Raw genomic sequence first — 144179 nt, 5'->3', positions numbered from 1 at the left:
ACTTTTCAGTCACACATTTCAGCTTCCTTTCAACTCCCATATCTGAGAGATGAAGACTTCCCATTAAACTGCAGGATTTTGCTTTCTCTCCATTTCTTCTTCAGTCTCTCCTTGCTGATAAATAATAGATACAGGAGAATGAATAAAGCACTAAACTTGTGCCATGGGACTGAATTTTCCATCTAATTGGTGGTCCAGCCCAGTGTGAAATCTATTTGGTGGTTTCAGCTTGGTACTTTTGGAACAGTATTCCTCCTGTGAAGATATTAACTGTGAAAAAATTTAGCATGGCAAAGCAATCCCAGTGTCTGCTTGAGAAAGGCCAAAATGAAGTTAATATAGAGCAGGATTCCCTCCACTCCTACACAAAGTGTCTCCAGGGCAGCCTTACTGGGCTGCTGCAGGGCAGCCAGTCCTGTGCCTGCTCACACTCCTGTAGGGTTCTGTTTGATAGACAGTGTCTGGTTTTAGTGCTTGGGCTTTTGAGTGACATCACAGAACCACAGAATGCTTTGGGCTGGAAGGGACCTCAAAGCTCATCTGCTCCCACCCCTGCCATGGGCAGGGACACCTTCCACTGTCCCAGGCTGCTCCAAGCCCCAATGTCCAGCCTGGCCTTGGACACTGCCAGGGATCCAGGGGCAGCCCCAGCTGCTCTGGGCACCCTGTGCCAGGGCCTGCCCACCCTCCCAGGGAACAATTCCTGCCCAATCTCCCATCCAGCCCTGCCCTCTGGCACTGGGAAGCCATTCCCTGGCTCCTGTCCCTGCAGCCCTTGTCAATTGTCTCTCTCCATCTTTCCTGCAGCTCCTTCAGGCCCTGCAAGGCCACACTGAGGTCACCCCAAAGCTTCTCCTCTGCAGGCTGAGCAATGCCAGCTCTGGCAGCCTTTCCTCCCAGCAGAGCTGCTCCATCCCTCTGATCATGCTGCTGCCTCCTCTGGGCTCTGTGCAGCAGCTCCAGCTCCTTCCTGTGCTGGCCCCAGGGCTGGGGCAGCTCTGCAGGTGGGGGCTCAGCTGAGGGGCAGAGGGGCAGAATCCCCCCTCCCCTGCTGCCCACGCTGGGGCTCAGCCCAGGGCAGGGGGGTTTGGGGTCCCAGCGCCCACGGCCGGGGCAGGGCCAGCTCTGCCCCGCAGCTCCCCCAGGGCCTCTCCCAGGGCTGCTCCCTCTGCTCAGCCCCAGCCTGGACTGATCCCGGGGGCTGCCCTGACCCAGGTGAACTTTGCTTTGTGGTATTGCATTTATTTCTATGTGTATATTCACAAGTGTAATTATGTATGCATATATATATGCATAGCTATATATGCGTGTGTGTGTGTATATACATATGCATATGCATATATATATATATATATATATATATATGTAAAAGTAAGATACTCCTCCCACAATTGCCTCCTATGGGGGAAAACACCACCTGGCTGTGACTTGGAAAGTAAATGTCTAATGTCACTTACATCACTGCAAGAGCTGCCTTTTAATAATAAAAAAAGAAATCTTAACTTGCTATTAATGTGCTGTTTGCAAATCTTCATAGCCAGAAAGTCCACTGGGTTTGATTTTTTAGCCTAATATATAATTTTATCTTGAAAATCGAATAGAATCAGGAATGAGTAGCTCAGAGTTGGATGTTTCAGCCCATACTCTGTGCCTTTTGGATTCCTGTGGAAAGCACAGCTCTGTACAATCACTTGTCTTCCTTCAAATGAGAATGATAAGTTTATGAGAATTTTTTTTGCATGCCAGAGTGACCTCAGAGTCCTGGCTGAGCTTCATTGCCAGAAAAGTGCTGAAAGAGGGAATGTTTAAGCACCTGTACATGTGTGCAGAGTCAGTTCAATGCTTCCTCCTGTAATGAAAAGTGAAGGTCTCAGAACATTCTGAATGTAATAATTGGTGCTGGCGTCTGAAATCACCCTGGATTATGTAGTTAGGGCTTGGTCATTGGGGTACTGACTACCAAGATGTTCATGGCAGGGCTGGTCCCTAAAATTAGCCCCTTGTGTCTAAAAATTCTTTTAGTTTTACTTCTCCTCTCTCAAATACTGGGACAGGTTTCCCAAAGAAGCTGCATCCCTGGAAGCATTGAAGGCCATGTTGGATGAGCTTTAAGGTGTCTTCCAACCCAAACTATTCAGGGATTCTGTGATAACCCCAAGAGTGGTTGGTGGAATGTGGCAGTAAAAAAGCTCTTTTTGCACTGGGAGTATTAGGAGTGTTTTGAGTCCCTTCCTCCAGGCTTCCACTGACCAAGCTCAGGACAGGAAATTCCTGAGGTTCATCCACGTGTTCAGGCACCTGAAGGCATTTGCATGAAGCCAGCTAAAGTTAGGGACAGGAGAAATAGAAAGTTTTGCAATCGTGCTCTTGTGTGTAGATAACAAACTGCACAAGAGGCTACAGAATATATTGGACTGAGGAATTAATGGCTACACTTCAGTCTTTGCTGTGTCTTTACAAACACTGATAACAACAGTGAATCTTCCACCATTCCCTGTAAAACTCTATTGTGCTGCAGAATAAATTAAAAAAACCCAACCAAGTGTGCCGAGCTCAATGGAAACTTTCTGTTGGCTTCAGAGGGGGTTGAAGCAGCTGCTAAATGAAATCTCACCATGAACCCACAATGTTTATTCTTTCCTCTTGTGGGGAGAAATGCAAAAGGCAAGATCAGTACAAAAGTTCTGCACTGCTGTTGGTGGAGAAGCCAAGCCAAGTGAGGAGCTTGTAGGAGAAAGGAAGCAGCATCAGGGCCTGATGGAAGAGCTTCAAAACAAGAGAGAGCACCAGTGAGGGTTTACATCTTCCAGAAATAGCAGGATGTCTCTCTGGACAGAAAATTCCTGCAAGAGGCAGTGCCAGAAGGGAGAGAGCAGGTCCTGCAGAGCCTGATGGAGCAGGGCAGGTCAGACCAGTGGCTCTGCCTAAGCAGAACTTCTCTGGGGTTTCAAAGGCAATCTGCTCTAAAAGCTGATGCTATGGCTTGGAAGCCCTGTTTATCCTGGAGAAATCCTTTCCAAACAAAGTGGAGCATTAACAAATAGCAACTAAAATTTCTGTTCAAAATGTTGGCTGTGGCAAATAAAAATTTGTCTTCTTGGGTAGCTGTGTCCAGGACACATTTCTGCAGGCTCCTGCTCATCACTGGCTCCTCTCTTGAAGGAGATAAATAATATTGACCTTTGGAAATGTGTGGCTCAGTAGTTTGTCTTGGCTTCAGAACTTGCCAAAGCTCATGACTACGTCTGGGAGGATTGTTTCAGATATATCCATGTCAATAAGAACTTATGTGAGCTAAAATAACCAATTTAAGAGTGCAGGACTCAGTCATCTTGTTGACAAGCTGCCTTCATGCTAGATATGTTTTCTATTATTGGTGACATTTCCAGCAGATCCCAGAACAATGCTAGGTGAGTTCTAAAATTAATATCCCTTTCCATGGTTCATTAGTTTGACTAGGTCTGGATAACAAATGGAGCTACAAAATCCAAGAAAGCAAGCAAACCCCTGCCTTTCCTCCCAGATCCAATCCCAAAACTGCAAGTGGGTTGTTTTTTTTTTGTAGATAATTTGAACTTTGACTGCGGAATCTTTATGGAAGTTCTAAAAACAGCATCCTCATTTTTCTTTTCACTTTCATAAGCCTACCGAGTCCCAATCAGAGTGATAATTAAAATGTTGAAATGCAATGAAATAATGTCTGTGAAGTGTTTCTAAGCAGAAGCAGAGCTCTCTTGCAAGATTTCAGCTCAGTTCTGCAGACCCAGAGGATTTAGCTGTTTCTGATAAGCCCAGATAAGCTCCTGGACTTCTGAATGCTTGAACTGCAACTCTGAGCTTGGTGAAGTTCACTTATCACCAGTGAATTTTGTATTTAATTTAATATTGTTTTATCAACTGTCTTTGTATAACTTTCCTTCCTCCTCTCCCCTTCCACCCCCCTTAAAGTCTTACCTGACATTTTAAACCCAAATCCCACTTAAATATTAGCAACTTCAGTACAGTAATTATAGATCAATATATTTTTAATTGCAATCTACAGGCTCTGGTAGAGATTGACAACTGTACAGAGTAGCAAAGGTGTTTGCATCACTCACAAATTAAATATCTTTAGACTTTTGGACCAAATAGCTTCAACCTGTAAATATTTAGTTGCTAAATAAGTAGTTCATTTGGAATGAATATAGGTTTTACATATATACTTCTACTCTTACAACAGCAATTTCTCTTACTGCATTAAATACAATCTTTTAATTAGGCCAAGACCTCCAAATATCAGGAACATTATTGGTTATTTTATAACCTTGACTTTCTAGCAAGATGCCTGAATAGTTCTAATGATTTCCCAAACATGATACCTGTAATGTTCTTGTTGTAATTTGGGATAATTCTTTAGAATGGTGAAATTATATTTTTTAAGAGAGTGATATATGCTTGCTAGTCTGTATTGAACAATGCTTGTCACTTCGGATTTAAAAATGTTTAAAGGTAATTATATGTGTCTTGAGCTGTAGTGAAAAAACACACAATTACAAGTTTGCTTCAGGGCCATACAACATTTGTGTTTTCTTTCTGAACTCTTCACGCTCTGAGATTTGTAATTGTCCAACACCTCACCTGATTTGCCTGCCTTTGTTACCTGAGTAATCCTTGGTGCTACATGAGCTTGGAAAAACATTCCCAGGTCTGTAGCCAGAGCAAAGCCAGACTCCTGGAGTTCAGGGCAGTGCCCCTCATGTCAGTGATTTTAGAACATCTGATTCTGTATTAGAACAGACATTTCATTATTAATATTTGATTCTGTAATTACTTGATATTTAACCTTCTCCTACCATTGGGGAGGGGTTGAAAATGATAATTTTCTGTGGGACAAAACTTGGAAATTCCAATCAGTTTGATGTTAAGTTGCTTCTCTTTCAGATGTGAAATAATGTGGTTTAATTATTCTGGCATTTAAAGTGTCCTTTCACTTCAGTCCAATGTCATTTCCATTCCCTGTTGAATTCCTGGGGTACTTTTAATGTTCTGCTCCACACTCTTAAGGAAAGTTATCTCAGGAAATAAGAACCTGTGCGTTTCTAACCAGCAAGGTGCATGTGTAATTTGCATTCTTAATTCAATTTAAATAGGAGCATGAAGGTTTTGTAAGCAAACAGAAAAAACCTGGCCAGAGCAGATGCTGAAGAACATGTAAAAGCAAAGGGTTTATACAACATTTCAAATTCAAGATTTAGAGTAGAGAGATGGGCCTGGTGTGACCATGACTGGAGGGGTGAGGTGGTGCCAAGGGCTCCCGTGCCCTGCAGTGGGCACAGCAATGGAGGCCAGCCCTGTGTCCATGGTATTCTGTCTCCCTAAAAGAACATCAATTGGGCACCGTGTTCCTGTGCTCGTGGAGGATTTTTACAGGACTTGATAACTGAGGGTGAGTCTGATAAATACTGCAAGACAAAGATTTATGCTCTGAAATGTGGCAAAGGGAAATTTCTGCTCTGATTTTCATCTTCAGTTTGAAAGTAGAGGGGAATGTGCTGTGTGCACAGACAGCTTGGAGAGCTGTATCTTTCCCCCTCAAGCTGTGCATTTAAAGGTCCTTAGGAGATTATATAAAATATGTTGACAGTTTGTGAAACACAGCAATGCTGCAGATTCATCTGTCATGTAGACAAATCTTTATTTCTAACAATTATAAAGTCATTATAGTCAGGAAAGCTTAAAAAGCTGTGGAGTTCTCACTTATTGTGCCTGTTCAGCTGAAATTATTAATTGGAAACTGAAGTTTCTAGATCTCCCACCTCGGAGGACTTGAAGCAGCCCTTCAGACTCCTTGGTGAGCCATGTTGGTCTAAATTCAGAGTAAAAATATGTTGCAACTATAATGTTATTGATTCTTTATTGCAGGTATTAATCTTTTCCTTTAGCAGTAAATAGCAAACATAGGGGCAGGGAGAATAGGATGTGCTTCCCAATGGAAAACTGAGTAATTAAATTTTGAACTGTAACTGCTGGATGTGTATACTTCATAAGAGTACCCTGCTTTTATCATGACTTTTTTTCTTTTTTTTTCAGCAAAATCCAAGCTGTATTTTAGGTAGGAAAGAGAGAACTCCTTTAGTGTAGTTACAGATTTTTACTCAACTTATGGCTTGGGGAGGCTGACTCATATGGATATTCAGTTTCCACTAGGAAAAGAATTGGTAAAAAGTGGGATGGAGGCAGGAAACAGAAGGCTTTTTCCTGTGTATGGGTGTAAAACCAGAAGAGAAGTGAAAAACAAATATAGGGCAGTAGGATTTTCAGAGAACAGCCTCGGGTTAGATTTTATTCACATTTAGTCTGAAAAAAATGTTTGTCCTCATTTTTAAAATTGTTCAGCACTTTCCAAATTCACTCTGAGTGATCTAAGCTCTGCACTTCTGGAAATCCAGGCACTTATTTTACCTTAAATATGGACAAGAGACCAATTATAGCTCTTTTATTTTAGTCTGGGCCTAAGTGCACTATATACCATCATAGCATATTCAGTGAATCTCTAGCTCATGGAATATATTTTTCTATCCCTTAAGACATTTATAAAACCAATATAAAACCCTCAACCTGGTGAAATGGTTTGAATTACCCAGAGGCAGAGCTTGCTGAGGCAGTCGGGTTTTGTGAGCCTGAAATATCCTTTGGAAGGTGAGCACAGTGTCCAGGACTGTCATTGTCCTCCCCCTTGGGGAGGGAGCAGTGGGGTGACAAATGGCCTGGTCAGCAGAGGGGTGGAACAGTTTGCATCCTGAATTTTAGTGGGGTTGAGGGTGTCTGTGATTTCCTGCACTGGACACAAACTGGGCAGGTCTGGTGTAACTGGGGCTGTAACTTGGCTCTGGCTGTTCGGTGGGTACTGAACGTGACCTAAAATACGTTTGGGGCAAGAGGGGTGTTGGCACATTTTGAAGAACTGCAGCTGGGGAGATTTTCTTTGTTCTAACTGACAGATTAAGGACATCTTTACCTTTCTTGATAGTGCTGGAACCGAGGCATTCCACGGGGGATGTGACAGAACTGGTAATGACTGACACTTGGATTTACCTGCCCATTGGAATGAGACTTCATTGCCGAGGCCTCCTCCAGAGCAATCCCTGTGCCACTGATGCTCCTTGTGCCCAGGAAATAGGTGGTGTCTTTTTACAAATGTCCAAATTACTTACTTTTTAAAATCTTATTCTGTTTTCTGTTCGAGATGTGGGGTTCAGGATTGATTTTTGCTGAAAACTTGGGTCAGGCACTGCTGCAGCCAGTTTTAGTTTCTGCTCTGCGCTGTTTCATTGCTGTGGCCTGAGGTTTTCTTCTCTATCAGCTGGGCAAGGTGGAATCCCATGGCACATCTGGCTAAAGAAATCTGAGGGAGACTATTTACAAATGCCTAGAGGGACAGGAGCCAGGGAATGGCTTCCCAGTGCCAGAGGGCAGGGCTGGATGGGAGATTGGGCAGGAATTGTTCCCTGGGAGGGTGGGCAGGCCCTGGCACAGGGTGCCCAGAGCAGCTGTGGCTGCCCCTGGATCCCTGGCAGTGCCCAAGGCCAGGCTGGACATTGGGGCTTGGAGCAGCCTGGGACAGTGGAAGGTGTCCCTGCCCATGGCAGGGGTGGCACTGGATGGGCTTTAAGGTCCCTCCCAACCCAACCCATTCCAGGATTATGATTCTATGAAATTATCAATTGCTTAAGGAAAACAGAAATTGGAAAGAGTAGCCACTCTAGAAGTACTCTGGAATAATTTTTTTTCTTCATTTTCCTGTATCCCAAGAAATCTACATCTTGCAGTGGAATAAAAAAGTAGTGATCTTCAGCAGGTTAAATTTCAGTACAGATTCGTGGTTCCAGTGCGAATAATTGTGTTTATTTGATGAATATAGTGTGACATGGAAGTTTCCTGCTGATAAATTTGTTCTGAGATCAGAATGGACGTGTGAGAGAGAAAGGGATGCAATCTGCAAATCATCTCTTTAACGATTAAGACAAACCCCAGGCTGCCCAGAGAATGGCCATAGGGAAAGTAAAAATGTGAGTTTATGACAAAACCCTGAACCACGCCAACACAACACTCAGCTGTATCTTTCTGGTATGAAATTTGGGGAGTTTCTGCTTTCAGAAACATGCCAACATTTTACACCCATTCCTGTGGTTTCTCTCTGAAGGGAATAAAGGCACATTAGGGTATTTAGAAAACCAGAATTCTCTGCAGAAGAAATTTCTGCATTCTTCTCCAGTTCACTTTTAATCCCTAAGTCAAGAACTCTTTAACACAATGCCCTGCCTGCATGCAATACAAATGAGGGAAGGCTGTGTTTTAAGCTTTTTGTACAGACAAAACATAATAGCACTGACTGTGGCAGTATAACACATCATTTATTTTGCATGTTATGCAGCATGTTAATGTTCGCTGGAGCTGGGATTGACTCCTACAGTTTGAGCAAATGCACGACTTTCTGGATCAGAGTCAGGGACTGCTCAACCCACACCTTAGGGAAATTGTTTGTGTTAATTGTGTGGGCAAAATACGAGGGGTGCTCCTGGACTGGGTTTTCTTCTCACCTGCCCCAGACAGTGTTGTGAGTGAGGATTTCTGGCTCCCATGGGATAGTGAAAGAGAGTAGGGTTAGGTTGTATATTGGGAAAAAGTTCTTGGCTGGGAGGGTGGGCAGGCCCTGGCACAGGGTGCCCAGAGCAGCTGGGGCTGCCCCTGGATCCCTGGCAGTGTCCAAGGCCAGGCTGGACATTGGGGCTTGGAGCAGCCTGGGACAGTGGAAGGTGTCCCTGCCCATGGCAGGGGGTGGAATGAGAAGGTCTTTAAGGTCCCTTCCAACCCAAACCATTCCAGGATTCTGTGATTTTTAATGATCCCATGTTTGCAGGCAGTATTTTGAAGCTTGACATAAATAAAAGTATAATATGAGTGAATTTAGCGGCAGAAACTTTGCTGATTTATTTTTTGTTTTCATTCTAGTTCAGCACCTTTTGTTCCTCTCCATGCTTTCCATTTTTAGGCTGATGTTCTGTACCACCTGGCAATATGTAGGAGTTCCTTTAAAACCTCCTCATCCAGGGAGGCTTGGTTGTTAATGTGGAGATTGGGAGCTGAATGCAGGGAACTCATGGCAGGAATGAGAGCAGGGCGTGGCTGTCCTGCCCTGCATCCATGCAGGGTGGCAACTCATGCCTGGGTTTTCCTCCCGTGCCAGGGGATGCTCTCAAAGCTGCCTTGACGTGTGATGGATGGGCAGAACGGGGGTTCCACCCTCGGCTGTACCAGCCCACAGAGCTATAAATCAAACGCTGAGCCTAAAAAAAAGCCCAAGAGGTTTAGATTTACTATGTAGCATCCAAAATACAGTTCATTTGTAAACAGCAAGGTAGAAATAGAGAGCAGCTTTCAGAGTTAGACAAGGTACATCTGAGATATTTCAAGAATATGTTAGCCATGGGTGAAACTGGCTAATATCTACAGCACTGTATTTTAGCATCGAAGCAAACGGGCTTGATGTCAAATTAGTCACTTATTTTGTTGTCATCTCTGCTCATTCATGGGAATAAAACATATGAAGAACACAATTGTGCTAAAAGGTAATGTTTATTAAGTAAATCTGTGCTAGTGTATACTTTAGGCTATGCAAATAAGAACTTTGCTGCATTTGTGCAGAAACATAATTGAGATATTTCCTTCAAATTAATTTATCTTCCTTTAACAGAATGTAATGTGTGAGGTGTCAGAGGCCTCATGTTTCTACTTCTGGGTGGCACCAGACCTTGTTTACCACTTGTGGCTTTGCCTGGCTTTGTTTGACCTGAAATTCACTGACCCCTCGAGAAAACATTGGGTTCTTATTTTTCCAGCACGGGATGAGCTTAGTGTAATTGTACTAAACTTTATCTTCAGTTTCAAAATCAGTTGTTATTATGTGGTGCAGGAAAAAAAGGAGCAGGATCAGGAAGTGACTCTGGTTTAAGAGAGGCTTTTTACGAGTGCCTTCAGGAGTGCATTAAGCACCATGAGTTGCATCTGCCTCGTGTGTTGTCTGTCCCTGGGAGGGGGGTGTGCAGTGGAGTGTTTTGTTTTGGTGGGGTTTGTTTTCTATCCAAACCATCTCTGTTTCTGTGGGGAGGTGTTTGGAGCACTGGGGCTGGAATTCCTGCTGCCCCTCCAGGCTTGGCGGAGACACTGAAGGGAACACCTCGGTGCAAACCCGGTGACACCATTTTGAGGAGAGTCCTAACAGGGCAATTCTCGTTCAACATTCTGAAAACTCATTTATTCAAAGCATTTTGTGGGGACTTCTCTTTGGTTTGATTTGGGAGTTTGGTTTTTCTTGGTTGCATCAGCAGTTCCTGCATCTACACGGAAAAAATTCTGTCTCCAGGGGGACACTGAGCTGTGCCATCAGCTCAATCCCAAGGGGAGGAGTTCAGTTGAGGGGAAGGAGGAAGGAAGGAAGGAAGGAAGGAAGGAAGGAAGGAAGGAAGGAAGGAAGGAAGGAAGGAAGGAAGGAAGGAAGGAAGGAAGGAAGGAAGGAAGGAAGGAAGGAAGGAAGGAAGGAAGGAAGGATGGATTATGGATTTTAGGAGATGTCAGCAGCAGCTCCCCTCTCAAGGACTTGCAATACAAACAGAACTTTACAAGCAAAAAAATATTTTTTCTTGTCTTGGTGAAGGGCACAAGAAATAAACTGTAAGAGTAAAGGCTGATGAGAACAAGTATGGACTGCTGTTATTGCCACTCCTTATTGATTTAGGTGGTGTCCAAAAAGAGCAGTTAGAATTAGCCCCCTCCTGGTTGAGACCCTGTAAAAACCAGAATGAATTTCCTGGCTTTTTCTCAGCTGTGCATCCTTTGTAAGTGCATTGCAGCAGAGAGGCTGCATTCCAAGCACAGACAAAGCAGGAAATGTGTTTGTGATTCTGCTTTGGAATCTGTGTAGCTGTGTTTGTTTCTGCTGCTGGGTTCACCTCTGCACAGCACAGAGGCACAGCCAGAGCTGCTCTGGCATTTCTCTCTGTTGGGCATTATCTGCTCAACAGCAACAGTGATTAGACTAAATTTAGAATGTACAGAGTGGTGAATTTAAGTTTTCAAAACAAACCCGTGCCGGAGTTATGCACACAAGAATGGCTTAAATTGAGTATTGAAAGAAAAAAGAAATGGACTAAATCACTTCTAATTTTCTGGTGGGAAAAGACTGTAAAATATGCTAAAGAATACAAATAGGCAGAAAAATCCCATTGTAAGCTGGGATTCAGACTTGATCTCATTTCTTGTCCAGCTGTAAGACAAGGAAGAATAGATTTTTTATCAGATTTGATACAGTCTTGACTGTGTCACTGTGATGCTCCTGCCAAAATAATGAGACAGTTTCCTCTAGTCATCCAGCAGATGCAGAAAGGTTGTGTATTCTTCTAAAAAGAGTCTAAAATATTTATCTGGAAAGTGAAGAGAGAAGCCCAGTCTGACCCAAAGACACATCTTAGAAGGGACACCACCTTTTTCAGTTGTTTGTAGGTTTACTGTACTAATTTTTTAAAAATGTTATTATATTTTTTAGTTTGATTTTCCATAAGAGGTCACAATAGATAAAAGTGTAGAACAGGCAATTTCATCTCAGTATCATTTTTGCTCTGTTTACAATTTTGGCACTTTTTCATACAGCAAATTCAAGCAGTTGCTTGAATGGAACAGAAAGTCTGGTTTGCTCCAGTGCTGTTTAATACTGGAAAAGTTAAGAAGAATAAGGAAAACTCACACTTTTTATTAAAGATGCTTCAAATTATAACTAAATTGGTGCAAAAGGCCCATCTTCATGGAGAACTTGTGACTACAGAACTCCTCAGGGGCAGCTTCTCCACACACGGAGGTCTGTGTGCATTTTTCTAACCTTCCAAAATAACCTCGATAAATCATGTCATTAAGAAACTGTCTCAAACAAACAAAAATAGCTTCCATTCCTAAATCACTGTTAGTTTGGAAATCAGAAGAAGTAATGGTCTTGTGTTTCCTGCAGTAGGTAAAGCTGCAAAGCAAGCACTGAACAATGAGGCTCGTGGCTTCTGCTGGCAAAGCTGTGCCAGAGGGTTGGAGCCAGGGAGTGGCAGATCCATCTTCCCTGAAAGGCAATTCCTCGCTGTTCTTTAGGGTGGCAGATATCAAATATTCTTTGTTTTGCCAGTCATACCTTTTGGAAGTCACAGATTGCTTTTTCCTAAGTAATTAGGGTAGTTTCAGGTAATAGGGATCTAAATTATGGCTCCTTTTATTCTGCTTTTATTTTTGGAGGCAGAGGGGAAGGATAATTTTATTTTACCTTTCAGAGAACTAAGACTTACCTTGCTTGGGGAGCTGGGACTGGGAGAAAAACATGCACTATGTCAAAATTTTCAATAACATAATGAGCTCTCATTAACACTGCATTCCTCCCAAAAGTTTCCTATTCTTCCTAATAGCTTTTCATAGCAACACAGTTTCCCCCAGTACCAGCAGGGACTATGTATAGTACCTAACTTTAAAATGACAGACCCATTCAAAGACATGATCCTGAGAGTTTTACTTACCCATTAGCTAAAATAAATACACATTTCCTTCTCAGTTCCATGGGCAGCAAAGTAAAGACCCACAATTGCATCTTGCTAAAATGTGAAGTTTTTCAGCTTTTTTTGAGGGGAAACTTTTTCTAATATACCGATTCCTCAGAATATGTGTGATATTTAAAGAGAAAATGTTAACTGAATTCTTGCAAGAGCTTGCAACAGGATTTCTATGAGAAAAAAAGCCAAACCCCCAATAATTTAAAAGGGCATTTAAATAAAGATGGGGGTTATCAATTTTTTTTTAAGTAGAGTCATTTTAGTTATTTTCTCCCAACCCATCACCAAAACCCCACCAGAGCAGAGGAGTTAAAATTATATTAATCTCCATGAAGACACAGGGACTGTCTGCACATTTGGATGGCTGTGGTCTGTTTATTCAGGTCTTAGGAACCAGAGAAAATTGAGTTTGTAATGGGGCAGGCAGCGTGTGTGGGTGGAGAGTGGATGGGAGTGAAAGGCAAAGTGGGAGAGCGCTGGTTGCATTATAAATGTTTCAGCAGGAGGTATTTGGAATGGCTCCCTCACTTCCATGTTGTGAAATCAGGAGGGAGTTCTGCTGCATCCCAAATGAGTGCTAATGAAACCTTTATTCCCAGCACCATCATGGATTCTGCATATGCTATATATGAGGTGGGAAAAACTCAAATTAAAATTGAGGGAGAGGGGGAATATGCGAGAGAGAGGCAGAGAGGTTTTATCAGCATGGGGTTGGGAGGGGGTGCCTTACTCACAAAAGCAAAGCTGAATTTATTAGTTCCCATTTTTTCTTTCCCTCTGAGCCCTCAGTCTTGGCACTCACTGGAGAACAGGGGCTTATGGGCACAGGCTGCAAAAATAGTCTCAATAATCTATTTTAAAACTCCTTTTCATCTTTCAATAAGTACTTTTTTTGACAGAATATATGAGATGGTTCAGGGTACAAAAGTCTTCCCAGCCCTTGTTTGGAATTTCCTGCATTTCTCACTCCTAATTTTGCATCTTTTGAATGCTTTTGAACTCTCATATCTGAGCCTTGGCCTTCAATCCAGCCAATGGTAACAAAAACCTCCTTCTAAGAAGGAACATTTCTTTCTCCACCCACCCTTCTCCACCTCTAAACACTTTTCCCTTTCCCTGGATGTAGCATTTGCTCATCCCTCCCAAAGCCTCAGCACCTGGACACTGTGCAGTTCTGGAATGGTGAGTTTGGTGCTGTATTCCCAGGGTGATCCAAAGCTGCAGGAGCTCTCCCAGGTTCATGGAATGCTCCTGGAGCTATGGGAGCTCATTTGGCAAAAACTTCCCAGCCTTTCCAAGGTCAGCACAATTTTGAGTCATGCTGCCTTTACAAATCAATAAACATTTAATATACCTTAAAAAAACCAGGCTAAAATGTATAGTAATGAATTGTTGGCCAGGTTTAATGATTGAGCCAGGTGCACTGTGAGATACCTGGGCCATCGTGAAGTACCTGCCTGTCTTCACCTCTGGTTTGGGAGATATTATTGCTCCCCTCTGCCTCTGTCCATGTCATTCTGTTTGACCTGCCTGTGGCTGTAGGACCAGAACAAACAGCAGCACCGAGATCTTTTAATGTGGTGACTGAATTCTGATTTTCCAACTAGAAATAGGCAGAAAGAGTTTTTAATAAAGGTGACCTTAGTCACACTTCCAGATAAGCAGTGCCAGAGGGAGGGAGAGGACACCAAAGCATGAAGGGTTTGTGGTATTAGTGACAGGAAAAGTAGTGCAAGTGTTTTATTCCTCATTAAGTCATCTGGTCATTATGTTCTTACATCTCTTGACTTTGAGCCTTGGAAGAAGAAAATCTTTCAGATTCCACCAGGAGGGGTCGGGTGGCATGGAGGAGGGTTTTCCTCCCATGCCTTCTCCTCTTCCTGACCTGATGCTTTCTCTCAGCAGGAGCAATTCCTCACCTCACTTTCTGCTGTGTGCCCAACATGAGGGCTCTAATTTCACACCCTTCCCCTCCCCCCCCAATAATATTTTATCTACAAAGAAAAAAATAAACCCAGATAGGAAGTCCATAAGATTTGTTCCTACACCCAAAAAAGTTTCACCTTTTTTTTTTTTTATTATGGTTTTTCTACTTGAATATATTTTCTCTGATATGTGGATAACAGGGAGAAAAAAAAATCAAATAATGGAGAAAGAAATGGAAACTATTCTTGCCATAAATCTTCCCTCTTTCTCCATTTACTGGAACAGAAGATTGGCTGGGAGTTGAAATGCAGTGTGTATATGCGTGTGTGTGTGCCTCTGAACCTCCCTTTCCAATGCAAGAAGTGACATTTTCCTAATTTCAGTTTATATAAAAAAGGCTTTGCATGACTTTGATTTTCATAACATGAAGGTCAAACAATTCAGAATGGAAACAATAATATTCTTCAGAAACTGACCCATGAAAATGTGTTTGAGTTGGGCCTGGAAAACTGCCCTTCAAAGCTCCTTCCCAAGTAAACTTGCAATGACATTTCAAAAACAGAACGTGGACGCCGGTAACTGTGGGGAATTTTTGGATTGTTTCTGCTAATTTGGTAACCACGCACAAAATACCTGTTACACAAATCAAACTCCAGTAATTTACTATCCAGGAGCCTGATCTTGTAACAGCCAACGTGCTGAGAAATGTCTGAGGATATTCAGCTCAGTTTTATATACGTTCTGTATTGCTTTCTCTATTACTTTGATTGCTGATCTTACTTCCCAAGGCCTTTAACAATGAGAGAGATAAAGCTGCTGCCCTGTTAAGGCACAAGGAATTGAAATATCAGAGTAATTTGATGTCAAAGGGGTCGTTCAGTTAAGAATTAAGGTTTCATCATGGTTTTGTGATTTGTATCTTTTTTTTTTTTTTTTGGTCTTTTTCATAAAGAAACAAAGCGTGGCGTTGCCTAGCTGGGCTCAAGTGTTTGGGCAAGATAAATGTCCTGTCTGTGTAGATAGAGCAGCCCATTCCTGTGGCAATAACATGGACAGGAAGGATGGGGGCACTGGAAAATTGCGGGGCTGGAGCATCGTGGGATCTGTTTTATCTTCCCATCTCTGTCCGACCCCATAAATGAGGGGTAAGCACAGCTCCTCCTCACGCTGCACAGCAGCTGAGGGATGCCCAGGAGCCACAGCACAGGTGGGAAGCTGCCTCCAGAGTCCTCCTGAGGCCTGGCACAGAGGATTTGTGTGGCAAGTTCTCCCTCAGCTTCCTTAGAATGTATAGAATTGTTGGTTATTTATTATAGACCTTTCAAAAGGGTGAGGAGGAAGGGGGTTTGATAGAAAATGGGCAAGAAATAAGTCTTTAATTAGCCTTCTTTGGATGTTCTTTGACCTTTGTCTCGAGCTCTGTTCCCTGTTGTAGATTACCTGATACTTAACTAGTATATAAATATAAATAATACTTTCTGAATATGCTAAATAATGTGTTGGAAACATGTAAGTCCCCACAGTGATGGAGATCTGGTGAGGGATAAAAATCCCCACTTTTAATGGACTGGGCAGGGGTGTGGAGGGGCTCATATGCAGAGAAAGCTCAGTGCTGAGGGCACAGGGAACCCAACCCACCCAGTTCCTGGGGGAATTTGCTTCATGGCAAGGAAGTTTTGCCTGGTGCTGGCCTAGTGATTCTGTGTGTGTAGTGCCTGAATCCTGGAAAGGAATTACTTGGCATCAGCTCTCATCAGTAATTATCTTCCTGCTGCATGCTGGATAAAAATTGAAGAAGCTCTGTGGAATATCTGGTGGATTGTTATGTAATACATATGTATAGAAGTATCTTAAAGGCAAAGTGTAGCTGTGGGTGAATCCATGAGTCCACCAGCCCTACAAAGACATTCCCATGTCCATACCATTCCACATGTTTCATTTCTAGCATTTTGGGAGTGATTTCACCATGAATCTCTTCTAGTTGTTGCCCTCTGGATTGGGCTCTTTAAATACAGACCTGACTACATTTTCTTTTGATTTTTTTTTTTCCCCTCTGCATTTCTAAATATTTTCAGACTGAAACCCTTTTGCCATGATTTCTAAAGGAAATGCCATGTATTGATCCGGAGCCATGTGGTCTGTTGTGGCTGACATTGTTTTATTGCCTGGATTTAATGGTTTTTATTGGTTAAAGCTTTTAGTCTCAAGGCCCAGCAGTTACAAGGGAGCAGTGAGTGTCTTGTGGATGTAAGAAGGGTATTATGCTGTCTAGTTTAACTGCCAGCTTATTCCTCTGGAGGCATCATGTTTGTCAGGTCATTTTTCAGCTGTGCCACACAGGCCTGGGTGTGATATTTATTCTCCCTGTAACAAGTTCTGTAATTAATTTATAGACGGGACACTGAGGAGTTCCGTGTTGTTGCTTACTATTGTTATCATTACTTTTAAAATAAATTTTGGCTAAGTCTTCATTTTGCCAAGGTTTGGTTTTTTTAAGGGAAGGGTTTGTCCTGCACTGGGTGAATTCTTGTCCTGAGGGTTACAGGGTTCTGCCCTGGTTTAGGTGTGAGCACAGCAGGACTGGAAGGATGGTAGGAGCCAGTGGGATTTCTTTTGTTGCTACTGACTTCCAGCTTAGCTTCCAGCTTAGCTTGCAAAACTTCTGGGAGCCAAGACAATCCCAGAGTTATCCCATGGCTTGTGTGAAGGTGGATTGTGAGGAGACCTCAAATTTTCCAAGGTTCAAGTTTCCCAAATTTGGGGCTGTTCAGCCTGGAGAAAACAAGTTTGTATGACAGAGACCTCACAGTACCTTCCAGAAGGGATCTTCAAGGAAGCTGGAGAAGGACTCTTCACCAGGAACCAGGAACCAGGAGTGACAGGAGCCAGGGAATGGCTTCCCAGTGCCAGAGGGCAGGGCTGGATGGGATATTGGGCAGGAATTGTTCCCTGGCAGGGTGGGCAGGCCCTGGCACAGGGTGCCCAGAGCAGCTGGGGCTGCCCCTGGATCCCTGGCAGTGCCCAAGGCCAGGCTGGACACTGGGGCTTGGAGCAGCCTGGGACAGTGGAAGGTGTCCCTGCCCATGGCAGGAGTGGGATGGGATGAGCTTTAAGGTCTCTTCCAACCCAAACCACTCTGGGATCCTATCCTCAGTTAATTTTGCCTCTTCTCCAGAGCTGAAGTTCCTCATTTCTGGCTCTGTCCCTCAGAACTGGGTTTCCCTTGCACAGAAACAAATCCCTGGAGACCCAGCTGGGATGGCAAAGCTGAAGAACTGGCCCTGGCAGGAGCCAAGGGCAGTTCCTGTGTCTGGAAAACACATTGCTGAGGTGAAGACCAGGGAAGGATTTTTTCATCTTTAGTTTTCTGCTTCCTTTTAGCTCCTGTCAGTCACCTTTATCAATCCAGGGTATTTATAAGGCACGTATCACCTCAGGATCTAAATGACACAGGCCTCCCATGGAAGACAGTTTAGATAAAATAACTTTGTGGAATAACGAGCTGACAGACTGCAGAGTGTCCTCAGATGGGAATTCACTTGGGAGAATGAATACATCCCACAGCATTTAACTGCTAATATATAAACTCAATTGTAAATATTTATACTCTACACTATAACACTGAGTTTTGGCACATTGTCCATAAAATCTTGATATTTTGAGACAAGTAGAATTTAATTTTCATATATTTCATGCAACTATATTTTTAATCAGTTTTCAACGGAATTGTGTGCTGAACTGAAGCAGGACTGAAGTAAATATTAATGAAAATACATTTGAAATAGTAGTTTAATTATTAAGGTATGCTGGGTAACACCAGAATATTATATATACAGAAATATTCATTGCTAAATTCTAAATTAATACTGCAAGATAAATTTCCAGAGCCTTAATTAGCAGATGACCAGTGGAGAAATGATAGGTTTGGGACAGTAAATGTTCTCCTGTAGGTGTGAGGTGTGATGGGTAGAAGTATTTTTGAGAATGTTGCTGAGGTATCACTGAAATGTTGCTTTCTGCAGCACTAAACTCATCATCAGAATTCTATTGCTCTTTTACACTTAGCTTGAATTACAGGGAGAAGTATCTCAATTTATGTCTAATAAAATATCTGCCCATCATTTTAGTGGGAACCAGAACTATTCAGAAAATGGAGGTTGCTTTAAGAGGAATATGTTATAGGTAAATTAAAGAATTCTTATCACATTCTAATGAAAATGCTTAAAAAAACCCCTAAATGTGTGTGTGTGTTTTAACCAGAGGTTCAGGCTCACAGCCCTTAATTGTGCTCAAAGCTGTTGTTCCTAGAAATGTTGAACTCTTGATTGATGTATCTGTAGTGAATATACAAATAATAAACAGGTGCAATTTATTTAGTTAAAATCTAGAAATTAAAGGAAGGTAAAACAAGCTGGAAATCTCCCGGGTTTGCAGTTACTAGAAAAGCAAAAGCTGTGGGGCTTGGGGGAGGTTTTTCAGTTGCTTACACTGGGTCCATTTCATATATTTGGGTGTTCTGCGGGTAAAAACACTGCCAGTCTCTGAGAGAGCTTCAATTTATCCCATCTCATGAGCTCTAAATCTGAAAAGGTGACAAAAATGGCTGTTTCAATGAGTTCTTTCACAGTGTCATGCCAGCCCTAAAATCGAGAGCATCTATTACACATACACCATGCTCTGAGCAAGTAGGAAACATGCTCTGATCCTAAAAAAAAAGTTCAATATTTTTCATCTGGAGTTGGTTTTCTACTGTCAGCAAAAAAACCAAAACAAAAACAAAATCTCGACCATGGATGCAGTTGTGTATTTATGAGCAAGTTTTATCTCTAAACAGATTTGTAACTAAAAACAGAAATATCTTTTTATGGGAGACAGCTGGTTGGGAGATTAAAGAAACCCAGCAAGGGAGGGGAGTTCAAATTAACAAACATTCCTAGACAAGGAATGCCTGTAAGCGTTAGCAAGCTTTTAGCTTGCGACCTAAAAACATATCTAATCTCATCCATGAGGCTGCACTGATGGGTTTCACTTGGTCATTTGCTGATAAAGAAATCTTTGAAAAGCCCAGTGTGGAGCCACGACTCTTGGACATCTTTAACTATCAGAGAGACCTTATAAATCTGTGTCAGCCTAAAAATTTCCAATTATGCCATGAGTTGAGTGTCAAGGAGTTAAACCTCAGAGAACTTGTGCTGATACAGTTTTTGTTGGGACACACTGCTCTGAGTCTTTAGCATCCACCCCGAAATCTTCCAGATCCTGGAACAGAGCATCTTTACCACAGCAGATGTTTTCTCTTAGAGAAAGCAAAATTTTCTGCCTGAAGAGCCAAATACCTGCAGATGGCTAGGCAGGAAGCAGGTTGTCCACAGCCTGCTCAGTGTGTAAAGTCAGAATGTCACAGGAGCAATTGAACCTCCTTTTTGTCCCAGGAAACTGTGCAAGGCAATGTGTGTGATGCTCCTGCTGGTGCCACCAAGGTGGCACCTGGGACTGGAGCTCCTCAGCACCTCAGCTCCTTCAGTTTTTCATGGAATACAGAAAGGCAGCTCTGCAAAACCAGGCCATTGTTCTGTGCAGAGAGGATTTGAATAGCCAGACCTTGAGTTATTTGACAAATCTCGTTGAACTTTTCTCAGAAAGTATACAGTAATATGTCAGTTAAAAATAGTTGGAGTATGCCTGTGCATATTGTATTCTGTCTTTGCTTGTTTAAATATTAGTATTGGGAATGCTGCCAATTTCTAACAGAGCTATTGTTTGTTTTTAAGTCAGTATAGTTACATTTGGAATTGTGTTTCTCCTTCAGACTGGGTTGGTTTTTATATGATTTTTCAAGTTTGTCTTATAAGGGCACATCTTCTGTGGGAGGAAGCCAGCTCAGATTTACTGTCTTCCAATTGCACCAGAACAGAACCTTATCTATGCTCAGAAAATTCCCTGAAATATTTAGGCCAAGGAGAGAAGCAAAGTACCAGCATTCTTAATACCAACTGCTTTGAAGCCATTTTATTTTTTTATTTTTTAAGCTTCACCTGATGCATGATTGTGTTCTTGTGCTGTATCTCATACATATCCCCTAAAAAACTGAAGGGTGGAAAATCCTGTCCTCAGTGCAGTTAGTTAAATCCAAGTTTTTCATTATCCATATTCTCATCCCTTCTGCTTTACTTGTTTACAAACCCCAAGTTTGCTCAGAAAGAATGAAGTGAACATGAAGTGAATAAAAGTAACTCTGATAATTAATATGTGTATGAAAGGAGCAGAATGGCCAGGATGGGACTTTTTTATGTCACAGGGAAAAACTTGGAGAAAAATTTGAAGGAAATTTGTGTTTGTGCTCATCCTCAGCTCCCTCAAAGAGCTTCTGAGTGCTGATATTTGGCCATAAAGTGTGGCTCCATGAAGGGGATGCAGGTGGAGATGGACAGAAATGAGTTGAGATACTTCAGTTCCCTGATTTCTTGTCTGTGTTTCACTTCTGGAATGTTATTTCACCTGCTCCACTGAGATTCCAGGTACTACATGGAGGAGAATTTATATCTGACATCCATATTTCTCAGCAGAGGTCTCTTTGAAAACTTGCAAAATCAAACCTTCCTGAAAAATATTGCAGCTAATTTGGATGTTGATCTCAACACAAAGAGGCTCTGGGCCATTCCTGGTTACTGCCTTTTAGACAGAACAATAAAATGTGTGACTGGTGAAAAACATGCAAATTGAATTTTAAAGGAGAAGAGGTATAAAATCCTTAAACTGTGTTTTAGAGAGTTAGAGATCCAATGGAGAATTTTTTTGTTTTGGTTTGGTTTGGTTTGGTTTGGTTTGGTTTGGTTTGGTTTTTTTTTGGTTTTTTTGCAGTACTTTTTTTAAAGCAAGATATTAAAAATTATTTCATTACTTAGATATATTTTAAGGATATTTTGAAATTATTTCACTACTTAGACATATTTTAAGGATATTTTGTTCCCTGTAGGATTGGGACTTAAACATTTTAGGGGTTAAATATGGAATTTTAGATCTCTTCTGTTTGCTTTTTAAGTGGATTGAGTGCAGGTGCCTGTAGCAATTTATGCTTTCACCTTCCTCATTGCAATTATGTACATACATTACCAAATCAGAATCCTGCCTCTGAAAATCTGTTTCGTTCCGTGCTTTGTGAGAGTATCATCAGTTTAGATCTTTCTCACACATGTTCCTGATTATATCCTAAAGAGGAAACATTTTTCAAATTCATGAGTTAAAAAAAAAAAAAAAAGGGGAAACTGTATCTGATTCTTGAACCTGAGAAAGTAACTTGAGAATCATTCTATTTTGACTGGAATTCTTTCTTCATTATGTGCAATTCTAATCTAGAACACATTTTTATTGCCCTCAAAGTGACATTCTTTCAGCATGTGCTTGGGTGGAGAGCTACAAAAAGACTCAAATACATTCTGAGAGAACAAGTTTTTTTTCCATAACAATGGTATTGGTGACTATCTAGTCCATATATTTATGCTGGGATTATTGCCCTTTCCCTACTCCTTTCTGTCAGTTTTCCAGCCATAAAAACTGTGGCAGGGATCCATGCATTGTTTGATGCATTTGTCTGCTATACAAAGATATTCACTGGGTATTTAGAAATGAGATTTGTTGGTTTGGTGGTGGTCTGTTGTGTTTTTTTCTGGGTTTTGTTTTGTTGATTTGATTTCTTTCATTTGTATTTATGCCACATTAACTAATCTTGGCGAGTCACATCTTAGAGATTTCTGTAGACAGCACATAAATCCTGGTTTTATTAATTCTCAGAACTCACCTTGAATGCATCCTGGCACATTCTTTTGTTCAGAAGTAAAGAGATCTGGGGTTGGAAAAAAGCTAAAATGGGTTATTTTTCATAAAATGACAAACTAAACCTTTCCTTTGAGCAGCATCCACTTCTGCAGTGTGAGTGGCCTCTGACTGACTACTCCAGACCATTCACCCCCTTTGCTGGAATATTAATATTGAAAATATCAGCCATAAAACCATAAGGGAGCATATGTATTTAAAGATATTTTTAAAAAAATAATTAATAGACCTCTTTTGCCATCCTGTTTCTTCTCCACTAAACAAAGAAGAAAATCAATTGGAGAGCAATAACAAAGGCAAGTAAAGAAGATCATGAAGGAAATTCCTCCTGCAGCACAGGCACTTATAAAGATGTGTGTGTGTCTGGAGCTCAGAGAGCAGGTAATCAAAAAGTGTTTTTAATTTCAGGATTGGCTGGAACCATTAGATTATCTGTTTGACCTTTTATGTGCAATAACTCTTGCCCTTTTCCTTTACTGTGCTGGGCCCATGATGTGAGTGAGGGAAAGGCACTCGAACAAGAACAGCACCTTGATGGGAGAAGATGAAGGTACCATCCCTTAATTCCTGCTGTGATCAATTAGCCAGCACAAACCCATGCCTGGCTGGGATTTGTCTGATTCCAGCATGGTTTATGCCAGCTATGTTTAGGATTTCCCCAGGTAAATTTTCTGTCTGTGAGTTCACCAAGTTTGCCAGAGAATTTAACACCAAAAACCAGCATTTGTTCCGTCGCATCCTCCAGTTGTCACTGGAAATCCCTGTTGTCATTGTGACATGAAGGAACAGTTGGTTGGTGCAGTTCTAGCTACAAACCGACCCCTAAATTCCAGTGTTGCTTCCACGTTTCCCTGTCTTTGTGCAGGGGGCTGGTCAGGATAAAGTTTCCCATGTCACCTCTTTGTGCTGTCTCCTCTTCTGGGGCTCACACCATTTTCAGCAAGCACAGTCAGCTAAATTTAATTTCCTAATAGCATTCCTGCGAGTGAAATTCATGGATTTCCTTAAAATGAAGAGACAGCAGAAAGATTCTTACTTAATTTCAGTTTCATTTCTCTGCAGCTTGTTTTAAATGTTAATGTTAATATCTTTAATGCTTTCCAGCGTTTTTGCTGGTACTTTCTTAGCAGCCATAATACTTAACATTATTAATTCTGTTAAGGTGATGTTTATACTCTGCAGAACTGAAACCATAAAAGTCCCTGGTAATAGGTAATATAATAGGATATCCAGAATTACAGCAAAACTGAGAAGTAGGTGTGCTATTTTTTAATTTAAGCTCGTACTTGCTCCCCTTTTTGGCAGGGCTACATCAGCACCAGTTCTGGTACCTTCATGTCACCTCATCAATGAGAAGCCTGAGGACTTTTAAGAAATTCTTATTTATTTGTTGAAGGATACAGCGGACTGAAGAGTTGCTGTCATGCAACCAGGTCTGGAGTTCTGCACAAATCCAAAATAAGTCTTTGGCAGGAAGGGGGAATTAAGCTGAGGGTCTCACTGCCTGGCGCTGAAGTGTTTTTCAAATTTTGGAAAATAAGTAGTATTAGTACCAATAGAAAGCAATTCAAATAGCAGAGAATACGTCCTTATCATGCTGGAAACATTAAGAAGTGGTGTTAAAAAGCAGAGAGTCTCCTGAGATGAATGCCAAAAGCAAGAAGATTATAGAGCACACTATAAAATTATTGCTGCTGCTCAGTGGTTACTTTAATGATTAGCTGAAGGTTAAATAAGAGTAGTAGTAAAGTAGGAAGAAAGAAAGAAGAAAAGGAAGCTGAGACAAAGATGAAAAGAAAGAGTGGAATTATCTTATTGATAGCCTGGGTCAATTTTTTTTCCCCAGGAGACTTTATGAGACATCTTGTCATCGTCCATAATTATCTCCTGCTACTGCAACAGCTTTTTCTCTCCTCTCACAACCAGTTCTGCATCCAGTGTACAATCCAAATTATTTCTGATTTGTGCTCTTCATTCGAGGCATAACAAAATGGAAACATTTTATTTTTTTCATAACATTTCCATTGCTGTTATTCCCAGTGAATTTTCCCAGGTGGAAGCAGTGTCCAGTCCAGCAGAAGTCCCAGATGTGTAACCTCTGCGTGGTTTGGGGTTGGATTGGTCAATGCTGCTGTGTTGTGGTGAGCAAGTCAACATCAACACGTCACAGACAGAGTCAGACTGACAGGAGATTTTAATAAGAATGTCTAAACCAAACATTCCTTCACTGGATGTTTGACTATGTTCTGGTGGATATTTTAGTCCATATAAATCCCTTCGTGCTGTCGAAGTTTGAGGAGTTCTTTGGCTTCCTCTGGGGAATCTGTGCTGAGACTTTAATGAGTACAAACCCTCAAGATGCTATAGAAGGTTTGAATCATGACTTGTGGGGCTGTTTATTCTCAGAGATGAGTCCTTTTATACAAGAGAATTCAGAGGAAGAAGCTGGCCATGGCCCAGCTCTTCCAGCTCCATAGGCTGTGTGTAACTCAGGCCCCAGTGTGGCCTGGACCAAAAGGATGGAGGGAAAATGGAATTCTGTAACCATGCATAAGCGACTTAGACTTATCTGGTTTGGAATAAGTATTTCAGATGAAATGGGACTGACATTTCAAGGTGAAGATAAGTTCCTTCAGTATTCCTGAAGCAGGAAGATTTCATGCTGATCAGGTCCTGAAAGCCAGACCAGAGCCCAGTGTCCCCCACCACTTGTGCTATGGAGAGCTCAGTGAAGGTTAGAACAAAAGGAGGAATGGCTGTGTAAGAATTGATCCCAAAATCCTGTGAAACACTGACAGAAGAAAAATGCTAGAAGGAGCTGGTTGTTTATTTCTGCATTCCACACCACATTATTTTTGTTCTCCACGTAGAGAAAACCAGCACAGACACGGTTGTGTGATTTACTAATGCAGATCATTAATTCTGCTGGCCTTGACCTATTGGAATGTTTGACTTTAAACATTATCCAAATGTAATCTTGCTGTGTTCAAGGCATCCATGGGGGAAAGCAGAGCCAGTTCTCCTGTCAGAAGATGTTGGGATGTGTGAACACTGGGAAGAGCCTGGTGGGGTGTGGTTACTCCTACTCCACAGACCCCCAAAACCTTCCCCAAGGAGCCACCAAGAATGAGCTCTAGCCAGTGTTTTCTGAGACAAAGGAGCAATTTCAGCCACTCAGTTAGGGCTCTAAAGGTATAGAAACAGCTCCAAGGGTTCCACAGGCTCCATATTTCCATGACTGGGATGTGTACAGCTGGGAACATATATTCCTGCAAATTTCTGTTGGCTAAGTGAACATGATATCTAAAAAGCAGAAAGTGCATTCTTATATTTAATTTAACAGTAAATATAAGCCCTAGTTTAAAAGCAAGCTTTTCTGTTACAAAGTGATAGTTTAAGCTAAACCATAACAGAACAGGCCCTGGGAGTCCTTAAACTATTTTCTGTATCTCCAGATGGTTGTGCTAAATGATACAAATAATCACGTTAACCTGCTCACTAAGTCATTACTGACAGGGGATGTTGCAATGATTAAACACTGAACTGGGTTCTCATATTTTGCTTTTACAAATCCAGTGAGTTTTAATGCAATTTACTCAGAATATTCTGGGGGATTTTTTTCTAACTTGAGGTTTGAGGCAGGTGGTTTTGCTTTGTATTTGAAGCATTCCACCTGAAATATTGTTCTCTCATCTAACAGAATGACGAGGGCTAGTTACAGTGCCTTGGAAAATTGCCTACTTTTAAGATGAATGGCAATTAGCACCTTTTTGTTCTAGGATTTTTGTAATATCTCTCTTCTTTCACCTTTGTACATTGCCTTGTAGCTATTATTCTCTGCTGTTTTTTACTGTATTTGATGTCTTACCTAGGTTTCTTCTGTTTTGTGCTTCAAACATCAAGTGTTTATGGTTTCTGCAGGTCACTTCAATGTTATATTCACACTGGGTTCTTTCAGGCAGTCTGGGCTTTGAACAGAAACAGCAATATGCAGCTTCCCCCTCTTAACTTTCCTTTTACTTTATATTGTTTTCTTGGGCTTCCTGGACAGTGCTTCAGATGTCTCTAAGTTTTATTGAAGGATCAACACTTAATTTTTTATAATCATGTTGTGAACTGGAGAGGGACAAGGATCAACATAGAAAGAACCAGAACATTTCTCTTTGCCAGGGGCAAAAATGCAAATGGGTTGAGTGGTGGCTTGCAGAACAGCAGCACAGGAAGAGGAATTGTGCTCTGAATCAGGGGAACGACCCAAGTGAGTAGTCAGGGAGAGAACATGGTGCTTCCAGCCACATTATTTCCCCTGTGAACTCTGTGGCCTTTCCACAGAGACCTGGTAGTCTGCAAGCCAAGAGCCCACTGCTGGTTCTTATTCCCTGCTACAAAGATGGGAATTACAAGCAGTTGTCAAGTTGGCACCTCCAGCAGAGCTTCCCAAAAGTGGTGCTGTGGTCTCCTCTGATCCTGAGCCATTGAGTGTGTCCCGGGTGTTTTGCACCAGTCTCGTGGATGGGGAGTACAGTTTGCACAGCAGGGCTGGAGATTGATCTGTTCCCTGATTTGCCCTGGTTCAAGGAAGGCAGGGTGGAGATCCACTTTAGGACTGTTTGAATGTTTGCATTGTCTTTGGGAATCATTTTTAGAAAGCTTTAATCCAGAGCTTTCCTGCGAGCAGACCCTTCAGTAAGCCAGCAGAGCCAGATTGTGGCAGACAGATGCACGTCTGTGGTGTGGAGATGTGGTACTGAACGACCCCAGGAGCACAATCCCTGACTTCCTCCGTCTGTGGGATTTAGCACCGTGGTCACCATTTAGCAGACAGGATTAGCACCATGCTAATCATGCCTCAGAATGGGGAGCAGCCATGTCCAGTTTGCTCTGCTGGCTGGGCAGGGTCAGGAGGAAGCATGGTGTCATCTGCCCCTCACCCTTTGGACATGGCTTATGTGTCCTTTGATTATCCCAAGCCATTCTCTGCTGAGAGATGAGAATGCTGATCATTATTTCCCAAGCCTTCAGAAAAAAGCAAAAGTAAAAGAAACTGCTCCCAAAGTACTCAGTTGTAGTATTAAAGGTAACAAATGTGTTGGTTTCCAGTGTACTCTTTTGGAAAGCTTTCCTGTATATCTGATATGCTGTTTCCACAAAGAATTACTGACACCTTGAACATTATCAAGGCAAAATGAACCCATCATTCCTTAGAGGAATTTACATCAAAATGAAGCTCTTCCACCCCCCTATTGTAAGTAATACAGTAATCTACTCTTTCTACTCCCTTGGCTTTATAAGCCTTTTTTAAAGAATTGTATGATACAATACACTTGATTTAAATAAACTCTTTCTTGATAAAAACAAGGAGCCTGGTAGAGCTGTTCTGTAATTGCGTGATGTCAGAAATAATGGGTGGAATATTCTGCACATGAAAACTGGCACAGCCCTGTTGCCTTCAAAATAGTTCTGTGAGTTAACAGCAGAATTAACAGCCAGAGGTGTAACTTTGGGCAGGCTCAGGATGTGACTGATCAGCTGCTGAAGTTTGCAGACTGGTTTGGGTTTAACTGGAGAAAGACAAGGACAGCTTGGTCCTCTCCAAGCAGGAGCAAATTCCTTCAGCAGCAATCAATAAAAGTTACTTTTTTTCCAGCAGACTCCCAAAATCTTTAATAGACATATTTTCTCTCTGCCCTCAAACTGTAACAAACAAATGCAAAACAATTCAAGAGAGAAACAAAACAGAAAGGAGAAGTTAATTATGATTTATAAATGTATTCACTTGTTGAATATTCTAATGAACCAAAGCAGGAATTTAATTTCGGGGCAATTCCGCTGAGGTGTGTTGCCAAAAACAGCTCCTATGGAAAGAAAGCAACATCTGTCAGATATGGCTTAAGATCAATAAAAATTGTAACCTTTTAGCCACTGATGTCATTTGCTTACTTATAGATAAGCAAGTAAAAGTGACAGATTACCAGCACGGCATAGCTGAGCCTTGCAAAGAATCATTAATATTTCATCAGTAGAACAGCAGTGGCAGAGGCAGAACTTGGGCACGTGGGGGCTCCTGCAAAGCTTCCCACAAATTCCTCTGCCTGTGCAGATGCTGACTGTGGAAATGCTGCTGCTGTGTCCCGGGGGATGAGTTGGTGTTGATGCATGGAACCACAATCTCTCCTTCAACAGCAGCACAGCCCCGTTATTTTAATGACACAGATGTCAGAGTGAGGCTGTGTTGCTGCCTAGAATGGCAAAAATATCCTCAATTCTCAGCTAATACTGAAGAAATTTTGGAGGTATTCAGTGCAACTCCGTTACAGCAAGTTAAACTACTTGCTGTATTCAGGAAGATGTTAAAAATAATAATATATTAAAATAATAGTAATAAATTAAAAAGAAATTAACTTTCCCTTTTATATATTATGCATCTGCATATATTTTTATTTTGGCACTCTCTGTGCAGTATTCTTTAGAACAGCAGTTGCATGAACTCAAAAGAGGAAGATAATTTGCCCAGTGTCCTGGAGCAGAGGAGTTTTGGAATCGTCTGTGCAGTGTCCTGGAGGTGAGGAGCTCTGGAATTGTCTGTGCAGTGTCCTGCAGGAGAGGAGCTCTGGAACTCTCTGCCCAGTATCCTGAAGTAGAGGAGCTCTGGAATTGTCTGTTCTGCAGGAGAGGAGCTCCATAGCTGGAGCTGCTCCCCATGGAGGTGGATGCTGAATTGGTGCCTGCACCCTGCTAAACTCTAATTCAGATGCAATTCTCTGTCTAGCAGTCTTGGGGCTGGGAGTGAAGGATACATTCCTGGCAGTTTCACTCCCTGGATGCAGGTTGGGATCTGATGGGAGCAGCAGCTTCCCGCTGGAATAAGTGAGGATTAAAATCCCGAATGTATTTGTGTGGAAAATGCCCTTTCCTGAGGCACCGTGTTTGATGGCAATGATAGCACCACTCTGGATTATCATGGTGACATTTGCAAGTCTTTGGCACCTTTCATCTCAGGGTTTCAAAGCGTTTTATAAACGCAGTGAATCACTCCTCGTGTGAAGGGGATGAATGACAAGTCTCATTAGAACTGCCTTGTTTTGGGGGCCAATTTCTAACATTTTTGTTTAATGGAGTTGTGGCATTTTGTTTGTTGAGGTGGAAGAGCGTAAGTTTTAATACATTGGCAATCCTGTAGATTCATTAGATTAATTTAAATTAGTTATTCTTCCCTTTCATTGCTGTCAATCATCGTTCTGCAGATTAAAATGGCTGGGAATCTGATATGATTTGTAAGTTTTCTTTCCACTTGCCACTCTTAGTATTCCAAAATATTTCAAGCAGTACATTGGAAACATTTCTTTCTTTGGACAAAAGGTCATCTTTAGAAAGAAAATGTGTAACTCTTTGAGTCATAGAACCACAGAGTGGCTTGAGTTGGAAGGACCCTAAAGCCCATCCCATCCCACCCCCTGCCATGGGCAGGGACACCTTCCACTGTCCCAGGCTGCTCCAAGCCCCAATGTCCAGCCTGGCCTTGGACACTGCCAGGGATCCAGGGGCAGCCCCAGCTGCTCTGGGCACCCTGTGCCAGGGCCTGCCCACCCTCCCAGGGAACAATTCCTGCCCAATATCCCATCTTAACTTCCCCTCTTTCAGTTTCTCTTCCACCCACTGAGATGTTGTCTCTTCCCAGATCTCAGCCACCAGCTCAGGTCATCCCTGTATTTAATGGTTTTTCCAAGTCTTGCCCAGGAATTGCCTATTTCTGTCATTAGGGAAAAGTCTATTTCTGACATATGAATCAATCCTTTTATTTTGAGTGCACCTCATGAATATTACAACCCAATGCAATGCTTTTGTTTTCTCTGGGAAAACCATATTTTGTGGTTATGAACAACACTTAATACTCATTTTGTCCTCTCATTTTTACACATTTCTATAATTCTCTTGTTATATAGCAGTTTATAACAATGGATTATCTAACCTCCTCTCTCTGCCACTTGGATGCACAGCCTCTCCAATAGGTGCTTTCAAGGACTTTGATTGCAATACAGAATTTTGACCCCCAATGAGCCTTTCCTGTTAATTCCATCCCAAAAATGCCCAATGGAGTGATGACCTCGTTATCTTGAACATGGCACTGCTTTTGATAGACCCTCACTTTGCCATTTTCATCAATCCTCAGATGCCTTGTAATCTGCTCCAGGAATAGGGTGACATTTGTGCTCAGACTTGATCATATCTTTATAAAAGTTTGTTTTTACACATTTTAGCTGCTGCCTTTTCACATTTCATTGCCTTTTAGATGTTTAATATGTATGGAGATAGGTAAAAATAGGCTGGTTTTTTTTTTTCTGGGACTATGTAAATTATAAAAATATATTTATGCTGGATACATTAGCATGAGAACCTATCCATAAGATCCTGGGGAGCAAAGGTCACAGAAGTACTTTTTTATCAAACCAATGAACTTCATAATTTACAAGTTCAGTGGAATATTTCTGTGCAGGTCATTATCATATTAGTTATTATCAGCATTTATGGGTGTTCCATAAACCTCATTTAAACTAAGAACTGATATTTTTCCTATTTGTTCACTCAATGAAACAATTAAAACATTTTTTTCTGTTTGAAAAGAATCTCTCAAAATGTATTTACAGTTGAACTAAATGCTCTAGTCTGCTCAAAGACAGTTTTAAACATTTAGGTTTGAGAAATTTAGCCACATTTCATTTTGGTTTACATTTATAAGTAACATTTTCACACATTTTGTTTAAAATAAATGAAAACAATATTTTGACTTTTCTAAAATGTTTCCCTTCTCCGTTTGCCTCAAACCTATTTCCACACTGGATTTAATGTCAATTTACCAATAATTTGTTGTTAAAACTTCAGTTTAATATTTTGACTAGCAACAAAGAAAACTTCAAGTAAATCTATTATGGAAATGAGCAATTTAAACAGCAGCTGATTAAAAGACATGCAAATTCAGGTCCAAGTTGCACAAGGCACCGAATATTTTGTGCTGAAAAGAAACATTCCTGTTGTTAATTGGGGTTTTAATTGGAAAAGCTGAAGCGCCAAACGCTTTGAGAGGTGAGACATTGGGCGCCACGAGGGCTCTTTGATTTAGGACAGGGAGGTGAAGTGCATGGAGGCCGTGGATAAAAGTGCAAATAAAGCAGAAATAATGGCATTTAATGGACTACTCGGGAATGTCATGTGGGACATGCTTCAGTACCTGCCACACTCTTGTTGGGATTTTTATTATAATGAATGTAAAAATCCCATTTTCTGTTTCCTCGTGGCAGATTGGTTTCTAGAGAATGAAGTTATTTTGACATCTGAATTCTTTCTTTGGTCTTTTACAACAGGCTTTGCCCCCTTTTTGTCTGATTGCAGGCTGTAATTGCTCTGGGCAATAAAATTAAACTATTTTACTTGTATATATATTTCAGTTCCATTTTATTCCAGAAAAAGCGCTACATAATTGTATAAAATTTGAACTCGGTCACTGTTGCATCATAAAACACAAACAATAAAAAAATCACTTGTGAATTAGAGAAGATGCTTTCTTTAAGGATTTTCCTCAGCCAAATTTAAGGCCAGTAGAATTCAAAGACTTCTTCAAATTAGCCCATTATATAATGTTTCATGTTTAATGTATAATGTCTTTATGTAGTTTAGATTATTTAAAATTATTCTCTTGGTATCTTTAAAATCTGAATACTTTAGTTACTACAGCACATCCCTGAAGAGGATGATTTACAGTGCTTGATTTTCAGGGTTAAAGGTGCAAAAAAATTTGTATGTCTGCTTTGTGTGTGTTTTATTCAATTCTTTGGTGTACAGAACCATTATAGTTGTGCTCCAGAAACATCTGTAGATCTGCTCAACTTTATTTCTAGTTTGTACATGTGTGCATAAGAATATTTAAAGGGCACATGATGCTCAGAATTGCACACATAGTTTGGGAGTGTAGCATTAATTTCTGCTTCTATCTCTTACCCATAAACCAGCACCAAACCAGGCTTCACTCTTTGTTTATCAGTTCTTTGGGATTCTCATTTATTCAGGAAAATTTATCAACTGAGCCTATGACTTTCAAAGTATCAGAAGATGGATATTGTGTCCTCTTATGCCAGATAAGAAATTAATTTGAGTGGAATGAAACTCATCCTCTGTTTCGAGAATTACAGATTGGATTGTTGCACTCCTCTCGCTGATGCTCTGAAAGCTTCCTGCAGATTACAGCTGCAGACATCCAAGAGCACAGGCCTCCAGACAAAAATTAGGTTTTCCATTAAATTCTGTAGAAATCCTGTTTAATGAATGAAGGAAAAGCAAGATGAGGCATCAAGGTTGAAATTAGCACACAGACATGCAAATGCTGAATATTAGTCTTGTGCGTGGGAAAAAGCAAAACAACCCAGACCGAAGTATTTAAAAGTTTTCTGAGTTACCTCAGCACGAGGCTGTCCTGAACAGGAGTCAGGCAGCTGAATGATATCGAAATCTGATATCTGTGCTTTAAACCTAGATTCAAAGTTTGATTGAATAAGTGACCAGAGCATAAAGCTATCCAATATCTGAGTAAAATTGATCCAGGAATGCCCCTGTGCTCCCAGAAACGCTCTCAGAGCTCTCTCCCCTCACGGCCTCCCTTGTTCTGTTACACTCTCCCATGATGTTCAGCTTCTCTGCCAACTTCCAGGTCCTTAAAACAGGTTCTTTTGGCAGCTGCAAATGCTCTTATCAGCAACTGCATTTGAAATTTATCCAACTCTCAGACAGTTGTAAAATCTTGCAAATTGAAAATCCTTGGATCTCCTGGGAAATCGCTGTTTAAGATCATGTTTAATCTCCTTTTAATATCCTCTCAGCAGTTTGATCCTGATCCTACAGTGATGTAAATTCAAAGTAACTCTCCTGAAGTCAATGTAAAGTCTAAGTAAGCCAATGGTGTTATTTTGGATTTATGGCATGAGAACAGAATCTGGCATGGCAGCCTTAGATTTTAGCTCATTGAAGGAGCAAGTGGGAAAGTTTCTGAATCCTGTGCTCTTGCTTCATCTTTACCAGCCAAAAGGCTTGTTTGTTTTTTTTCAGCTTGACCTGAAGACTCATGACATTAATAATTAATCAGTTATGTTCTCTGGCTTCTTTGCCTCTTTTGTTTGCCTCTTTATTTTGCAGTTGTCCTATAGAGTCTTTGTCAGTTAACTTTCCAACAGAACAGGTACTGAAATGGTGCAGGAACAGTTTCAATTTAATTGCCTGAATCACTTCAATGAAAGAAAAAAAGTCTCTTTTCACTTCATGATCAGGAGCTTCAAAGATTCAGGCATATTTTTCTATAGGTTTTTTTAGACACTTGTAACCATCATTATTATTAATTTTAATATTACAAACAAAAGTCTGAAAGCTCCCTAGATCCAGGCTTTAAATATGTAAATGTGTAACTCTTGGGAATATAGGGGTGTTATTTATCAATATTGTTCTTAAATTCTCCATTTCTATTATTCTTGAGTCAAAATTTTCAAAAACTGTGATCTACCACAATACTGTAGTCCAATTAGATCTTCAAAACAAACCAAAAAAGAAAACATGTAGGCCTATAATATAGTTCTGTGTACTTTATATATGGCATGATAAAAATCATAGAGTGGTAGGGTGGTTTGGGTTGGGAGGGACCTTAAAGCTCATCCAGCCCCACCCCTGCCATGCCCAGGGACACCTTCCACTGTCCCAGGCTGCTCCAAGCCCCAATGTCCAACCTGGCCTTGGGCACTGCCAGGGATCCAGGGGCAGCCCCAGCTGTGCCAGGGCCCCAGCCCTGTGCCAGGGCCTGCCCACCCTGCCAGGGAACAATTCCTGCCCAATCTCCCATCCAGCCCTGCCCTCTGGCACTGGGAAGCCATTCCCTGGCTCCTGTCCCTGCAGCCCTTGTCAATTGTCTCTCTCCATCTTTCCTGCAGCTCCTTCAGGCCCTGCAAGGCCACACTGAGCTCACCCCAAAGCTTCTCCTCTGCAGGCTGAGCAATGCCAGCTCTGGCAGCCTTTCCTCCCAGCAGAGCTGCTCCATCCCTCTGATCATGCTGCTGCCTCCTCTGGGCTCTGTGCAGCAGCTCCAGCTCCTTCCTGTGCTGGCCCCAGGGCTGGGGCAGCTCTGCAGGTGGGGGCTCAGCTGAGGGGCAGAGGGGCAGAATCCCCCCTCCCCTGCTGCCCACGCTGGGGCTCAGCCCAGGGCAGGGGGGTTTAGGGTCCCAGAGTTTGTTGCCAGATCCATTACTTGATTGCAGAAGTCTGGTTTCTTCTACATTGAAATAATTGACTTTAAAAAGCTGAGGATGGTAAGAGCTGGCTCATTTTAACATCTTGTGGGTATGTTCTTGAAACTGGGGCAGCATTTTAGTCCCTTCAGGACAGCCCTCAGTGCCTGGTGTGGAACACTGAGCAGGCAGCAATGGCAGAGAGCACCCATTCGATTCTGAAATGCTGTGGGAGGTCACCCCTTCCCAAGAAGATGCTTGGGAAAGCTAAGGAGAGTCAGAGTGATCAATATATCCTTAAAAGCACCTACAGAGAACCTCTTAGAGGTTTCTACCTGGGAGAGCATTGCAGGAACTGTTTTCCATGGAAATGAGTTCATCTAGATGCTAAACAGTTTAGTGAGGGCTCCTTGCACATTCCTACATGGCAGCAGTGGAAAATGGAGAAAGATGAGGCTTTCTCTGAGTAGGTCTTATGGAAATGAAAGCATTTTCCATGGATTAAGGGCTCTGCAGATCCAGAACATATGTAATTTTCTCCAATACTCACAGGAAAGAGACATTCAGCTGCGTTAAATTGTATGAAATTCTTCTGCGAAGCATTGCTTTGTGTTGTATAACCTGAACAGAGGCCGAAGAGGCCTAGTCCTTGTGGAAATTCCCATTTGTTTCTTTTGTAAATACGTAGTTTTGCTCCCTTTGTTGGTTAAATTAGTAGGAATGGCACATTGGACTTTCAGGTGGAATGTGTCTTTCTCCTGGTTGTGTTTGACAGTGTGGCAGTGCAGTTTGAGCATATTTTTCACGATTTTTTAGCACCCGCAATATTTCACTTGGAAAAACCCCTGACGTTGTTTGATGCATTAAGCATCTGTGTTAATCCACCTCCTGATTTTGAAAAATGGAAGGCAAACAGCAACACATCTCCTCTGTGGAATCGACAGAAGATTTTTAGGGATTTTTTTCCCTTAAAAACTAAAAAACATCACCATGTACATGGAACAAATAACCAAAATCAGCACATGACCAAGCAACAGAAAGGCATTCTTATGATTTCCTACAGATGCCTAAAAGACACCACATTTTTCCACAGAAGCTTGTTAGATGATCTATCTAGGTGAGAATTAAAGACAAATAGATGGCTGAGCTTCCTGCCTGTCGTTTTCAGGCATCACTTCTCTGAGTGGGATTTATGACCCCGGACTTGCTTGTACATGGAACTAAAAATGCTATTCAATATTTCATTTGTATTATTGGGAAATACAGGGGGAAAAAAAATCAGCAGACTCTTCAAATAATTATCTGGGCTCAAGCAAAATGATGCCATATTATACATAGGATTTTAAAAAGATTGCTCTGTGTGATCAATGAAATGTTAAACCCTGTGGCAGATTTATAGTAAAGAGGTGCCATTTCATTTTTTTTAACAAGTTTAATAACTGAGATTGTTTTCTTGTTTTGTGATTGATTATTGTGTGAATCATCTGATGTTTTTAGTTGTGACTCATCTGACAAACTCCAAAGTCTGTTATATTTTTATCTCCTGATAAAATCAATAGTAAAGAATTATAATCTTGTGGACTCTAAATAGTGAAGTGAACATATTTCTTTTAATAACTTTTTTACTCCAATAAAGCCACAGTGGTTTTTTCAGTAGCAGATAGATGTGACTACAGTGACAATCCGTGATTTATGGATGAAATTTTATAATTTTGCCATTATTTTTCTAGTCTATGCACAATTTATAGCTGTTTACTGAACTCAAGAGTGGTTGGTCTCTTGGATCATGACTGTTCATGTACAGATGTGAAAATGCCTTTGATTATGGCCTTGCATGGAGAGATATGCAACTCCCAGCTCCTGGTGGCTGGAATAGCGTGGGGACAAAAATCACCAGGAGCAATCTGAAATCCTCGAGGCGCACGCTGGGCGAGATTCACTATCTGGAGCTGCAGGCATTAAATGAAGAAAGATCTTTGTGCTAGATAAGCATGACTGCCTGGTGTTCATCAGCACAGGAGGGTGAGCAGGGAGATTACAGGGACATCACTCTCCTTTGAATCTTCCTGGGCACAGCCAGGGCTATTCACAAACTGATGGTAGATGTGCCCCATGCACACAGAAAGAATATTCCTAGCAGAAGTACATTCCAACAAATCAAATGTGATTTCTCTAGACAAAACAGGAAAATGGGAAAAAAAAAAAGAAAAATTGTGAAGATGATCTATTTTTTCTTAGATTTTGGAAGAAATGTGATCATGAATTGTACAGCACGTCCTGCACAAAATAACTGACATTCAGAATCGACGAGATTATTACCAGCTATTTAGCTGTGCTATATCTTGTTGTCAGATGATGTGTGTACAAGCTGTGCATGCTCTCTAGTAAGATGCAGTGATTTTTTTTTAACTTGTTTTCTAACAAGATAAATTAATAAGCTATCAGTTGACTACATTAGAGAAATATATTTGGAGGTGTCATTCTGCTTGGCAGCCTGTGCAGACAGTGCCCTGCACATGGTGGAATCATAGAACCATGGAATTATGGAATATCCTGGGTTGGAAGGGACCCACAAGGATCATTAGTCCCTTTACTGCTGACTCAGATCCCACTGGCCATCCACAGAACCCCCCAAGTGCCTTCCTGAGGCTTCTCCCCAGCCTCTCCTTCCCAGCCTGTTCCTTGTTGTGTGTTTATACACATTTACAGAAAAATGCATTGCTTTCTTTTAATGCACAGCGTCAGAAATAAATGAGCCTCGAGTTCCTAACTAAATCATACCTTGTCTAAATGAGAAATTTAATTTTAGTATCTGCATTTCTAAAGAATTATTAGCAAAAGACATTGATACATTAAAAAGTTTATGAGGTCGGTCTGACTCACCCCTGCAGGTCTTTTTTCCCTCTGGATTCTTTGTGCTGTAATTTTGGATACTAGGTTGAAGCTATAAATAGTCTATAGTTGTGAATCTACATTGGTCAGCAGACCCTTTGTATACAGCATTTTTGAATTACTGTCCTTATAAATAACGTTCTCTGTGGTAATCCTCTTCAGCATGGTAAAAATCACCCAGCTGGGGCTTGATCCCTGCGTGGGCTGAGTGTGTAACTCAAGGCAACCACAAATGGCCCAATGCTTCTGAAGACCTCCCAGGCATGAGAGAGCCCCTCAGGACTCTCAGAAAAGCTGACCAGTCCAGTCTTGCCTGGTCTTCATTGCCTCACAGCAGAGCTGAGGAAATGGGACAATGGCCAGAATGCTGCTGTATTCACATCAGTTACTTACCACATCATAAAACTGAATAAAATAGGCTCAAAAGATTCAGAGGACTGTATGAGGGTAGGATGAACTCAAAGCTCGGTGACAGAAATGTTTAAGTGTCCATACATTGCCAGACATCCTCAGATTTTATAAAGCAAAGTGATGAGGGAAGCTCTCCCACCAAAGCCTTAATGCAAACAGACCCAGCTTTAAAAGGTCTCTGAACACTGGAGAAAAAAAGGTTTTTTTCTACTGCAGCCTAAATGAAATTGGACTCCATTCTGGTGACTCCTGTGGGCAGGAAGGTGCTTGTTCTGTGGCCTGAGTGTGGATGCCTGGGTTTGCCTGACAAGAGGGATTTTCATCTCCATGGAATAGCTGTTCCACTTGAGGTAGGTGTTTCAAGCTGATGGTTTCTCGATGCAGCCAGTGCCCTTGCAAGAAGCTCCATGTGCTCATCTGAAATTTAAAAACCACACCCAAATCCCGTGTTTATGACTGTACTATTTCCATAGTTCAGTTTGTTTTTACTGTGATCCTCTTCCCACTTCAAAATTTCGTTTTCCCTCCAGGTTTTGACGCTTCAAGTCTAACCCCAGGAAAATGTTTGCATTGCTAACTTTGTGCAGATTCTGTATCAGTTCTTTTGTGTATATTTGTTTTAACCTCTGTGGTTTTGCCTTTGTTTTAACCTTTTTCAAGTAAACACATGTTGTTGTATTCTTATATTTCTACAAGGAAGACATTTGTTATTGGAAAAAATGGCTTTAGGTAGCAGCTGCATGGAGCTGTTCATTATTTATTGTGTAAAATCCTTGCTTCCTCACCACAAGAAAAACACTTTTGTTAGTTATACTCTTTTTACACACTTGTCTTCTCACTGGGCCGGCATTATGGCTTTAATTAGTTTTCCCTTTTTTGGCATTATTAAGAACAAGGGTTTTTTTTCTCTGTCACTCCCGGCCACCTTTCATGTTTCCACATAGGAATCAAATTTTGCTTTGATTCATTAGCAAAATGGCACTGAAATTGAAGGGCATTTTGAACAAAAAACTTTGTTCTGACTATGTGGAATATCCTTTCCTATAAACCTCTGCTTCTCTCTCACTCTCCTGCTTCTTCCTGAGCTCCCAGCTCCAGCAGATAAGAATATGCTACTCATGTGCCTCTTAAATCTCTACTATTTTCCAGGTGAGAAGAAAAGTGAAGGAATTGCAGTTCTGTTAAAGCCAGCTGAGAGGGAAGAGTGTGTGTTGGAAAAGCCAAGTGCAAATAGGGATGGGGGGGCCTGAAAAAAACAGGATCAAAAGATGGAAAGAAGTGTCTTCTTTCCTGCTCCCCGTGTAAATGTGCCCAAGCTGGTGAGTAAATGGGGTACTGATAAATTCTTTTGAACTGCTAAAAGCTTTTGGGAGTTCAGTTCCTGAAGTTCACAGTTCAAGCTTTTCCGTGCACCACAATACAAATGTCCAACTTAAACTTGCAAGTTTCTTACCCTTATTTCATGAACTCAGAATTTCCTAGGGCAATGATTCAATTAACAGAAGTGCACGTACCCCTTCAGATGCTTAGAAAACAAAGCAGCCAGCTTATTTCCAACAAGAAATGGGCTAACTTACCCAGCAATAAGCATTATTTTTAAAAACTTCAGATTCTGTTAAGTCCACAGTAGAAAAGAAACCTTTTTTAGGTTTCGCAGATTTGTTATCACAGATGTTCTTAACCTAAATATATGGATATGCAAAAACAAATACTGTTTAAAATATGTATAAACTTCCTTTATTTATGTCTGACACTGATTTCATTCTGACTCCAGGTTTCAAGCAGCTGGAAATGCTAACTCCAGGGCTCAGTGTGCTCCCCTGCTGCTCCCCATGCCTTCCTTGGCAGCAGGAGAGCTCAGCCTGGTTTTTGGGGGTGCATCTAACATTCTGTGAAGAGAGCTGGCAGCTGTATGCAGAAAGATTTCCCAGCAGTGGATGTGACACTGCCCTCACTGAGTTTAGCTTGGTTCAACGTGCCATTCATAAAGTGACCACCAGCCCAGCGCTGTGGAGGTGAGGAGTCACCGACAGCAGCCGTGGTCTGCAAAGGCAGAAATTGGGAATGGCAAATCCTCTTTCCCTTTCTTTGTGTGTGCTGGGAATATCAAGGTGTGGTTTGGGCAGGCTGTGAACTCACCAGCACTGGCAGGAATCAGCGGGGCAGCTCTGCAGCCACTCCAGGCTGCCCTTCCTCCCTGCCCACATCTCCTTTCTGTGACCTGCTGTCACTCCTTGTGCAATGCTCTCCCGGAGTGATGGCAGGGCAGTTTGGAACTGCCAGAACGAGAACTGCAGTGGCTGAAGGGAATATTCCAAATGTCACCATTTATCAGCATCATGGGCTGGTTTTGGTTTGACCACTTCTTTTCTGTGTCCAACAGAATAAGTAGGTCCTGCTCATCTCCTCTGGCTGGCAGATGGCTGTAGGGAGGTTTTTAGTGTGAGGAAGTTGCCTTTGGGATACAGAGAGGCATCTCCAGCTAGTGGTCTGTCCCAGTTAGAGGGACTGTTTATTGACTTTAAAAGAACTTTTTCTGCAGACAGCCTCTTAGATACTCAATTTTCAAATGGCTTCAGGTAGGTGAAATTAATTCCGCAGTGGTTATTCAGGTAATCAGCCTTGGGACTTAGCCAGAGGGGCAAACACAGATTGCAGCAGGAGTTTTGCTTCAATTTTGTTTGCAGATAAGGACCATCTATCTATAGATCCTATGGGAAGAAGAACAAATGAGAAAAATAATAGCAGAATCTGATTAGTTTATGCTGAGATTTCAGTGCAGAAGGAAGGGAAGATACAAGGCTCTCTCCAGATCAGATGTTACTGCACTCATTTGTTAATGTGCGTCCTTGAATGGAATTAATGAAACCTTTCATTATAGATCAATATGCTCTTTGACTAGAGAATATTATGGGTACCTATTGTATATGCTTAATTAGATTGAAATTGCTTTCACATTTCCTTTATATTCAAAAAAAATCTGATCTCAGCAGTTTAAAAAAGGGAATTATAGAAGTTATCCCCTCCACCATGCTGCTAGAGTCAGCAAGAGAAGGGGAAGAGGGAAAAACTCCTCAGCCAGGTCTCAGGTCAGCTTGGTAGCAATTTTGGCAGAGCTCACTAGTGCTGCAGTGTACCCATGACAAAAGCAACTGGTAATTCTTTCACCATCACCAGGAGATTGACAGGTGTCCATTAAAGGCAACAGGTTTGGACTGGATTTATGTGATCAACTTTGAGACATACTTGCCTTTTTAAATTTCTGTCCAAAACCAATTTCTTGACAAAACTGTTCCAAATTAATGTGCACCACCCTCCTTCCTCACCCACATCCCCACAAAAACATTCTCAAGTGATCCTTTGCATGTTTCATTTCTTGATGGCCTTTATTGTTCCTTGAATTGTCTCTCAAAACCAAATCCTAAACCACCAGTCCCACAGCCCTATTGCTATCAAAATAAAGCCCTTTAGTACTTCAGTACTAATTAGTCTGCTGTGCTGTTACCTCATGCTTTCAGCTCAGTCCCTGGGGTGTTTCCAGGTTTGTTCCTGGCTGTCCCAACCACAGCCCCTGCCCTCATTTCTCACCCTGTTCAGCCCCCCGGGTCCCCAGGTGTGGCCCTGGGGCTGTGTCCGTGCTCCAGTCACTGCCCCACATCCTCATGGCACACCCAGGCCTGTCCCTGGGCCTTTCTGAACTGAAATGTCAACTCCCAGCCACTCTCTGAGGCAATTTTTATCCTTAATTCTCCAAGCCCCAGCTTTGCAGCCAGAAGGCTCCTGCTGTTTGCCTGGGGCTGGCATGGGGCAGGATTGGGGTTATTTAGCCTGGAGAAAGGGAGGCTCTCTCTCCTTAGAGCTCTCTGCAATTCCCTGACAGGAGGTCACAGCCAGGTGAGGGTCAGGCTCTGCTCCCAAGGAACAAGAAACAGGACAAGGGAAAATGGCCTCAGGCTGCACCAGGGGAGGTGTAGATCGGCTATTAGAGAAAATTTCTTCTCTGAAAGGGTTGTCAAGGGCCTGTCCAGGGAAGTGGTGACTCAACCGCTCAAAGACATGTAGATGTGGTCCTTGGGGACATGGTTTAGTGGTGGATTTGGCAGTGCTGGGAGAACGATTGGACTTGGTGATCTTACAGGGCTTTTCCAACCTAAACAATTCCGTGACTTAGTGCTCCACTGTGCTACGTTCAGCGTCCCCCGGCCTCCTAAGGATGCATTGTTTGTCAGCTTTCCTCCTTCCAAATTCCTTGTTTGTATAGTGGCAGCTTTTGTGCCAATTCTTTTTTTTCTTTTTCTTTTTTTTTTTTTTTTTTTTTTCCTTTGCCTGGAGTTATTGGCAGAGCTAATTAACTACAGAATATAAAAGCCTTGTTCTCCAGGGCCGAGTGGTGTGGTCCCAGAGCAGTTCCAGTGCTGCCTTGGGGCCTGGGGAATGAGCAGAGGGATGGGTTGCCCGAGGATGGGCAGAATATCTTCACAAAGAGGTACCAGGTTTATTCCAGCAGTGAATGCAATCCTTATTCTGAGGGGCCACGTGTTGCATCCTTCCTTGCTCTGCTCCACGGCCACACAGATGGCACTGGCTGTGCTCACAGGGGCTGGGGCACGGTGTATGCTGCTGGGTGAGAGGGGAATTGCAGGCTCACCTGTGCCTGTGTGGGTGTGAGGGGGCTGCGTGCTGCCTCTTGGTGTGGATGGGTGCACGGGCTCAGGGTGCTCCTCCCGGCGTTCGCGGAGCTCCGCCACTCCTGGGAATCACTGCAGGTGAGAAGAACGGCAGTGGGAGAGGGGCAGCCCCTGGGGCAGGCGTGGTGGAGAAGGAAAGAGTCCCCCCTCCACCTCCAGGCCTGGCCTGGCCTCTGGCTGTGAGCTGTATGAGACCAAGATTTTTCCACATCCAGAAATGCTTGAGGAACTTTGTCTTTTTTTTTTTCCCCTTTTTTTTTTTTCCTTTTTTTTTATTCCTGGACAAATCTCTGCTCCTGACAGGAAACATGACTGGATTGAGTATAAAACGCTGGCGCTGTCCGTGCCGCCCAGCCGAGCCCGCTGTCGGTGCCGTGGGGCGGGGGTGGCCCCACGCGCGGATCTCCGGCGGCCGCGGGGCTCTGGCGTGGCCTCAGCCCACCCGCGGCGCCGTGGGGTGGTCCTGGGCAGCCCGGAGAGAGGCGACAGGGAAGGGACAGACAGGGACAGGGCACCAGCGCCGCAGGATGTGGGTCCCCGGCCCCCTCGCAGCCGTGCCCGTGGGTGCCTGCGTGACTGCGGGGGTGCAGAACGACCCCTGGGGAGGGGACACCCCGCTCCTGCCCGGGCACAGGGACGCTGCCCTGGGCTCCTTCCCGCTCTCGTTTCGCCCCTCCAACCCCAACTTCTCCCCGCGGGCATCAGCGGAGCGCCAGGAGCGGGGCCCTGCGGGAGGGCAGGGCCGGGGGGCTGCGCTCCCCTGGGCTGGGGGGAGGGAGACGAAAATCGAGACGAAGCAACAGCCTCCAGCTTTTCCCTTCCTCTAATCTTGCTTCACTCCCCTTGCTCCCTCTCCCTCCCTCTCCCCTTTCCCCTCCCTCCCTCCCTCTTTCTAATTCCTGCCACTAGCTCGGAGCCTCATTCAGCAGCCGCTGCCGCTGGAGTGTAATAGGCTGAAGATGCTGCCGTGCCCGCTCCGCGGCCACTTGTGAATGGGACTTGCCTCGTCTCCCTCCTCCGCAGGCGGCCAAGGGACGCCGCCAGCCCCGCCGGACCCGCAGGTGAGCGGGGGGAGCCGGGGGAGCGGCGGGGGCAGCGCGGTGCGGGGAGCGCTGCGAGCCCCGCAAGGGGACAGGGACGGCGAAGGGAAGGCGAGCGGCGGGGGCTGAGCGCCGGGGCGGCTCGGAAAGGGGGTGCCGAAAGGGGGGGATGCTCGCGGGGCTCCCCGAAGTTGGCGGCAGCGGGGCCGGGCAGGTGTGCGGAGCGGAGCCGAGCGGGGCCGGGCGCGATGCGGGCGCTGCGGCGGCTGCGGGGCCCCGGGGCGCGCTCGGCTCTCCGGAGGGAGAAGGAAAACGCTCTGGCAGACGCTGCTTTCTATTTTTTTTTTTTTTTTTTTTTTTTTTTCTCTCCCTTCAGTTCTTGCTCGGGGGCGGGGAGGGGGAGGGCGAGCGTTTGGCTGTTTTAAAATGTTCCTCTGGAGAAGCAGATGCCGAAAGCCCCGAACTGAAAATCTTTTACTTGCGCCGTAGCTCCCAGGCACGAAATGGATATGCAGGAATTAGGAGTGCAGGAAACGAAGACTACTCTAGCCAGAATGAAAAAGGGAAGGACTTTGATTTATACCCTTTTCCTCCCTCCTATATTTATTTATTTAATTATTTTGCTGGCTTTCAAACGCATTACTATTCACAAGGTACCAAAATGGTATCTGTCTCTAGCACGGGCTAGTCCAAAAAGCATTAGACTCCTGGGTGATGCATGCATAAGCACATCCCCAAGGAAGGTAAAATAGATCAGGCTGCGGGTCCCCATAAATACCATTAAGTTTAAAATAAAAGTGCTTCCTGTGCAGCCCTTCGGGAGCACATATAGCAGTCTGACATCATGATACAAATGCCTTCACCTCCTATAGAAGTCCCCCTTTATTGTCTACTCTTTTAAATATTCATTTGGTGAGGAGAGTACCAGTATATGCTGGGAGAGCTGCTTTGTACCGCTGCTACAAAGGACAGAGTGGCTGTGTAACACTGTATTTACCTACCCAGATATCTGTGACAAAGGAACCTCTTTAGCAAATGAGGTCACTAATTCAGAAATTGGCCCTTTATGAGGAGAACGCTCATTTCTTTTTCACGTTCCAGTTACTAGCAACTCCCTGGGAAAGACTTTCTTCCTGTTGATTTGTGATGGTGATACGATAAGCTTTTCACAGACTCCGTGCCTCTCTATTAAGAAATTAAATGTTTTGAATTATTTAATAATGGAACTGTTGAATATGAGAGGCACAGCCAGGCTCAGGAGCAGGGAAGCAGGCACTCAGGCACTGCTGGCTGTCCATCTCTTTTCCCCCTCCCTTGCTCTTCCGTCTGCCTCAATGTTTCCAAAGTCTGTGTGATTCTCCAGGTAAATACTTTGTTCTCTTTTTCCATGCTGGCTAACAGATCCCAATGAATAAATTGCCTTTCAGTGTAGAAGTCCTGCAATAATTAATCTGACATCTGCCTCAGCCAGGTCTGTCCGCTGAGGTTTGGAACACAAATCGATGCTTGTGCTCGGTCCTTGGACTGATTTTATAAGCGGAGATATGTGCGAGTCCATGGCAGTGGAACTGCAGATGTTTGCTCAGGAGCAGCAGATCCATGGCAGAGCTGCACAGTTCGTGTGGCTGGGAGAGGGGCACTGAGAGCAGGGGGGGGAAATTGGCAGCACAAGATCTGGTTTGACTTCATGCCTTAACACACAAGGCATTCTTGTAGCACATTTCTGAGTCTGGAAAAGTCTATGCTCTAGAAAACAGAAGTTCCTGGCTGTAGTTCAAAAGCAGTTCTCCTGCCTCTTGCAGAAGAACAAAATAAAGTTACAGAACTAAGAACAAGATCTTCAGTAAAAGAATTGGAAATTCCTTAGGAAAATGTTACCTAAAGGACACCCTTCTTTGGCAGGCTCTTGTTCTTAGGCCCTGAAATAGGATTTTTTATTTATTTATTTATTTATTTTACCTCAGCCTTGCACATCAGAGAATGAGCATGGACAGAGAATGCTATTTATAGGCTTCTCCACATCAGCTTTAACTTTGCTACAAGTGTTGCCTGTCCAAAAAAATCAGTAGGAACTAGATTACTTCATTAGCAGAAACGCTGCTACAATAGGACATGCAAAGGGATGAGATAAGTCATTGCAATTTATCAGCAGCAGTTTCAGAGGAAAATATGTTGATTGAAAATGGTTGATTGAGAGATAGGACAGCTAAATTAATTTTTCTTCTGCATAACAATATGGAGAAACTGCAAAGATTGGAGTGATTTCTGTGATTTATCTGATAAAATGCTTTAGAGTATATCATGTGATTTCAGCTTCAATTAATATGCTATTCTGACAACATCTGACATATTTAATTTAGTGTAAGGAACATATGTGAAGTTCAGAGTTACAGTAGACTGAGGCTAGCATTCTTATTTTCTGCAACTGCTGTAACGTAACAGGACAACTTGACAAACAAACCTTTTAGTGATGAGAATTCCACAATAGAAGCTATTTCTAGCTCAGACATCATAGACATTTCAAGTCATCTCACACCTAAAACTAGCATCTCTTCTTTTTGGTGAACCCCATAACTGAATTTTGAATCCATTTTGTGAGCTGGATGTTTAGCGAAATATCTTCAGTGTGTGAGAAGCAGAGGTCTCATCTGGAATCAATTAATTTGAAACAGTTTAGCAACATACTTCCTGGACTTTGTGTATGTGTGTGTCTGAGTTCTTCTACCAGCATTTTCAGTTAGAATCTGTCTATTATTTCTTATGCCATACCCATTTTTATGTTTTTAATGGCACTTCAGCCTTCATTGTTCTGTTGTTGGGGCCAGCCCAAGGCTTGGGGACAGAAATGACAAGATGGCCATTGATTTAAATGGAGACTGGGTCGGGCGCTTTGTCTGGGTGAATTAAGAGGACTTTATGGCCATTTTATGTCATCTATGTCTTTTTACGTCAGATGTGTTATCTCTTATCTGTCAAGGAGCACTGTAGCTATCCGGTTTGATACATGCTGGACATGGAGTAAAACTCTTTTACAGTATTTTAGGAGGCAATGTAGCAGTCCTGTGTCGGGCTTTGATGCTGAGGGCTCTTAGGCTGTGAGCGAATCGCTCCGTTGGGTGCATTATCCCCGGCTGAAGGAGGGCTTGCATCCCTGTGGCTGCTCCGAGGGGCGCGGGGCTGGCGGCGGCCGGGCTGCGGTGCCGCGGGCGGGCAGCAGAGGGCACTGCTGGCCCGCGTGTTCCCGGCTCTGTTCCCGCACCGGGAGCATCCCGCGGGATGCGGGGCCGGACCCGCCGCGCTGCTCCCGGAGCCCTTCCCGGCTCTGTTCCCCGCACCGGGAGCATCCCGAGGGATGCGGACCCGCCGCGCTGCTCCCAGAGCCGTTCCCGGCGCCCTTCCCGCACCGGGAGCATCCCGCGGGATGCGGGGCCGGACCCGCCGCGCTGCTCCCGGAGCCCTTCCCGGCTCTGTTCCCGCACCGGGAGCATCCCGCGGGATGCGGGGCCGGACCCGCCGCGCTGCTCCCGGAGCCCTTCCCGGCTCTGTTCCCTGCACCGGGAGCATCCCGAGGGATGCGGAGCCGCACCCGGCGCGCCGGAATCGCGCTCGGCGCTGCCCGGGGTTTAGCAGCCCTCCCGCCGCTGCATCGCCTCACCTGCGGTGCCACGGCACCGTCTTGGCTCTGGCGGAGGAGTTTTGGGATGCTGGAAGTCCGGCTTGTCTGCAGACAAGCTGACTCCACAGCTGGAGGCTGGGTATGGAATAACCCCCCTCTTGGAAGGGTTTTGCTCTCTCTTCCGTCCCTTCTCTAAGGCAGTGCTGGTTCATGCCATGCCAAGAGTAGAGAGGCAGAAAAAAATGATACAACAAAATAAAATTTATTTCTTTCAGAGATGTTATCGGGTTAGAGAGATCTTGTAAAGACACCCTTAATAGGAGGGAAAAAAAAAAGACTTATTAGGCCAAATTGGACTAGTTCAATCTGTACACATCCAGGTCAGTGGAGCCTACAGCTGAAGGACTGAATAAAGCAGATTGGTCCGAATCACTTCCATATATCCTGCAGCACCTTGGAATACAAAAGATGTTGTCACTACCCATGATTGGAAATCAGAGAGCCACAGAATGATGTGGGTTGGAAGGGACCTTAAAGCTCATTTCCTTCCCCCCCTGCCATGGGCAGGGACACCTTCCACTATCCCAGGCTGCTCCAAAACCCATCCAAGCTGGATGCTCACCAGCAAGGACATGCATGACTGTACAGATGTGAAACGGTTGCAGGCATAGAAAGAGGCTTATTCCACCTGCCTTCTTCTGACACTCTTCTAAGACATCCACTTTGGGAGTGTTCCTACAGACTGGATCTTTGATTTGACTCAGAGCAACCACATTCCTGTGTATGAAAAGAATAGACCATAAATAACAAAGTGCAGAACTCTACAATATTGCAGAACATCCACTGTGTGCAGCCAGAGAAGTTCATTGATGCCCCTAACCCACGTTCTTGCCTACAACTGATGCCAAACCCAGGCAACACAGTGCCACGATAGCTGTACAATCTTCTGCCAACGGCCTGGGAGAGGATATTAATTAAGAATTATCTTAGAGGAGCGACCCTTGGCGAGAGTGTCAGTGGCTCCTGCACAGGGAAACAAATGGGCACAGGAGACCTGTCAGTGTCCATCCTCTGTGCTGCAGGGCAGGGAACATCCTTTCAGCTGCTCCCTGTGCTCGGGCTGGGAGGAAAACTTCGGGCTGCCAGTGCTGCTCAAAGCCCTCCCGAGAAGATTCCGCAGGGCTGGGACATTAGCAGGGACATTAGCGGTGCCTTGCGAGCCAGCGGGAGTTCAGAGACGAGGATCTGGAGCGGGCAGCCGTGCTGCTGAGCTGTGCCCGGGGGGAAGGTGACATTAAGGCTCATTTTGCCTCGCAGGGGCACCGGAGCTCCCTCCACAGCAGCTTGGGTGGCGCGGTGGCTCGCAGGCATCCCCGTCCCGCTGAGCTCTGCCGGCCCCACGAGCCATGATTTAGCTCCTCGGTTTTAAAGTGCAGGCTTAAGCAAATTCTAAGGGGTTTTTGTGTGTGTGGTTGGTTGGTTTTTTCCTTTTTTTTTTTCCTCCAAAGTCTGGCAATGAGTGAGAGCCCTCTCCCTTCTGAATCAGCAAGAGTTCATCAGAATTCTTAATTGGAATGCAATGGCAGGCAGAGTTGGAGTGGTAGAAATCAATGTAAATGGATTAAAAGAAAAGGACCAAGTAACTGAATGCGAAAGAGGAGCCAGGATTTTCCAGAGTGATTGGTGAACAGTGCAGCAAGAGGTTCCCAAATAGAATTCATTATTACGATGATTTAATAGTTCATCAACAGGTAGACTGTATCCACATTATAGGTACACTAACAGAAATTGTGGATCGTGGAGTATTATAATGCTGACAAAATTGAACAGGACTTTGATATGTGGATTTCAGCTGCAGGAAATGCCTATCTAGACAGCAATTACAGTTAAGGTTTCATTAAATTGTGTTGGTGCAGACTGACACCGTTGCCATGAGCCCCCAGTGGTGCTGCCAGGACATTGGCCCGTGCAGGGCTCTCCTGCTGGAGAGATGAGCAGGAGGAATTTGATTCAATAACCCTTGAAAACACACAGGTTTTGTGTTTGTGAGCTGCACAGCACCGAGCATTTAACTCCCCTATCCTTGTATGGTGCAACTGGTGCAGGTTTTCGTGCCCCATGAGCAAGCCCAGCCTGAACTCAGTCTGGCTGGGTCAGCTGTGCACAGGTTTGTTCCTGGATCCTGTCCTCCAAACCAGGACAAACAGTAAATCTGTGCCATGCCCTCTCACAGCCCATTGCCTCCCACGTGAGCCCCTAATCACACAGTCTGTGCTGGCCTGGGAAGCTCAAAACTTCCTTAACTCTGTGCCAATCCCATTGAAGGGCTGCTTCTTCTGAGCCACATTTTAGTGCTCTTCCTTTCACATCAGATATTCCAAGTGAGAGAGTTACACTTAAGGTTAAACTGCTGCCATATAAACTCTGGTTCAACATAATTTTGATCCCAGCGAGGCTGCTGATATATACTTTTAAATAAAATCAAACTTCAGAAACACATTAATTGGTCTCAGTGGTTAAGTTAAATAGTTAAATACATGCATACATATCATTCTGCCAAGGCTAAGTCATTAGTTCAGTGGAAAGCAGAAATGATGGCTCTATTGGAATCAGGAGACCAAACCCTATTTCCATTAATGCTAACTGTTTTATTAATACATGCATGTGTCGGCATTAAGTCATAAATTTAAATGGTCTGTCCCTTCTTGATTTAAAGTAATTATCTCACAGATCTTGGCTGCTGAATGAGTAACTCAGTTACTCCTTTCATCTTTTATCAACTAAGTTTTTAATTTTTTTGGGTGTGCTTATAGACATTGAAAGGCAAGCAAAAGAAATAGAGCTTGTGCAAAGCTGGCTGGGATTTGAATCAAAAATAAATGTATTTTCATTGCCCAAGTAAAATATCTGTAACCATGCCAGCCCCCAAACAAGGATTCCCAGACCTTTAGTCACAGACCTGCCTGCATCTTATGTGCACTTTGTACACTCATTTATAGAAGTGACTGGAAAACTTTGATGGAAGCAACAAGTAAGGCTTGCAAGCTTTATATTGTTCAAGGAAAAGGACATTCAAAAAGTTTATCCTTATTTTTTGGGCATAGTTTGATTTGCTAAAGAGAGATCCCGAGATAAATACAAGACTTTGAATGGAATTTAGAAATTAAGAATGGTCCCATTAGAAGTGGAAAAACCAGTTGAAGTGTTGGGATTCAACTCTAGGGTTCAATCTCATCCTCTCCAGAGCAGCGCTCCCTTCAGAGACCTGACCACACACTGGTGCAGTTAAATATTTCTCAGCATCACTCAGCTGAGGTGAGAATGGTAGCTGGCCATGGAAGACAAGGTCTTAGGGCATTTCTTCCTCTCAGGGCACTGCCTGGCCAGGCAGGAATGACTGTGAGCTGTTTTCCTGGAAGGAGCAGTATCAGAGCAGCTGAGTGCTGCCAGGTTAACTCAGCAGGTACAGAGCACTGATCAAACCCTCCCATTTCATATTGCATGAGCCACAGGGATCAGCAGCCTGGTGGAACTGAGAATCACTCAAACATTTATCCAGTGCACACAGAGAACAGATATTTTTTATGATAATGGCTCCTTCCCTTTCTCTTTCAGCATATTTTTCTTGCAACTGGAATTCCAGAGAGGATCTTCAACATTTCACATTAGTGAAAAGTCACTGTTCATTCACAGTTTCAAACACAATTTCTCCAGACATAAGAGGTTCCAAAATTTTGAAAAGCAGCTGAATAATAATTTTACTTGAGGCTCTGATCCAAAGAGAAAATTTTGTCCACTGCTGATTGTTGCCTTTTTATTTGTTACTGTTCCAATTATAGCTGGTATAGCTGGGAGAATATGGCTGATTAGTATGCATTTCAATTCTTTTTAGCACGGTGGCAATTTCCATAGCATTTCTTTTTCTAAAGCCAGAAGAAAACAGAGCAGGCAGTGGCATTTGCATGCAAACAATTTGTCATTTACATACAAAAGGGCTGATTAGGTAGGAATACATGTGGCTATAGGTCAGACAGGATGGTCATAATTGCTCTTTCTGTCCTGAAAATTGTAAATTTTGCAATATTTATATGAAAAATTATGTTCATAAATTCATTATGTTCGTGTTTCAAGTATTGAGTTACAAATCCTCTTAGAGATCTTTGGTTTTCTCTGGTGCTTTGGCCCTGTAGGTGAAACTGGTTTTAGCTGATCCGTTCCTCAGAGCTTCCCAATCCTGTGCTGCAGGCCACAGTCCTGGACAAACAAAGCTGATTTGGGGAATTCAGAGCTAATTGGGGCACCTGCATGACCTGGGTCACAATGAACCATGTTCAATAGTTAAGGCTGATGTCTCTGTGCCCTTGGAGTCCTGCCTGTGCTCCTGGGCTTGGTCTGGGGTCTCTCAGGTTGCTGCACCTTCAGCTGGAGTTCACTGAACTTGCTGATGTGTGGATGAGATTCCTTGGCCCTCACTTTATTAGATCCTGCTCTTCCTCTGCAGCTCCAAATCTAATATTCAGTGAACATTTCACCTCCAGAATTTCCCACTTTTCAATGCAAACTTTGCTCTCTCACAACCTCACCTTTAGCAGGTACAGAGGCCTCTTTGACCTTTCTTTTTTATTTTCATATTTCTCCTTTACTCAGCCATCTCCACTTGTGTTCAAAAGTGGAGACATTCTTCTCGGCTTCCTTGGCTCAGGCTTATCCAACGTTTGCCTTCTCCTCTGGCTCTTCCTGCTCCCTGAATTAAGTGAGTTTTCCATGCCCAGCCTGCAGGGCAATCACACCCCTTCACAACAAGCTTGGAGCTGATGTCCAGTGACCTTCCACTGACATTATTTCACTTTTTGGATCCAACAGCAAGACCTCATTTTTCTGTGTGTTTGTCTCAGTATATGTCAAAGTGCTGGGAGCAGCTAAAATTAGTTCCCAGTACATTCAATGACTTCAATAATTATTTACTTCATAAGAAAATAAAACTCCACATTTAAATGAGGCAACAGAGTGTGATCTGAGAAATACTTAAACACCCTCATGAGAGAGGAAATGGGAACCAGCCCTGCTGCCTTACTAGATATGTGCAATATGCATCTGTCACATGGAAATAGGGCATGATGAACTCCATGGAAAAGGTAGCACGAGGATTTACTCCAGGCTGCAGTGATGTGCTGTCATTCTGGAGCATCACAAATTACCAAGTGGCTGCTGGCTTGGGCTTTAAAGGAGCAGTCAAAACACATGAGGAAAATCAAAAGTCAAAAGTCAAATTGCTAATTTTTTTCCTCATGGCATGGGCTTGACATAGAGTTCCACCTTATTGTGCCCTTCAGTGTGGATTTGTACTTTTGGAAGGCATGGGTAATGTCCACCTTTCTTAATACATGCTCAGAAGTTTGTTATTGTTGTTAGTAGTCTCTTTAAATTATTTTTATGAGCAGATGAGTTTAAATTGTTTATCTGATGTTTGCACTTTGCTGGTTAAATTCAGACTGGTGAACCTGATCTAAACCAGAGAAATTGTGCTGGAGTCCATGGGGTTGTTCACTGACACTGGGATTGTTGATCTGTGCCCTTGATATGGCATTTCAAGGAGTTTCGGTTGTTGATTTTGTGTCTGAGTTTAGATGGAGTTGTGCATCTCAGGACTAAGCCAGGTTTTGGTCCTACCAGAGTCAGGAATGCTCTCAATGCACCATCAGATGGATGAAATTACACTGATATTTGCTTAATTATCCAATCAAGTTCAACACGAAATTAGTTGGGCTGAAATAACCAAGTCGGCAGAGGAAGTGCCAGCTCTGAGATTTACCAAGATTTGACAGATGCTCATTGCTGTGACCTTCTTTTTTTCTTTTTTATGAGCTGGAGGTCAGGGAGAGTGTTCCTGGAATTTCTGCCTTCCTGGGATCCTGAGGGCTCTGACCAGACTGTGCATGTCTCCCACCAGTGATGGACTGGGTGCATTCTGTATTTTGGTCACAGAACTGTGAAATCCTGCTCCTGACTGTCCCCACAAACAGTCTGGGGAACAGCTCAGCCTTTATGGCATTCCCCTTCAAAAATGAGTGACCAGCAAGTCATTTCTTGGAAGTTGTACATCATAGGAGAGCCAACAAAACTCGGGACTTTTAACTTCTATTGACTTTTTTTTCCCCAAAAAATTTACAAAAGGTCATTGATACTTTTTAAGAAAATAATGTAAATGAAATTAATCATGTGTACAAAAGACTTTTCCATTGCCATTTGATCATTTTGCCTACTGGAGGGGAGAAGGAGAATGTTTTTGCCTAGAGGTATCTCCCATCTGGAAATCACATCCATTTTTACTAGAAATGAAACCATTCAAAATAAACTGGAGTAAAGCTTGTGTTTTAACTGTTTCCATGTGCTTTAAAGTAGGCTATATTCAACCCATAAGTGCCTTGGGCATTTTATTACTCTGAGTTAACGAATGCTAATTGCTTGTTGAATTTGAGACCAGCAGCTCCTCCTTTAACGCTGCTCACTGGTGTTACCAGGAGTGTTTGCTCAAGGAGGAAGGTTTCCCATTTCACATGTTAGTTATATGTGCTGCTCCTCTGGCTTTATGAAAAACGCATAAAATTGTGTCTACATTGACTTCTTTTCTCATTCTTACCAATTCATTATGCACATTTCCCCTCTGGGCTTTGCAGAAGGCCCCAAGTTTTATTTTCCCACAAATCAGAAACATCCCAAATTTTTAATAACTTATCAAGCATTTTACACGTAAATACGTGGCTTTCCATCTGCATCCTCATGCCCCCAAATAATTTGCCTGTTATCTAGGGGAAGGCAGGCATGTTCATTATGCTTTTTGCAGCCTGTATCCCTGTGAATTGAGATGTCACTCTGCATGACAGGGATTCTTTCCACAACTGTACTGTGAAGGACAGATGCCTTTCTGCCATGAATGGGACCAGAAAAAGTCCTGTTGCAGAACTGGTTTTGCCACATCTGAGTAGTCTGGTGAGGTCATTTCCATAATCCATGGAACAGCTGCTAAAATTAGGGATGTATCCATAGCTGTGTTGTTGGAGCTGTGTAGGGAACTGAGTGAGAGATCGCTATACACTAATTATGCCTTCTAATTATGTCCTTTTAGTAACCTCCTCATGTCCCGAAAGAATCTTAGAATGAATGAAGAGGAGCCTAATTCCTCATTTATGGAGAGGAATTCTCTCAGTAATCATAGTCAGAATGGCAAATCAGCTGAGAGCACAGCGTCTGCATTGACTTTAGTTTCTGTTTTTGTGCAGGCAGCATGACCAGGGCTTTGACTCGGTCACGGCCCAGATGATTTCATTCAGGTTCTTGCATTGAGGAGAGGGAAGGCTTAAATCTACTTGGTTTTCCTATTTGAGGAGTGTTGTTTCACCTGACTAGAGGAGTCTGTGCCCACTCACTTTTCTTTTGGGGGAAATAGTTGGGAAGCATGGACGTGATGAAAACTCCTGCATTGCCAAGGCAAACCCCTTTTCTTCTCAGCAGCATTGTTATCTGTCAGTATCATGCCATCTAAAGAGTAGCTCCCAAAAATTAATAGTAAGACAAGGTAACTTGACTGGGAAATAATTTCAGCTTGTTTAGAAGAGAGAGGTTCAGCCTTCCAATGAGCATGCCATCAAGCGTGTGGTACAGGGATCTCCTGGACATACTGTGCCTGCTGTGCTTCTACTGGAGCAGCATTCCCAAATGATGCTGTGGGGCTCACTTTGGAATGCCAGGACGCTGCCTGAAGTCTGCCACTGGTGCCAGAAGGGTTAAACCCCATGTGGGCCAGTTATCTGTGTGGAGCTTCAAACAGCCACACTCGACATCAAAAAGGGACTGCAGCAACTCCTTGATCAAAGCTCAGGTAATTTAATTATTTGCCTTCATGAATCACGGTGTCCTTGAACAAGCTCGGGATGCCTGGATATTAGAATATGGGAAATTTATTGTTTCACTCCTTCTAATATTCCAACATCAAAGAGAGCCTGTTCATGAAAACAAAGAAGTGGGAAGTCAAAGAATTCGAGCAAAAGCTAATGTGGAGAGACTGAGTTTTCTAAGGTCTTTGTGAGCTGAAAGTTAAGATGATTCCTGTGGGGTGAGGTATTTACCACTGTGATCCTTTGTGTCTGTTTTATGTAAGAAAACATCTGTCCCATGCTGAAATGCTCAGCTCCTGCTCCTGTACAGTCACTTAGTTGCCGTAGTTTTCCCTGTTTCTCAGTTCCAGGCGATGCCTCTCATTTTGGGTTGCAAATCTCTCTTTGCCAAGCTCTGAGTGGCTCTCTGACCACGTCACGCTTTGAGATTCTAATTAGCACAGTGCAATTAGACTGGGCACCCTTGTGCGGGGGAGGCGGCTCCCGCAGCATCCCGGCCAAAAGCCGGGATAAATGCCGGGAGGGGAGGGATGCTCGTGGCTGAGGGAGCAGAGCTCAGTCCCGAGCGCTCCCTGTGCCTCTCACAGCGGCGGCGGCAGAGATAGTTCACAATTAATGAAGCGAAAATGGATGGGCATTTTTAAAACCCCAACCGTAGCAGAGAAATGTGTGCTGACACCAGAATGGATCCTCAGCCCACAGAACTAAATGTTGCTTTATTTCTAGGAGAGATGAATTCCTTTGTATCTTTCCCTTTTCTTTTTATTTTTGCATTCTCTTTTCTCGGTCTGCCAAATTTTCCTTCGCAGCTGCGGGCCTGACCCCTCTTTTTTCCTTGTTCATGGAGCAAACATAAAATACTAGAATTTCTTCTGGTAAGTGCCAGCCTTGGTGTGTGTGTTGTGTGTTTATGTGCTACGTCATTTCTGCATAGGAGCTCTCCTTGTGTCTGCTGCCCTGGTTTTGGATGCGTTTGATTCACAATCTGCACCAGTCCTGTGTGTGAGGCTGCTGCTGAAGGCAGTGAGATGTCTCTGTGCTTCCTTGTATTGTAGCAGGAGCAAAAATAAATTAGTGGGAGACAAATCAACACAGAGAGGAAACAAATGCAGTCGCTATGTGCAGTGACAAATGTTTCTGGGAATGATAAAAAAGTTATCTAAATAGAAAATAAAACAGTGGCTCATTCCACCTGCTCGTATTTACCTGTGAGGTGAGAGCCACAGATTTCTAATGCTGCAGATCCTTTTGCAAATGAAAATATTTTCTTTAAAAATGCAATGGAATTTTTTAAGAGAAAGGGCTGCAAAATGCAGAATATGATAAATAAACTACTTAATTATTTTATACAACACAGTAAATAATTAGGTTAACAATGCAGTATTCTGCAGCTCACTGGTGAGGAGATCTACAGAGTATTTTGTTTAAATGGTGAGAGGATGCTTGGAGAGATGTTCCTCTGCTTGGTGTAAAGAAGGTATAACCTTCATCTATTGATTAACTGTAGAACAGGTCTATCAGCTCTGTGTATCAGTTCCTTACAGACCACAGAATTTAATCAACTGTGCTCTGTTTTAGAGACATTTCAAATTCTTACAACAAAACCCAGGCAACTGTTATTGGAAGAATGTTTCGTTAGAAACTTTTCAAACCATTGAGTCCCATGTTTCAGTTTCTTTAATTTAGACAGGGAACTTTTAAGCCTGAAAGACTTTGCTTTTAATTTCCATGAACTAAACATGGTCAGTTTATTACCAGGTGAGAACCTCATTCCTCATTTTCTGAGAAGTCAGCCAGCAGATTTCGCTCAAGGGGAAGTTGCTTGGTTAGGATTTCCAGTAGCATCCCAGACAGCCAGGCAGGATTGCCAAAAAGTTTTCCAGGCCAGGTTGGACAGGGCTTGGAGCAACCTGGTCTAGTGGAAGGTGTCCCTGCCCGTGGGAGGGGGTGATCTTTAGGATCCTTTCCAACCCCAACCATTCCATGATCCTGTATGAGAACATGCACCCCTCTGGAATGTCAGTCAGAGAGTTGCTGTGAGTTCTGTGATGCAAACAGGAGCTTATGACAGCCTCAGTTTGTGCCCCAGGAGCTCAGAGGTTCTGTGGGCAGTGGATGATGCAGTGGCAGGGCTCATGCCCATGCCATTACCAGAGGAGGAGGAATTGATTAGCTATAACACACTTCATTAACACTGCACTTTCTCAATCATTGTAATTGTGGCTCTTCCCCTAAAACATCAAGTGGAGCAGGTTTTGTTTCAACCAAATCAATCTAATGTGTTAGAATTTACATAATTTCCTCTTATTCCGTTTATGGAGCAGCAGGAATTTTAATTTGCATTGTCTGTATAGTCTATAATCAAAGTGTTAAGAGCACAAGGTTTATTCATTATGTATGGCATGTGGTGACAAATTTGCATAATGGGCCACATCTTGCTGAAATATTCCTTCTTTCCCCACACCCACCTTGGCAATTTTGGCCATAACTGATTTTCTATAAACCCGGTGATTCAATCACATAAGACTTTCAGTTCCTTGGAATATTTATTGAGGAGAAGTATCCCTATAAAAATTAAAAGTGGATAAAATATCCTCCTGAAAGAAGAGAAGGGCTAAGGGAAAGCCTTGAAAACTGGGCTGTGCTTCCTGATTTAGGGAGAAAGATGATACAAACCCGCTGGTGAGTGAAGGTGAACATTCCGAAGATGAATGGAAAGGTGCCTTTTATGTTTGTTGAGTGGCAATTACTACATAGACTCTTTCTATGAAAATTTTCAGGACTAAGTTAGGGACTAAAAAGCCATAAAGCAATTAAGGTGCTGTCAATGAAAACCTCCATCACAGACTGTTGTCTGCCAAGGCCAACATGTGTTTATGAAAATGAAATGCTTAGCAAAATTTCATTTTTTAAAATATAAGATTATATATTTTAGCAAATAGAGGGAAAAAAATGTAGGAGCTAAAAATATTATCTAAATGAGGGATGTAATGCATCCTTTGGTTTGGATACACAGGCCCTCTATGGAGCATCTCTGAGCATAAGATTTATCATGTAGCTCTTCAGTTGCTGAGTTTTGGATGTGGCACAGTTTCATTCTCCCTTTTGCTGCCCAAGGATAGTCAGACTAAAATGTAGGACTTTACACTTATTTTTATTATATCCAGCTATCTTACAATCCAAGAGTATAAACAAATATCTTTTTTTGTACTAACATGAACAGAAATTCAGGTAGTAGTACAAGATTTATCTACCTTTGATCAAAGCAAAGCTCCTGAGAGAAATGCAGAATATCTTTAGATGTTGGCAGCCACGCTCTTTGTAAGAGAGTACATGGACAGGTGTTTCAGTCCTTCATGGAAACCTTCATTCAGATAATTTTTTTAACACATCCTTAAATCCCTCATCTGAGTTCAAGAGTTTAAAGCTCCCAAAGTGCATTGTATTATCTTATCCCCTGCTAAGAAAAGGGGCTGTGGGTGTATTATATGCATGATGACTTGTGTTTGCAAGTTATGTAAGTGGAGGAGCAGACACAAATCTGACATCTGTGAATCTTTCAATCTCTGCTCGAAACTGGAGTGAAACTTTGACAAGACTGTTGACACCCAAAGTCTGCCAAAAGGCTTTTAAACAGAGTTCTGTCACCGTAGATACAACAACTGCACACAGAAAAAGGAGAGGGAGCACTCTGAGTTCACATCACCAAAGTTTTAAGATTAATGCCTAGAGAGAAGGCTGCTCAGTTGGTTGAGAGAGGTGCCAAAGACAAATGTAAAGCCACTTAGCCTTTGAGAGAAAGAAAATCCCAGAAAAGGGGAGGCTCATTTTGCACTGAGCTCACCTCTAAGAGGTCCTATTAAGGTGATTAAGCTGTAACACTCTCAAGCCCTAACAGTGGTCACTTTTTCCCCCAGCTTTTCACAGATCTTGCTGTATGCGCTGCACAGTCTGAAAATCCCATCTCCTTCTGCTCTCCAGCTCCTCTGGCAAGAACTCTCTTGCCTACTTTCCATCTTTTTTCTTCCTTACTCATTTTCCTACCATTTCTCCACATCTGTTAAATGCTGTTTAAAAATCTGAAAGGATCTACCAAGGTTTGCAGAGAGAGACACATAGAAAGGGCAAGTCAGTCTTGGTTGTCTATGTGCCCAGCCATATTCCCAGGGATAAACTATGTGTGTGCTCAGGATTCATGTCCTTAGAGTGCTTCTGTAGGAGCTGCAGAGTTGGGGGTGAGGGAATGTGTATAGTTTTTTAATTATTTCCCCTCCCTACCCATTGTGGTCAGCTGCAGGCACCCCAAATTGATCCTGGGAGCCTTGCAGAATATTCTTGTCAAGTCCAAATCTCTCTTGAGCCGCACCCTGTTCTGGAATCTGCTCAAGCATCAGCACATCTTGCTGGTGATTAAGCACCAGCTGAAAAAACACCGGTTGGAAATGTCCCCAGAGCTCCTCCGGGCCACCTGCAGGGAGACAGCCGGCCGGGCTCCTGGACGGCCAAGGAAACACAGGCAAAAGTGGAAATGTATGAAGAGATTTTAGGAGCAATACCAGTTCGTCCTGTCCGAGGATGTGCCCTCTCCGGGGAGCTGCAGCTGGAGGCTGGGGGAAGCACGAGCAGCTCTGTGCTTGTATTAATAGCACGGTGAATTAAACCAGCCAGGTCGGCTCGGGAAATCTCAGTCTGCAGCAGCACCTCCGAGCTGGCCTTGTCCTGCTGCTTTCAAGGGGAATAAGAGCTGCTGAAGCCTAAACAGTGCACTCAGCCTGCTACTGCCATGAGAATAAAATGCAACAGTCAGGGCAATATTTCTTCACCCAGCTCAGCAGCTCCCTGACTGCTGCAGGTGCTATCGCTCCCAGCCCGCTCCCTGCAATTTCAGATACAGTTTTTCTTGTCCGTGGCTTCAGCAGCTGTCATGTAGATCAGGCTTCAGCCCAAATCTCTGTCTGTGGCACTCCATGTGAATAAGAAAAATGTGTTTTACAACTCGGTGTGAGAGATGAAAGAGAAATCAGATAAAGTTAAAATGTTTTACAAGTTTAGCGAGTTGTCTCTTGAAATGGCTACAGAGCTTGGGCAGCCACTAAAATAAAATGTACATTAATCAGTTGAAATAGCAGCTATTTGTTGTAAATGCTGTGATGTACAATTAAACAGGACCACTTTTATTTTTGCAACAGGCTATAGCTAATCCAATTAGAGAAGTGCCTAAGATTAGGGTGATTAAAAACCAACCACACTTCCTTTCTAACCCCTGGAGGGAGAGTTTGGCACCCAGGCAGGAGAACAAGGCGATGGTTCATCTTTGACTCAGATGTTGTGGTTTGGACAGGACTTAGGCAGCCTCGGGTCACTCACTGGGGTTGTTTTCCAATTTGTACTCTTCTTCTCTTGGAACATGGAATGGGATTTTTTTTAAAATCATATCATCCCGGTCTTTTGTATTGCAGACATGTTCCTCTTCCAGGACCTGTGCCTGATTTCCCAAGCTCTGTTCTAATGGCTCTTTAGGTTTTTCATCTTCTAGTGCACATTTGGAGTTTCCTACACTCGAACCTGTATGCTGCCTACATGTGATGGTGCTTTAGAGGCTGCACCTTTCTAATGTCCTTCTTTGCCTGCCTGAGTCAGAGTCCAGAAATTCCTGGTATTCCTCTTTTAGTCAGTAGTGCATAGAGGCAATTTCTTTGATAGTTTACATGATAAAACAGAAGTGAAAGTAGAAGCCCCTTGTTTTAAGTGCCTTTATTTATCCGGTGCTTTGAAACTATTAAAAATATTGGTGTTGATAGCTTTCAAAGGAAATAGATCTGCTGCAAATAGACAAAATATTCCAGTAATGGTTCTTTCTCTCCTTGATCCTGTTTCAATCCAGGGACTATACAAAAAGTCCAGTAGGTTTAGACCTATTAAAACCTATTTAATAGGTTTTTGGAAACTTAGTTTTAAATAGGGAAAGATCAGCAACATGACAGTGCCAGCTTGAGAGGAAAAATGAGATGTCATGTACCTGAAATAAGTGCTACAAGTCTTTGTGAGGCAACGGCTGTATTTTTTCCCCTGCATGATTAGATTTTATAAATATCCTGCCGTGTTCAGGTGTGTTCTCATCTGCCCATCAGCAGTGCAGGGCTGTGCTCCACTCGCAGCTGACAAGCAGCCAGCAGCTGTTAATGACAGCACTGGGATTTTTGGCACCTTTGTTACAGTGCACTGACTCCGTGCTCACAGGGTAATTATCTCTCTGCTCTGCTCTGTGGCACTGAGCACAGGATGTGCATCACTGCTCCTTCCAGAAGTTTCCCAAGAATTTCTTAGGATTTGTGGGGAAAAGGACCGTTGACTCTAAATATGATTCATGCATAATTACCAGCACCAATTCCTTGTTTCTCTTTTCTGAAGTGCTTTCAGAGAATTTTGGGCAGGTTACAGCGTTGGGGTAGGGGATGATAAGCAACTTTATATATTCCTGGATAGCAAAGGAATGCTGGCACATATTTGTGGGGAAGGTGTCAGAACTTTTGAGGATGGTTAATAGGGTTAAACGCAGACAAAGTCATGGAGGTGTTGTACCTATGATCTTTGTCTCATGTAAAGTTCTGTCCTGCAGGAAGCTCTTTATGGGCTCCATCATGAGAGATGAAACATAGGGTAGTGTAAGCAGAGCCAGAGCAGGGAAGAACATGGATCCTCTTTGCTCCATATGCACTCTGTCAGATGAAAGACAGATATAAAATTAATTCTTGTTTATAAACTTTCACTCCAACGTTGCTTCATCTTTTCAGTGCTTGAATCTTCTAACCTATGTCTGTACTGACTATTTTTCTATACACTCATACCATGGATTCTCTTTTCACTTTCTTGGTCTCCTTCAGCTCCGTGAGATTCCTCCTGCTGATCTGGCTGAGGTCTGAGGGTTCACAATGCCACAGGGACTGGGTTCCCAACCTCAGTTCAGTTTTCCAGCACACCTACTGCAGGGATCTAATCCCCCTTTTGCTCTCCTTTTGGTTTTGGGTTTGCATTCCTTTTCTTTCTTTTTTTTTTTAAAAAAAACTGTAATTCTAATTATTTCAAGCATAATTACATACTTCAACATTTTGAGAGTACTAAATGTTGTGCACAACACTTAAACAGCCAGTTAATACCCTCAGAAGCAAAGTGTCAGCAGGCTTTTGAAGAGGCCCTGGATTGCCCAAGGCAGCTGAGTGAGGAGCAGTGCATTACTGCTGCCACAACACTCACGTGGCACCGAGCCCAAGTGCTCCTCAGAGGAGTTTCTCCTGTTGAATGATCAAGATAAAGATGCCACAGCCCTCCTAGCTCACTCAGCTGCACAAGCTTTCATTACCTAAACCTGTGCTGACCCCTCCAAACCAGGCTGGCCTGAGCTGCAGCCATGAGATGCCTCACCCCAAAAAACATCCTGGGTGAGTTGTTCTTTCTGAAGTCAGTTGGAGGAAACACCATTGGAACGGGGACCTTTGAGTGAAGGAATACGAAAGCTTTTCTTAAGAGATTCTGATAATAAGAAAATAAAGGGTAGAATTTGTTATATTACCCTTTTCAGATTTATTAGGCGTATTTTAGTTCAGAGAAGGCAAATTCCATTTGCAGTGTTTCTTCTGTATAAAATATCCCTTGTGCTATTTCAGTTTAAATGGTGCATGTTTTTTATATTCTTACAGAGCCTGGGAAAGCCAAGGGGTGTAGATTGGATTAATGGACCTCTAGTGGAATCCATAGTCTTGTCCTTATCGTTTAAAAATAAATTTTGTAAAAATTCTTCAAAGTATATCAGTTCACAAGACGTTCCTTGTATTTCATTTGTTCTCTTCCAACTACTTCAATATGAATATTTCAGTTCTGATTTCTTGTTTCTTCATTTCAAACAGAGGAAATGTAAATATTTTATTCCTGTAGTAAAACATTCCTTGAGGAGGTGTGAGAGTACTACAGAATGAGACAAAATTCAGCTGAAACTCTGTAATAATATCCTAAGGACCTGTTAAGTTTTCAAAAGAAAGAACATTAAATTAATACAGGGTAGTAATTTCATTCAAGTATTTTCTTCAGATACTATGATATAGAATTTCAATATTTATTTTTCTTTTTCTTGAACCGTTATTATTTTCTCCAGCTTCTTTTAGGATAATGTCAGGTATCTATTTCACTCATAAATCCAACAGTTGCAATCCTTTATGCAGAAAAGAAAGGACATTTACTACCTCAAAGTGATGGTTTCTCAGATGCTAAAACAGGCAAAAATCATAAAGCGACAGACTTGCTGTAATTTTAGCTACTTATTTCCTGGAAGAAAAAAAGCCTTGAATTTTTAATTCAGAGGAAAATTAATTCCATCCCTTAGTATTCTTAGTAAATGACTCATGTAACAGTTTTCAGGCACCAGCAAATCTGTCTTTGGGTAAGACATAAGATTGAACTTCAGAGGAACTGCTGACACCCACACAGTGTCAGTTGGACTCAGCTGACACTACGTGCCAAATTTATTTCTTTGTCTGCCTCTTGTTTCTCTCCAGGAGAATATATGGATATCTTGGAAGTGGTATGGAGCATGGAAATGTATGTGCAGTTAGTGGGAAGCCTTCTGCTTGGTGTAACAGCAGTAGTAGCTCTGTGTGTTCTGCGGGATGGGGATGGAAAATCCACCAGAACAGACTCCTGGAGCTATGGAATAGAGGTGGCCTTTACAGGTCAGGGGGCTGAAATGATTCCTTCTTTTAATATTACTATTTGTCATTAGTTTCAGATCAGGATAGTGGCATGAAACAAAATTTTCTCCAAATGTAGAAGTTATCTCTTAAAGAAATGTATTCTCACCAAAACTTCTGCTCCAAGTTTGATTTTTTTTGTGGTTCAAACTTTAAAAAGGAAAAAAAAAAAAGATTCTTGTGAAGAAGATATGTTTTGGGTCCTGTTCTGCAGCAGAAAGTGTTTGCTGATATAGTTCTGCCAGGATATCTGTATCAACAACGCTCCTTATTTTAAGCACAGCATGTGCTGGCAAAGAAATGCTTTTATCAGTTCGTGGATAAAACTCATATGCAGAAATGACTTGGGTTCTGCCAGCTGAAAATCTTCTCAGCTTTTTGTCTTACACTGTTGTCAGTCAGGAAGGGCTGAGGCATCTCTGATGTAGGCTGGACCCAAATTTTCAGGGAGCCAGAGAAAGTGAGACATTGCTAATTTAGACGTCTCCAAAGTTTCTGCTATTTTTTAAAAAAATATTTCTACAGTCACAATTTTAAGGAAACACTGTTATCACCAAGAGAAAGCGGTGCCAGAGGAAAGGGATTTAAGGTCTTGTAGAAACTGTCAGAAAAGGTTGATAGACTCTATGGCTAATGTCACATTTGCTAATCTAGAGAGATCTTAGTGAAAAATGTGGGTTCTTTTCCTACCTCTGTGGATTCTTTCAAAGACTTGTTTTATGGCCTTTATCCAGGCCATTCATCTCTTTACACCATCCCAGGTGGCTGTGCCCATCTCTTGGAATATGTTTGCACATGGTTTTAGAAGACTGGAGGCTTTAAGGAGATAGGTCCTTCTGTCAAACCAGGAAGTTTCCAGTCTAAGTAATCTGAAGTGGATGAAGACTTTTCTTACATAAAAGCTGTGTGCAGGAAACCTAAACCCCATGTTTGTAACAGTGACCAACAGTGCCCTTCAGTTCAGAACCTGCAGGAGCTGTAGCTCACTGTGTACATCAATATTAAATTAGCACAATTAAGCACTTCTTAGCTTGGAAATGCCACTAATATGTTGCTGGTGAACAATGTGTCATTCATGCACAGTGTGACACAATCCTCAGTGCAAAGCACCATTTGAAGTTTCCTCTGTAAAGTTTATAGGTGCAGAACATATTTACTGCAGGCCTGCAGTGCTTTTCTGTCTATGTCTGAAAGTAGGACAGAAAATAACTAAAGAAAACTCTCAAACCTCTGTCCTGGATGTGTATCTGGGTCTGCCCATAGCTCTCACATGAGGATACTGCAACACCCTCTTGCTTCTTGCCCACAAGAAATTTTCCAGCAGCACGTGTGGCTCTTGAGCTTCTCTCAGCTGTGCAAAAAGCCCCTCCACTATTGCTGATACCTGAGGGAACTGCCAGTGCCAGGCTCTTGCTCTTCCAGACTCAGCTGCCTGGCTTGTCTCTAGGTCAGAGCTGTGATGGGTGTTGTAGGTTAGGATGGGCTCTGTCCGGAGCAGAGATGAGTCACTGAGGGAGATGCTCAAGGGTAGAAAAGATGCAAGGGATGGGAGATACAAATGCCAGGAGCATTGCTTTCCATGGGAGCCTCTGAGGGGTTATTTCCCTTTCAGCATTTATGGTTTGTTAGCAATGAAACTGTGAGTTTGTGCTGTGGGGATGTAGTCCAAATACAGGGTGAGGATCAGCTGGCACCAGATCTTTTCTTTGCTGGCAGGTTAAGAAAAGTGCTTGACAAACATATTTTATATACTAATATATAATATATAGAGAGTATATACATATATATACACACACACACTATATGTAGTATGTATATATACTAATACTTACTTTTTTGGTAATATTGACTTTACCATGAATTTCTATTCTGTTTGTTCATTGTTCTTTAGATTTAGTAGAAATGGGCTGCATTTTGGTGTCTACTTTGTGTATATAGGAGAGAGTTCTGACTCAGTGTTTTATGTTCCATATTTTTTTTACTGCTCTGTATTTCATAGACTGCTCTGGGTTTTATTAGTTGTGTCACCTTCTCTACATACAAAAGTCACATGAATTAAGCAAAACGTGTTCTTTGCTTTTGGGATTTAGGACTTAGAAGGTCAGTTAGGGCACAACAGGAGAAGAGTTACCAATGCAGATGCACAGAAGATACTTAAGGTTCTGAAAATTAAAAGAACATGTAAATTTTAAGGCATGCAAAACTTCCTGAGTTTGGAGTGAAAGGCAGGCGATGCTTTGGCACAGTGGTTGTGGCAATGGCATTTTGGCCATCCAGAAAAAGTTATGCATTTCCTAAAGACACTGTGAACCCATCCTGCTGTGGCTCCAGCTGGAGCTGGTTCATCCTGAGCCCTGCTTAAACAGGGAGCAGTTATGGGATGTTTTATCTCCAGCTAAAAACCACCCGAGAAAAATCTGACCTGAAACTGGTACTGAAAACACATTTAATGCAAGACACTAAAAAAGTTAATATCAATTTATTGAATTGGAGTTCTTCCTTCCCAAGAACAGGAAAAATTTACTCTTTAGCTGTGTGCAGTTTATTTGGAGAGGTACTAAATGGTGATGAAGGAGGATGGAGTGCTGCTAAATACTGCAGAGATGCTCCAATATCAGCCTGAGCTTCTGCTCACATCTTACCAGGAGTGCAGAATAATACACCAGCATGGCTTAATCTCTTAATAATTCTTCTAATGAGCTGAATTTGTGCTCAGCTTGTCTCCTTTTCCCTAATTTTGTGGGACTAAAATCTGAGTGTAAATCAGATGCCATATGATTGCCTCTCATATGTTCGTTGTTTCAGTGCAGCAAAGCCATTTGTGTTGTTGGATAATAAAAATAATACTAGACCTGATATATTTTATTTGGCTTCATATCAATGGAAATAATCTTAACCAAACCTGCATTTTGGCTCAAGTGGGGGGAATTACAAAACCTCTCTGTACTGCTTGTGATTGAGGCAGCCATCATGTTTGATAATTATGGCTAATGATTGTTGAAAATTGGGATACAATTCATTTGGATTTGACAGCAGAAGTGTTGGGCGTTCAACTGGATGGAGCTAAGGAGAAATTCTAACTGTGATTACTGTGGTTTATCCAAACAGGTGCTCCTACCTTGCCATAAAATCCTGGTCATGTGCTCTCCTTTCCTCAGAATTTACATGCTAAAATTACGCAGGTGGATGTGCCAGGACACAGGGAATGGCTCCCAGTGCCAGAGGGCAGGGCTGGATGGGATATTGGGCAGGAATTGTTCCCTGGCAGGGTGGGCAGGCCCTGGCACAGGGTGCCCAGAGCAGTTGGGGCTGCCCCTGGATCCCTGGCAGTGTCCAAGGCCAGGCTGGACACTGGGGCTTGGAGCAGCCTGGGACAGTGGAAGGTGTCCCTGCCCATGGCAGGGGTGGCACTGGATGGGCTTTAAGGTCCCTTCCAATCCAAACCATTCTGGGATTCTGAGATTCTAAGAAAAATGTGCTGATTTGGTGTAATTAAGAACACAGAGTAGTTTTTTTTTTGAGTATTTTAATAGTGTTATTTAATTTTGTTACAAGAATTCATTTAACGAGTGTCATCCTACTTTTCCACTTGCAGTATGTTCATGCAATAATTACATACTAACATAATTGAAAATTAGTTAATTTCAGCAAAGTACTCAGCAAAGACCCATGTATGTCATCAACTTTCCTCACCTGACTTGACCACCAGCAAAAGGTCACTGACACACATTGTTGGTGCAGTTGTGTTTGTTCAGGGATTTCTTGTGGGCTGTTTGAAGTGTTTGGAGCTGTGTTGATGTGATGTACCAAGTGATGTGTGATAACCTTCAGTTTCCTAAATGGATGTGTAGTTCTTTGAGTTTGGATTCTGACAGGAATATTAGCAATGACAACTTGAAAGCTTGCCATGAATAGTTGCCCAAAATATGCTGTTTCAGCAAATGCACTTGATAATCTGAATTCAGGGAAGCATTTGCAGATATAGGATCTGAAAGTGTGTGAATTTGATCAAAATGTTTTAAGAGGAAATTAATATTTATGGTGCTTTGGCAATATTTGCATAGCTTTTATAATGGCTCATGGGTGTATCAGAGTATCTTCAATTTCTTATTATGGAAAAAGAATTAATTAGTTGGGGTAAGCAGCTAAATATGGACAAACCCCTCTGCTTTCAGGAGGCTGCAGTGAGGCTCCACTCATCACACCTGATTGCTGAGGTTGTATCCAGGAGTCCAAGGCACAGCTGTTCATCTCTGTAAGACAGAGCAGAGAAATCCACAGTTCTGCTTTTAATCATAAAATCACAGAACAATTAAGTTTGGAAAAGCTCTTTAAGATCATCGAGCTCAACCAGCACCACCACCATGTTCACCTCTTTGAGACGACCCTCAGCATCCCACCAGAAACTGCCACTCCTGTGGGATCCCCCACTCAGCCTCGCTGTTCCATGCTCACACTGTTATTTTTACATTTGTTTATGTTGTCTCCAGATCCAGGACTGAATCCAGCTCTCTTTGTTCTACTCAAAAGATGTCAATGGACTCAAGAATCTAACAAGCAATCTATCCTCACACTGCACTTAAAATACCTCCATTGTTTTCCTCACCCAAAGATAAAAATGGACTTGTGTGTCTTGCCCTCTATCATGAAGTTGGAAAAATGTGAATTTGTAGAAAAAAACCATTATAAAAATATCTTCAGAATTCCCAGCTTTAATCACTATCCACCCTTGCCATTGAAGGCACCAGAAAGTTTGCAGCTAAGCCTTCCTGCAGGTTTTTAAATACATAAAACTTTTTTTAACCTTTTATTTAGTGTTACAAGCTGATGCTTTCAGGTCTCTGATGCCATTTTCTCCCTGACACCTGAATGAGTCATACAGTCTCTTTTATTAATTGTTTTGTTATGTTTCCTGTGCTGCTGATACATCTTTTGATCCACCTGGCTCATGAATTCTTAAGCCTGGAATTCATCTGCAAGGTTGAGCACTGCGGCCTTAGACTGTTTGTTTTCACCTTCTAATTTTTATTTACTTAATCATATGAGCATTTAATTAATACTTTCCAGTTATTTCCATCGAGGTCACCAGATTCTTCATACCCTTCAACACCTTCTGTAGTCAGGATCTTTCATCATTGTCCAATTCAGCTTTTAAGTACAAACCTCTCCTAACTATTAATATTTGTTATGTGGTGACTAAAAATCAGTGATTTTTTTGATTTTGTTTCCTCTGAAGTTACTGGAACTTTCTCAGAGTAACCTTCGTTTTCCTGGTTGTGATCACTTGGTAACTGGATTCTGAAATTCAGCTTTTACCTTCCCTTAATGCCTCATGCATTTTATTATTGAAGAGTTTAGAATAAAAGGTAATTTTGGATAAAGGTTAAATGTAAGTGGGTAACTTTCAGGAAATGTCAACTTAATTTTAGCAAGATTATAAAAACTTTTTTTTTTGCAAAGCTTTATGAGGTGGGACGTGCTCTGTTTCTTAAGGGCTGCAGAGTCCACAGCATTTTGGGCAGTGACCTCTCTAACCGAATTTGGATGCTAGTTTGGTTGAGACTATGAAAGTTGGATAAAAGTAACTTGACCTTGAAGTTTTATTCACATCATTTTTATGGCCACACAAATTTGTAATGACAGAAGTTTGTCCTTTAACTCATTTTAAGTTTCAGAATGTCTGATGCTTTTTCCAGCCTATAACTGGGTTAAAATAAGATATATAAGGAACCTTCCTTCATCTGACTGACAGCACAGGTAGTGCACCTAAACCCTGCCTCCTGACAGCTGTTGAACCCCCAAGGAAGTGCTGCCTCTCTCTTTTAAACTTCCTCATCCTGAGGTGGTAATTATTTGTGCAATTTACTTCTTAAAATTAGACATTTTTGCTTTTCTCTCATCATTCCTATAAAATTTCTGTATCCATCTCAGTCATTCATACATGAATTTCTTACGAATGTTTTCAGCAAAATAATCTTTGGTTCCTTCTGAGGCTCCAAAATGTTGTTCAAAACCAGAGGGGTTTGACCACTCCTGGTTTATGTGTTAGGTTAAATATTAATTAACAGGACATTTTAAGAAGGGCACAATTTCTGGATCTGGCCTTCATTTTAAAAACCATGTCTGCCTTATAGTTTGGGAAAAAAAATAAACAGTGCTCTTGCATCCTTGTTTTCTGTGCAAGATCTTCCATTTCAACTGCTTAAAGTGCTTATTTTAAATATTGTGTTATATAATTAATAGACAAGACTGTGGAAGGGGAAAAAAGAGTGCCAGGAGCTCTTTTGGTTGTGAGCTGCAGTCACAGAATCACTGAATGGTTTGGGGTGAGACCTTAAATCCCATCCCATTCCACCCCTGCCATGGCAGGGACACCTTGCACTGTCCCAGGCTGCTCCAAGCCCCAATGTCCAACCTGGCCTTGGGCACTGCCAGGGATCCAGGGGCAGCCCCAGCTGCTCTGGGCACCCTGTGCCAGGGCCTGCCCACCCTCCCAGGGAAGAAGGGCAGAATTTCTTTCTCATGTCTGCTCTAAATCTGCAGAAACCTTGAGCTTCGTGTTGGAGGAAAGCAGTAGTGAAGGAAAAAGAGGCTGCACCTTGCCTTGGTCCTTCCCTGCCACTGCAGCTGGGTCAGGTGTGTTCCCAGTGTCGTTTTGAGGAAGTTTAATGTTGTGCTGCCCTTTCTACATTATTTAATATAAACGTCAGCTCGACTCCTTATGTGCAATGTATGTTTTTTACCAGCAAGACCTACAAGGGTCAGCCAGTGAGCCATTGTGCCTTTGCTGGCAGCTGGCTGAGAGCAATGGCAGCTGAAGAACAAGACAAAGCCTTGCAAGTCCTGTTTTTCTGCCTGGAAAATGCATAGGCACTGCTACTGAAACATGCTGAAAATGCAGTTAATTTCATCATGTGGTTCAAAATGCAAAGGTTCTGTGTCCTTTAAGTGTAGGAAATAACCTTCATTTCAGTGCTCAGATTATCTCTTTTTCCCCCCTCTTGTAATCTAAACACCCATCAAATCTGTTTGATCTGCAACCCCAGATCAAGGTATTATTTGTGTGGAGGGCAGTAGAAAACACTGTGAAAGTATTTCAGTGTTTCTCAATAGCAGCTAAGTGGATAAGCTGCTGTTGCTTTAAAAATATAATGTGAAAACTATAACGAGAAAAAGTTTGGATTTGGGCCAAAAACTTTAAAACCTTTATGGTGGATTAAACTGTTTTGCAACTAAATACCGCTTTTCTCTGAAACAACCCATTCCCTCACGCAGCTAAATACTGCCATATGTTTAAATTCTTGCAGGCCTCCTAAGGCTGACCCAGAAGAAATGTCAACAAATGTTTGTGAGTCCTTGTGGCCTTGTAACATTTTCTTTAAAAAGTGAAGAATGGAACAGCAGGAGCTGTAACACTCCCCCAGAACAGACATATGAAGGCATATGGCTGACATGGGAGCCTGCTGGCTCTTCCAAGATTGCTGGCTTCATTCTTAAGGATCCTTTTTTTTTTATTCCTCAAGACAGCTAAACTTGTCTGTCTGTTTCAAGAGTGGCTCTGCTCTGCTCAGAGCTGAGTTTGGGATGCCCGGGGTCCTGTTCAGCCCCCACTGTGCCACGGGAGAGCCCACAGGTTGTTACTAAAAGTGGCAGATGGGGAAATCCACGGATGGTGAGATGTGGTTGCTCCAAGCTGGGAATGGCCCTGAAGGACCTTTAGGCAGCTCTGTGCACACAGGAGCTCAGGTAGCTGGGAAGGTTTTCTCCGTAGAGCAGAAATGGTTTTGATAATTAAAATAAAGGACATTTGCTGAACGGTGATGAATAATTGCACTTAACTTTCATTGCAGATGTGGGTTTATTACTACTTCACTAAAGGCTTTGGGTTTGCTGATATGGAGGAAGATCTTCAAATGCACAGGATCTCAAGCTTTTTCCAAGTCAAAGTGATTTAATTGTATAAAACCATTAGGCTTCCAATAGAATTTATGGTCAAAAAAATCTTTGGTGCTTTGGATCATTTTTCTTCTTCCTTGTAAATTTCCTTTCCTTCAATTATTATTTTTAATTAATTGAAATATTCCTGTGGTCTACTGAGGTAACTCCAGTACTGGAAACCTCCAGGGTACAAAGCAACCAGAAGGGTAAAACCCAGCTCAGCAGCTCCACTTCCAGCTGCCTGTGCTTCAGCTTCCTGATAATGTGCACTTTTCCTCCTTGTTCCTGAGGCACTTGGGAACATCTGGGTCCATAAGTCCAGCTCTGCAGGTTTGTGTGTTTTAGAAGCTGTGAAGGCTGTGGCTGCCCCAGGCCAGCTGGGTGAAACTGTGGATTATCACCTAGATAAGGAAGGGCAGCATGTGGACTGTGCCTTGGGTACTCATCCAGGTTTATCTCTTTGATGAAACACCAGATCTGGCTCTGAAACTTGCAACTTTTGGTCATTTTTGTTTCAGTCCATTTTACCATGTTTGTGGATGTGCAGTGCTTTAAACCATGAAATCTTGACCTTTTGAGTTGCAGCAGTGTGTGTTTCTTAATACCACAAGATGTTTCTTCACAAAGTATTTTGGAAGGCAATTTACGTAACTGCTCATAAAATTATAATGTCTTGATGTGGGGGACTGGTGAGGTTTATTTTCTCCAATGTGGCTGGGGCAGTCCCTGTGCCCTGAAAATTAAGAGCATGAACCAAGCATTTGAAGAAAATACAAACTATAAAAGGAAAAATCCAACATTTAGTGGATTTTCTATGGTTTATTCCTCATGCTCTCTTTTTCTCTGGGCACTGCAGTTACAGTAATAAGAAAACAATGATGTAAAAACAATGAACATCTTGCACGAGATTGACAGAATGAATAATTAGATTTCTTTTTTTAAAAGGGAGTGGAGAAGCTTATTATTGTGTTGGAAACCTCTCAAATGAATTTTGTGAAGTGTTCAGCCATAATTTAGCATGCAGGATGCTGTCTGTTAGAAAGGGCTGCAGTGTAATTATCATTTCTGTGACTGGAGGACCAGCGAGATGTTGAAGCTGAGTTGTCCACACTCAGGTAAAATCCTTAGGGGGCTTGTTTCCCAATAACTCAGGTTGACACCATCTGAACACTAAATAACAGGTTTGTTTGGACATGTTGAGTTGTCAAGTACCCATAAGTCTCATGAACTCGAAGCTGATAGCACAGACACGAGTGTGTATTTACGTTATCTGAGTGGAGAGCTCACCAAATTGAACATTAAGTGTGCAGACAGCCTTCATTTGGCTCGGTTCCACAGCACACATATGGAAAAAGGTTGGCTCCCTGAAGAAATCGCTATATGGCCATCTCATTCTGGGTTTAGAGCATCTTAACACTGGTTGTGAGAGTAAATTAGCTCACCTTGCCCGGCCGTTCCCAGATCCAGGCATCAATTGCTGTCTCCAGCCCCTGGAGCTGAGGAGCAGAGGCTGTGTTGCTAAAGCCAAGTGTTGGCAGATGGCACCTCAGCCCAGCCCAGCCACACAAATGTGTTTATCCCCGTGCCAGGGCTGAATTAGCAGCTCTGATCACAAGCTCTGTGCCTCAGCTCGCTGTAGGACCCGGTGGGCTGGGCACACTGTGCTGTGCTAACCACATTTATTCAGCTTCAACTCAGCCTGGAGCTCGGGCAGGAAAAGCTCGCATCTGCCAGCAATGCACTGTGTAGATACTCCCAGCAAAGCTGCCCAAGGCCACCCAGGAGGCTTCAGTTGTGGCCTGGAATATTCTTCCATCCCTGTTCAATTCAGTTGAAAGGGAAAAAAAGTTACTGCTGTATGAAAATAATTGCACTTATCTATTTTAGATAAACTTTTGGCAAACAGGCTTTTCTGTGCTTTTGGGGAGAGTCACATTTCTGCAGAGTTGGTAACTCCTTTCATTACTATAAAGTAATCTTTGATTTTTATTAGGAATTATAATCATGGAATCATAAAATTTTAAGGTTGAAACAAGTCCAAACTGTGCCTGATGCCCACCTTGTCCCCAGCCCAGAGCTCTGAGTGCCACCTCCAGCCTGGACATTCCTGGACACCTCCAGGGATGGCCACTCCAAACCTCCCTGGGCAGCCCCTGCCAAGGCCTGAGCACCCTTTCCATGGGGAAATTCCTGCTGCTGTCCACCCTGAGCCTCCCCTGGCCCAGCCTGAGGCCGTTCCCTCTCCTCCTGTCCCTGTTCCCTGGGAGCAGAGCCCGACCCCCCCGGCTGCCCCCTCCTGTCAGGGACTTGTGCAGAGCCACAAGGTCCCCCCTGAGCCTCCTTTGCTCCAGCCTGAGCCCCTTTCCCAGCTCCCAGTGACGTCATTTCCATGCAATCTTCCTTTTTCTCTAGGTATGTTAAACCTGGGCACTCCTTGCTCAGTCCCAAAAAACCTTAGAGAGTAGCTGTGCTTCTGAAACCTGGTGAAAGAGTGGAGACAGGTTCTCATCTTTCAGCCAGTGAGGGTTTGTTGCTTTGTTATTGTTGTTTTGTGTTGGCTTTTTAAAATTATTTTTATATGATCCTTATATTTTCCTAAATACATCCTCTTGTTGGTTGAATATGAGTTTACCACATGATTGCCAGGGGTGCACTGGAGCTCATTTATTGTTATTTAAAGAACAGCCTACAGCACTTAGGACTGTCTCCATCAGGCAATATCACTGATGGATGTCAGCAGGAATTCTTCCCTAATTGTGCAGTTTCTCTGGAATATGCAGAGCACTTGCTCTGTTGTTGTTTGGTTGTGTGTATTTCTACTTCACAACCACTGTTTGGAAGAAACCTCCTAATGCGCTTGCTCATAGCTTGTTATAATTGCACTACAGAAAATGAAAGCCTTGGTGCTATTTGGGCAGCACAATGAAGAGCAGACAAATGTTAAATATTAATATTGTCAACTTTTCTGGTTCATTTTGGCTGTGAACTTCAGTGTTACAAGCACTTCGTTACCTGCTGCAGCTGAAATACAGGTATGTGCTTAAGTTACAGCTCCAAGAAGAGATAGGAAGGCAGGTTAGCAAATAAAAGTAACTCCATAAAAAATATAAGTGTATTGTAATTTCTGGAGCGATACCCTGAAATTATAGGTAGTGGAAAGTCATATCATCCTTGCTATAAATGTTGCTGAAGTTCTGCAAAGTTGTATTAGTTGTGAGTAGAAACTGCACAGCAGGCATCATGAAATGCTCCCAGACCTTCCTCATCTTCCAAGTCCTTACTCATTGATATTTAGCTGAGTTTAATGATCATTTCTTTAAAATTATATACATATACATATATTAAATATACATAAAAATATCTCTGTGTGCATATATATATTATATATACACAAATATATTCTACTATGACAGTATCAAGATACCGGTTGCTCAGTATTGTTCAGTTCTGAAAACTGAAATTACCAGTTAAAGCGGATTTGGGTTTCTTTTTTTTTTTGAATCAGTAGTGTTTATCTTGTCTGTCTGCATTTCTTTAGGCTTTCTTTTGTCAACATTTAAAGACTTTCATAGACAAATTAATGTGTTTGACATTGCCTTGTCCTTGATTGAGAAGCCAACTGTGTAATGTCCTTTGAGGAAGCACAAAAGGAAATGAGGAAAAGCCAGGGAGGAAAGACAGAGACAGAATGGATTCTGGGTGACCTAAAATGAATTTATGATCCATTTTCCCTTCCTGCTACCCTCCCCAGATCTAGACAAGCCATGACCTCTGGGAGTCTGGGAGGAGAATGGAATAGGAATAGGCAAAGGGATGCATTTGGTCCCGAAATAAGACTGAATGAAACTTTTTTTAAAAGCCTAACAAATGTTTGAAGAGTCATTGCAGGGTTTGCAATAGGCTCCCCAGAATGAATCATGAATCTTCCTGGGCTGACAGAGATATTCAGTGAGTTGAATGAGGCACACAGAAATTCAGAAACATCAGATCTCTGTGGTGACTTTGAACAACTCCTCTTTTCTTTATTTATTAATAAGAGGAAGAAGGTTGGAAAAAATGTCCCTGAGACCAAAGAATTCTTTCTCTCTTGAGTCTCTTGGACAGATTCTGAGCTATTTTCCTTTATTGTATCTCTGATGTCCCAGAATTATTTTTCCTTGGGTGTCTCCAGTGGACCTGGAACCAGCAGGATGATTTTGTAGAACATTTATATAAAGATTTTTCCAAAGGTTCGTTGAATTTATTTTCTGTGCTGAGTGTCCCCTACAGCTTGACTAATGGGGGCATTCAGCATATACTTCAGTGGCTCTCAGTTTTTAGGTTTTCTTTTGAGGTCACTAGAAGAGATTGATAAAAGAGAGCAGAAGAAAGCCAGAGGAAAGAAATAGAGAACAGCCTCCTGAAAGATAATATAAATAGAGCACCAAAGGCTAGGGAAGACAGCCTCTGCTATGGATTTGCTCTAGAGGAAGGATCTGGCCATTCATGTTTAGTGGAAGAAAAGCACCAAAGAATAGGAAAATGGCAAGGAGAGGAAGCAAACCAGGAAAAAAAAACTGTAGGGAAAATTTGCCGTAAAAATATTTCAGTGCTGACAACTCCTGATCCATGGTGTCTGACATCTGCTGCCGGTGGAAGCTGAGTTCCAGCGTGACTCAGAAGGATTCAGAGCAGCTCTGTGTGCCTCCTGCAATGGCAGGAACTGATTTGGAATGCTCTGCATGCAGAATATGCTTTTCCAAGAGGGAATATATACAAGCCTTTTACTTGTAGAGGCTCAAGAACAAAGGTTTGAGATAATCTGCCAGACAACAAAAATAAAAAGTCAAGTTTTAGAGTACAAGTGAAGTGTTTCTCCCACATGTATGTAGTTTGAATTATATGTGGTGTGGTACATAGAAATATTTATTTAAGCATGAAAAACTTGTACAATTTTAAATTCATATTTATTTACATGCATATACATCTATATAGGCATGTAGGCAGAAAAAGTATGGGGCTGCTTGCTGTGGATCCAGTTCTCCCAAATTTAGATTTTAGAGGAAACTCAGGGAAGTTGGAAACATTGAAACAGAGGGCTTGATTTATGATATTTAAAATGACAGAACATACCTGCCTGCAGGCCTCCCAATCCACTTGTATTCCTGGTACCTGGGTAGGACGGGGCTGCAGCAGCATGAGGATAATTAATACAGACTTCATCCTCCAGGGCCCATCGTTTGCCTCCAGGCCCTTGTGACCCAAAAGCAAGAAAAAGCTGATAAAGTCATATTGTACTGGGTGAGCACAGGACTGGGCACTCATGTGATTTGCAGAGACTTTTTGGAGGGGGGCTAATTTTTTCCTTGTGAGCCCACATGACCCCTTTCTGTCCTGCTGGTTAATTTGGCTTCAGATGGGTGAGATCTGGGCTTTAGTCTGCAGTCTGTTAACATTCTGCAAAGCATTAAGACGTCTTTTTGTCTCTCATGAGAGCACACAGCTATTCTGCTTCTGAGTTTCCTTTCTGCCCTGGTTTGTGCTCTCCCAGCTGACTGCTGAGGGTGGTGGATGGGTTTTGGAGCGCAGCGTTTGGGTGCAGCCGCTCCGGCCGGTTCCCTGCCTGTGGCACTGCACAGCAGTGTGGATGGGGGAAGGGTGGGAGCACCAGGGGAAATATCTGGGGAGAGGATCAAGTCAGAATAGTTCATGAGGAAGAGAAACGGGCTGTTACCCTGCTTAGAACAGAACCTCGTTTGTGTGAAACCTTCTCTGCAGCTCTTGTGTTTTGTCCTTCTCTTGTGTGTCCTGCACGAGGCATCCCCCTTGAGTGGGGAGGGCCTTTCCCTCTGGATAAAGCTACAGGATACTGCAACCTTTCCAGTCAAAATCCTCATTTTATGTCAGGCTTCTTGGGTTGAGAACAGCTCCTCCAAGCCTGAACTCTGTGTGTCGGATCCAGGCATCAACACTTCCCTACCTCAGAAGCAGAAGGCAACAAAAATACTCTCAAGTGTTGCAGTGTTGTGGTGGTGCAGGGCAGTGAGAGAGACAATGTGTGCTCCTGTCTCTGCTGCTCAGCACGGGAGACACCCCTGTCTGCTGCTCAGCGTGCTCAGGAGTGAACACAGCCCAGTGAGAACATCCCCAGCTCTGAAAGCAGGGTTAGTTACCCCAGCCTGCCAACAGGCCCTGTCCATGGATGTGTATGGGTAAGGCAGATTATACAAACTGCTGTTTTATCCCTTCTGATGCAGTCCTTGCCCTTGGCTTTGTTCCATCCCTTTGCACCTGACCATCTTTCAGCACAAGATGGGAAGTCCTTCAGTGTCCACGTCCACACAGAGACCTTGGTCATGCTGCTGATGTCGGCTGTGGACATTAATAAAGTGGCAGCCTTAATAACCCAAATTAACTTTGAATTTGGAGCCGCTTTCAGCCATGCTGTTGGACCAGGTGACCTCCAGATCCCCTTCCCACCTAAATTATCCTGGGCTGCTCTGTTGGGTGCTGCCTGTGGGATTCCCATTGCTTGGCTTAGCTGCCTGAGGTTGGTGGGAAAAGAGATTCCCCTGCAAGGTGAGTCCAAGCATGAGATTATTTAGTTGCTAAGTTAATGGCTTGCAGGAGCAATTTATACACAGCCAAGGTCACTCATCCTGGTCAAGGCCTCCAGATCTGTGCTCTCCAGCAGGGTTAGATAATCCCTCTTTTACACTGAGACTTAAACCTCAGTGCAGATCCATTTTTTATACCTAAACAGAGACTACTCTATATAGAAATATGGTGTGGTGCTGTGCCATGTAGTAGGGACTAGAATAAAACTCAGAGAGCTGGCAGGAAACAGACTTTGTTGAGGCTGTGTTCCTGAAATGCAAATTGCAGAAATGATCAGAATAAATTCATGCAAATTATATTTATACAGATGATCCAGCTTCAGAAGGGAGGGGAGTTTGGGCAGTGCCTAGCATAGAACAGCAAACACCAAAAAACGGCATAGGGGAAGGCAAGTTTAAACTTTATTTTAAGACAGAATTTATACCTACATCTTTAGAACAGTTAAATTATGCACTGAGGAGAGAAGTGAGAGAAGAAATGGGGAAGCTCTGCACCCAAACAGCAGAGATCCTCAGCTGGCGTGTGGGAGCTCTGAATTCCAGCCTCTTTCCTCTGATTTTTATATGGATTAGTGCATTTTTCAGAGGTGAAATGTTTTATAGTGTGCCTTTGCTCACTTTCAGCAATGGCTACGAGGTTAAGTGATGTGTGGCAGGGTCAGACTGCAAATTCATGATAGAACCATGGAAAGTTCACATATTCTTAAACCTTTTGGATTGTGATCTCAGACCTGCATCATTTTTATTTTAAATTATGTTAGCTTTCTTTCTTTATTTTTTTTTCTGTATTTTACCAGTATTGTTGTTTATTGTGTACATTCTGAATACTTAATATGAATAATCTGTTTAATATGCAGGTTATGAATACCTGGATTTTTTGTAGGCTTGTAATAATTAATCACAGGGGGGAAAAAAAGCCCTTTGGCCACTCAGCCCGTTTGCCTGGGCTGTGTAAAAACCTTCTTTCTAGATTAGATTTGAATAAGTAGCTTATAATCAATAATGCAGTCAATTAGTTTTGACTTCAGGTTTTAATTCAGCCATACAGGTGTCTCTGGCACTTTGAATATGGTCAGCACTCTTTGCTTGAGAAATAATTTAGATTATTGGGGTTTTTCTTTAATCATTGTGTGTGGTGTCAGTTGTCTTTCCATAGGCACTTCTCTAGTAAATTGTAATCAAATAACCATTTATGTGGAAACCTGAGGCAATGGAGTTCTGACCATGTTAGAAATGCCTTTTGAAGTTTTGTATGTATGGAATATTTTAGTCTCTTCCAGTCATTTCTGTGATATTTACCAGAATTTTCATTGGGCTTGAAAAGAGTTGCAAAAAACCTGGCACCGTTTCCTTCCAGAAACTCATCCCTGATGCTTTTGGATTTCTCAGTAAGTGGGACCTAAGCATATGTAGTTATAAACCCACAGTTTAAATCCTCTCGTGATTGTGAGCAATTTGTCTCTATTTCATTAAACTCTCAGATACGCTCCCAAGTTTATTTCTGTAACTGCTCTTCTGGAAGTATTTATATTTTAGGGGCACATTGGATACAATCTTGCTCCAATTTGAGATCTTTGCAGATTTCTAGTATTTTTAATCTCTTTTGGTGAGAATAGTGTGCCTGGCTCTTTTTTAGAGGGACAAATGTGTGCAGTGTGTCAGGAAAAGGGAAAATGAAAATAAACAGAGGTTTGGGATTGCTTTGGGTTTCCTCCTTGTAAATCTCATATTTTGCAGGCGCCTCGATTGTATCGGTTTATTCACTTTGCCAAACGGCCCACAAAGCTGTGAATATTTATTTAGTGCTGTTCCTAATAGTTTTTCTAATAGGGAATTATTTGGGTACAATGAAAGACATTTGTAAATGAGGCAGATAAGCCCTTTGGCAGACAAGGAGTGTTTTGTCCAACACAAGAATTCTATTGTCCACTGCTTTAGTTGTCAAGTGCCTGGGGAGCCCAGGATTTATGATGATGTTACAATGGCCCTTTCAGAGGGGACTCTAAGAAGCTGTGAGATTCCGTTCCTCTGCTTTTCAGACTTCCAAATCTTTTTATCGTGCGAGGACAATGCCGGATTCAGCTGCTGCCTCTGCCCATTTCACATCAGGCATTGTGCAATAATTACCATAGTGACAATGGGCTGGGGGCTCCTTCCCCTCTCACTAGCCACATTTCCAAACTGGTCCAGTTGTCACTTTGCATAAACTGCCTCTGAAGCCACAGCTTCTTTTACCCCAAAAAGTCTTGTTAGGCCTTGTGGTTTAAAGAGCCACTGTGGCAAATCTGGTTGGAGCATTGGAACTGTTTAATGGATTTTTTTTTTTTTTTTTTTTTTTTTTTAGTTTTCTTGTAATTATAATTGGACTTTGAAATGGCCTTCTGTAAATACAGCAGTTGGGGGGTTTTTGGCTTTTTGCCCTTTTGTAAGTGTTATAAAGTTATTAGAACTACTGAAGGCATATTCAGCTGCAGAGAAAATTAGAAAATAAAAACGTTACAGAGTAAATAATGGACATTTGATAAATGAAATGGTAATAGAAAATAAGTAGGTATCTTATACCTCAATATCAATTAATCAGCTGAACTGTTCTGTCTACAGTCACAAGGATGGAAATCATGCAGCAGTCTCAAACCATGTGTTTAATGAAAATTGGTATCTGGAGGAGTTTCTCCTTGCTTGATGGTAGTATGAAGATTTATTTACTTCTAATAATGGTTGGTGCTGCAAAAAATATCAGTTTTTAACCCCCGATATCTATTGAAATGCAGTGTGACTGAAGGATAGAGGCTGTAATTGGCGGTGAAATTATTATTATTTGTTATTTAGTATCTAGTATCTATTATTCTTTAAGATCCTTCCAGCCTGCCCCACTCTGTGGTTCCATGATTGGTCCCTTTGCCGGTGGTCAGGTTGCACAGGGAGAAGTTAATGGAGCTGCAGGTCAGGTGGGGACTAGTGGTGTCTGTTATCAAAGCTCTGAGGGTTTTTAAAGCAAAAGAAGAGCTTTAAAAATTAGATGGTAGGCATATTTAGGAGGATATTTTGACAAGTCCTTATCCAAGCAACTTCAAATGTCTTGGGTGTAAAGGAACCTTGAACTGCAAAGTCATCCATAAAGATGTTGTTTTCAGTAAAGATATTGAACAAATGATCAAAATGAGGGAGTTTATTCAGTTTCAGTCATTCATATGAATTGTGAATTAGTTCAAAAGGGTCCTTTATGAAAAAAAAAATTACTTGCAAAATGAATATATTTCAAAGTGCCATAAGTACTTCATATCACGAATGTGTGGAGTACTTGTATAAACCAGGTGCTTTTACATTAGTGGCTCAGTGATCACACAGCTCACCACTCCACAGAGCTTAACCTTAGCAAAATCCACTGTCTAGGAATGTGCTTTTATAGCACAGGTATCCCAAATTTGTAAAAGGGAGTCAATGCATCAGCAGTCATCGGGGCCATAGAAACCACAGGACTTTATTTCTTCCTTTGATGGAGAAGGATGAAATATGTTTGTGCAATATTGAATATAAAATAGTCAATGCCTGTTTCCTTTTCAACACTGCTGCTGGGAACTCTGAACTTTAAACAGTGCTGCTGAACTGGGTTTTTTGCAATTAAAACTTGATTGGTTTAATGGGGGTAAAAAGTAGGTATAAAATGAAGGATGGATACAGATGACTCGTCTTCAACAGTTAAACACTGCAGAAAATTACTGACTTGGCTCTATTGGCCCAAATTACAGAGGCTATTTTAAAATAATTAGTTGTAGAAATTTTCAGTTAATAAATTTGGAGGTACTGGGGAATCTAGCCTGATTTCCTTGGCTCATCCTAGAATTCAGTTAGGGCTGTTTAAGTGTCTACCAAGGTCTCAAATGAACCTCAGGAATGCAGTGTCTGCACCACCAGGTAACAACAGATCACACTGAGTATTTCCTTTGCATTCAGTCGCATTAACTATATTTTATTTATATTTTACTTGCGTGGGGACATCGTCAGAAACACCTGGGATGATGAGAGACTGCTCTGTGAAATTGTGATCATCCTTAACTTACCAATTTTCTCACTCCATGAGAAATGGTTCAGCAGGTTTCTTTTTGTTTCTGCTCCCTTTGTCCAGACTGGCTCGACTTCCTGCCCCATTTATGAAAGAATTGTAACCACTGAAACAACTGTAGATGAACTTCTTGCAGGCAGAGGCACTTGGGGTTTTTTTTGCTTCAGATGTTTTATCTTAGTTTTTTTTTTTCACTACTGTAGTGGCAGTTCTACTTCCTAAGATAATCGACTCCCTTTTCCATCATAATGATAAACCCACTAATTTTCTAATATGCCTTTAGAGCTCTTAGAAATGTTCAAAGCACATCTTGCTGGTTAATGGCATCTGCAGCTGTTACTTTTTTCACTACAGTGTGTCTTGTTTTGGATTATGTTCCAGAACAGATTTTTTCTATAGATAACAAAAAAGAGATGTGAGAGAATTTTTATATGGCCTCAAGAATTTTAGTTATGGGAACACTGTAGCAAAAGTGAGTCTGTCAAATGTTCCAGGTTGGACATTGGGGCTTGGAGCAACCTGGGATAGTGGGAGGTGCCCCTGCCCATGGCAGAGGGTGACACTGGGTTATCTTTAAGGTCCTTTCCAAACCTGGCCATTCTGTGATTCTAGGTAAAGAGTATTTATTAATTATAAGTGGTATTTAACTGCTTGTCTTTGGACTCTTTTTTAGGCTGCTGTGGTAGTTTATAGGCCAGACTTTAGTTTCCTTTTATTATGGTGCCACCCCTGCTTTGGATTTCAAACGACCTTTTTCCTTCTTTGCAGCCAGAGCTGGAGTAGTGGCTGAGCAGCAGCAGAGGGCTGGCAGCGTGTCACAGGCTCCTGGAGTGGCATTGCAAATGTGTGGAATATGCTACATCAACTGGCAGCAGGTTTCCAGTGGGTGAAGGTAAGTCCTGAACCCAAACCTGTTATCTCCTGAGGATGTCAGGTGTCCATGGCTGGTTTCTGTACTGTCTGCAATTTCTGCAGGGACTGATCCCTCAGAGAGTTTAACAGAAAGCCCTGATCTCACTCAGCTGATGCTGTAGAACACAGACCATCCTTCTATCTCTGTACAGCATGCTTTGATAAGGTACATGGTTTGAATCCCTTTTGTTTAATTTCCTGTTTAAAACATCAGAGAATCGCTTGAAAGTTCACAGCAAAGGAGCACTGAGTAAGAGGAATGTAGGAATTTTTCTGATATTTAGGTTTACAGCTGGAAGTGATCAGTCAAAAAGGTTCATACTTTCCTTATTCTAGTGAGCGAGTGATTAATTCCATGTTTGGACTACCTCTCTAATATTTTGTGCAATACCATTGAGCTCAATATAACTGCTCAGACTTGGGCTGGGAAAGGAATTTCATGGTGACCCTTAGGCTTCAGAGAAGGTGGAAAGTGTGGAAGTAGAGCAGTATGAGAAACTAGACCTGAAAATTGTTGTGTCTGCTGCTCTGATGCCCTTAATTTTTCAAATCCTTGGTGACTTTCAGTTGCTGCTGTTGCTGTGATTGCACAGAGGTGAGAATTGCTCACTTACAGGAGTGTCCATTGTTTGGTTTGAAGTTTAACACAGAAACAGCTTACGAGTAATAGACAATAAATATGTCAAGACTGCCATTTTTACAGAATCAAAGGCATGAGTCCACCTGAATTGTGTAGGATAAAAAGTACAAGCCAGGATATTAAAGCTCTTTGTCTTGCTGACTCATTCACAGTTTTTACATTCAATTCACTCAGGTCCTGCTTGAGGATGCTTCATTTCTCTGGAAATGTCCTTGAATGACAATTATCTTATTTCTGGCAGCTGAATGGACCAACACCTAAACATCCTTGTGAGCAGCTCTATGGGATGTGTGTGTGTGGTGTCCTCAGATTTGGGCAGGGGGACTGCAGCACCCGGGCTGAGCGTGACAGGGACACCAGGAGCTCTCAGTTTAATTTAGCTCCTCTGTTCTGAGCAAGGGCAGAGCTCAGCATGGGAGATTCTTGTCCTGTCTGAACACAAAAGCCACATTTTGCAAACAATGCTCAGTTCTTGTTCATATCCAGGTTCTCAACAGAACGATTCTAAAGAGGGTTAGGTTTGAAGAGTTCCTGGCTAGGTTTCAAATTCATTTCTGGGTATCAAGAAGCCATAGAGAAAATACCTGAAATTAGTTCTTCATGTCTCTGTTTCATGCACAGATACATGAATTTTCTAACCATTATTTTGCTTCTCTTGGCATTTTCTAGTATCTTAGTTCATGGTTTAGTTCAGGCCCCTGCCTACTCTGCTTGTTCTTGACTTCAGAGCTACTTCCAAATAGACTTAGTTTTTAGAAATTAAAGGACTGTGAGGAATAAGCTTAAAGGAAAATGTGAAGGCCCATCACTCTCACTAGTGTGTGAGATAGGTGAATTTTAACTGGGTCCTTACCCCAGTTATATCTGACAGTGTTGTGCCTTTTTTTCATAGACTTTTTTTGCATTTCAGAGTTAAAGCAAATAATTTGTGAAAGAAAGCTTCCTGCAGAGAGACTGTGGGATGTTCCCTCTGCTTGGAGTGTGAAGTGTCTCCCTTCTAAAGAGGAGGAACAAGAGCTGCTTTTGTTGATTATCATGTAAACCTGTGAATCCATATGCTTCCTAAAATCTCTTCCCTTCTTTTGAAGGATCTTTCTTAAATTACTTCCAGCTGTGCCTGTTCAGGAATGCAAATTTCCTGTTACAGTATCTGGATAATGACAAGAGTTGAGAAGGTAAAATATTCTTGTTTAACCATTGTTCATGGAACAAAGAGCAGCGGGGCAGACAACAAGGCCCTGCTGAGCTGTTGGGGGCTGTGACACAGCCTTGGCTCAGTCACAACAGCAGGTGACCAGGAGCTTCAGGAAGTGGGAATATCCTGACAGGACATTTCCTTCCTGTGCTGCTTGGATTTTCTATATTGAAGTTCAAAGGAGATTGAGGGTAAGCACAACAGATACACTTCCCTCTGATTATATTGCTCTGGAAACCATCCTACATGAATAAAGGGTCCTCAGGACCCCAGAAAAGAATACTCCCACAGAATCATAAAATCCCAGACTGGTTTGGGTTGGGAGGAACCTTAAAGCCCATCCAGTGCCACCCCTGCCATGGGCAGGGACACCTTCCACTGTCCCAGGCTGCTCCAAGCCCCAATGTCCAGCCTGGCCTTGGGCACTGCCAGGGATCCAGGGGCAGCCACAGCTGCTCTGGGCACCCTGTGCCAGGGCCTGCCCACCCTGCCAGGGAACAATTCCTGCCCAATCTCCCATCCAGCCCTGCCCTCTGGCACTGGGAAGCCATTCCCTGTGTCCTGGCACTCCAGCCCTTGTCAATTGTCTCTCTCCATCTTCCCTGCAGCCCCTTCAGATCCTGGAAGGCTGTGATGAGTTCATCATACAGGATGAGAAACTCAAGCTCACTTCCTGGACATATAAATTAGTGCTGCATAATGCATGCTTTGCCTCTTTCATATGCAATATCCTTTTTATTATTTGCTTTTAATTCTTATGTAGAAAGACTGTAATGGGAAAACCACACTGATCCTGATGTACAGAGCAGATCCTGGAAGGAAATTTCTCCATAGCTTTGTTTCTGCACAGATGCAATGTGGAAAGAAAATTAATTTTCACTTAGAATCCCCCTGTCCTGCATGTTCAGCCTGGCCTTCTTGTCTGAGAAGAGTGCTCCCCCTCCAGCTGCCTGTTTTATCCTGTCTCACACCTCTCACTTTGCTTCTCTACAAATATCTGTTTCTGTAGGTTTCTAAGACCTGAATTTTGAATTCTCAGTGTCAACCCACAGAATAGACACTCAGTGTACCTGAAGGATCAGCTCATTACGTGTGTTTCGGGGTGAATATCAGTAATCTAAATGAAATAGGCTCACATGTGAGGGTAAAAGCTTTAATTTTAGTAGGATGACACTCCAAAGTACAGGGAATCCTTCAGCAGTTCTTAAAGAAAGGCCTGAGAGTGAACTGTTAAGAGGAGTACGTGTCATTTCACATAGTCTGTGCAATAGGATGGAGCCTGAATTTATTACTTCTGCCTTCTTGGTTCTCTTCAAGACTTGCTTGAGCTGAAAAACCTTTGGAAACATTGTTAGGATAATGATAAGACACATTCTGGTCAAACAGATATTGAAGAAGAATGGCTATTTTATTAGAAATTAAAAAGACTTCAAAGACATCAAGTGAGGAAATACATTCCTACTGTCCTGTCTCTTACAGTCTCAGTACCTCCTAACATGGACATTTCAGATTTTCCTATCTGCTTTTTAATAGAAAATTATTTCCATGAAGTACTGCTGCCTTGAAAGAATCTTGAATGTAGAAGAATGCTGAAATGAGTGATTTGTTTTTGGAAACAATGAGCTTGTACCTGAGCTGAAATTCGGCTCTTGGTGTCAAAAAGTTTGTTCCAGCTCAAATCCTGAAACAACTGAGTCATCAGAGACTCATCCCTGCACTTTCCCAGCTTTCTGGGGAATCCCAGCCCTGTCTGGGCTGCAGAGTGGAACTCTGGAGCAGGATCTGGAGCAGCCTGGCTGGGCTGAGGAATGGGAAACTCCCAAAACTCCCCCCAGCCATGAGATTCCCTAAGGAGAGACTGCAAGACTGCACTGCACAGTCTGCAGGGATTGGCCAGCAGGGGAGAAAGGGCATTAAAGATTGATCCATTGACTGAAAAACTCCCCCAAACTCCAATCACTTGTGGGTCAAAATAACCTCAAATACTTGAAAATTGTACTCTGATAAAATGAACTTCTGGAAAAGTTTCCACAGTTACTTTAAAGGTGAAAAGTGTGAAGCAAAAGGTAAATCAGAGTCTTTCTGAAATAGTTTTAATGGGACTTTATGGAGAGAACCATTGTCAGATTTAACAATAAGTACATAAATATAGAGGATTTATACATATAAATATATAAAATATAATTGCTCATTTTGGGCTTTAAAAATAATGATGGATAAAATAATGAATAATAAATAATGAAGGATAAAAATAGCATATTTAAAATTTGTACTTTAGTGTCTCCAAGAAAAAATACACACAGCCAGGGCTAGAAAAATAAACCCAAGAGAAAACTGAATCGTGTGTCTTGCACATAAATATTCCATATGAAAAGATGGCTGTGCACTCAGCCTTTCAAGACTTCATATGCAATAAAAGCTCTTTGAATTGTACTCAGACATTAGTCTGCTGTCTCAAAAATGGACATATGCTGTATGCTATCAAATAAATCAAAATTTAGTGTATTTAATTCTTTTGAGGTGTTTAACCAAGCCAATTAGTGCATTGTTAGTCACAGCTGAAGAAAAACTTCTTTAAAATGCTCTCAGTAATTTTCAGGAACACTTGCTGATATAACCATGCAACAGATGCAATATATGTGGCTCTCCTCATCTGTATAAACTCTAATAAAGACACACAAGTAGTGATTGGTAAAATCTAATGTAATGCAAAGGTTTTTCCCTCTCCGTTCCTGACAACCTGCATTTGCAACCACTCAGTTACTTTTATTTTAAAATGGTTTTTCAATTACATTCTGCTGCTGTAGGGAAAAGCCTTTTGACAAAGGCATGACATAAACCATTTCTATTGCAGCTCCATCATAGTTCCCACAGCTAAACGAGACTGGACAGTTCATTAAAAAGAAAAATTAATAGTACAAGGTTGTAGGGAAACAATAACAGATTATGACTGGCCTGTGGCAGCCCACTGAATTCATGTAGTAGAATAAAAATGATTCCCTTGTCTCATAAATGAAGGTTTGTTCCAAGGTTTTAGGTGAAATCTCTCCTTCTGTTCCTTTACAGGAAAAAGCTGCCCAGTTTCTGGTCTTTAAAAGCAATACTTGTAATTACTGCAGAAGGGGAATGTGGGCTCTTTGGGATAGAAAGCACCCATTTGATAATTACGGAATACATAATAAATAACAACATAAAAGAGAATGGCATAGAACACAACACACTAAACAGCCACATTAAAGCAAAGAAAATAACCCTCTCAGGGTGATCAGGGGCAGGAGGGACAAAATGAGGATTTTCTTGTCTGAGGGAGTAACTGCTCTAGACCAGGCTAAATTTGCTGAATTCATTGTTCCAAAGCCAAAATATTTGTGATTCCATGGCAATTCTTTCAGATCTGTTGCTGCTACCTGTGTGACATCATATGTGATTTATCTCTTGCTTAAGGCTGTTCTTGAAGGTGCAACCAAGTCCTAAAGCCTTGTTCTAGATGTGACTCCACATTTTTCCCAATTTCCTCTGCCTTCCATGGCTCAAATTTTCTGTATAGTTCTGGTATGTGGGGCAAGCAGACAGACTTGGCCTTTAATGTTGTAATCTGAGTTTCATTATATCGATGCTATAAATTCCTGTCTCAGAAGATATTTCAAAGAATACTGGCTCTGGGATGCATTACCCATTTCTTTTGGCCAGTAGCCACAGCCTTCTGATGAATTCAATGGGATAACGGGAGAGGCCAGGAAAGGGGAAGTCTGAGCCAACATAACATTTGGAATCAAAAGCAGGACTGACCCTGAAGGGTATTTTCTGGTTCTGTTTATGAACACAATCTTCTTTTAGAAACAAGAGTCTAAAATCCTGAATATTCATGGTCGCGGAGTCTGACCCCCTGTATTTTTACAGCTTTATCCCTGCTTTTACAGGAGAGCGTGGGCATTTGGCCTCCAATTCCCTTCCCTCCCCCCAAAATAGAAAAGCAGGTTATGTAACCTCCACAGTCTGGCCACTGCGAGAGGCCTCCTGGCCCTCCTGGCTTGGTTCGTGCTATCAGCTGTGTTTTGTGAACCAGGGCTGCACTGAAGCAAAAATAACCAACCAACCCAAAGGCTCTGCCTTGACCTCCCGAGCTGTTCTCATACTTTCTTACTGCAGGCAACATGTGTGAGTTGCAGCACTCTGGGGAGAAGCTATTCCCTATTTTTCCAGGGAATGTGTTTGCACAAAGATCTAGCTCTCACTAATGAGCTGTTCATCCCAAGGCCGGTGATTAACTGCAGACTTCACTGCTCTGCTGTCCTGTTTGGGAGGCCAAAGGTGCCACTTGTGTCTCCTGTCCCCCTCTGCCATGTGTGAGACCCAGGAGAGAACAGCCCCATCCCAGGAGCAGGCTCACTCCAAGCACAGCTCAACAAAGTGTTGTTCTGTCTCCCAGTAAAGCCACTGACCCACGGGTTATCACCCCTCTGCTGCTCCCAGCACCATCAGAATGACACAAAAGTTGTGTGTTAAACAAATGGAATGACCACTTTTCTCCTTGTAGGTCTGGAGTGATTTGATTTGCTTTATATTTGACAAATATAGAGATAATTAAAATTTTAGGTGGGAAAACTTTTCAACAAAGAATAGAAAACCGTTCTCTGTTGGGTTGGGGTTAGGGTTATCCAGGTTGCCTCTGCTCCCCACGTGCTGTTCCCTCCTTTCAGCACACACTGTTTCCTCTGGACAGCTCAAGGTTGACACATTATCCTTTGTCCAGCTGAGTGCTTTGCCTGTGAGCAGTCAGCTGACTCACATCCAGGGTTCAGTGCAGGCTCCTTGAAGTCTCCATCAGTTTATTCTGCTGCAGCTTGTTGAGCTCATCTAACCCAAAAGAACAGAAATTAAAAGCCAAGAATGTTCTTTTAGCCTAAATTCTGAAGGGTTTATCCAGACAATTATCAGTTCATTCACACTGAGCTTATACAAGTTATGTACAGTTAACAGTGGTGCACAGGAGCTTCCTAGTCCCTGCCTTTCCTTGGTGTCCCCCTCACCATCAGCTGCCTCAGGCAGAGGTCTTGAGGCAGGATGGGGTTGGAGGGCCCTTATGCCAGGGAATGCAGGGATGGATCCTTCTCCCTGCACCCAGAGCCATTGTTATGTTTGTAATGTTATTTTTCCAGAGCCACTGTTATGTTTGCAGACCTGCTCCTCACCCTGCCCTTTCCCCACTGCCCTGGAGGGCACGTGCCAGCCTGTGTTGCTGTGGAAGGTAGATTTTCTGTGTGTGGAACAGCACCCTCTGTTCCCTGTGTTATCTCTGAGCTTTGTGCAGCTCCCAGGCTGCAGTGGTTCCATGGCCAGGAGCTGAGCCCTGGGGAACCTCACTATCCTCCTGTCCCTGACTTTCACATCTCCTCTCCCATCCTGTGCTGCCTCCCTGCTGCACGGGTAGTTCATTCTGTATGGCCCAGTGCATTGTTATTTCTGCCTCTTCATTTCAAACACAAACATAAACTGTCTTACAGCAGAGTCATCCTGAGCTGAGCAGAAAGCCGAAGCAAACCAGGCAATGGCCACTTGGTCCTTAGATAATCTGTTAGAGCCGAATAAATTACCCAACCCCAAGGCCCAGGCAGGCCCAAAGTGGTGCTGATGCTGCCTAAGACCCCAGAGGGGTCCTGCTGCCTGTGCTGGCAGCTCACAGCAGCTTGGGCATGTCACAAGCAGTGGCAACACTGGCCTAAGGGCTTACAAGGCTCTGAAATTTTAACAAGTTCACCTTAACATGTGGAAAATTATTTTTTTACACTATTTATTTAAGCCCCATTATTAAATAAGCATTTAGTAAGCATTCCTATTAGCAGTCTTATTCTTACACCATCATTCGTGTCACGTATTAAAGCTGGGTTTAGTTAAAGCTGTGTTTACAAACATAATACAAGTGCCTGTGTGTGACCTTTGTAATTATTCTTCCTGATTATAATATGGATTTGCCATTCCTTGAGTCTGGTTCTAAACTCACTTGCTGAAGCTTAAGCCAGAAGGGGTTCACAAAATTTGCACAAAGAGTTTTGAAAAAAAAAAGATCATGTTAAGTTTTTTATAGCAATGTTTACCCTGTCAGCCATCCATTGGAACAAGAAATATGTCTGTCTGCTCAGAAAGATGTTCCCTGTTCTTGGATGAATCCCCAGATCCAGTTTCTCCAGCTGGTGCCTGTCTGGTGCTTTATTCCCTCTGACCACTGGATTTCCAGGAAGCTATTTTTTATTGTCCTTTTGCTCACCCTTGTGAGTGTTTAGGTTGAAAACACTGTGTTTGGGTCTTCAAAGTGGTGAGAAAACAGAGGGCCAGCTTTGCAGACAAGAACTGTATCACTGTCCTTGGATGGGATATGGTAAAGGCTCCAGAAAGAAATTCAGATACTGCTCCACGTGGGTTACTCTTATGCAACATTATCTTGTATCTTGCATAGAGATTTAAAGGAGAAGGAGGATGGGGTGCTCAGCATTGTACATACAGGAAAACATAGCCATGGAATGAAAAGAAAACTTTGAATGGAAAGCTCCAGTTTCTTTGCAATGTGAACAAACCTAGCAAGCACCAGTATTTAAATTCTGTGAGGTCTGAGGTACCAGACTAAGCCAGAGAACAAGGTGAGGGTTAGCTCAGCTTGTTCTGAGGGTTAAATCAATGCTGCTTGTTGGGTGTATGGCAAATTCCCACAAGTAATAGGGAAATCCTTAGCAAAGTTAAAAGAAATGAATCTGGGAAAAAAACCCCAAAAACTCATGGGATGCTCAGCATACTGCACCTAACAATTTTAGCCTGACTTGGAACCAAAGCCAAAGTACAGATGGAACATAAAGTTACGTATTTGGAAACTCCTTGGAGCTGTGAAAGCCTCATTTGCCTCTATCAGGGCTGATCAGATTCCCAGAGCAGAGAAGGGAGGCTGAAGGATTGCCACACACAGAACCTCCTTAATGCAGCAGCCCAGACTCCAAAGCCTCAAACACGATGTATTTATGGACTGAACCATTTTGTACCCTCCCCTGGATCATCAGTCCTGGGCTTTCCATCCCCTTCATTTTGTTCACCATCCACTTGCTTTAACACTGTAATTTGGCCTTCCAGTTCTCACCGGCCCTCTTGGGCCTAATACATAGAATTTAAAAGCTTTCAATTGACACAACTCCCATTTTCTTTCTCTCTGCACTCCCAGGACTGTCACCAGTCATTTCAGCTTGTTGCTTATTTCAGCTGGGAAGTCGACATTTCCTTTACAAAACTCAAAAAGTCCAAAGTTTTTAAGTATTCCATCCTTCTTCCAATAAATGTAGCAAGCACCAGTGTTTCTAGGAAGATTATGTTTGGTGACAGACTTTCTCATCTCTCTTTAACCTAATAGTTCCTTTTCCAGAAAAAAAACATAATTACTCCAAGAGCAATTTATTTAATTACTGTTATGGGAGACTTCAAAGGAAATTGGTTGGATTGAAATAGTGATATCACCCTGGCAACATTTTGAAAAGAACATTTCGGTAGAAAATATGCTGGATGTAAGGGCATATTTAATGTGGAGAAAAAAATGCCTAATCCTATTCTGGTGAATGGAGCTTTCAGTAGTTTTTATGTATATATTTGTACATGTATGGAGGTTTTTTATATTATTATTGTCTTTTGGATTTATTTCCCTTCTATAAATGCAAATTTTTCTCCTCTACTTGCCTCATATGAAAGTCATTTCATCAAAAAATTAAACTATTTTTAATGTAGCAGTTCTACCAAATGTTAGGTTTTCCTCTTTCTTTTCCCCAAACTCATTTTTAAGGGCACTTCAGCGATCTTCATTAATGAGAAAATTGTTTATTGGTGTGGAAGGTGATGCTTTACCTGACTGGACACAGGTTCATTCACACTCCAGTACTTTTAGATTGTCCTGTTGGTTAAAAAAGACATTGCTGGTGCAAGATGCAGAAATTAGATTGGTGTTCTAGGATATGCAGATAACCCACCAGACCTGATTATTGCACTCTTAAGGCCAAGACTTGCCCATGGCAAGGGTGACAAAAGGTATTTATAACCTCAAAACCCCTAATGCACTTCTGAAATAATATCTAATTAAAGTTGATTCATTCAGCTATGAATACCACTAATCTAATTTTTAAAATACCCATTTTTGTCCAATTTCCCACGACAATCTCTCTGTGAAACATCAGTTTCTGAAACTTTTCTGGAAGAAGAGCTGTAGGTTTGAAGCATTTAAAATTTGCCTCTTCTGCATGATAGCAATGGCACCAAACATCATTCCAGCTGTAGCAAGGCACGGCCTTAAATCTGTTCTTGTTACTGCTTCTGTCACAAGAACAGAAATGAAAGGTTTTGCCACAATTGTCTGTAATTACAGGTCAGAAATAGGGTCAAGCCAGGTCTGGGATGTGTTTGTGCTTCATGTGATCAGTTAGAAAGATGTAATCAACAGGTTTAGCTCAAAATGAGATATGCTCATGAAAAATATGCTGAATCATTTGCCCTTTTTTAAAATGGATCAATTGAAAGATAAATAAATGTTAATTGCAAGCTGACACCATCCTGTCTTTTTTGTGTTATTTTTTGTATTTATTGTGGGCTATTATTGTATTTATTTATATGCTTAGCATCTCATTGCATCATCCTAGTACCTCTTGCTGGATTTTTGAGTTTGTAATATAAAGTTAGGAATAATGTCTTAGTCCTTACAGCCTATGAATGCTAAAAATCCAGATAATTCCTCTGATTTGTGCTCAGAGCAGATCAGGAAGCCAAAAGGAAGTTGTTTTAATGAAGGCAGTGCTTTCCTTGTGTTTGTGTATTTGGTTTTTTTTTGGGTTAAATGGAAGTATTCTATGGTGACTAATTACAGCAAGACATCTCAGAAAAGACTCATGCAAATATTGTTTTAATTATAATCTCGTGTTGTAATGGGTTGCAAATAATAATATAAATGTGAAGATTTGGTCTTTTCAGCTGTAGCCTCCCATTAGGTATTTAAACAGTGATGGTCTCCTTTATTAGGGCAATTGAGGCTGCTTCAGGAATGTGTTTGAATATTCTGAGGTTGTTATCTCATGCTTTTGAGCCAAAATTGGTCTCCTCACAGACAATCTCTGCCTAGGCAAAAATGAATTATTGATTCGATTTTTCATTCAGAAATCTCAAAGTGGCTTTTATTCTCTTTATGGAAGAAATTTGCACTAAACTGGAATAGTTAAGCAAGATATCAAAAAAAGAGCCTTCCACGGGCATGGCTGAAGGATCTGAGCTCTTCCTTCTGGAGCTCCAAGAAAGCTGGGGAAAGGAGAAGATTATTGATTAGTTATTTATCTCTCACCTTTCTCTCTTTAGCAAATGTGTTTGTAAAGGAGACTCTCAGTAATTCCCTAGCCTGTCGAGTTTTGTAAAGATAAATGTTACAGAGGCTGTAATGTGAACCTCTCTAAATGAGTCACGATATGGAAGCCCTTCATCAGGAACTTTCCTGCTTGAGGGAGACCAAACTGAAGGGGACATGGGGATTGAGGAGTCCAGTAGGATTAAATTCAAAGTGGAAAAATGTTTTGTAGAGGAACACATTGGCCACACAAAGACCACCCAGGATGCTTTAATAGCCTGGCATTTCGGCAGCGCTGCTGAAGCTGCCTCTGGAAATGAAGCTGTAAGTGCAGAACCACAGACTGAATTTAGATTTCTGCTTGTGTGGGGGCTGCCAGCCCTTCAGCAAGAGGTTAGAGATCTGAGCAGAAGTGGATTGGTGGCTGCAATTCTGTCTGCCTTGGTTTGGGAGCTGAATAGACCTGCCTGCAATCATTAGTTTTTGATAGGTTTTCACTCTTTAATCTTGACTTTCTGTCTCATTTCTGGCACAAACCAAAGAGACCATCAGTCACAGCACAAGTGTTATTCAGATATTCAGACATATCAATTCTTAGGGAAAAAAAAAATATTGAGGGTTGGCTTAGCATGTAAATACACCATTAGTAGTTGCAAGTAAGTTGACTTCAGTTGTCATTTGTTTCCTCCTCAGGGTGTCACTGATAGCCACTTACATAATACCAAAATGGCTGGGACTAGCATGGGCTGGGCTGCAGCCTCACTGGCCTTGGAGCATCTGGGGAATTATGAGAATGCCAGTTGGTCTGAGGAGCACAAGAACACAATTACTATTTAAAATAAACTCTACCAAGAGCTTAGTCATTACTTGAAATGACTCTATCAATCACCATGGTCTTTAATAAGACTACCTTTCTTATGCTGGTTGTTTTCCTGTAGAGTTTATGCTTAAAACCAGACAGCCTCTCTCACATTTATCTTAAGTGGATCTCCCCAGGGCAGCAAGTAAATGTAAAACTCTGTTTACAGCCATTTTTCATTTCCCAAGCCTTTTAATATCACTCTCTCAGGCTTATTTCTGTGTCATTCACTCCATAATGTACTAAGTTGTCTTCCTGCTTTCCCCTGCTTTATATGAGGTACAGCAAGCAGCAATCTCACCCTTCTCCAACGAGCACGAATTAAATCAAAGCTTGGGGAAAATGCCTTCATTCCATGGTGAATTCAGAGGTGGATGCTGACAGATAGCACATCATACTGTTCAGGAGGTTGTTTCTCTTCCTCTTCCCTGCACAATGGCTTCTGTTTTCAAAGGGCCATCATTTTATGGCTTTGTCTATGGTTTCGTAATACTGAGTCTCAAAGCTGCTACAGGAAAACGTGGCTACATTTCAAAAACTCTTCTTTGGAGCAGCTGGGGATTATTGGCTTTAAACATCTCAGTAATCCAATACAGTGCTATAAAACATAATTTAAAAATGCAAAGGATTAAGATTTGCTTTCACAGGGTTCTACAGAACTCAGAATAGGATTCTACAAAACTTGCTTAGCATTTTTGAAGCAACTTCTATTGACAAGATGAAAATCACCAGTTCTGTAAAGATTTCACTTCTGTATTTAGTCCATACAAATCTTGCCATGACCTAGAATTCCTCTGTGGTAGGACACCTCTAGAATCTTCGTTGTTTGCATACCAAATATAAAGTTATATATAAGTTAAATGTATACTTATCTCTGCAGAACTGCAGCCTCAGATTCTAATTCTTTACACTGCAGTGTAAAGTGCTCCCATGCAAAACACAGAACATGGACTGGGGGAGTGTGAGGTTCTCATTATTCAGTGCAATAACTAAGAGAATTTTTTCCCCCAAGTATCTTTAAATATGAAGAATTTCCTTTTCTGGACTAAATACTTTTGTCTCATAAGACTAATTATGTTTTGTGAATGGCACAGAAAACTTTATAGCAATTTGCATTCAGATGAGGGTTGTTTGCTGTTCTCTCCAGTGAGACCTGGAATGTGCTTCAGCAAGAAGAGGGACTCAGTGCTGCAGAGGGGCTCACAGGGAGTTACTGGCTGCTGGTCTGGTTTGGAATCCCACACTGGGAAAAATGAGATTTACCAGTTACATGCACAGCAGGAAAATCTGTTCCTGCATCAGAGATCAGAGCTCTTGTCATCTGAGCAAAACGTTTTATATGAGACCGATGCATATTGGCCTTTAATGACTGAATGGTTTGGGAGGGACCTTAAAGCCCATCCAGTGCCACCCCTGCCATGGGCAGGGACACCTTCCACTGTCCCAGGCTGCTCCAAGCCCCAGTGTCCAGCCTGGCCTTGGGCACTGCCAGGGATCCAGGGGCAGCCCCAGCTGCTCTGGGCACCCTGTGCCAGGGCCTGCCCACCCTCCCAGGGAGGAATTCCTTCCCAATATCCCATCTAAACTTCCCCTCTTTCAGTTTCTCTTCCATGAACTGTCTCTTCCCAGATCTCAGCCACTATCAGCACACTCAGGTCATGCTTGTATTTAGTGTTTTTTCTGGGTTTTGCCCAGGAAATGCCTATTTCTGTCATTGGGGAAAGGTCTATTTTTGACATATGAACTCTTCCACATCCCTCACCTCGTGTGTTTTATTAAAAACTCCCAAAGCAGTTAAATTTGTGATATGCCCTGAAGATTAACCAATATGGGCTCAGTGGGACTTGACTGATTATTTGATCTGGAGATCTGTTCCCTACCTTCTTTCCATGAGAACTGCTCGTTTTCCGTGGCTGGATTGCAGTGTCCAGGGAAGGGACACACTCCATGCTGAGCACTGAAGTTCAGCTGTGGAGTGGGAGCTCTGGGGCTGCTCAGCACAGCCCCATCCTGAAAGCAGGAATCCATCCAGGCTCTGGGGAGCTTTGCAGTGCCTGATGCCATGGGGGAAGGTCCCTGCCCAGCTGGGGACATCACCTGGGCACAGCGGGTCCCTCCCTGCCGCGCAGGGCTCCTCCAGCTGTGCCCCACGCTCCATCCCTCTGCCCAAAACTTGGGCACTCTCAACTCCAGAACTAATATGATCCAATATTTATTCTGTCATTAAAAAGCTATTCATTTCCTTGTCTGATGATGAAATTATGGTAAAATAAATCGTTCATCTTTTCAGCTAATTCTAATTACAGCTAAAATCTCATTTAGACCGGGAGTTTGCTATATTTACTTGATACTTTTGCAAAACATTTCAGAACATAATCATCCATTATTATATTGCAACACTGTGATCTTGGCTGCCTTCTGCCAAGTGTATTCCTGAGAACAATTGCTATTTTAATGCATCATCCAGAAGTTATAGCCTAGACAAATCAGAAAAAATTGTTTAGTCTATTATAATTTGGCATATGGTCATTTAATAGCACACAGGAAATCATCATGAACGCTGGGGATTATTGTTGCTATAAAAATAATGAAAGGAATTTAAAGTTGGCTAGACTTCACTTCCGCCACTGCTCTTGTCATTGAAATCATCTCTGCTGCCTCTTTGTTTTTTTGCTGTTAATATCTTGGAGCAGTCATTCAGATCTGTGTGAAGCTGTGTGGAGCACACTGACTCTGCAGAGTAGCTGGTTGCAGTATGGTTTCCACGTGGACAGGGATATATTATTTTTCAGGTTTTAAGATGCGTCCTTAATTGAATTCTTAAATGAACAGCATATTTCCATTAGGAATATCGATGGGTGTTATTTTCTAACAGCTGAAGAACAGACTTTTCTTATGTTAAAATTGAAGCTGGTGAGGTTTGCATTAACAACTACAAGTACACAGCACAGCCATGCTGTCTGTGCAGCTAGAAATGCCCAGCAGGCTTGTTCTCACAGTTATTTAGGGACATATTATATTTCCATGCAGACATTTTGGTATACACCTCCCCATGCAGGTTGTTTTTCAGAGTGTGGACTAGACTTTTTAAAGATTTCTCAGTCCTGCATACCTCAATTGATCAACTTAAATTCAGGGATTTCACTATGTTCATGTGCCTCACCGATGAGATCAGACCTTGTGTGGTGGCTGATTAACTCTTGTTCACCCTTTATCCCTGATAAAGCTGTTACTCAATGCCAAAGTTGCCAACAGTTGTTTGTATACAGTTAAAATATATTAATGGAATTCTTCCTTTTGAGTACAAGTCCATCTTGGTTCAGCCAGAGCAGTGTGAAACTTCCTCCACGGGGCAGCTGAGAGCTCTGCTCTCTTTGAGGCTGCAGAGCAGGGAAGGTTCTGCTTCCCCCAGAGGGTGCTGGGCACTGCCCAGGCTCCCCAGGGAATGGGCACGGCCCGCGGCTGCCAGAGCTCCAGGAGCGTTTGGACAGCGCTGCCAGGGATGCCCAGGCTGGGACTGGTGGGGTGTCTGGGCAGGGACAGGGGCTGGACTGGATGATCCTTGTGGGTCCCTTCCCACTCAGGATATTCTATGTTTCTATGAAACTTGGAATCCACTATGCTCAAGGAAGTGGGAAACAGCTTTTTTGACAGAGTTGTTAGGAAAGTTGGGGATTTCAAAATGCTACGTTGTGCAATTCTAAACAGTAATGGAAAAGAATCAGGGTGTTTGTTGTGGATTAACCCCAGCCAGCAGCTGAGCACCACACAGGCACTGCTCACTCCCTGCTCCTCCCCAGGGATGGGGGAGAGATTTGGAAGAGTAAATATGAGAAAACTCATGGGTTGAGATAAAGACACTTTAATAGGACAGAAGAGGAAGAAAACAGTGATAACAATAATGAGGAAAGAATTAGAATATACAGAACAAGTGATGCACGTTGCAGTTGCTCTCCACTCACAGACTTCTCCCCAGCCAGCTTCTGAGAGAGACCTCTGGCCAGCTCCCCCCAGTTTATGTGCTGAGCATGGTGTGGAAAGGTCTGGAATACCCCTCTGGCCAGTATGGGTCAGTTATCCCAGCGGTGTCCACTCCCAGCCCTTTGTGCCTCCCCATGAACATGAGAAGCTGAAAAGTCCTGACTCAGTGTCTGAAAAAGCACTGCTCAGCACCAACTCAAAACTTCAGTGTGTTATCAGCATGCTTCTCTTCCTAAATCCAAAACACACCACTGGAGCAGCTACCAGGAGGGAAAATAACTCTATTCCGGCCAAAAGCAGCACAGTGTTGCAGTTTGGTCAACTGCCCACTGGGATTGGCTTTGCTGTAGTTGAGGATTATAATCTGTGGGCAGAAATACAAAAATGCCTCAAAGATTGTGATTTTTTAAAAAAGACTGGAACCATTCACAGCAAATCAGTCTCACAAATCTGTGCAGTGCCTGAATCCAGGTGTGCTGCACACGGAATTTTCAGATGCTCACTTGAGCAGCAGCCCAGCAGCTGCAACAATTGCCATCCTCACATCTGTATTCCAAATTCTCAGGATTATGAGGTATTTTTCCCCAAGAGAAAAAGGTCTTGCTTTATAAATTATTTAGCTCTTTTTCCATGTTTTCTGCTTGAAGTAGAAGGAAACTGCAGGCTTTCAGTAGCCAAGTTAATGTTGAAATGTTTGAAATGTTTTAAGTAGGTTGTTTGGAAAATGAAGGAAAAAAGAGACTTTTTTTTTTTTTTTGTTAGTGCTACTGCTTCATTTTTTAATCAAGTTTATTTTAGCTTTAACTTAAGAGCACCTTGTGCACCTTGTCTTTTAGAATACAAGGTGTTCATAAAAAGCCAAATTGTAGCTGGTTTGAATTTAAGTAATTTCACAGCCTTCAGTGGAAGCCTGTTGATTTATGCTATTTTAGGTTTTCTGAGGATAGGAGTCAGAGGTTTTACTGCTGGAATGAGCACGATGTGAGGGAGCAGAGCATGAACTCCAGGAAGGGAGAATGGACATGAGGAGGCCAGGGACACTTTATTGCAGCTCCAGCTTTACTGGCAGCCTGTCTTACCTGTGGGTCACTTCCTAAGGAGCCTGCTTGGAACTGCTGCTGGCATGGAGCCCTTTCCCTTTATAACCCACACCAGAAGCAATTACTACAAATGGCTTTAGGGATTTGTTTTTAACCCACGTGGGACCTGCCCTGGCCCCAAACCCCCCTGCCCTGGGCTGAGCCCCAGCGTGGGCAGCAGGGGAGGGGGGATTCTGCCCCTCTGCCCCTCAGCTGAGCCCCCACCTGCAGAGCTGCCCCAGCCCTGGGGCCAGCACAGGAAGGAGCTGGAGCTGCTGCACAGAGCCCAGAGGAGGCAGCAGCATGATCAGAGGGATGGAGCAGCTCTGCTGGGAGGAAAGGCTGCCAGAGCTGGCATTGCTCAGCCTGCAGAGGAGAAGCTTTGGGGTGACCTCAGTGTGGCCTTGCAGGGCCTGAAGGAGCTGCAGGAAAGATGGAGAGAGACAATTGACAAGGGCTGCAGGGCCAGGAGCCAGGGAATGGCTTCCCAGTGCCAGAGGGCAGGGCTGGATGGGATATTGGGCAGGAATTGTTCCCTGGGAGGGTGGGCAGGCCCTGGCACAGGGTGCCCAGAGCAGCTGGGGCTGCCCCTGGATCCCTGGCAGTGTCCAAGGCCAGGCTGGACATTGGGGCTTGGAGCAGCCTGGGACAGTGGAAGGTGTCCCTGCCCATGGCAGGGGTGGCACTGGATGGGCTTTAAGGTCCATTCCAGCCCAAACCATGCTGAGATTCTGGGATTTTCTGAAGTGGTGGATGAGAGATAATAGATTTTTTTAGCTTGGAAATGTGGAACCTTCTTGCTTTGTCTCTGTACATGCGCATGTAGAGGATAAAACAAAAGCTAGCAAACAATTTTTGCTTTTAATCCTTATTAGTAAGTTAAGCATGGATCTGTGATTAACATTCTGTTTCCAGCACTTCACGCTTGAATAGCTGATAATAAGCAGTGTCTGTATCAGCTTGGCTCTGCCATTCTGGTTAAGCAGCTTTATAAAGTGTTTACTGGTTTACATAACAGCATTGAGGAGTTGGGGAAGAGTGGGGGTATTTGTTTACTTATTTTGGTGGCTGAGATCATTATGTGATGCTAATGATGAATGGCTATCAGTGAGTTTAATTTTCAAATGCACCCCAAATCTATTAACATAAGCAGTTTTTTTACAGATTTTTTTTTTTCCCCACAGCAGGTTTAGAAATGCACAGCTGTCCAGGAATATCTTCCTATTCCATGTTTGGAGTATGTAGGCTCTGTAAACATTCCAGGAGCCCAATCCCCTCTAACTGCTGCACATGAGTGATCCCTATAGCACACATCCCATAGCTTTTCTTTTTTTCTATGCAAAGCTGAGTGGAAAAAGAAATGTCCAAATAGTTGAAATTTCAGTTTTCATGTCCTTTAAGTCTTACATTGTTTTTGCCCCTCAACAAGATGGAGACATGAAATAGAAACCACAGACCTAATGCTCCACACACATACATTGTGCCAAAATAAAAACATTTTTCTCAGAAAAATCATAGGGATTGTTCTCCTTTTCATGTCTTCCATGCTGGTGTGAGTAATCTGTGATGTGCCATCATGTAACAATAGGAAGAAGTTAAATGGATACAACAAATCTATTTAATAAATATGCTTGGGAAAGCCAGCCTATGTTTCCATTATGTGTGAGAATGTCATTTAACTCATTATGCTGGAGCTAGTTTGGTGCTGTAATTGAGGTGATTTCAGTTTTCAATGAAAGAAAATTGAAAACTGATCTTTTTTGAGGAAATAAACCCAAATATTTCATTCCTTATTCATGATCCCCTGTCAGCCAATGTATTTTTATGTAACTGTAAAAAGGATGTGGAAGGAGGACGTGACTGCCCAGGATGTGAGAAAGGCAACCCCAAATGAGTGAGTTTGGGATTAGTGAGATGTTTGTCTGTGGCTGGAGTTACAGAATGTGCTGTAGGTTCAAGCTTTTGCCTATATTTACATTTTCTCTGATGCAAATAAGACCTCCTCATTTCTCATTAAAAATCGTTCTCTTTTGCAGCTGATGGTAGCATGTATTTATACATTTGCCTGTATAAACATAACATCAAGATTTTTATCAGTAATTTACAGAAGATTAAAGTGAACCACACCAAAAACTAAAATAAACATCGTAGGGACCTTGTAAAATTTGTTGCTGTGTAGAGTTTCAAGGAGAACATGTTGGGAACCCCAGGGATAAGTGAAAGTGGCCTTTGTGAAGGATTGCTTAGCTCAGGTTTCACTGTATTAAGCAATTTCCCCCTCAAATATTAATTCTGACCTAGTGTTTTAAGAAGTATTAGGAAGTAGGAAATCAATCCTGGTAAGTTAATGCCCAGGGGAAGTAGAAATGAGTAGTTAAATCAATTGCATTATCAGAAATATCTGAATGCATTTTTATTGGTTTGTGGCATTTATTGTGCCCAGCCCAGAGCAGCACACTCGGCAATCAATGCTGATGCTGCTGTGACCCTCAGGGGTGCTTCCAGGCTCTAAACCGAAACTGAAGCTCTGTGGAGCTCTGCCAGCCCCTGCTCCTGCCCAGGAGAAAGAGGTGGTTATGTACAGCATGAGGATCTGTTGATCATGAAAGGGCTGGTGCAGAAATATTGCACTCCTGGTAAGTCTCGGTATCTCCCTTATATCTGGACCTCTGGCTTAGCAGCTTATATCTGAGACTTGTATCTAAGCTCCAGAGAGGGATTAGGTATAAATTAGGCATTTACAGTTACCTTGCATCTTGGGCTAAATCTATTTGAAAGGATCATGAGAGAATGTGATTCCTGTCCTTAACTTCCAGCCACCAAGTGTCCAAACCAGACAACCAGGAGGTTCTGCAAGGTGGCAGCTCCACATAGCAAAACACCAAATCTGCTCATTACTCAGTATTTCATCAGTACTGATATATTTATTTTAATCTTCTTATCTTGACATTTACCATGGAAGTCCTAGTTTTGTTTTGCTAAATAAGAAACCCTACGGAATCCTCCAAGAATTGACAACATTTTCCATTTTCCTTTCTTTCAGGAATTGAGTTGGGAAGCTGCAGAGCATTAAGGTGATGTGTTTAATGTGTGGTGGCACCGTATGTGCACAACAGTTGGTCTGAAACTCCTCAGTAGCCCCAAACTTTCTGATTTCCAAGGTGGAAGGGGGAGATTCTCGGATACTCCTGTGCCTACACAATAACCAAAAATGAAGAAGGACCATTGTTTACACACTGCTTTGCTCTGCCTGGGAGTGCTGTGCTACAGCCACGGCCTGAGCACGGAGAAGCTCAACCACTCCCGGCCCTCGCTCCACGGGCACCACGAAAAGGGCAAGGAAGGACAAGTCCTGCATCGCTCCAAAAGAGGCTGGGTGTGGAATCAGTTCTTTGTTATAGAAGAGTACACGGGACCAGATCCTGTGCTAGTAGGAAGGGTAAGGAAGACTTTCTTTTTCAGCCATTGATTAATATTCTTAGTTTTCATTATTTTTGAAGGGGGTTGTGTTTCGTTTTCGTTTTGGTTTGGGGTTTTTTTGCTGTTGCCTTTGTGCTGTATAAGCTGCTGCTTCGTTTTCTTGTAGCTCAGTTTAGGTGCTAAGCAAAATACTACCTAAGTCAATACAAATATTTCCATTGGCATCAGCAGTCCTTGAAAGAAGGTGTGCAGCAAAAGAGTAAAAAACGCACCAACAACTTGAGCAAAAATATGTCTCAAGAATATCATTCTCATGTCTTTAAAAACAACAATTAAAAACGTAATGTCTAACCCAGAAGCTCAATAAAATAGATATCTCTTTACCCTTTCATTTTCAAATTATCAGTAAAATTAAATATATCAAGGGCTATGTAGAGAGGGAGGTAAATATTTGTGTACACGTGTGTATGTACAGACATCCTGGACTGATTTTTCTCTTCTGCTACTCTCTAACAGTAGCAAAATATAACCAGTAGATAAATAAACCTTTGTATATTTGTATATTTTTCTAAATGGGCAGCAGAACTGTGTTGACTTAACCCCAGCACAAAACAAGTGGAGAAACAGGATCAATGTCAGCAAATACCATGCTGGGTATTCTGGTTTAAAATGGTGCAATTTGTAGCTGTCAATATAAAATCAATAAATCTGTAATTTGGTTCAGTGTTTCCCTCATTCATCAAACTGAAGCGTGCACTGGTTGTGGAATTAAGAATGTTTAGCAAGCATTTGTTGCTTCTTTTATATTAGAGAGGGTGCAATTAAAAGCCAGTTGGCAATCATGGAATCACAGAATCTCGGGATCACTGAGGCTGGAAAAGCCCTCCAAGGCCATCCAGTCCAAGCTGTGCCCCATCCCCACCTTGTCCCCAGCCCAGAGCTCTGAGTGCCACCTCCAGCCCTTCCTTGGACACCTCCAGGGATGGCCACTCCAAACCTCCCTGGGCAGCCCCTGCCAAGGCCTGAGCACCCTTTCCATGGGGAAATTCCTGCTGCTGTCCACCCTGAGCCTCCCCTGGCCCAGCCTGAGGCCGTTCCCTCTCCTCCTGTCCCTGTTCCCTGGCAGCAGAGCCCGACCCCCCCGGCTGCCCCCTCCTGTCAGGGACTTGTGCAGAGCCACAAGGTCCCCCCTGAGCCTCCTTTGCTCCAGCCTGAGCCCCTTTCCCAGCTCCCTCAGCCTCTCCTGGGGCTCCAGCCCCTTCCCAGCTCCGTTCCCTGCCCTGGACACGCTCCAGCCCCTCCAGGTCTCTTGTCCTGGATTGAGGGGCCCAGAACAGGACACAGCCCTTGAGGTGTGGCCTCACCAGTGCCCCCAGTACAGGGGATGGGCACTGAACTGGCCCTGCTGGCCACATTGTACTTGCTACAAGCCAGGGTCCCTCTGGCCTTCTTGCACACCTGGGCACAGCAGGGCTCACTCATTTATCATTTAATTCATCCCATTTATCACTTAACAGTTTTTACATGCAACCCAGTAGAACGTGATTCATTGCAGTGTACAAAATCTTTGTAAAAATTACTCCTCCTACCAACTTCATGTGAATAAAGAAACTGCTATAAATGCCTTCTGGTGTATTCTCTTCCTTTAATCTGAAATTTGGGTTTAGCAGCACCCTGCGTGTGGCAGGAGGAAGGTCTGGGCTGGCACTGCCCTGGATGCAGGGTACATGTGGTCACAGCCTGTCTCTGCATGTGGATTATTGCCTGGTGGAAGCCACAGTTGTTGAAAACTGTGAAATTATAGCAATTTCCTGCACTTTTTTGTTTCATAAACACATCCAGGAAATGTGTGCCCCCACGTTAAGGTGTGTCTGTTTCTCCTTTTGTAGCTTCATTCAGATATTGATTCTGGAGATGGAAACATTAAATACATTCTCTCAGGTGAAGGAGCAGGAATCATTTTTGTTATTGATGACAAATCAGGGAACATCCATGCAACCAAGACACTGGATCGGGAGGAGAGAGCTCAGTACACGCTCACAGCTCAGGCTGTGGACAGGAACACGAACAGACCTTTGGAACCCCCTTCTGAATTCATTGTCAAAGTTCAAGACATAAATGACAACCCACCCGAGTTTCTCCATGAGAATTACCATGCCAATGTGCCCGAGAGATCAAATGTAGGTGAGTACTCAGAAAGGCACTGCCCTTGTGGAATGTGTTGCACTGTCAGGACGTCTTGGCTTTATTTCATTCTTATTGTCAAGGATTTGGGGAACTAAAATTTACTTTATGCTCAGCCAGTGATTCACTTGATGTATTTAATTTGCTGACCAAATCAAACCCTGCACAGCTCCTAACTGGGAGACATTCCTAGCATAGAACTATTTCCTCCTAGGGAGGAGCATGAGAGTCCCCTGGAATTTATGGAGTGTGAATCCTCTGGGGTAAACACGAAGATCATTCCTGTGGCAGAGCTGTGTAATAAAGCTGGGAAGTTACTGCCTCACCATCTATTCCATTTTCATCTCCTGTTTGAGCTTGTGTCTGTCTCAGGGATTTCTACAGGAATGATTTGTCTGAAACTTACTGAGAAAAATGAAACAGAAAACTATTGTTTGGCTGTCTAACGACAAAAGCAATATGAGGCTTAAACTACTGAAAGGAAAAACCATAATGGTACAGAGTGACTGCTGACTTTTATATCTTCACTGGGTAGAACATTAATCCACATCACAGCTGGTGACAGATCTTTTTGGATCGGATGAGTATATTTTGTCATATAGAAATTGTCAAGTAATTTTTATTTTCATCTTCCAAACGTGGAAATAAAAAAGTTCAGGAATAGCTATGCTGTGTGACTGAAAGCATCTCTGCACAGTCCTTCCAGATGTGTTTGCCTCTGATTCTTCCTCCTGTGTTTGCTCTCCATTTTTAGGTACATCAGTTATTCAGGTAACAGCTTCAGATGCTGATGACCCTACCTATGGGAACAGTGCCAAACTGGTTTACAGTATCCTGGAAGGTCAGCCCTACTTCTCGGTGGAGGCTCAAACAGGTATTATTAAACAGTTTATTTGTGTGGGACCTCATAACCAGAGTGCATTAGAGTGAATTAAGTGTACTGACTGGGTGGAGCTACTGATGTGTCTGAGCAGGGCTTCCTGCTCTGCTGCACCTTGGTGTCCTGGCATTTGCTGGAGCTTCTCCACTAGAAAGTTGATGCTATTTCTGTGTGCTCTGATGTGCTGTGATGATTGAAAGGCTGTTTCTGTGCTCAGCTGTCATTCTCCAGGCTGGTCCTCTGTGTGGAATATTGGGGCTGCTTTCCTTACAGCAATGCCCAGGGAAAGCAGAACCTCCACCATCACTGCAAACATTGCTGTTTAATGCTCTCAAAGTACACCAGCCAGGTTGCTATTAAACCTGTGTGTGCCATACATCCTTTGTGTCCACAGGAATTATCCGAACTGCCCTTCCCAACATGGACAGAGAAGCCAAGGAGGAGTACCACGTGGTGATACAGGCAAAGGACATGGGAGGACACATGGGAGGCCTCTCAGGGACAACCAAAGTGACGATTACACTTACAGATGTCAATGACAACCCACCAAAGTTCCCACAGAGTGAGTTACAACGAAATCCTTCTCGTATTTCCTACTAGGACTCAGGTCTGTGAAGTATCAGGCATACCCAAGGCTTGAAGAAACAGTAACTGATGGATTATTGCAGCACACGTGAATAAATAAGTATTAGTTACTCATCTTTTAATGGTAACATATGGGTATTTAGTGTCTGGATTATTTACTTTGTGTTGCAAAGTGAGACATTTTTAGGGTCAGGATTAAATTGCAAAGATTCCTGACCCTACACTTCATTTTTGAAGCTCCTGGGCCATGCTGTATAACTTAGGTGAGCAGACAGACATACACATGTATTCCTCAAGACTTACATTTACCATGGCAAAACAAATTAAATTTAGCACAATTACATTTTTTCATTGTTAAAGTGTATTATTGGAGGTCAAATACAGCAATATTTTATACCTGAGCAATTTATTTTTCATGTATAAAATTAATCAGGGCTGACATTACCAGACTCAGCCTTCACAGCTGGGTGGAAGTACATTAATGGGCCCACACATCTGTTCTGCAGCTCATCTCTGCGTGGGTTTGGGGTTTTTTGAGTGCAGTGCAGACACCATCCCAGCCCACCGTGTTTCTCCTCTGAGCAGCAGTTCTGACCCTGACATGTCCTGGCCATGGCCATCCCTCTGCCAGATCTGCTTCCAATGCTGCAGCTTCCTGGCCCCTCATGAAAGAGCTGAAGTGACAGTCAGGCCCTAAATGTAAAAATCTGTGTCAGCATTATCTAGCCTTCAAAAAGGAAAGGATTAAATCCTAAAAAATCAGGTTTTGCATTCCATAAAAACCTGTCTTTTCACTCCAGATCATAACCTGGGACCCCAGGATACAATATTTTGTTAACTCCATCAAATGATGGATTTTTCTCTACAAATTCAAGCCCCTTGGCTGAACGTTTTGCAAGAACATTTTAAATGACCAAAAGCAGTTACTCTACTTATTCATTCATCCCCAGATTAAACCTGAACTGGGAATGCTTTGTAACTCAGAACCAGGGTTTTACCTGTCTGTATAAACAGCCAAATGATTGATATTTTTATTCTTATTCTTTTTTTTTTTTTTTTTTTTTATGTTCATTGCTCAAGCTGTTAATGAGTTATGTGCTTAAGTTTTGGGTTCTTTGTGACTGGAGCTAATGACCTATTTCAATGACATGTGGCAATTGTTTTCATGGGTAATGAGCCAAGTCCCTGCCTGGTGTAAGTCTCCTGATGTTCCTAGGGTGCTCATGGAGCAAAAAAGAGCAATTACAAGGGGGAATAAATTAGATTATTTTATTTTATCAGGCCTTTTTTTTTTCTCCTCAATTTATTACTACTGATGACATGCCAGAAAATGCTGACATAGATTTATGTATTCAGGATCAGGTTATGTTATCTGAACTCTGGGGGCTGGGTTGGAAAGGTTCTGAAATCAATAGTGCCTAAAGGACGACTTTTGGAGAGAGATTTATTCAGGAACAGTTTTGATCTCCTCTGGTGTCCCTGAATACTCAGGGAAACACCTGTGGGATGTTTGGGGATGGTTTTCCTACTGGAGTTTGCCGTGGGAAAGCCATTTTTTGTTTGGCATGAAATCACATACAAATTGATACATACTCTCTGTGGTGTGAAATTTTAATGACCATCGTTACCCTACATCCACACTCCAAATTCAAGCCACAGAAAGCAGCAGATTTTTACTTTAGCCAGCACAGGAGACAGGATTTATCCAATTCACTGTATATAATTTATGGCTCCTGAATGAATGGGCAGAAATGAGAAACAGAGCTGAAGGTCTTGCCATGAGTCATGTGAGAGAGAGTTTTCCTTCCATTTTTGTAATAACACCTCTGCTATCTATGGTAACCTTGGTGCCACAACAATTCCTGCATTCTGAGTGATTGGTTGTCCTTTTAAGCCTCTCCCTGAGCAGAGCAGAGGGGTGACAGGGAGGAGGTCATGTTTTATAGATTATTCATGTGGGTTAGGATTTCACAGCTGACTTCCTTCTCTGAGCTCTTTATAAGGGAACAGAACATTCCTTCAGGGGGGTAGAAAATGCAAAAAAAAATCACTGTTTGTTTGGAACTCCCAAGTTCAATGAGTAAATGCACACACAGCTGGAGAGCAGCCTGCTCACTCAGGGCAAATGCCTGTTTCCCTCCCCAGGTGTGTACCAGATGTCGGTGTCGGAGGCGGCTGTCCCGGGAGAGGAAGTGGGGAGAGTGAAGGCCAAAGATCCTGACATTGGGGAAAATGGCTTGGTAGCTTACAGCATCATCGATGGAGATGGCATGGACATGTTTGAAATCACAACGGATTATGAGACTCAGGAAGGGGTTGTGAAGCTTAAGAAGGTGAGTGATGCCTACTGCTATGTAGTGTTCTTTGTTGCTGACAGAATATTTGGTAATAATGGATTACCACCTAAGCTAAAATATTAGTAAATGCAAATTTCACTTAATTCGTTTCTCAAGGTGTGATTAACTCTTAATATTCCATTTCCCCATTAGCTGAATTGGAATGGAAGAAAATAACCAAGAAGAGTTACATAAATACTGTACAGTGGATTAATTGCACAAACTAAATGAATTCATAATAAAAAGTCACGGTAAAATACCATGCCATCGGCTTCATTGTTAATGAAGTTTTGCCTAGTGCTGATAAGTAGCAGACATTCACTGTTGCTTTATGTTCAGTCTGAAAAGCCTCATGCCCTATAGTTTGAATTCTTCAGCTGTGCATTGTCCACAATAGTGTTCTGAAGGAGTCACAGGCTATGGGAAAAGCAGCAGAGGGGATTTCACACACAACCCATCAGTGGGAGCCTTGAAAGCGTTATCAAATTAATTTTAAATTGCAAATTACAAAACATAAATCTTATTATTATGTAAGCATTATCATTTTGCCCTTTGTATCTTTAGAGCTATTTATCTCTCTTGGAGATAATCAGAACTCAAAGGACAAGGCCTGGGCAACTTAACTTCTGGGCAGGCCTGCCCTGCCCTTTGGGGCAGTCCCTCAGGATGGGACCCAGAGGTCTCCTCTGCTCAAAACTGCCCTGGTTCAATTTCTGTCTCTGTTCTAGAGGTGGGAGTGGATTTTTTTGTGTGTTTTGAAATGTGGGTGAGCTGTCACTCCACTCAGTCTATGGTGTTAACATACTTTGTGAATTGTGGTTGTCACCTGCATGATCATTTTGAGGTGCAACCCTGCAGCCATTTCATGCCAATGAAGGTGCAGAGGTGCTGTGGCTTTGATCAGGCTCCCAAAAGGACTTCCCCCATGGGGCATTATTCCCACCTCTCCTTTGGAAAGTGTTATGAGTTCTGGGGTTGGAGAGAACTGCAGGAATGAAAGCACTGCAAACCATCTTCGTGTTTTCCCCACTCCCTAAATAATTTAACTTCTCTGTGTGCTATCTCATGGTGCACCCAGGAGCACTTCAAACCACATCCACATGGAATGCCTGCCAGCCTGGAACAGATGAAGCCAGGTCTCTTGTGGGAGCCCCTTTCCTATCCCTTGCACTTTTGTGCTGCCTGGAAGGCTGCATGGAGACAAGGTTAATTTTCCCAGTGCAGATGATTTCCTCAGTGATAGAGCAAGCAAACAGCAAGACCAGGACTCTGGGGGGATATTTTGAGTGCCTTCCTATGCTGCTCCATACATAGAATGTAGCTCCTTCCATTTGAGTCTTTATGTTTTTAAATACACACATTCCAGTCCAAGCTTGTTGACAGATGCTCACATTTGTTTGGTGTCATTGAGCACTAGGGCACTGCCTGCTGCTCTTACAGCCTGGTTTTCCTGACTCTGGAATGCACTGTCTCCTTGTTTCTCACAGACCTTAGATTATGAAACCAAAAAGTCCTACAGCCTGAAGGTAGAGGCAGCCAATGTCCACATTGACCCCAAGTTCATCAGCAACGGGCCCTTCAAGGACACGGTGACAGTGAAAATAGCCGTGGAAGATGCTGATGAGCCACCGGTGTTTTTGAAGCCAAGTTACATTTTTGAAGTACAGGAAAATGCAGCATCTGGTACTGTGGTCGGAAAAGTACATGCCAAAGACCCCGATGCTGCCAACAGTGCTATAAGGTTTGCTGCATTTCCTGTTTCCTTCTGAGCATTAGCTTTTGGAATTGTTAGGCAAGTTCTGAAGACAGTGTGACAGATCTACAGACACCCAGAATATTGAAATTTTAACCATCCAGCATTGTTTCTATGCCTTTGTTCCATAAGCTGCCAGTTTCTCAAAGCCTGTATCACACCGTAGCTATGTCTAATTAAAATATACTTCAGGGCATCTTTGGCAGACTGCACTCTAAATTAAATTTTCCACAAATATCTTGTGCTGTTATCACAGTGTGGATTTTTCTCAAAACATAGAAGTCTAAACTGTAGATTAGAGATTGTGTTGGGTAATTGTTAAGTGGTAATTGTTAAAGACAAGCCCATACAGACACCTGCTTTCTGCAGTTGTGTTGGATCCTCTTGGAATCACAGAATCATGGAATGGTTTGGGCTTACTGGGAGGGACCTTAAAGCCCATCCAATGCCACCCCTGCTATGGGCAGGGACACCTTCCACTGTCCCAGGCTGCTCCAAGCCCCAGTGCCAGCCTGGCCTTGGGCACTGCCAGGGATCCAGGGGCAGCCCCAGCTGCTCTGGGCACCCTGTGCCAGGGCCTGCCCACCCTCACAGGGAAAAATTCTTATATTCTAATACCTTCTATTAGTTTAATTTTGTTATGTTCTCAGTGTAACTTAAATTATGAAGAGCTCTTTTGTGTGTATACTTAACATTTCAAAGAATTTCAACATGAAGTTATGAAAGCCAGACCTGTATAAAGCTGTACAAATGTGCAGAGTGGATAATATTTGATAAATTGATATGATCAATTAATATTCTGGTAAACTAAAGATTGGAAGACTTAAAAGATCACCATGATTAATGTGAAACAGAAGAGAAAAAATATCTCAGTAGATATTTTTATCATGTTTTATAAGAGAAGAAAATAAAGAGTATATTAGGGCTTTGATATAGAGACTTCAAAGAGCAGCAATTTTCACTTATTACAAACATTCTGATGTACTGTTTTTCTAAATGTAGAAACCAACCAGGTTATTCTCCTTTTAAAAGAACACATATCATCCCTTTGACAATGATATTGAGGGCAGCAATAGGTGTACTACTTACAATTATTGAGAAATAATAATTATATAGAACAAATCTGGATGCATGAAACTCCTAAGTCCTTCCTTTCTCTAATTACTGACTTTCAATCTTCTTTAGATATTCAATTGATCGACACACCGACCTTGAAAGATATTTTGTTATTAATGCAGAAGATGGCAATATCAAGACAATAAAGGCTTTGGATAGGGAAGAAATGGCTTGGCATAATATCTCTGTCTTTGCAGTTGAAGTCCGTGAGTATTTCACTGGGGTGTTTTAGAATCAGTGGTACGAATTCTGTAACCCTCCAATTGTCTCTGTTTGATAGACTGCAAGAAATCTCAACAGAAATACCTCAGCATATTTGATCTTTCCCTGGTTGCAGCTGGGATTTTGTTTGTTTTGAGGAGTTTTCCTGCTTCTGTCTCATCTCGGTGTTGCCTCTCCTGCAGACAAACAGCACCAGGAAGCCAAAGTTCCCGTTGCAATCAAGGTTGTTGATGTCAATGACAACGCTCCCAAGTTTGCGGCGGCCTACGAAGCCTTTGTGTGTGAGAATGCCCGAAGCAACCAGGTATGGGCCACCCACCACCTCCTGTGCCCACCACCTTCCTTGTTCTCACCGCCTCCCTCTTCCCACCCCCTTCCTCTGCCCACCCTGTGCCCACCACCCTCCCTATGTTCACCATCTCTCTCTCCTCATCACCTTCTCTCTTCCCACCACCACCCTGTGCTCACCACTGCTCTGTGCCCACAACCTTCCCTGTGCCCACCACCTCCCTGTTCCCACCATCCTTCCTGTGCCTACCACCTTCCCTCTGCCCACCATCCTTCCTCTGTGCACCACCCTCCTCTGTCCACCACCTCCCTGACCACTACTTTGTGCCCATCACCTTCCCTCTGCCCACCATCCTTCCTCTGTGCACCACCCTCCTCTGTCCACCACCTCCCTGACCACTACTTTGTGCCCATCACCTTCTTCTGTTCCCACCACCTCCCTGTTCCCACCACCTCTCTGTGCCCACCACGTTTCCTGTTCCCAGCACCCTCCCTGTTTCCAGCACCTTCTCTGTGCTCACTGTGCTCCCTGTTCCCACTACCTCACTATGCCCACCACCCTCCTCTGCCCACCACCTTCCCTGTTCCCACCACTGTCCCTGTTCCCCACCCTCCCTGCACACACTTCTCTTCCCTCGGGGTGTTAGCCCAGTTTTGTCCTGTCAGCTCCAATGAGAAGTAGTAAATGAACATTTGTTTAGAGGTTTTGGCCAGAAAGCCTCAAGCACCCAGGAAGGCACTTTATCTCTGAACTGCTACCAGCAGTTACCCAGTGCTTTGTGCACTGAGTGGGATTGGTGTTGGCTGGGAGTACCCACCAGCACAGGGTCAATGGAGCTGGTTTGGGGCAGCTTTCCCAGTTGTTGGACTGGTTTGGATATTACAGAAATACTCAGTGTCTTATGGGAAGAGTCCCAGTACAGTGCTTGTAGAATTTAGCCAACAGATTAATTCCTGGCAATCTGTGAGGAAGAGGGGTTATGATCATAAAGAAATACAGCTCTGCACATGACCTGTGCCTTTGCAGTCAGTGCAGCTGTTTGAAAAGGACTTTCTCCGCTGCTGAGTTTTCTGCAGACTTTTATTTATTCTGCTGGGTTCTCATTAGCACATATTTGTATATAAGACTGTAGAAGGTGTGTGCTTTTACAGCTGTAATCCTGGGGTGGTTAAATGCATAGCAAATCAAGATTGCCTGTTGTAGTTTGGAGTCTGCTCTGTGTTTGCAATTGCATATATTTGTATTTGAGGGGAGTTATGCTATTTTTCAATTCTTTATATTCAAGGGCTGCCTCAGAATGCTGTCTGTAAGTGATGTACCCAGAATTAGCTGTTTGTTTACCGAGTGCTTTTCTTTTACAGCAATTTATTACAATTAGTGCTGATGACAAGGATGACTCGGCGAATGGACCAAGATTTATCTTCAGTTTACCACCTGAAATTATTCATAATCCAAATTTTACACTCAGAGACAACAGAGGTTTGTGTGAAGATTCCCATTCTACCAGAATCCAAAGAAATGACAAAGTAGAGCTAATGGCCTATGCAATGTCATGTAACAGCATTGTTGTCAACTTTGTCAGAGTTTTTCTCCAAGATTTAGGGGAGGAAGGCAAAAACATACAGCTGAGATGCAAGGATTGTTAACTCACTTCAATTTTCTTGAATGCAGATTTTTAGTTATGTAATAATACCCAACAGGAAGAATCCACTGCCATTTTATCTCCCAGGAAGAGGATAAAACCACTGCCAAACACTCACTAAATGGAACTGGCAGATCTCCTTGGTTTAGAGAAACCTCAAGTTAGCTGAGACAGCACAAATTGTTAGGCTGCTTGTATTTGTTCACTACTGTGATTGCCATCTTTTGTAAATTATGGATCACAAGAGACATGGGCTAGATTCCCACTGGAATCAAATCACTGCCTGGTGCAGGAAACAAAACGGGGATTTGTGCTGTGGAACGTACCTGGATTGGGTATCTCAGCATCTGGATATCTTGATCCCTTTGCCAATTTACTATTCATGAAACAGAGTAGAGCTTTGCATTCAGAGTGATGGTGAGATGTAAGAAATTTGTAAGCAAAAAACCTCAGGCCTGGGTGAGTGTCAAAAATCAGTTGATCACAACATAATGACATCAGTGACCTTAACTTGCCAGAGGCTGAGGGAGACAGAGGAGGTGGGTAAACAAACAAACAAACAAAGACAGGTTTGGCCATTATACATATTTATTCAATTTATTTCATTATATTCTGATTCAATGCTCATTTTTTATTTCCCTGCACAGGGCAAAAGCTGTTTCAGCTTCTAAAGGATTAGTTTTGATTAGCAAACTTTAATGTTTGAAGGAAACTTGACTGTTTTCTGAAAAGTAAAACTCAGTTGAACTGGTTTAAATAATGAATCCAAGAGTGCCACAAGTACAAAAGGTAACAAAATCCAGATACAGGATTTCAGTAAAATCTGTTCTGTTGAGGCATACTTTATATCTCTGCACATCTGAAGGGAGGGTAATTATCATCAGAGCTTCCAAACAAAATCTCTGTTATTTCTGACTGATCAAAGTAATGCTGTTGCCTAGTGCTTGACACTTGTACATACATAAGCAATTCATAAAGGAGCCAGTGCAGGGCATATATTTATTCTCTTTAAAGTAGTAAAACACAAGTTTTGAAAAATTAATGGGTGTATTTCTAGAGAGGAGTAAATAAGAGTGTATTCTTTGCTTGAGACCCAGAGGCCAAGTTTGTCTATAAAATACATTTTATATACATTCACCACATCAAACTGAAAATAGATCAGATTTTATAATCTAGCAGAGGAAGTGTAGGTCAGAGTGGAGATGCTCGGAGTTGTATTATGGTTCCTGACTCCAGCCAATCCCACTAATCCTTCATTTCCATATGCAGCAAATTCATTACTGACAAAATTAACCCGGATAAAAATGTTTTGTAGTTGAAATTATGATGTCACCTTAATGTAGTGTTTCTACCTGACAATACTGCAAAAGGTTATTTCAAGAAGGGATTATTAAGGGATTGAATCTTCCCATACAATTTTCTTTTTGGGAAATGAATAGTGTGAGGAAATTCATCCATTTGCATCCTTTCTTTCCCTCATTTTGTTCAATCCTCGATGCAATTATGTTGTTAATTTACCTATTTCTGTGGGGTGTTTTTAAGTAAGTTATAGTACAGCAAAGTAAAAAAGTTAAAATTCTGTGTACTTCCATATAAAAAACTTCTTAGGGAGAGTGTGTTACCATTTGCAAGTCAAATAATGTACATGGTCATTCAAAGTCATTTTTTTTCAGTTGTAAGTCTGAGTATTCTATAAGCCATGCCACAGCTTTCAGACAGAATTGCTACTTTCAAAGAAAAATGGCTTTATTAACTGTGGAGAACAGTTAATGAAAACTCCAGTGTTTGGGCCTATTACAGAACTTTGAAGTGAATACAGCCCCATAATTATCATTTAATAGAGTTTCTTTTTAGCAACTCCTGAAAGTAATCACATATTGCAGTAATCCAAAACAGCATAATCATGTTCTACATCCTATTAATAGCCCACTGTGTTACCAAGTCCTCAGCTGAGCCCATCTCCCATAGAAAACATGAGATAATGGCTTAGCCCACGCTGGGATAAAACACGGAATTACTTTTGCACTGTTTCCTTATATTACAGATCATAAACAAACAGCACTGTCTGCCCAGGCTCTGCTCAACTCTGCTCCCACTGAAGTCAGGCCTTCAAAAGAGCAGCACAGGCCCGTGGCACTGCACAGCAGAGAGGCAGATTTTGAGTAAATGGATTTCCTGCATTTAATCCTGCTGGGTCCTGTGCTGAGATGCCCTTTCCTTGGACTCTCTCAGCCTGGAGTTGCTGGAAGGGCTGCAATCCCAAATTCACAAAATAGTGCTTTACAGAGCCTGAAATGAAACTTGTGAGCCCCTGAAAATCAGTGACTAAAGTCCGCTTTTTAAACTCAAACATGTGCGTCACACTTTTTCAACAAGAACATTTTGAAACACATGAACAATAAAGTCCTAGGATTTTGCCATGGATTATCCACAGCAATTGCCACTCCTGGTAAGGATTTTAGACAGCAGAACCCCTGAAACTGTTTAGTTTTCTGGCTGAATCTGCATTCCCACCTGATATAGGTGATAAAGTTCACACTGCAGTCAGCTCCGGTAATCTAGAATCCTCCTTACACAATCTATGTGTTAACAAGCCCCCAAAAACTAAGCTACATTTGCCTATGCACACAGGAAAAATTGGAAATCATCGGTAAGATCACCAGAGAAAAAGACAAAACTCAAAGATCAGGGAGATCAGCAAAAGGATCACCAAGAAATAATGCAATTTTAACTTCTAATTGTGAAGATTTCATGGAGAGAACAGGGAATCTTCACTTGCAACACCTTTGGATGTTGGATATCCAAGGCAATAATAGCTGGAAAAACGTGAAATTTTGGGAATGGCTGTTTTGAGATGACTGTTCTTTTCCTTCTTGTGTTAACCCCCATTCTATTCATTAGGACTGACAGTCAAGTAGTTCCTATATGTGTTAAGTAATAGTTTTAAGCTGGTATTGACATTTAACTTCTGTTGGCTTAAAAAATGCCATTTTACCAGGATTATAGTTCTACTCCTGGGCCTTGAAAATAATAAAAAAGCAAGGATGAGAATATTAGCTAGGATTATATGTTATCTTTTATCTAGGTAAAAGAGAGGTTTTTTTCTCTTATGGATATTATGTTTCTTCTAAATGTGAGAAGTGAACATAAACAGTAAAAGGAAAAGTTTAAAAAATGACCTTTTAGGCTTGATGTATTGTAGTCCTTTTTAAACTTTAGCCAGGCCTGTTGATTGGATTTTTCTTTTTAAAAATTTATATTAAACTAAAAATCGGTTCCCATTAAAACAGATAAATCAGCCATTGGATCAAAATCAGCTTTGTTTAGTGTAGGTGACTGCAGTGGACCAGGCCAGTCTGTATAATAGCTGAATAATTTGCTGTCCTTTTCTTATTTCTAATTAGGAATACTATTGCAGCTGACAAAAGGCAAGAAAAATGAAATATATGATTAAAAAATGCATAGCTGAAGACTAAATATACTAATATATGGTATTGCCATTCCTTCCACTGTGCCTTTGCAGCCTCAAGGCAGCTGTAGCTCAGCCCCCTGTTAATGTTCATATTTTTTGCCACAAGAATAATCTGCCCTATTGTGATTTTTCATTTAATGGAACAGATCTTGGTTCTCCTATTGAGGAAATGAATTATTAAGCACATTTTAGAGGACTCTGTGGAACAGTTTTATCCTGGATCAATATATTAGTTCAAGTTAGTTGATAGGTTAATAGATATTAGATGTTGTATTTCTATTTGTACCAAATTGTTACGAGCCCATTAATTTAAAGTCCTAAAATAAGGCGCCTGTCATGCAGACATTGAGATCACCAAGGTGCTGTGAAAAATTGTGCCTCAAAGTTTAGATGGAGCATGTAAACGTTCAGGAGATTAGAGGGACTCTGAGAGAAACAAAGGGCACCTCCAAGAGCCACAAGTAATAATCAGATCTTTATCAGAGTCTCTGTCCTTACACTGTGTAAAGAAGAAGTTAACAAGCTGCTTTCTACCTAATTGATTTTTTTTTTTTTTGGTGAGACTTCAGCACCAAAAAGGAACAGTTGTGTCATGACCAGGTGACCACTCAGGGCATCAGGGGTGTGGCCTGCCAGGACAGGGGTAGATATGGGGGATGGATTCATTTGGTGGGTAACAGATCCTACCTAAAATATTCATCCTTTCTGTTGTGAACTCCAGAAGTTACTGGGAGAGTCATAAGAGGTGCAAACATCCTCCCATCGATTGACCAAATCTGGGGGCAGTTTCAGACCTTGTGTTACATCAGGGGCACTGCCCACAAGGGTGGTTAGGGCAAGGCAAGAACACTTCTCTTTGGGTATAATTTATTCACAGATTTCCATGGAAATCGTGAGGATTAGATCATTAGGAGAGGTTTTATGGTTTGCATTATTAAATTCTGGAATTTATGCTGTCTCTTCAACGGGAAAACAATTAATCTGCAGTACCCTGAGGCAGCAGTAAAATGGGTACCTTTGGAAGTGAACAGCCCTCCCTCAGTAGATAAAAGAATTATTCTTTTTTTCCCCCTTTCCATTATACAGTGAAAAATAAAGAATGTGGCAAGCCAGGAAAGGTTGTGTGGAATAAATCTTCAATATAAACTGGCTTTTGAAGGTCTGAAATCCACAGATATGATTGCTTCACTTTATTTACTTTGGGATGTTTACAGCTGTTATAAACTTTGGTTCAGGCTGAGCTGAGAGAGGAGGAGCACAACAAGAGAACCCTATTGGTGTTCCTGTGGGAGTGGGAAGCACGGGCTGCCTCAGCTCAGGGTGTCACCTCACACAGTCCCCTTTCCAAGGCTTTAGCCACAGGAGGTGTGCAGAACTATCCAAAATGCCCTGTGCTGAGATGGCAGCTTGTTTTCTGCCCCATGCACCAGGAGAACCATGGCAGGGCACCTCTCATGAGGACAATGGGAAGAGTTACAGAAATACTGCCAGGAGTGGATACCCATGGATCCCTGTGGGTCCCTTCCAACTCAGGGTATTTTTGGTTCTGTGGTTTAACTCCTCCTCACACCCATGTAATTCATAATGTTCCCAGACATACTCTACATGTATGATCAAGCTCTTTGAGTTCTGGCTTTGGAAGCTTGGGTGAAAACCAGATTCTGATAAAACACTGTTACCTTCACCGTTTCTTAACAAAACAGTGAGGCTCAAATTTGCTCATACACAGCAAATATTGGCTTTTATTTTGGTGGGAGTCTCATTATCACAGCCCATTTTGGGACAGATCTCTGTCTACCATGCTTTTAGATGTGACTCCAAGAAGAACACACAAGGGAGATATGGGTTTCATCCCTCCACTGAAATATTTAATTCTGGAGAGAAAAAAACCAGCTCAGGCAGCAATAAGAAGGTCCAGCCATTTGGGTAGCTGAAAAAATATTGTGAATTTCTCAGAAAGTTACAGGTACTAAAAGGTGCTATCAGACAGAGATTATCTGTGTTCCTTGTGTTAATTAAAGAATTAAAACTGAGTGTGGTGCTGTATGAATTAAATAAAATGCTGTAATTTCTCTTGGGTCATTAGGAAGGCAACACTTTATACTGGTTTATTGTAGAATTAATGCTGAAGCCCCTGAAAATTGAGAGCCATTGCAGCGAGATAATTCCTTTTTCAACATTGCCTACGAGGACGACTTTGTGGGCTAACGATTCTCTCTCTTCTTCAACCAGATAACACAGCGAGTGTGCTGGTCAGACGGGAAGGCTTTAGCCGCCAGAAGCAGGATTTGTACCTTCTCCCCATCGTGATCAGTGACGGCGGCGTGCCCCCGCTGAGCAGCACCAACACGCTGACCATCCGCGTGTGCGGCTGCGACAGCGGCGGCTCCCTGCTCTCCTGCAATGCCGAGGCCTACATCCTCAACGCGGGGCTCAGCACCGGCGCCCTCATCGCCATCCTGGCCTGCATCGTCATTTTGTTAGGTAAAAAAAAAGTTCTTTCCCTACTGCTCGTCTGTACTTGTGTTAAAAAAGTAATCCTGCCCTCAGCTCCGTGATGGAGAAACGAATCTTCAGTTTTTGGCTTTTATTTTTATAGGGGGTGCTGACAGGCCTGGATGTGAGAGGCTTTGGGGTGATGTGATTGTGGCCTTGCAGTGCCTGAAAGGAGCCCACAGGAAAGATGGAGAGAGACAATTGACAAGGGTCTGGAGACAGGACACAGGGGAATGGGTTCAAACTGCCAGAGGGCAGGGTTAGATGGGATATTTAGAAGTAATTTCTCCCTGGGAGGGTGGGCAGGCCCTGGCACAGGGTGCCCAGAGCAGCTGGGGCTGCCCCTGGATCCCTGGCAGTGCCCAAGGCCAGGCTGGACATTGGGGCTTGGAGCAGCCTGGGACAGTGGAAGGTGTCCCTGCCCATGGCAGGGGTGGGATGGGATGAGCATTATGGTCTCTTCCATCCTAAACCATTCTGGACTTCTGTGATATCTTCAATAGCAAACACCAGTGAATTTGTGTAGATGTGCTTGGAGAATGTCCTCTTGTGGCCTAGTGCCAGTTAATCAGGGACACTGCTTAAAGGAGGTCACGACATACAGTTCTAAGTTTTGTGATCTTCCCTGGATGACAAGTTCCTTATTGAGGTCAGCCAGGATTAATGGCCCCTGCCAGTTATTTCCCTCAAACCAATCTTCTGTTGAAGACAGATGAGTGGCTTGGAAAACCTGCTTTTAAGAAAGTGTTGCAGAGTGTTTCCTGATGATTTGAAAAAAAAAAAAAATTATACAATATTTTCTAATTTTCCTGCAGTAATTTATAGAGTTTCTTTTCTTATATACTTTATTTTACAGAAATTTGAGTTGAGAACACAAAAACAAATACGCGTTTGGAGGTGTTGCTTAAAAAAATCCATTTTAATGGAAATGACACTTGGAACTCGAGTTAAGCTTTGGGCATACAGGAGAGGATAAAGATTCGTCTTTGTTTTGTTGCAGATATTCATGTGCTTGGCCTGCTCAAAGGCAGTGTCACAGTGTTCATGTGGCACTGGGGGCCCCACAGACACTTCCCTTGAATTAGTGTTGCAGTAATGAGCAATTAGTAAGAGCAGTGGCATGCAGCCCAGACAGAGAACCTCAGATCAGTGTGTTCAGTTCTGTGTACAAACATCGCCGCTTTTACCTTACAAGGAGCCCTAAAAATGCAGAAGTTTGCAGCAATCCAGCACGAAAGCTGAGGGCTCAGCGATGCCGCAGTTATTAGCAAAGGAGCTGCTGTTTGACAGCGCACCTAACTCGTGCTTTTGTTTTCCCCAGTCATTGTTGTGCTGTTTGTAACCCTGAAGAGGCAGAAGAAAGAGCCCCTGATCGTTTTTGAAGAAGAGGATGTCCGGGAGAACATCATCACGTACGATGACGAGGGCGGAGGCGAGGAGGACACGGAGGCTTTCGACATCGCCACCCTGCAGAACCCCGACGGCATCAACGGCTTCATCCCCCGCAAGGACATCAAGCCCGAGTACCAGTACCTGCCCAGGCCGGGGCTGCGGCCCGCGCCCAACAGCGTGGACGTTGATGATTTCATCAACACCAGGATACAGGAGGCCGACAATGACCCCACTGCCCCTCCCTATGACTCCATCCAGATCTATGGCTACGAGGGCAGAGGCTCAGTGGCTGGCTCCCTCAGCTCCTTGGAGTCAGCGACAACAGATTCTGACTTGGACTACGACTATCTACAAAATTGGGGACCTCGATTTAAGAAACTTGCAGACTTGTATGGCTCCAAAGACACTTTCGATGATGATTCTTAACAATAAAGTTTAAGATTTGGCCTTAAGAACTGTGTCCGAAGTTCTGAAGAATCCAGAGGAAATGTAAGCAGGTATTTTTTTAAAAATCAAGAAAAATCTCATTTAAACATTTAAGTTTGACAGAGAGGATCCCTTTGATAAAAAAGGACATGAAAGTGGTAAATACTGTGAAGTACCTTTTCCTACAAAAGGCAAATCTGGAAGTTGGCTGCCAGCTTCGCTAAAGGAAAAAAACCCACTTAAGAAATGCGAAATATTTAAATGAAGGAAAATGCTAAAAGCGAACCTACAAATAGGGGAAATCTTTTGTGTGTTACGAACATCTAAATCTTTTATGTCAAAGAAGCTTCCACAAATTAGAAAAGATAACAGTTCTGAGCTGTAATTTCGCCTTAAACTATGGACACTCTATATGGTAGTGCATTTTTAAACTTGAAATATATAATATTCAGCCAGCTTAAACCCATATGATGTATGTACAGTACAATGTACAATTATTATGTCTCTTGAGCATCAAACTTGTTACTGCTGATTCTTGTAAATCTTTTTGCTTATACTTTCATCTTGAACTAATACGTGCCAGATATAAAAACTCTGTCTTGTTGCAGTGGGAGGCGCCCTATTTCTATGTCATTTTTAATGTATCTATTTGTACAATTTTAAAATTCTTATTTTAGTATACATACAAATATCAGTATTCTGACATGTAAGAAATGTTACAGCATCACACTTATATTTTATGAACATTGTACTGTTGCTTTAATATGTGCTTCAATATAAGAAGCAGACTTTGAAATAAACTGATTCTTTTTTAATTCTTGTTCTGGTTATTAAGCATATAAGGAAAAACATAGTGTTTCTAATGTCCCATTTATAGTTCTGACTAATTTACTACAATTGTGACCTTTTAATAGCCTTATTTATTATGTGTTTGTAGTTGGTTTGTTGCCTTGTTAAGTGATTATTTAAAAATCAAGTACATTTTACAAATGTTTTTTAGATTAAAACAAATGTAACGTCTGGTGAACATTTTGTACCCTCTCTATCTACAGCTTGTGGCTGCTCCCAGAACGCAGTAAGAACCGTCATATAGTCCTACTGTGTTTCCTGGATTAAATTAAGTGTAATACTTTTCAATATTTCCCATGTAATATGCATTTATCTTATATCTTAGAGATTCCCGAGGTTTCAGGAGTGACTTTGTGAGTGGGGAGTACTCTGTACTTACACTTTACTCCAGGCTTGTGAGCTTCCGTACCTGTGCTGAGCTTCTGCGGGTTCTAGAGACTGAAATCTGACCCAGTTTAGCTGTGACTTCCCTAAGGACTGTTCTACCTGACAATTACCTTACCTGAGTAGTAATTAAGATTCCGGCACTTAATTCCTATTTTTAAAATTTGTTTGTTTGTTTGTTTGTTTTTTATTTTTTAATTTCCAGTAGAATAGCATCGTCTGCGGATAGGGAGACATTTTAATTTGTGATGACAGAAATACAGAGTGCTTTCAGGGTTGCTCCTTGTAATGTATGTTTTTAATCCAAAAAGGGATCTATAACTTTTTTTTTATATTAGTTCAGAAGGGGCAAGGGATTGGAATATGTTCTGCACATCAACATTTTCTGCATCTGTGTACAGCTGTACCTTTGCTGAATTTAATATAAGTTGGCTGTGTAGAGTCAGAGATCAGCAGCTGCAATAGAGGAAGCGGCAATAAATAAATAGAAATTACCTACCTTTTTCCTACATTCCTTTTACAGGCCCTGTCCTTCATTTGCAGTCAGGTACCAAACTGCTTGATCTGAGAGGAAATCTGATTTGTTGGTGTGTTGCTTTTCTGAAGACCCCCCATATATGTAGTTAGATTAAAATTGAACTCCTTAAAATGATGACTGATGTGTCAGCTCTATATCCATAACATATTCACTTGTCCCATTATATCCCTATGTTTTATAAGGCAGAGTTTGCTAAATCAGCAGATTTGCTCTACAATGTTTATTGTAATATTTCACTTTATTATAGCTGTATGCATTCTATATAATTCTATAGTTTATTATTAACTTGGTTCAAATTTCTTTGGTTGTTGATTTTTCTCTGTTTATAATCCAAAGAATATTTTGCTAGATTTGCACATTTCTCCATTATAAATTTAAATAAACATTGAAAAAAAAAAAAAGAAAAGTAATGAGTATCACTTTACAAATTAACAAATTGAAATAAAGTAAAAAAGAAGTAATTTGTAGGACTCCATCCTCATTGATGCTATCTGGGTTTATTTCACTTTTGAGCAAGTTTTAGAATTAATAACGGCATTTTCTACATTTTTATGTTTAATTTTTAAGAAGGACATTGTCAAGTACATTTTTTAATAGTTTCAAGTGCTTTGAGTTTTAGTCTCTATTGTTTGTAGCACTCTCGTAGATGTTTGGAAATAAATTTTCTTTCCCTGCTGGTTTTGTCCTTTTTCATTTGATTATTTTTCCCCTTCCCAGTGGATGTGCAATTATCGCAGCGCTTTATTAAGTCAGGCTTGCTAATCTCAGCCAAGGCTGCCTCTGAAATGCTGGGAATTATCCTCACTCCGGACCATCAGCAGCACCTTGGATGAGCAGCGCGTTCTGGCACCACAACAGGACATTGTTTTGCGTTGAACTTCGCCCTCGTGGGAGCCTCAGGTTTTTAATCTGAGTTTGGTAAAACCCAGCCCAGCACGGTGGCTCCAAGTTAGTCCCGGCACACCCAAGAAGGCCGTGGGCTGTAGGTTGCTGCAGCATTCCCAATGATCCCAGCGACCTGGGAAGGGATTCACCAGCACGAGTTGCTTTAGCATAGTGGCTCTGCCTTCCCCAGGGACCGAGCCTGACATCCATGGAAGACAACTGAAAGGTTAATTACAGCTTCAGCGGGTTTGGAGAGAACCCCCATTCCAAGGAGGATCACCACGCCTGAGCCAGGTAAGGCAAGGGGCGGTGGCAAGTGCAGGTGGTGCTTTGGCGGGTTTGTCATCATTTGAGGGGATACAACAACCCCTCCAAACACCATCACTAACACACAACCTGACTTTGCCAGAGGGACTTTCTTGTGAGCTGAGCGAGTTCTGCGCTCCAGTTGGCAGAACTGCTCAGCTCCTGGTCTAGCTGGGTGTCACCAAGCTAGGTGCCTCTCCCTCCTGTGTCTCTGCAGTGCCTTGGAACACCATTCCTCATCCTGGCAAGAAGCAATTAGGGGTGCAAGTGCAGGGCTGGTTGCTAGGGGAGCTCTCCAAACTTGCACTGATAGGGAAGGGGAGGGTCTGTTTGGGAATTCTCAGATCGCCTCTGCTGTGTTCGTGCTGCAATGCCAAGCAGTCCTTGTTAACGTGTCAAGGGGTACAAGCTTGCAAGCTCACCACCAGCATTTCTGTGATCTCAGGCGAGATCCTGCCCCAGAGACTGCCACAACTCAGATGAGAAAAGCTTTTTAAGGAGCTTGCAGGTTTTGTTGGCTCCATGTTGTTGACTGACTTGGAAAATAAAATGCTGGTTTTCCATGTTGCTGCTGATAAGCTCAGAGAGAAAGTGGAGAGTGGGAATTTAAATAAGGCTCACAAAGAGGCAAGCTTAGGGACCCAAAAGCCTGGAATGCTTGTATGTCTTTCCCATCCAGCTGCATTTTCAGAATTACACGTGTAATGAAAGGGTCAGTAAGCAAAAATCCAGGTAGGCCTTGTGCAGGTTTTCCCTTCAGACACTGATATAAATACTGAACTACTATAACCAAACCCAATTAATTGGCGGCAGAATCACATTTTGTATTAAGGGGGAAAAAAAAAGGAAAAAGATGAGAGAGAGAAAAGAAAAAGGAATGCCTTGGGAAAGGGACTGAGTGAGTTTGTTAGGGAGTGAGCTGCAGGTCTCTGGAGCTCTTCTATTGTTTTCACTCTTTTAGGCTGAGACTGGGGATCAACCAGCTTGACCTAGTTCCATTCCCTGTGTGCTAGTGCACAAGTTTTCCATTATTTAATATCACTGATCTCTGCGTTTGATAAGAAAGGCTCTTTCAAACCTGACTGAGCTGGACTGGCTACAATTACCCAAGTCCTAAGAACAATTTTAGCCCAATCCAATTCATGGATTCACAGCCATTTGAAAAACTTGTTTCTTGTCTTTCTGCGTGAAATCTTGGGCCTTGCTGCTCACCAGCTCTAGACCTCTGTTCCTCCCTCCCTTATTGAACTGCAAATCCCACGTCCACAGTGGGTGTCCTGCCCTGTCCCAGCAGAGGAGGGGCAGAAGCAGCAGCAGCTCTGCCACGGGAGCTTCATGTGTGTGCCCACACAGGGGACTTTGCTGATGGCCCACACCTCCTTCTCCTGGATGTCTGCATCAGGGACAGCTCCTGATCCGTGGGGGTGGTCTGCAGACCATCTGGAGCATTTCCTGTTTCTCCGTGGAAAGAAAACCCCCAACACAAGCAGGGAGAGACTTGCTTGGACTGTGAGTGACTCTCAGAACTCCTTCCAGGTCAGGGAAGGGTCTTTCTCAAGTCTTTCAGACCTTCAACTGGAGCCAGTTTGTATTTTATAAATAAATATTATCCAGGGCAGGGAATTGAGCCTGAGATTTTTCAAAGTCCTTGTGAGTTCTCTAACTGCCAAACTCAAAACGTGATATCTCTTTTCTTTTCTTTTCTTTTCTTTTCTTTTCTTTTCTTTTCTTTTCTTTTCTTTTCTTTTCTTTTCTTTTCTTTTCTTTTCTTTTCTTTTCTTTTCTTTTCTTTTCTTTTCTTTTCTTTTCTTTTCTTTTCTTTTCTTTTCTTTTTTCTTTTCTTTTCTTTTTTCTTTTTTCTTCTCTTCTCTTCTCTTCTCTTCTCTTCTCTTCTCTTCTCTTCTCTTCTCTTCTCTTCTCTTCTCTTCTCTTCTCTTCTCTTCTCTTCTCTTCTCTTCTCTTCTCTTCTCTTCTCTTCTCTTCTCTTCTCTTCTCTTCTCTTCTCTTCTCTTCTCTTCTCTTCTCTTCTCTTCTCTTCTCTTCTCTTTTTTCTTTTCTTTTCTCATCAAGAACAGCAACAGCTGAAACAGCAACCAGGCTTGTGGGTAAAGCATTCCATGGCTGGGGGCAATCTGCTTTGGAGTGGCAAATTTATAGCTGGTCGTGTGGGGAATCAATCATTGTCTTCTACCCCACACTGCCAGGAGGTAGAATAGCCACATCTCTTGTTTTCTGCATTTCCTTTTCCTTTAGTGTTTGTAAGATCAGGACCAATACCTGATTACTCAGCTATTTAAGCTAGGAGAAGACTTTGAGTCCTCTTTACTAGGGTTGTTTGGCAGACTCTTGTTTACAAGAGTGCTCATTTAAAATAAAACAAGATAGAAGCTTAGAAGTTTTTAGCAGCTTTAAAACTAGAAAGAGAAAAAAACCCAAAAAATTTACCCTGTAGTTTTTTTAAGAATTCAATGTTAATTGAATTTTAGGGCATGCCTTGCATTTTTGGTGGTTAGTGAAAGAGCCTTAGACTTTGTGACTGCTTTGGACTGAGGTTAATGATTGCTTTCCCTTTTTTTTCTACTTACTTCCAAACAAGGGAAAAACATGTTTATTTCGACTGAACAAATCCATATGCTGTTGTCCAGACCTAGCTGCAAGTGAAGGCTTTGTTTTGTTGTTGTTGTTGTCTTCTTTTCCAACCTAAATCATTCCACGAGTCTGTGACTCACTGCGTTGGCTGCCAAGGCAAATTCCCCGCAGCTCTATCTCCAGCAGGACTTGCAGACACACCACTTCTCTGTCTTGCTGAATATGAAGCTCTTCTGGATTTTCTGTGTGATATGTGAGGGCTTTTGGCGCTGAGGGTGGATTTTTTAGTTATTTGTGATACATGGAGGACTTAAGGGTCTGAGGTTGGGTTTTGGTTGTTCTTTGTGATATATGAGGGCTTTTGGGGCTGAGGGTGGGTTCCTCAGTTGTTCTTCATGATGTGTGGGGGCCTTTTGGGGCTGAGGGTGAGGGTTTTTGGTTGTTCTTTGCGATGTGTGGGGGGGCTTTAGGGGCTGAATATGAGGTTTTGGTTGATTACAAAAAAATACATGGAGGACTTGATGGTCTGAGGTTGGGTTTTTGGTTGTCCTTTGTGATGTATGGGGGAGCTTTAAGGGCTGATGGTGGGGGTTTTGGTTGATCTTTCTGATATATGGAGGGTTTAGGGGCTGAGGTTGGGTTTTTGGTTGTTCTTTGTGGTTTGTGGGTGCCTTAGGGGGCTGGGAGGTAGATTTTTCTGCTGGCGTTTTGGAGCTATGATGTTTTCACTCCCACAATTACAAAACTGGCTTTCATGCTGTGCTCAGTGCCCTGTCTCTGGGTGGTAAGGAGCAATTTTTCATGGAGTTATAAACTCCCTCCCGCTTGGCAGGGCATCTCTAGAAAGCCCCATTGTTCTCCTGCTGCCAACACTGCCCTTCCTTCCAGGAGTCCATTCTCCCTGCTGCAGCCCCAGCTCATATTTTCCTTCTTCTTATTAGCACACTGGAGAAAGTCATCATTAATCAAATGCAAGCACATTTAGCAAAGTTCAATGTGTATGAAAAATTTATGTCAACCTTTAGGCTCTATGACAGTCCCAAGGCTTCACTTAATAAGTTCCATAATGACTTACTGTTAATGGCCAATCCACATTATCTCTTTGAGGTCTGCTGGGCCTTTCAGGAGCATTTTCCATTATTGATTCTGGAGCTGCTGTACGTTGCCGAGACATAGAAACAAAACTGTTTACATTCTTCACTTTCTAAAATGGAAAGTTGGATGCCTTAAAGTATAAAACCTCAGAGAACATGACTTTCTTTCCTGTTATGAGGCTCTAGCACAGAATGAATGAAAGAGTAGCTATTTGTGGGGGCTGGCAGAAGCTCTGGGAAGTGACTGGAAATTTGATAAATCTTGTCCATTGATTTAGCAGAAATCTGTGCTTCAAAAGCTGTCCTCATGCAGCCATCCATCAGCCTTGCTAAGAGTCTTAGAGGAGCTCAGGTACAGAATGGCTCACTGCCCCAAGTTCTGCAGTTTTGTTCACTAATGAATCATAGTTAATCTCAGACATTTAATTTCTATCAGAATTTAAGCTGGGTAAAAAGGATTCTGACATCCAAGAAGAATTCTGACATCCCCCGTTTCTGGGGCTTTATACAATGCTCCAGCAAACGCTTTTCACTAAACACAGTCTCTCAGGATTATTCAGTTCCCATAATTGTATCATTTTGTGAAGCCTGGATCCTGTGTACACTCTTTTGCACAGTGTTTACTCCTGTGAGTAACTGGTAGCACTCAGAACAGTCAGTGTAATGAGGTAACACTGCTGGAATCCAAGTGCTCCCACACTCCTGGAGGCTGCAGTGTCACACTGTGTTTAAACATCATTAAATGAAGGAATATGGACACTGTGTGCCCACCCAGGCTATTCTGGAGTGCCTGATGTCACAAACCACTCCTCTCATGAGAAAAATCTCTCCAAAAACACCTAAGTCCCCCACTAAAAACTTCTAGAAAGGCAGATTTTTGGTCGTGGCCACCCAAAGAGAACTGACTGTTTCACTCACTCAAGTAAAAATACGCAACTGGAGTAAGGGTAAAAAAAAAAGAAAAATAAATAAAGACATAGGAGCTGCTTTACAATATTTTGAAAAATAAAGAAGAAAACAGCAACAATTCATTGTATTGACAGACACTGTAAATCCCCAGCAAGGTCAGCCACTACTGTCCAGCCACTGTATCAAAGTATCACGGAATGACTGGGGCTGGAAGGGGCCTTAAGGATCCTCCAGTTCCCAGCCCCTGCCGTGGCCAGGGACACATTTCCCCAGGCCAGGCTGCTCAGAGCCCCTGCCAGCCTGGCCTTGGACACTCCCACCACACAATCAAAACAGAAGCTGTTTTTCTTTCTTGCTGCCCTGCCCTCCCCTTTCCTATCCCGCCTCCAAGTAAGAGCGGCAAGGCCAGCACCGTCCTACAGAGCACAGCGCCATCCTACAGGACACAGAACCATCCTACAGGACACAGAGGCATCCTACAGAGCACAGAGCCATCCTACAGAGCACACAACCATCCTACAGGACACAGAGGCATCCTACAGAGCACAGAACCATCCTACAGGACACAGCGCCATCCTACAGGGTACAGCGCCATCCTACAGAGCACGGTGCTGTCCTACAGAGCACAGAGCCATCCTACAGGGCACAGAGCCATCCTACAGGACACAGAGGCATCCTACAGAGCCATCCTAAAGAGTACAGAGCCATCCTACAGGACACAGGGGCATCCTACAGAGCACAGAACCATCCTACAAGACACAGTGCCATCCTACAGGGCACAGCGCCATCCTACAGAGCACAGCGTTGTCCTACAGGACACAGAGCCACCCTACAGGACACAGAACCACCCTACAGGACACAGAGCGATCCTAAAGGACACAGAGCCACCCTACAGAGCACAGAGCCATCCTACAACAGGGCCATAGCAGCACCAAGAGCATGGACGTGGGGCATGGCTTGTGCTGTGCCCAAGGGTGCAATGTAAAACCCCCTAATTCTGACTGGATTAATTCCACGTGCCTTTTGCACAGCAGATTCAGGTTTCTGATGCTGGAGCAATGGCTGGGTGGTGGGAGAAGTGGACAAATACGTTCAGAAGTCTGCTGGCTGCTTTTCAAGTGAGATCATAGTGTACACAAGCTATTTACCACCAAACTCTTTAAAGAATTAAAAGCTGTGCATAACCCTGAATATTCCAAGGAGACTATTGCTGGCAAAGTGCTCTCAGCCATAACAGATAATCAGAAACTTTAGCGAAAAAAGCTTTGCTATTAACTCTACCTCAAAATAAAAAAGGCATCTGTACTTGACTGTAATAAAAAACTAGTGCAAAATGTCTGCATGGTAATAACAGAGACCACAGTTTTAATGAGAGTTGGGGAAAAAGAAAGAGTAGAATTTCTGACTGTTTATTTGCCCTTGGTGGATTATGAGATGAAATGAAAGTCCCTGCTTTTTTTAGCATGGAGGTCAGCTTGGAGTCGTGCTAATAAAAGAGCATTAGACTCCCAGCGCACCTATAAAACCCAGAGCCTAAACCAGCCCTTCCCGTGCAGTGTAGGAAGCCAGATGCCAGTGATTCACTGCAGACACGGCCCCTATCACACGTTCCAGAGGTGAACCAGACCCAGGAACAGTCGGCTGCTCTGTTTGTTTGGGGCTCTGGGGGTTCCTGGAATCGCCCATCGCCGCCAGCCCGGGCTGTGTCCTTTCCTGTGACCCTCTGTGTGCCCTGCAGGTGTTATCGCTCTCTGCTCCCAGTTTGTGTTGGCTGCACAGTCCGAGGGCAAAATTTATGAGATATTCCTGGAAGCCAGAAGCTGGAATAGCCACTGATGGATGAGAGATTCAGGGCTCCCTGCCCAGTGGATGGGACACCTGGGCTGCCCTGGCAGCAGTGTGGGTTAGCCAATGCAGAGCTGCATCTGCCAAGAGAACGATGTGCTGTGACTGCACCACCAAAACCACCACCTCTGCGGCCAGAAAAAACATCTTTTACTTTAGGGAGTCAGGAAATGGGGGATAGAAGCATTTCTAGGAAAGGGGCCTGCCTGGAAACACCAGGCAGCAGGAGAAGGAGGAGGAGCTCATCTTAAACCCTCCTGGTCTCCCTGAGCTTTACTCTTTGTCTTGAAAGCTCTTTCAGAGAAGAGTGGGAGGAGAAAAGATCCAGGCAAACTGCATTTAGTCTGATCGGTTCAATGTCCTATGGGATGAGAAATCAAAGTCTACAAGGCAAGCAAGATAATCTGAGTGTGTGTGAGGGTGTGAGAGGGACTCAGGCCTCAATGCTCACCTCAGCCACCACTTTGATTGCACTGCCATGAGGGACACCCAGCTCCAGAGCACAGCAAGGGGACACATGGATGTGGGGAGCAGACTGGTTTCTGTGTCACAGGAAAGGGCTGCTCTATGCCCTGGTGAGTGGGACCAGCTCCACGGAAAGGCCCTGCAGGTCTGTTGAGGGTGCAACATTTGAAAGGATCCAGATCCCTGCTGATGTTACCTTGCAGCTCTTAAAATCCCTTTCTTTCATGAGCCCATTGATCTTTAAGAAGAGTGATAGACCCCTGGAAACTTTCATCCACTCTCTGCTGGGTTCCTTCCCAACCCTCTTGTGCTCCAGGGCTCCCCGTGGGCTCAGCACATCACCGAGCAGAGTCAGGCAGGTCAGAGCATTGCTAGCAAACAGGATAAATCCTTCCAGTCCTTCCTTCAGGAAAGCTTCTGTGCTCACAGTGGAATGGCAGGGAAGCAGCGTCCAGCTGGAAACAGGCTCTTGCTCTTAATGGGCCAAATTCAGAGTTATTTATCTGGCAAAGAGTTTCCATCTCTCTCAGAAACTTTAAAATGAGTCTGTCAGGTTGAATCCCATCATCACTTAAACTCAGAAGACTGCAATGTTTGTGTTGTTCTATTAGCCTTGAGTTCTGACACCCGAGCTCCTCCTCTCCTCCCAGTTCTCCAAGCAGAACTCAGTGTGCTTTTCTGACTCTACTCGTGCTACTCACAACAAAGGGCACATGCTCATTTTGTCTGGTTTTGTTGTTGTTGTTTTTTCCTGAAAGATGGTGTTTTCTTTCTTGATCTCTTTTAGATTTCATTTAAAACCTGTTCTGTTTGCCACCCTGAGCACTCTATTAATATCCCTGCCACAAACATCCACAAGTCAGTGTATTCTCTCCCTTAAGAAAGTTTAATTTGATTCAGTTAAAGATCATTGTTGTCATAGAGGAGCAGAATATCACCCTCACCAGTTTAATGAATAAACAGGGTAAATACCAAATCACTGCTCACTTCTGCAGGTCCCTCTGGTTCACTTGCAGGGGCTGTGAGGAGCATGGGGATTGTCTATGAGGGCAAAGTTCCTGAAGTTTAGGGCCCTTATGCAGAAAAATGGTCAGATGAATCCCTGAAGTTACTCTAGGGAGAAAGGTGGCCATATGCAAATTTAATGCAGAATGGCCTCACCCTGCCAAGGAAAAGAAAAAGAAAACCACAGAGGGTTTTAGGGGCTGCCAGTGCCTATTATTCAACTTTCATTGACTCTCTTAAGAACAAGCCAGAGAATTGAATTTGGATTCTTGCTGCAAAGCTAAACTGCAGCCCATCTGTTTTCCATCCCAGACAATGGATGGACCGAAATTTATGCAACAAAAATTTTGCCTAGGATTTGAAGGTTTAAATCGCAGTTACCTCAAAACCTGGTGCATCTTTGCTGCTTCAGGGCTGTACTTTAGGGGAGATCTTTGCATTCAGGCTTCTCCTGGCTGTGTTTGAACACTGCCTCAGATGATTCAGGAGTTTTGCTCGATGAACGGGTGCTGTGATCCAAGGCCCATCTGGCTTGTTTTGGAGTGTGTAAAGGTCAGTGCTTCTGTTAATACAACTCGTACAAATACTTCCCTGCCATCTGACGATGTTCCTCCTCATTCAGATTGGCAGCCATTCCCCCCCCCCCCCCCCCACAATCTGGAATTTCCTCCCAACGTGGGCTGTTGAAGTGGGGATGATCACAGTTTTAAAATCAAAGGTTGAATGCTTCTGTTGAGTTATACTTGGAAGCGACCATGTTCTGTACAGTGAGAACATCCCATATGGAAAGGACATATGTGTTGGAGACAATAATACATAAATAGTGGGTACAATTTTATATAACCCTTACATTCTTACGGCTGTTACATATAATTCTCTAATGGACAGGTGAAATAGATTGCTTCAATACTGATATTTGAGTCCATACGTTGAAAGCTTACACAATAAATAGGGAGTTTTAAAGACAGGTTTAGCTGTACATAATTTTTCAAACAATTGCACTGACATAACTCGAAAACCCTGCTGGGCTATCCTTACACAATAGCTGGAAACAGCACTGGAACCTCACACTGAAGATCTGCTTGGACACACACACATCCAAACATTCATAATTTGTCAAATATAAATTATTTAGACTGTTTTTTTCCTGGTTTAGTTAAAAAAAACCATCAGGTTTTGGAGGAATAAAACAGATGAAAAGTTTCAGCGAAAAGGTAGAGCTAAGATGAAGAGAATCCTGACAGTAGTTTTGTTATGAAATGTCAGCATTGCTGAGGTTTGGGGCTGGGCTGTGGGAGCAGGATCCTGGACAACCACGTCCATGTCGTCACTGATCCTGCCCTAAGAAAACCCATCCCAGTGTAGGAGATGCCTAAGCCTGGGTGGGGAGGAGGGGAATAAAACTCAGTTTACAGATGGTCAGTGAAGACCTGTTAGCACTTGGCAGCTAAATTCTCTCAGGAGTCTGGGCAGACAATTCTCCCATCCTGTTCTTGTCCTCCCCAGGCGCAGCATCAGCCCCCACAGAGGAGCCTGAGCACTGAGCTGTCTGTTTAAAACAGGAAAGGGTCAACATGATGACATTTCTGCCTATTTGAAAGGAGATTAAATAGGTTTTTTTCCTAAGTAGTCATTTTATGAACTTGCATTACTGTTTCAGAAGTTAAGGAACAGTGATGATGCATTTCACATTCACATTAAGTTAGCTACAATATTTTTTTTCCTCATCACCACTGTATTACTTCACAGAACTTCCCAGAAATTAGGGAGATGTTTGTTTTCCCTCTAATGACTAAAACTAGTGTGGCTGAAAAAATTATTATTCTGATTTTTCATCTCTGTTTTTTTCATTTTTGTGTCAGTGAATACAAAACACTGACATTGCTTTGTGAGAACATTTTGGGGAGGCAGTCTGGGGATATATGTTATTCTCTTAACATATGTTCCCTGGAAATTAATCACCTATGAGATGAAGAACCTAATGGTTTGTGGTCATGCAGTATTAAGGCACATTAAGCACTGAAATGGAGCTGCCTTTTCTTCAGCACTACTGTGATAACCAAAAAGCCTTAGAAGAGAAACCCACATTTTTATTCTATGCTTTTTCATATATCTGATTAAAAATTAGCTGAGTGCTTTAACTGAGCTTGGTGCCAGTGGCTTATAAAAGAACCATTTTAAAGACTTCAAAGCTCTTTGGTGCCTAGTGGAGGCTTCAAAAGACCCTAAATCTGGTGTCCTTTTTTCCCCAAAGCATTTCCCAAGATCCTCCTTGTAAAAGGATCTGTGCTCCATGAACCTTTCTGCAAGTTTCCATCTTCTTGTGAAACGAAGCAATTTTTTGTTTGCTTGGTTGTTTTTTGTTTTCTATCTAAATAATCCAAAATGCTGTCAGATAAACTGGGTGAAAAAAATCCTACAGTGAAAGAAAACCAGTGGCCAAAGGCCAGGCTGTTAAAGAATAGTTTAACACTGCAGGATGGGAACATTTTAACCAGCATGACCAAACTGAACTGCACTCAGGAGTGAGGGTACATCTCACCCATCAAGTGATTCCTTAATCAACAATTCTGCAGCTTTGCAGCCTTGAGAAACAAAGAGTCTGACTTCTTCATAAGCCTACAAACTGAATTACCTAGAAAACCCCTCACTGATTTTTTTATAACATTCCTATTACAGCCATTACTGACATGGTCAGGCCTTGACACAAGTTTAGTGGGGATTTTCATGGTGTCCAAAAATCAAAGAGCAAATTTCCATAGGTTCCCTCCACAAGCCATTAGAAAAGCAATGGGGAAGGGCTGAAAAGAGCCTTTTTGCACCCTCCTCCTCAACTCTCAGTGTACCAGCTCTTATCCAGCCTTCTTCTGCATCACTGAATATTAATTAATTAATTAATTAATTTGTAAATTGAGCCTCACTCTGGCTGGTTTAATGAGCAGAAATGGTAAAGCAACAAGCAAACGAGCTAAATAAGAGAATTTCCTGGAAGCCACCCAAATTGGATGCAATGTTTTACTCACTGTGACGATGACCCTTCACTCTTACCACGTCTTCCAAGCCCTGCAGGGAGGAACTGTCACTCAGTGACGCACAGAATTCCTGTGGCCCTCAGAACAGGCATGGCTGAATCTGCAAGTCATCCTGTGCATTATCTGTTACGTCTTTCCCTTTAAAAATATTCAGAGATGCTGTGAGGCTTCTTCCACAAGTCATTTCCAAGTCAAAAATTTGCTTTTCTTTTTTTTTTTTTTTTTTTTTTTAATGTACATTGACTCACTCTGACACGTGCACAGAACTTCAGATTTCCACCAGATTACTGTATCTTTTGGCAGCCTGCAGCTATGAAACTGCTTGTGTTTTTATAGGATAGACTAATGGTATTGATAGTCCTTAAACATTGCTCCTATAGCAACTGTGGAATTTTTGGGGTGCTCCAAGGAAGCAGGAATTTAAACACCAGTGAGAATTAACCTGTTGTTGAAAAAGTTTGAATTGGTGTGGAGAGAAAGAGGGAGGGAGGGAGGGAGGGAGGGAGGGAAGGAAGGAAGGAAGGAAGGAAGGAAGGAAGGAAGGAAAGAAGGAAGGAAGGAAGGAAGGAAGGAAGGAAGGAAGGAAGGAAGGAAGGAAGGAAGGAAGGAAGGAAGGAAGGAAGGAAGGAAGGAAGGAAGGAAGGAAGGAAGGAAGGAAGGAAGGAAGGAAGGAAGGAAGGAAGGAAGGAAGGAAGGAAGGAAGGAAGGAAGGAAAAAGAACTTACTGAAAACCCCATATCTAAAGCTTTGTTTATCATGAGTGCCATAACGGAATCTCCAAACACCAATTTCTCTTCCCATCCCTCACATTCTGAAGCAGCTGCATGACTGGTTCTGGCCTCTCTTGAACATCACCAGACTGAAAATCTTTGTGAATCTGTCTTCACCTTTCTCCTTTCCTTTCCTCTTTCCTTTCTCCTTTCCTTTCCTTTCCTTTCCTTTCCTTTCCTTTCCTTTCCTTTCCTTTCCTTTCCTTTCCTTTCCTTTCCTTTCCTTTCCTTTCCTTTCCTTTCCTTTCCTTTCCTTTCCTTTCCTTTCCTTTCCTTTCCTTTCCTTTCCTTTCCTTTCCTTTCCTTTCCTTTCCTTTCCTTTCCTTTCCTTTCCTTTCCTTTCCTTTCCTTTCCTTTCCTTTCCTTTCCTTTCCTTTCCTTCCCTCCTTCCTTCCCTCCTTCCTTCCCTCCTTCCCTCCTTCCTTTCTTTCTCTTGAGGCCACAGAAAAAAAGGAAAACTGTCTCTAAAGGCTTTTAAAAAAAAATAAAAAAGACCTTACATTTATCATTTTTTAAATCTCAGGGTTTTCAGCTCAGCAGTTTAGTAGGTCTGACTCACCGCTTTTATCTCTTGGGGATGGCAGTTTGGGAAGCAGATTTCATTACAATAAAAGAACAGGTGCCATTCATATCCTTAACATTTTTTTATATCACTGCATAACATACATCTGCCTTACTGCAACTACACAAAACAGAAGCCCTAAGGACTATTTACTGATTATTCCACACCATTTTTCTTAAGAGCAGGACTGTTCCCCTGTTCTGGTCAAACTCTAATTAACAGAGTGATAGCATCACTGTAGCATTGTGCAATTCCTATTTTAAATAATGTTCAGTGTGTACCGCTGCCCTTTTCTGTCAAAGTATTACTGTGTGTTTTGGCACAAAGATATCTGCATTTCTATATCTTCTACCAATTTTACAAAGGTTTTATAAGGCTTAATGAATGGAAAATGCTTTGAAAAGCTGTAGATAAAAGGCAATTTTGAAGGCAGTCATTAGTAGTAAATACCCTCATCAGAATTTCTCTTGCTAATCCTTTCTGCTCTGGCTGTGCAGGCAGTGCTGACAGACCATTCCTCCAAGGTTATTCTAATGCCACCTCACAGACAACCACCCTGAAAGTCACTTATAGTCACAACCCTGCTGCCACCAGTGTCACCCGGCTCAGTTTAAATTGTGCCACCTTAACACCACAGAGCAATAGCAAAAAAAAAAGAAATTCATGGACTTTCTATGAGTCCCGTCATTAAAACTAATATTGTGTAACTGGAAATCAACCGCTTCAATTAATGGGAATATATGGCCTCATTTTGTAGGCACAACCTTTCCATTTGAAAGCTCACTGACATATGGGTTCCCACTGGTGCTGTAATTACACCGTGCCTAAAAGTCATCATTAGTTTAAAGTGTGGAGGTGCCTTTTATATATATATATATAATGAACAGTCTTGGTTACAAGCTCTTTTCTTTCAGCACCAGTTACAATGGCACTCATTCACTGCGTTCCCAGTTCCTCCGCCGCTGCTCCATCCCCCTTGGCGTCAGCGGGGAATTCCAGGCTGACATTACCTGAGGACTGCTGGGTACAATGCCCCTCTTTAAAGCGCTCTGTGGCTGTAAGACAATGCAGCATTGTTGTTCGTGGGGTCCAGGGCGAGGCCATTAAAGCTCTGCACCCCATAGTCCTGCAGGAATGGGAATGTTTATCCCACTGGATAATTGGGACTTCGACAAATGAGACGCTGATGGTAGCCTGGGGAGAGTGACTGTCAGAGAAGCAAAACTGCCTTCCGAGCGCCTAACTGCACTGAGTTCCCCAAATTTGCATTTCTAAGGTCATTTTTAACAGTTCTAGTGAGAGATGCTCATCCAATGCTGTGGCACTGGGAGCATCTCGCTGTGTTTGATCAGGAGGTTGCCCGTATTGCCTCCAGATTAAGTTTTTGCCTTGCTTTTCTTTAATTAAATAAAAAAGGTAGGTTTGTAAGAACAATATTTTTAAGGTTTGGGGCGTGGACAAGTATGTATTTGCAGCTTACTAATGGATGAAAGCCTTTACTTTGATCTGCAATGAGCACTTCATTTTGGATTTCAGTATTTCAACAACACTTGCATAGTTCAGAGGGAATGTTTACCTGAATTTGAAGTAAACTTCCAAATGAAATCTTATGCAAATAGGAGCAGGGAGATCTGTTTAAAGTCTGTCAAAACTAAAAGTTTTGATTTTTGTAAAGCATAGTATTTGGCTTTTTTGGGGGCCATTAGTATTTCAATGAAAACAATATATGATTGAAAAATGCCCATCAATGTCAAGGGTCTGTATTTGTCACACACTTCCAGTAATCTGTGTTTTGGTTGTGCATTTGACAGCTGTGGGCCTTGTAGATCCTCTAAGCATTTTGTTTCCTCAGACAGCCCCTTTAACCCTGAAAACAGACCCCCCACACCCAGCCACATTTCCAAAGGGGCACCAGAGAGGCACCAACATTACTCAGGTTGGAGCAATGGAGTGGGGACCATTTATTTTCCCTCACCATCCCACCAAATACCTATGAAAGACCTGGAGTCCTTAAAAACACTTGAGCCTGAGGTCAGTGGAGATGGAAAAGCATCTTTTTATTGAACTACACGAGGTCTCATGAAGCAGCTGTCTTGTCACCTATTACGTATGAAATGATTTGTATCAGTCACTTTTATGTCTTCTCTCCTCAGGCAACTTCTATTTGGTGAGCAAAGCACCTGAGCAGGTGTTTTCCTGTGCTACAATGAGGCCTGGTGGTGTCACTGAAACTTCAGGAAAAACAAAAACTCTCCAACAACACTTTTAGTGACACTGCTTGTGAAGGCTTGGATGCAGCCTGGAATTCTGAGTCAGTTTGGGATTTGGAAAGCTACACGGGGCCACGTCAGGATTTTTGTTCACACTCTCTATCTTCCAAGGTGTGTATGATGCTCTCCCGAAGCGGGCTTGGAGCTGCTCAGTCTCTGGCTGTTTTCTATTCTCTTTGCTGTTAATTATTTCTGGAATGCACTTGGCTGTTGTTCAGCCTCATCTTCTGCGTTGTGGAGAGGATTGAAGCAGCCGGGCCGAGGGAAGGGACTGTTCCTGCAGCGAGGGAAGGGCAGCAGCGAAGTGCTGTGTGGGAGGATGTCTCACAGTCAGGCACAGCCACCAGCACAGGCTCGGTGTGGATCCCACAGGAGCTCTCTGAGCTTCCCCTGCAAGGAGCTGTAGGAAGGGGGATGTTCCTGACTCATCCTTGCTGTGTGAAATATTTACGTGCACAGTCTGTGCACCCGGGTTAGCTCAGCCTGAGACGTGCCCTCAGCCCTCTGAGCCGCAGGAACGCTCCTTTTCTCTCTTTTCCAGAGATCTCTTTTCAGTTCAGAAGTGCTGCTGTTTGCTTTGAGGCACAGCTCTCCAGACCTTCACCCAGCTCCTCACTGCTAGCTCGGGAGCATTTCCCCAACTCACACTTGCTTCGCTTCCCTTCCCTCCTGGGAGCACCCTGTGATCCCAGCTCAGCCTTCCAGCACTGTCACCTACATTTCCCAGCCTCCAGTCTGCCTGAGCTGGGAATGCTGTCACACCAGCAGAGCACAACACAGATCCACTTGACCAGATTTCACCTGCTACAGCCAACTAAACTCCCCCAGGCCAGTCATTAGGCTGTGTTAATTATGGCAATCAGCCTACCCAGTCTGACCTAATTATAAATAATTAGCTTATCCCTTTATTTCCAAACCTCTTCCCTAGTGAGACGGTACTTTTAAGATTTTTAAACTAGCAAAAGTCCCCTCGCAGAGTTGCTTTTCAGGTGTAGCAACCTTGGCATTCAAGGCCCAAGTCCATGAGAAAGGCATGGCCAGATCTCACAGCCGTGGGGGAGAAGGAGCTGTCTTTTCTTCCTTGAGGAATTACAAGCCTTAATTTTCTTAAGGTACTTCACTCTTCTAGGGCATTTCGTGGGATTTTTAAAAATACCTATAGGTACCAAAATGCCCATTTGCCTAATAAAAATTTTTTTAAATGCCTATTTAAAAATCTCGTGCTTTTGGATTAGAGTGCAGCCTCTCAGAACCATTGTAACAAGAAAGTGAGCATGGCACAATCACACCCAGTTAAGCCCAGCACCAAATAAGATCATTGCTCTCAGCACCCTCTGGACATAATTTGACACCAAAATGTTAAAAATTATTTTCTTTCAGTGAAAACATGCAACATTCTTATTTTTGCTGCTTCAAGAAGCAAAGAATTGTCTATTTGGCTCTTGTCTCGAGTTAGACAGTAACTAATCCTCACTGGAAAGACCAGGTCCATATGAAGCTGCGTGGCTTCCCAAATTTATGTTTTGCTGCTGTCATTTAGGAAATGAGCTCTGCACACGTGGGTGGTGTGGGATCTCTCAGGAATAACGCACTTGCAGGAAGTGGATGGTGTATCCTTGTAGCCTCAAAACATCACTCCAAATGACTCTTCCAATAAAAGCTCTTTGAGGACCTTTCTAAATCCTTCTTCCTGACCCAAAAAAATCATTTTTTCTTGAGTTCCTGTAGGTGATTTTCACTTGTGTCCATACCTCCATGCCAAGCAGGATATCCCTGAGATTTTGCTCTTTTCCTGCAGTTCTCCCTCCATAGCCAACAGTTAATAGAGACTCCTGTGGAGGAGAGCACCCCTGGGATTTTAGGCTTTGCCCACCCACATCTGGGAGAGGTTGTAGGTATTTCCCCTCTCCAGACTCCATGCCAAGCACAACTTTATACTATCATGCCCTGAAGGACCTCTTCCCCTTACCTTTCCCACTGGAAATGACGCCGTTTAAGCCAGTCAGTGATGTCAGCCTAAAATCATTTTGAAATAATTCTCATTCCAAGGATTTGTGCTCCTGGCTCATTCACACTAAAGCAAAGTACTCCCAAATGTGTCAAAATTTCTTCCTTTGAATACTAAGTTGAAGGTCATTAAAGCCAATTTATTTTCTCCCTCCAATGGCTCCCAGGTTCTGTGGATCAACCCCTGTTTACAGAATTCTCCCCAGGCTGTCTTATGCCTTGCCTTGCAAATGACATTTGCAAAGTTTAAAGCCACCTTTATTTCTATGCAGGGCATTTACCAATAGTTAGATCTGTAAATAACAAAGCTCCCTGCCTGGTCACCACCTCCCAGCCTGTGTGATGACATTTTACTCCAGAAAAGTATTCCAATGACTTCAAGTGGAAACTGACTGAAAAAAACCTACTTGCTCTTTGCTAGGAATTCTAAGCACAGTTTGGGGAGAAGATAAAGTTAACCTAAAATGGAATTTTTCTGTTTTGTGGAGCCTGTATTTCTGGACCCTTCATATGGCATTGGCACTGGGATAAATGGATGACTGAGCAATGCAAGTTCCTGCATTCCGTTCCGCTTTACACAGGAGAAATGTTCCTGGGTCATGGAGAGTGCCTTGTTACAGTAGATGTTCTGTGCCAATTATCACAAATAGCTCTCATTTGCAGAACAAGCTACTCTAACCAATCTCTCTGAGTTTTTCTTGTACCTCTGTAGTGTGAGCATTATTTTAACTGAGTACTGGGCTGTTCGATGTGCTGGGTGTGCTGGTGACACTGCTGGGATAGAGAAGTGCACTTTGTTCAGGATGGCAAATTATGGAATCATAGAATGGGTTGGGTTGGGTTGGGAGGGACCCTAAAAACCATCTCTTCCCACCCCCTGCCATGGGCAGGGACACCTTCCACTGTCCCAGGCTGCTCCAAGCCCCAATGGCCAACCTGGCCTTGGACACTGCCAGGGATCCAGGGGCAGCCCCAGCTGCTCTGGGCACCCTGTGCCAGGGCCTGCCCACCCTGCCAGGGAACAATTCCTGCCCAATATCCCATCTAAATTTCTCCTCTTTCACGGTGAAGCCATTCCCTGGGTCCTGGCCCTGCAGTCCCTGAGGAATTGTCCCTCTCTGGTTTCCCTGCAGCCCCTGCAGCCCCTGGAAGGTGCTGTGAGGTCTCCACACAACCTTCTCCTCTCCAGGCTGAGCAGCCCCAGCTCTCTCAGCCTGGCTCCACAGGGGAGGGGCTCCAGTCCCCTCAGCACCTCCGTGGCCTCCTCTGGACTCTCTCCAACAGCTCCATGTCCTTCCTGTGCTGGGGGCACCTGTTCACAGCTGGCACCACACCCCAGCCCAGGTGAGGCCTCAGGATAGCAGAGTAAAGGTGGAGAATCCTCTCCCTCACCTGCTGTCTGAAGTATGGTATATTTTGGTAGCATAAAAGAATAAATAAAACCCTCCTGATACAAGCCCTCTGTTATGGATGATAAATTAAACCATACTTTAAAAAACCCCTAAACCTTGGCACACTTTAAGCTTCATGTCTCAGTGGATTCTTATTCTTGCTTTTATTCTAACCCTCTCACATCATCTGTCTTGTCTCTTGTTTTTGCCTGAGTACTACAAAATGCTCCTTTACTCTCTGGCTCCCCTTTGCAGCCCATTATCCTGCCCCAGAGGGAGCTGCTGCCTATCTCCTGTTCCTTACAGGAATTCCTGCATGCTGCTAACCTTTGCCTGCCTTGTACCAAGAGCTGCTCTCCGCTGTCTCTTATCTCTCTGATCCAGGCAGAGGTGTCAGAGCGTCCCAGGGAGCCATTAATCAACACCCCCCCTCTGCCATCAGCTCCTCAGAAGCTCTCTGAGAAACTGGAGTGCTTTTGGAGGTCTGCAGCAAACAGCACAAGAAGCTTTTACCACCAATATCTTTCATAGATC

The 144179-nt window shown here is 42.7% G+C and overlaps 1 protein-coding gene across 1 annotated transcript; it reads left to right on the top strand.

The window, feature by feature from the left end:
- Window positions 1-43073: 43073 nt before the first annotated feature.
- On the top strand, window positions 43074-125193 carry CDH11 (cadherin 11). The gene is made up of 14 exons (XM_069026484.1): window positions 43074-43153; window positions 43534-43685; window positions 83282-83405; window positions 103575-103970; window positions 105841-106135; window positions 106890-107009; window positions 107410-107577; window positions 109746-109933; window positions 111424-111677; window positions 112875-113011; window positions 113210-113331; window positions 114678-114795; window positions 120663-120914; window positions 122248-125193. Exons 4-14 carry the CDS (start codon window positions 103743-103745, stop codon window positions 122742-122744), a joined length of 2379 nt encoding a protein of 792 aa, XP_068882585.1. The 5' UTR covers window positions 43074-43153; window positions 43534-43685; window positions 83282-83405; window positions 103575-103742; the 3' UTR covers window positions 122745-125193.
- The last annotated feature ends 18986 nt before the right edge of the window (window positions 125194-144179 follow it).

The sequence above is a fragment of the Aphelocoma coerulescens genome, chromosome 11 (assembly GCF_041296385.1).
Source record: "Aphelocoma coerulescens isolate FSJ_1873_10779 chromosome 11, UR_Acoe_1.0, whole genome shotgun sequence".
NCBI classification, from domain to species: Eukaryota; Metazoa; Chordata; class Aves; order Passeriformes; family Corvidae; genus Aphelocoma; species Aphelocoma coerulescens.
Note: the sequence above shows the minus strand (reverse complement) of the source record. Positions and strands in the feature narration are given on the sequence as shown.

What these genes read in the sequence shown, in the direction of transcription:
- CDH11 (XM_069026484.1), top strand. Translation starts at nt 103,743, where the DNA reads ATGAAGAAGGACCATTGTTTACACACTGCTTTGCTCTGCCTGGGAGTG. An exon ending in CCCACCAAAGTTCCCACAGA is followed by an intron (nt 107,578 to 109,745) that starts GTGAGTTACAAC and finishes TTCCCTCCCCAG; the next exon opens with GTGTGTACCAGATGTCGGTG. An exon ending in GCTGCCAACAGTGCTATAAG is followed by an intron (nt 111,678 to 112,874) that starts GTTTGCTGCATT and finishes AATCTTCTTTAG; the next exon opens with ATATTCAATTGATCGACACA.